Here is a 144179-nt window from a genome sequence, read left to right on the forward strand (position 1 = left end):
CATCAAGATGAAGGAGGAGCTCGCTATCCACGAGGAGCTGTGCACATCTCAGGAGCTGTTCAACCTGGCGACCAAGTGCGCAAGAGCTGAGGAGGGGCGCCTCTCCCTCCTCGAGTTGCCAGCTGCGGGCGCAGAGGAGAAGAAGGCCAAGGCCAAGGAGGTGAGGCGCAAGGAAGCAGCCGTGCTCGCCGCAGAGCCGGACACCAAGCGAGGCAGGGACCAGCCCGAGTCATCCAAGAATAGCCGGCCGTTCTGCGCCTTCCACAACCTGAACACCCACAACATCAGCGACTGTCAAGAACTCAGAGCCATTCGCGAGGGGCGCTTCGGCCGGCGCCCTGAGCGCAGCGACCGGGGCTACGGCCGAGGAGGAGGACGTGGCGGCGGATGCTGGGACGACCGTGGCCCGCGCCAGGAATGGCGCGACAGGCCTCGTGAGGACTGCTGGAAAGATCATCCTCACGAGGGCGCCTAGAGGGACCAGCCTCGTGAGGATCGCCCTCAGGGCAACGCCGGTCTTCCCCCGCTGCCGCCACCACCAAGAAGGAAAGACGACCACCATCAAGACGAGGGGGCTGGGGGCTTCCAGGAGCCGCGCGCTATCGCCTGCATCTTGGGCGGCGCTCAGGCCCCAGGCTCACAGCGCATCTTCAAACAGTTCGCTCGTGAAGTGAATGCAGTCCTCCCCAAGATCGAGGCCACGCGCCCGCTCAGGTGGTCCCAGTGCGCCATCACCTTCAACTCGGCAGATCAGCTCAAGTGCGCAGCCACTGCTGGCGCCCTCCCGATGCTTTGCTCACCAGTCAGCAACGTGCAAGTCACCACGACCCTCATCGACGGAGGCGCAGGGCTCAACGTCCTATCCATCGACACCTTCGACAACCTCCAAGTGCCCTATGAGTAGCTTCAGCCTACCAAACCTTTCTCAGGAGTGACCGACGGCTCCACCACACCGATAGGGCAGGTCCGCCTCCCTGTCACCTTTGGAGAACGCAAGAACTACCGCACCGAGTTCATCGACTTTGACGTCGCGCACATCCGTCTGCCATACAACGCCATCCTCGGGTATCCAGCCCTGGCCAAGTTCATGGTGGTGACGCACCACGGCTACAACGTCCTCAAGATGCCGGGGAGCGGCGGAATCATCACAGTCCCATGCGAAGAAAGAGATGCGGTATGCTCCCTCGAGTGTGCCTTCCAAGCTGCAGCAATCGACGACCCCGACAGCAAGAGCGAGGGCCCTCCTGAGGCCCTCCCCAAGAAGAAGAAGCAGCTGCGCTGTGCCGGACCTCAGGAGGATGGCGTCGCGGCTGGAATCTCGTTAGGATCAGCGCCCGCTCCAGGGGCACCTCCCTCCATCGCATAGGAAGGCGTGCCCAGCGCCCTCCTTGGGCAGGGCTTGGGGGCTCTCTTCTGGAGGGCCTCAGACCTTGCCAACCTCACGAGGGAGGTGCTTGGGCACCACTTGGAGGCGTGCTTCGCAGCACGTTTCCCTCAGGAGAACACAGGGCAAGGAGTGCCCACCGCTGAGGAGTTCATCACCAAGACCACTCAGGAACTGCAAGACGCAAGGGCCATGCGCGGTGACCGCCGCTCACCAGGCGCAGCTCCCCATCCAGGCGAGGATGCCGAGCTACGTGTCTGCATCGACGTTCCAGGGCTCAACAGGGCCACATCTCAGGAGCCTTTCTGGCCTTCGCGCTTTGGCCGTTGCGAGGGTCCACCGCACAGCTACGTTCGCATGCCTTTCGGCCTGCTGAACGCGTCGACAACCTATCAGTGCAACCTGCGGCGTATCCTGGCAGCTCAGGAGGCCGGGCACCACGCCGTCCTGGCAGAGATGGAGATGGTCCTCAGGGAACCACCTGAGCCCCCAGAGCCTCCCGAGGCTCAGGGTCCCGGTGGCTCGTGAGGAGCTACCCCTTCGCGGCACGCCTTCGGCTACACCAACTCTCCTTCGTCGACAGAACCAGGTGACATCTTCCAAGTTCATTTAGCTGGGAGCGCCCCTCGGGCTGCATTATTCCCAGGCCGCGTGGGTCCGTCCCTATGGCACGTATCCCTTTTGCTTATGTCTTTAGCTTACCTTGCTGGGGGCGCCCCTCGGGCTGCATCATCCCCAAGCCGCTCGGGCCTGACCTGGTGGCATGTATCTTTCTGCATTTACCCAAGCTGATTTGCCTTCCATGCTTAATCTGCCTATGATTACCACCTGCTTGGTCGCCGCCTCCCACGGGGCCTCCTCCCACAGGCACGGCGTTGGTGCATGGGTCTGTCCCTGCCACGTCGACAAACCTGAGCGGTCGAGCTCTGGCTCGCGGCACGCCCCGCGCACGTCACCTCATCAGGCCCTCAGTGCCTTCATCTCCTCACAGAGCAACCAGTGGCAGACTGGCAACCATAACGGCAAAACCGTTTTTCTCCTTGTGCTGGCTCGCAGGAATGTCACGAGGATAGCACCAGGTGGCACCGCGGGCTCCCACCTCTTCCAAGTAATCCGCTTGCACGTTAAAAGGGGGGCTCCTGAGCATCGCGACTCAGGAGCTCTTACTGGCTCTCCAGCCCTCACCCCTGGCCTTGACCACGACATCGCGCCTGGCATACCAGCGGCAGCTGAGCTCGCTCGAGGGCTGGGACCTGAGGACGTAGAGCACGAAGGAAAGCATTGGAAGGGGGAGGACCCGTACGGGCCTAACCTAGCTACGTTGCGGATGATTGCGCACAGGTCTGGCGCAGTGCGGAGAATCGACCCCGAACTGCCAAGATAAGTCACAAGCTCGGAATAAAAAAGTTGTTGGAACCTAGGCGTTACGCTCGCTGCATCCTTGTTGTGGCCACGTCGCATCCCTTTCCTGCCTTACCATGGCTGCTTGAGCGCTAAGGGGGACCTCCTGAGCATCGCGCCTCAGGGGCTCTTACTGGACCTCGGGCCGCTCACCTCCTGGCCTTGACCACGGCACACGACCTGGCATACCAGCGACAGCTGCAGCCTGCCTGGGGACCGGGACCTGTCAGCGTAGAGCAACGAGCTATCGCTGGGATGGAAAGGGGAGACCGAGCCTTAACAGGACATGCGTTCGCAAATTTTCATAATACGGAAGATATGCGCAAAAGACATTACAGACCCTTTACACACCCCCACGGGTACTTCATGATTCTTCGCATGGACTTGTCAAATCGAGCAGTTGCCGAGGTAGCATGGGGAAGTGGAGACGCCCACGTCCAATCAACCCCCACGTGTCAACCAAGGCCGCAGGCTTTTGGGGCCCGCGGCGCTCCGTACTTGACCTTTGGCTTCGCCTCGAAGCCAAGCCCGAGCGCACCTTGCGCCCGGGGGCTACTGTCGGTGTTCTGGGAACGGGGGTTCCCAAACTTGCCTGCCTGCGGCCCATGGCGTGGCTATGCTAGCGGGCCTGTACGGCCCATCTTCATCGACAAGGCATTGAAGACCCTCGCGAGGGGCCAAGCCTCACGAGGCGGACGGCGCAAGACCTCCTCAGGAGCAGCCTCTCCAGGCAGGCTGGCGAGGAGCGGAGATATCAAGGCGGGACAAACCTCGCAAGGCCCTCGTGACATGAGCCATGACAATCGACACCAGGCGGGCGCCAGCGCGCGCAGCGTCTTTGTTTCCTCTTTGGTGCTAAGGAGGCAAGCGCAGGCGCAGAATACCGAGGCATTAGGCAAAGGTTTCCATATCGGTGCAACGAGACCAAGGCCAGCGGGCCAGTAGAATGGAGGTCACCGTGGAGCCCAAGACGGCGTCATCACCAGAGCCTTTCGTAGGCGGAGACCACTTTTGTCAGGATAGCATGTACTAGCTGTCCCCTTTCAAATTGCCCGCCGTTGTTGGCTCCCTTCCCGCTCAATATTTGGGGAGAGGACCAGGGCCTATATAAGTAGAACTAGCCACCACCATAGAGGCATCTAATCTTGGATCGGATAGCTGATCGAGTTCTCACCCACTCAAGTCCGACGAGCATAAGAACACCTCAACCTCAGGAGGTTGTTCTTCCCCTTGTACTGTTCTTCATCAGCCCAAGAGGCAATCCACCAACACACACTGGAGTAGGGTATGACACCACAACGGTGGCCCGAACCAGTATAAATCTCGTGTCTTTCTGTGTTGCTAGTTCGTCGAGTTCGTCCGCGAGATCTTAGCGAGCTAGGGCGTGGATCGGTAGGAGGGAAAGAACGCGCACCCCAGAGTTCGAACCTTAAGGGTTTTGCCGGAACCCCAGATCCGACATATACCGCTCAAAATATTATTTATCTCTATATCAAAAACCGAGCTCTGGCACCTCTACAAATCCCTGCTTCCCTCTATGAAGGGCCTATCTATTTACTTTTATGTTGAGTCATCACCCTCTTATTAAAAAGCACTAGCTGGAGAGCACCGCTGTCATTTGCATCCATTACTGTTAATTTATATTGAGTTTGACTATGACTGGATCTCTTTTACCATGAATTACAATGTCTAGTCAGTCCTTGATCTTTAAAGGTGCTCTGCATTTATGTTTTGCGGTCTCAGAAAGGGCTAGCGAGATACCATCTTGTTATATCATATTATGATTGTTTTGAGAAAGTGTTGTCATCCGAGATTTATTATTATTGCTTGCTAGTTGATTATGCCATTGACATGAGTAAACATGAGACCTAAATGTTATTGTGAATATGGTTAGTTCATAATCTTTGCTGAAAACTTGAATGCTGGCTTTACATATTTACAACAACAAGAGCAAACAGAGTTTGTAAAAGTTTTTCTTTATCACTTTTAGTTTATCAACTGAATTGCTTGAGGACAAGCAAAAGTTTAAGCTTGGGGGAGTTGATACGTCTCCGTCGTATCTACTTTTCCAAACACTTTTGCCCTTGTTTTGGACTCTAACTTGCATGATTTGAATGGAACTAACCCGGAGTGACGTTGTTTTTAGCAGAATTGCCATGGTGTTATCTTTGTGCAAAAACAAAAGTTCTCGGAATGGCCTGAAACTTCACGGAGATTATTTTTGGAAATAATTAAAAATACTAGTGAAAGAATAAAGGCCAGGGGGCCCATACCCTGTCCACGAGGGTGGGAGGCGCGCCTGCCCCCCAGGGCGCGCCCCCTGCCTCGTGGCCCCCCTGGAGCTCCACCGACCTCAACTCCAACTCCATATATTCGTGTTCGGGGAGAAAAAAATCACAGAGAAAGATTCATCACGTTTTAAGATACGGAGCCACCGCCAAGCCCTAAACTCTCTCGGGAGGGCTGATCTGGAGTCCGTTCGGTGCTCCGGAGAGAGGAATCCGTCGCCATCGTCATCATCAACCATCCTCCATCACCAATTTCATGATGCTCTCCGCTGTGCATGAGTAATTCCATCGTAGGCTTGCTGGACGGTGATGGGTTGGACGAGATTTATCATGTAATCGAGTTAGATTTGTTAGGGTTTGATCCCTAGTATCCACTATGTTCTGAGATTGATGTTGCTATGACTTTGCTATGCTTAATGCTTGTCAATAGGGCCCTAGTCCCATGATTTTAGATCTGAACCTATTATGTTTTCATGAATATATGTGAGTTCTTGATCCTATCTTGCAAGTCTATAGTCACCTACTATGTGTTATGATCCGGCAACCCCGAAGTGACAATAATCGGGACCACTCCCCGTGATGACCATAGTTTGAGGAGTTCATGTATTCACTATGTGTTAATGCTTTGGTCCGGTACTCTATTAAAAGGAGGCCTTAATATCCCTTAGTTTCCGCTAGGACCCCGCTGCCACGGGAGGGTAGTACAAAAGATGTCATGCAAGTTCTTTTCCATAAGCATGCATGACTATATTCGGAATACATGCCTACATTACATTGATGAATTGGAGCTAGTTCTGTGTCACCCTATGTTATGACTGTTACATGATGAACCGCATCTGGCATAATTCTCCATCACCGATCCAATGCCTACGAGCTTTTCACATATTGTTCTTCGCTTATTTACTTTTCCGTTGCTACTGTTACAATCACTACAAAACCCAAAAATATTACTTTTGCTACCGTTACTGTTACTTCCATATTACTTTGCGACTAAATACTTTGCTACAGATACTAAGTTATCCAGATGTGGTTGAATTGACAACTCAACTGCTAATACTTGATAATATTCTTTGGCTCCCCTTGTGCCGAATCAATAAATTTGGGTTGAATACTCTACCCTCGAAAACTGGTGCGATCCCCTATACTTGTGGGTTATCAGCCATACGCACATTGGAGGAAATTGGCATAACCACAGTGGCCCCAAGAATGGAAACAGTAATGGAGCAGGCAGCAATCAGAACCGCGCTAACCCAGCCACACCCGCCAAGAAGGATCGAAGTCACATTACTTGTTTCAAGTGCGCGAAGACTGGACACTATGCCAATGATTGTCCTGAGTTGAAGATGGAAATGGAAATGGAAGCTCTGGGAAGAATCCCAACCCTTTCAACAGGGGACAAGTAAACCACGTGAATGTGGAGGAGGTTGAAGGGCAGCCAGACGCAGTGATCGGTAAGTTTTTGGTTAAGTCATTTACTGCTCTCGTTCTTTTTGATACTGGTCCATCGCATTAATACATTTCAAGGGGATTTGTGGACAATTTTAAGTTACCCACCTTAGCCCTTAGGACACCTTTGTTAGTAAGCTCACCAGGAGCAGAGTATATGGCGAGCCGATTGTGCGATCGGATACCCTTAACCATTGGTAGCCATATTTTCCCCTCAGACCTAATAATTTTGGAGTCACAAGGATTGGATGTGATACTAGGAATGGATTGGCTATCGAAGTATGGAGGAAACATTGCCTGTGCTAGTAGGTCAATTCCACTCACCACCCTGGAGGGAAAAAGGATCAAGTATATATCCAGGCATGCGCCGAGGAGGACCCAAGTAAATTCTCTCACGGGAGTTGTTCAGGAGGAACTGCTTGTAGTGAAGGATTATCCAGATGTATTTCCAGAGGAATTACCAGGCATGCCGCCGGATCGAGACATTGAGTTTTTGATAGAGTTATTGCCAGGCACCAGACCGATATCGAAGAGACGAAGAGACCATACCAGATGCCCGCAAATGATCTGGAGGAGATCAAGAAGCAGATTAAGGAGTTATTGGAGAAAGGTTACATTTGGCGAAGTTCGTCACCGTGGGGAGCCCCAGTGCTCTTGGTTGAGAAGAAGGATGGATCATTGAGAATGGTTGTTGATTATCATGCGTTGAATGAAGTGACGATCAAGAACAAGTACCCACTGCCGATGATCAATGATTTGTTTTACCAGCTGCAAGGAGCTAAAGTATTTTCCAAGATCGATCTGCGATCAGGATATCACCAGTTGAAGATCCGAGAACAGGATATACCCAAGACAACCTTCACCACAAGGTACGGGTTATATGAGTATACGGTTATGTCATTTGTATTGACTAATGCCCCTGCCTATTTCATGAGTATGATGAATAAGGTATTAATGGAGTTCTTGGATAAGTTTGTCATGGTGTTCATTGATGATATCTTGGTATACTCGAAGAATGAAGAGGAGCACAAGGAGCATTTGTGTTTAGTTCTCGAGAAGCTCAGGGAACATCAGTTATATGCCAAGTTCAGCAAATGTGAGTTTTGGTTGAAGGAAGTTGGATTCCTTGGACATGTTATATCAGGAGAAGGTATAGCCGTGGATCCTACCAAGGTTAAGTCAGTCACTGACTGGCTATCACCCACCTCAGTTGGAGAGATCCGCAGTTTTCTAGGACTCGCGGGATATTACCGGAGATTCATTGAGAATTTTTCTAAGGTTGCGAAGCCTATGATAGATTTGTTGAAGAAGGACACCAAGTTCAAATGGACGGATGAATGTGAGGCAAGTTTTCAGGAGCTGAGAAACATTTGGTTATAGCCCTAGTGCTGATTCTGCCAGATATACGTAAGGATTTCCAAGTATATTGCGACGTGTCTCGCTTAGGACTTGGAGGTGTACTTATGCAAGATGGAAGAGTTGTTTCATATGCCTCGCGTCAACTTCGACCGCATGAGTTGAATTATGCCACACATGATTTGGAGTTAGCAGCCGTAGTGCATGCACTCAAGACCTGGAGACATTTTCTTATTGGAAATCGTTGTGAGGTGTACACGGATCATAAGAGTTTGAAGTACATTTTCACACAGAAGGAGCTGAATCTCAGGAAAAGGAGATGGTTGGAGCTTATAAAGGATTATGATATGAGCTGCATTATCACCCAGGGAAGGCCAATGTCGTAGCGGACACTTTGAGCCGGAAGAGTTATGCCAATACCCTCGTAAGCGGAGGATTGCCAAAGGAGTTAGCCGAGGATCTCAGGGAGCTTCGTTTGGAGATAGTCCCTAGAGGTTTTGTCGCAGCAATGGAGGTTCAGTCAACATTATTGGGAAAGATTCGAGAAGCTCAGAAGGATGACAAGGAAATTGCCGAGATAAAGGAGAGGATGAGCAAGGGAAAAGCCAAAGGTTTTCATGAGGATGAGCACGACACCTTGTGGTTTGAGGACCATGTTTATGTGCCCAATAATGCAGAGATCAGAAAGCTGATACTACAGGAAGCTCATGACTCGCCATACTCGATACATCCCGGAAACACCAAGATGTATTTGGATTTGAAGGAGCGTTTCTGGTGGACTGGTATGAAGAAGGATATTGTCGAGTATGTAGCCGTATGTGATGTATGTCAGAGAGTGAAGGCAGAACATCAGAAGCCAGCAGGATTATTGCAACCTATGCCGATACCCGAATGGAAGTGGGATAAGCTTGGCATGGATTTTATCACCGGATTACCCAGGACCCGATCGGGATATGATTCTATCTGGGTAGTAGTGGATCGTTTGACAAAAGTGGCTCACTTTATCCCAGTGAAGACCACCTATACAAGTGCAAAGTTGGCCAAGATATATATGACCAGGATCGTATGTCTGCACGGAGTTCCGAGGACCATCGTATCAGATAGAGGAGCGCAGTTTACTTCAAAGTTTTGCCACTAGCTGCACCAGACTTTGGGTACCAGGCTAGAGTTTAGTATAGCCTTTCATCCGCAGACAGATGGACAGACCGAGAGAGTCAATCAGATTCTGGAGGACATGTTGAGAGCTTGTGCGCTAGATTATGGATCTAGTTGGGATGACAACTTGCCCTAGGCACTAGGCCAGTTTGAAGATGGCACCTTTCGAAGCCTTGTATGGAAGGAGGTGCAGGACACTGTTGATGTGGGATGAAGTTGGAGACCGTCAGTTGTTTGGACCAGATTTGATCAAAGAGTCAGAAGAGAAGGTTAAGCTGATTCGAGACAGACTGAAGGTAGCTCAGTCCAGACAGAAGAGTTATGCAGACTCAAAATGCAAGGAGGTAGTCTATGAAATCGGAGACAGAGCATATCTCCGTGTATCACCACTGCGAGGAGTTAAACGCTTTGGAGTTAATGGAAAGTTAGCCCTGAGATTTGTAGGACCATACCGAGTTTTGGAACGTATGGGAGAGGTGGCCTACAAGTTGGAGTTACCCGAAGGACTATCAGGAGTTCATGATGTGTTTCACATTTCCCAGTTGAAGAAGTGCCATGCTGAGATGGCCGTTATTCCTCTGAGAGATATAGTGCCCCTGGAAGCCATTCGGTTGGATAGTGATCTGACCTACGAGGAGAAACCAGTCAAGATTCTCGAATTTACCAGCCGACTTACTCGCAGCAAGGTTATAAAGTTTTGCAAAGTTTAGTGGAGCCACCATACCGAGGATGGAGCCACCTGGGAACGAGAGGATGATATACGCAAAGACCACCCACACCTATTTTCTAGCCAACCCGAATCTCGAGGACGAGATTCATCTTAAGGGGGGTAGGTTTGTAACATCCCAAATTTTCAATTTGGAATGTTATACATAGGACATCATATGCATATCATATTTTATTTGCATTTTGGTAGTGATCCTAAAAATCCTAAGCAACTCAAGGACCCACGGAGAGAGTTGGGGATTTTATTATTTTCATATTTGATTTTTCTCAAATATTGGAAAGAGGATCATTTTGGTTTTATTATTTTTCTCTCCAAAAATATTTCAAAATTTAAATATATGAGAGGAGATAATATGAATTCTCCAAAATAAATGAAATATTGGAGGAAAATGTTAAAATCAAATAAATAATTTTATTTGGATTTTATTGCTATTTTATTTAAATTAGAAAAATATGCATTTTTCAATATTAAATTCTTAGCCCAATTAAATGTTCACTTTGTCCGAAATATTATGAGAGGACCGTGAAAATTTATTTCAGGACTTTTGGACTTAGTTTGGTATTTCTTTTATTTATTTTACTCCGTCCGTTTAAAAAAAACGAACCGACCTACAGGCCGTGCCCGAGCCGGACTTCCCCGGCCGGCCCGTTTAAAAGGCGAGTCCCGACCGCCCCGCTAGCCCGCGCCGCCGACACCGCTGCCGCCACCTCGATTTCTGCACCGCCACCGCCGCCCGCCGACACCGCCGTCGCCGGCGCCGGAGCCCCGCCGGAGTTAGCCGCCACCGCCGCCGGTCTTTTCGCTCTGTTAGGTAAAAACCGTCTCGATTTTTTTTAGAAAACCCTAGATCTGTTTTTTTATAGACCAGTTCAGTTTTTCGTCGGTTTATTTATTTAGCGGACATTCGTCCGATCCTTCGTTTTAACGAACGTTGTTCGCCGGTTAGGTTCAGATAGCGAACGTTCGTTCGTTAGTCTTTTCTTTTTATTTTATTTTTCAGCCAGGGACCTATCCGCGATCATTTCTATCGCAGATTAGCCCCTGATCTTCAAACCCTCGCCATTTCTAAACCGTTTGTCCAAATCCAGTGTTTAATCAACTTGAACAGGGTTTTGACAATTTAAAATTCGGTTTCAAGCAGATTTGAATTCGAAGTTCTTTTGACCGTAGTTTCAGTTCCGTAACTCCGATTCGATTGATTCTTTTTGCAAATCGAATCTCTTCAGTTGAGTTTTCAGATTCGATCTTCTTATTTGAGATTTACCTAAGCATCCTTGCTTTAGTGCTTATGTATGCTATTGTTTGTTTGCGATAGAATTCCCGGAGGGCGGAGCGTGCTACTACAAGTCTCTAGGGTTTGCAGATCGTTAGCAAGGCAAGTAACACATTGATCATACACTTTTCATACCTAGTTTTTATGCATTAGTTACAACCCTCAAGCATTGCATGGTTAGGATTTGATAACATGTGGGTTTTGGGGAAGTAGATGATGAGGTAGAACCTATTACCTGTTTTATTATCAAACGCTTGGGAGTTACTTCTACGCTATGCTTATGTTGCCATGCTATGCTCGTAGATGTGGATTGGATTTGAGTGTATCCATGACAAATGTGAGATTGTTAATTAATGGTTCAACTTAAGGTGGCAACTTTAATACACATCTGGGTGGATTGTTGGTTTGGGCACCAGGGGTTATACCAGTGTTGTCCTAGGAGATCCCGGGGTTATACCGTGTGATCTTCCTATGGTCCGCCACCCAGGCTCAAAGGGATCATAAGATTGTTCATGCTAGAAACTTCCGTGTGCAGCCACAAGCTATTATGGGCTCTAGCATAGTTGAGTATGTTGCATGACCTCTTCCAGTGGTAGGCTAGTAGATGTAGGGGATGTAGGTTGGTACTGTCTACCCGGGGTTAGAGTTAATACTTCTAAAAGACTGTGTCTAGGTCATCCGTTTCTCAAACACCTTGAAGTGCGGGAAATCCAACGGAGGAGATCAAATCTTGTGGGGAAAAGTGCGCAAACCTCTGCAGAGTGTACAAACTAATCATGGTTAGCCGTGTCCCCGGTTATGGACATCTTGAGTATCTGGTTCTTGGATTATCATGTTGATCTCATCACTCTAATTTAATTTGTTGGGTTGATAATTACTTTTAATTTGGGATTGAGATGGGGTTACCATTCTCAATGTTTCAACTACCATGATAGTTGAATAAAATATATTCCTTTGTTGTAGGGAAAAATTGGCTTTTCGCAAAACATTGTAACCATAGAGCCTTGCTACCTCTTGAGCATGCGTTGGTTTTCCCTTGAAGAGGAAAGGGTGATGCAGCAAAGTAGCGTAAGTATTTCCCTTAGTTTTTGAGAACCAAGGTATCAATCCAGTAGGAGGCCACATGCAAGTCCCTCGTACCTACACAAACAAACAAGAACCTTGCAGCCAACGCGATAAAGGGGTTGTCAATCCCTTCACGGCCACATGCAGAAGTGAGATCTGATAGAGATGATATATTTTTGGTATTTTTATGGTAAAGATCGAAATTAAATATTGCAAAGTAAAAATAGATTGGAAACTTATATGATGGGAAATAGACCCGGGGGCCATAGGTTTCACTAGTGGCTTCTCTCAAGATAGCATAAGTATTACGGTGGGTGAACAAATTACTGTCGAGCAATTGATAGAATTGAGCATAGTTATGAGAATATCTAGGCATGATCATGTATATAGGCATCACGTCCGCAACAAGTAGACCGACTCCTTCCTGCATCTACTACTATTACTCCACACATCGACCGCTATCCAGCATGCATCTAGAGTATTAAGTTCATAAGAACAGAGTAACGCATTAGGCAAGATGACATGATGTAGAGGGATAAACTCAAGCAATATGATATAAACCCCATCTTTTTGTCCTCGATGGCAACAATACAATACGTGTCGTTTCCCTTTCTGTCACTCGGATCAAGCAACGTAAGATTGAACCCAAAGCTAAGCACTTCTCTCATTGCCAGAAAGATCAATCTAGTAGGCCAAACCAAACTGATAATTCGAAGAGACTTGCAAAGATAACCAATCATACATAAAAGAATTCAGAGAAGATTCAAATATCTTTCATAGATAATCTTGATCATAAACCCACAATTCATCGGATCTCGACAAACAGACCGCAAAAAGAGTTACATTGAATAGATCTCCAAGAAGATCAAGGAGAACTTTGTATTGAGATCCAAAGAGAGAGAAGAAGCCATCTAACTAATAACTATGGACCCAAAGGTCTGTGGTAAACTACTCACACATCATCGGAGAGGCTATGGTGTTGATGTAGAAGCCCTCCGTGATCGATGCCGCCTCCGGCAGAGCGCCGGAAAAGGCCCCAAGATGGGATCTCACGGGTACAGAAGTTTGCGGCGGTGGAAATAGGGTTTCGTGGTGCTCCTGGTTGGTTTCAGGGTACGTAGGTATATATAGGAGGAGGAAGTAGGTCGGTGGTGCCACGAGGGGCCCACGAGGGTGGGGGCGCGCCCAGGGGGGCAGGTGCACCTCCCTGCCTCGTGGCCTCGTTGGTTGTTTCTTGACGTCCACTCCAAGTCATCTGGATCACGTTTGTTCCAAACATCACATTCCTGAAGGTTTCATTCCGTTTGATATTCCTTTTCTGCGAAAAACTGAAATAGGCAAAAAAAACAGCAATTTGCACTAGGCCTTGGGTTAGTAGGTTAGTCCCAAAAATAATATAAAAGTGTATAATAAAGCCCATTAAACATCCAAAACAGAATATATAATAGCATGGAAAAATCAAAAATTATAGATACGTTGGAGACGTATCAAGCCTCCACCAGCCATATATGCATGTAGTGATAGCCTTTATTCTGTTCACTGCTCTATTGTGTTACATTGTCAGCATATTCCATGTGCTGACCCATTTTCGGGCTGCAACATATCATGTTGCAGACTTTTCAGACGAAGAGTAAGGTTCGCTAGGCTGTTGTCGTGCACTCAGCTATGCCGTTGGAGTTGATGGACTCACTTTATCTTACAAGCCTTTCGCTGTTATCTTATTTAGATGGCCTTAAGCCATATTTAATGTAATAAGCTCTCTCTTGAGACATTCGATGTAATAAGTGTGTGATTGCTACTCTGTTATAAATCCATTCAAGTATTATGCGTGTCAGCATTACCGATCCAGGGATGACACCGAGGCACAGAGATTTGACCGTTTCAGGTGGAATCGCTACATTGTGTCTCGGTCATCCGTTTCTCAAACATCATGTAGTGCGAGAAATCCAACGGAGGAGATCGAGTCTTGTGGGGAAAAGTGCGCAAACCTCTGCAGAGTGTACAAACTAATCATGATTAGCCATGTCCCCAGTTATGGACATCTTGAGTATCTAGTTCTTGAAATATTGATTTAATCTCATCACTCTAAATTAATTTGTTGGGTTATTAATACTGCTTAATTGGGATTGAGATGGGGTTTCCGTTCTCAATATTTTATCAACTATTATGATAGTTAAACAAAATATATTCCTTTGATGTAGGGAAAAGGCCCCAAGATGGGATCTCACGGGTACAGAAGGTTGCGGCGGTGGAAATAGGGTTTCGTGGTGGTCCTGGTTGGTTTCGGGGTATGTAGGTATATATAGGAGGAAGAAGTAGGTCGGTGGAGCCATGAGGGGCCCACGAGGGTGGGGGGCGCACCCAGGGGGCAGGCGCGCCTCTCTGCCTCGTGGCCTCCTCGGTTGTTTCTTGACGTCCACCCCAAGTCCTCTAGATCACGTTTGTTCCAAAAACCACGTTCCCGAAGGTTTCATTCTGTTTGGATTCCGTTTGATATTCCTTTTCTGCGAAACACTGAAATAGGCAAAAAAACAGCAATTTGCACTGGGCCTTGGGTTAGTAGGTTAGTCCCAAAAATAATATAAAAGTGTATAATAAAGCCCATTAAACATCCAAAACAGAATATATAATGGCATGGAACGATAAAAAATTATAGATACGTTGGAGACGTATCAAGCATCCCCAAGCTTAATTCCTGCTTGTTCTCGAGTAGGTAAATGATAAAAACAGAATTTTTGATGTGGAATGCTTTCTAGCATATTCTTTAATGTAATTTTCTTTATTGTCGCATGAATGTTCAGATCTGAAAGATTCAAGATAAAAGTTTAATGTTGACATAAAAAGAATAATACTTCAAGCATGCTAACCAAGCAATTATGTCTTATCGAAATAACATAGCCAAAGAAAGCTTATCCCTACAAAATCATATAGTTTGGCCATGCTTCATTTTCGTCACACAAAATGCTCTCATCATGCACAACCCCGATGACAAGCCAAGCAATTGTTTCATACTTAGCCTTTTCAAACTCTTTCAACTTTTACGCAATATATGAGCGCGAGCCATGGACATAGCACTATGGGTGGAATAGAATATAATGATTGAGGTTGTGTGAGAAGACAAAAAAGGAGAAAGTCTCACATTGACGCGGCTAATCAACGGGCTATGGAGATGCCCACCGATTGATGTCAATGCAAGGAGTAGGGATTGCCATGCAACGGATGCACTTAGAGCTATAAATATATGAAAGCTCAACAAAAGAAACTAAGTGGGTGTGCATCCAACTTGCTTGCTCACGAAGGCCTAGGGCATTTGAGGAAGCCCATCATTGGAATATACAAGCCAAGTTCTATAATGAAAATTCCCACTAGTATATGAAAGTGACAAAATAAGAGACTCTCTATCATGAAGATCATGGTGCTACTTTGAAGCACAAGTGTGGAAAAAGGATAGTAACATTGTCCCTTCTCTATTTTTCTCTCATTTTTTTATTTGGGCCTTCTCTTTTTTTTCTTTTGGCCTCTTTTTTTTCGTCCGGAGTCTCATCCCGACTTATGGGGGAATCATAGTATCCATCATCCTTTCCTCACATGGGACAATGCTCTAATGATGATCATCACACTTTTATTTACTTACAACTCAAGAATTACAACTCGATACTTAGAACAAAATATGACTCTATGTGAATGCCTCCGGTGGTGTACCGGGATATGCAATGAATCAAGAGTGACATGTATAAAAAATTAAGCATGGTGGCTTTGCCACAAATACGATGTCAACTACATGATCATCCAAGGCAATATGACAATGATGATGCGTGTCATAATAAACGGAACGGTGGAAAGTTGCATGGCAATATATCTCGGAATGGCTATGGAAATGCCATAATAGGTAGGTATGGTGGCTGTTTTGAGGAAGATATAAGGGGGCTTATGTGTGATAGAGCGTATCATATCACGGGGTTTGGATGCGCCGGCGAAGTTTGCACCAACTCTCAAGGTGAGAAAGGGCAATGCACGGTACCGAAGAGGCTAGCAATGATGGAAGGGTGAGAGTGCGTATAATCCATGGACTCAACATTAGTCATAAAGAACTCACATACTTATTGCAAAAATCTACAAGTCATCAAAACCAAGCACTACGCGCATGCTCCTAGGGGGATAGATTGGTAGGAAAATACCATCGCTCGTCCCCGACTGCCACTCATAAGGAAAGCAATCAAAGGACACCTCATGCTTCAAATTTGTCATACAATGTTTACCATACGTGCATGCTACGGGACTTGCAAACTTCACCACAAGTATTTCTAAGTTTCACAATTACTCAACTAGCACACCTGTAATATTACCACCTTTATATCTCAAAACAACTATCAAGTATCAAACTTCTCTTAGTATTCAATGCACTTTAAAGTTTTTATCTTGGATGCCTATCATATTAGGACTAATTTTATAACCAAAGCAAATTACCATGCTGTTCTAAAAGGACTCTCAAAATAATATAAGTGAAGCATGAGAGATCAATTATTTCTATAAAATAAAACCACCGCCGTGCTCTAAAAAGATATAAGCGAAGCACTAGAGCAAAATTATCTAACTCAAAAGATATAAGTGAAGCACATAGAGTATTTTAATGAATTCCAATTCATGTGTGTCTCTCTCAAAAGGTGTGTACAGTAAGGATGATTGTGGTAAACTAAAAAGCAAAGACTCAAACCATACAAGACGCTCCAAGCAAAACACATATCATGTGGTGAATAAAAATATAGCTCCAAGTAAAGTTACCGATGGACGAAGACGAAAGAGGGGATGCCTTCCGGGAATCCCCAAGCTTAGGATTTTTGGTTGTCCTTGTATTTTACCTTGGGGTGCCTTGGGCATCCCCAAGATTAGGCTCTTGCCACTCCTTGTTCCATAATCCATCAAATCTTTACCCAAAACTTGAAAACTTCACAACACAAAACTTAACAGAAAATCTCATGAGCTCCGTTAGTGAAAGAAAACAAAACACCACTTTAAGATACTGTAATGAACTCATTCTTTATTTATATTGGTGTTAAACCTACTATATTCCAACTTCTCTATGGTTCATAAACTCCATTACTAGCCATAGATTCATCAAAATAAGCAAACAACACACAAAAAATAGAATCTGTCAAAAACAGAACAGTCTGTAGTAATCCGTATCTAACGCAAACTTCTGGAACTCCAAAAATTCTAAAATAAATTTCTGGACGTGAGGAATTCATCTATTAATCATATACAAAAAGAATCAACTAAATAGCACTCTCCAGCAAAAAGTTGTAGCTAATCTCGTGAGCACTAAAGTTTCTGTTTTTTACAGCAAGATAAAAAAGACTTCACCCAAGTCTTCCCAAAGGTTCTACTTGGCACAAATACTAATTAAAACACAAAAACACATCTAACCAGAGGCTAGATGAAATATTTATTGAATAACAGCAAGTAAAAATATTGGGTTGTCTCCCAACAAGCGCTTTTCTTTAAATCCTTTTAGCTAGGGATAGATAATTTTAATGATGCTCACATGAAAGACAAGAATTGAAGTGCAAAGAGAGCATCATAAAACACGTGACAAAAACATCTAAGTCTAACATACTTCCTATGCATAGGCATCTTATAGGCAAACAAATTATCATAGCAAGCAAAAACTAGCATATGCAAGGAAGCGGAAAGAAACAATAGCAATCTCAACATAACGAGAGGTAATTTAGTAACATGAAAATTTCTACAATCATATTTTACTCTCTCATAATAATTACATGTGGGATCATAAGAAAATTCAACAAAATAGCTATCACATAAAATACTTTCAACACGATCCACATGCATGCAAAGTTGACACTCTTCCAAAATAGTGGGATTAACATTAACTAAAGTCATGACCTCTCCAAACCCACTTTTAGTATTATTGCAAATATTATTATCAATCTCATATTCATCATGGGGCTTAAATAAATTTTCAAGATCATAAGAAGAATCACCCCAATCTTGATCATTGCAACAAGTAGTAGACATAGCAAACTTAGCATCCCCAAGCTTAGGGTTTCACATATCATTAACACAATTGACATTAATAGAATTTATAATAACGTCGTTGCAATCATGCTTTTTATTCAAAGATCTAGCGTGAATCACTTCATAAAGCACTTCATCACAATTTTCAGATTCACGGATTTCAAGCAAAACCTTATAAAGATAATCTAGTGCACCCAAATCACTAGGAATTGGTTCATCATAATTGGATCTCTTAAAAAGATTGGCAAGCGGATGAGGATCCATAGATCTTAGGTTCTCTGTTTAGCAATAAATACACAACTATTCCAACCAAACGAGCAAACAAGCCAAGTAAGACATCAAGGCAAACGAAAAGACGAACAGAAGAAGGGCGAAGAAAACAGCAAAGGTGAAGTGGGGGAGAGGAAAACGAGAGGCAAATGGCAAATAATGTAATGCGAGGGATAAGAGTTTGTGATGGGTACTTGGTATGTCTTGACTTGTGCGTAGACTCCCCGGCAACGGCGCCAGAAATCCTTCTTGCTACCTCTTGAGCATGCGTTGGTTTTCCCTCGAAGAGGAAAGGGTGATGCAGCAAAGTAGCGTAAGTATTTCCCTCAGTTTTTGAGAACCAAGGTATCAATCCAGTAGGAGGCGACACGCAAATAGATCTCCAAGAAGATCGAGGAGAACTTTGTATTGAGATCCAAAGAGAGAGAAGAAGCCATCTACCTAATAACTATGGACCCGAAGGTCTGTGGTAAACTACTCACACATCATCGGAGAGGCTATGGTGTTGATGTAGAAGCCCTCCGTGATCGATGCCCCCTCCGGCGGAGCACCGGAAAAGGCCCCAAGATGGGATCTCACAGGTACAGAAGGTTGCGGCGATGGAAATAGGGTTTCGTAGTGCTCCTTGTTGGTTTCGGGGTACGTAGGTATAGATAGGAGGAAGAAGTAGGTCGGTGGAGCCACAAGGGCCCCATGAGGGTGGGGGGCGCGCCTAGGGGGGCAGGCGCGCCTCCCTGCCTCGTGGTCTCCTTGGTTGTTTCTTGACGTCCACTCCAAGTCCTGTATATCATGTTTGTTCCAAAAATCACGTTCCCGAAGGTTTCATTCCGTTTGGATTCCGTTTGATATTCCTTTTCTGCAAAACACTGAAATAGGCAAAAAAACAGGAATTTGCACTAGGCCTTGGGTTAGTAGGTTAGTCCCAAAAATAATATAGAAGTGTATAATAAAGCCCATTAAACATCCAAAACAGAATATATAATAGCATGGAACAATAAAAAATTATAGATACGTTGGAGACGTATGAAGCCTCCACTAGCCATATATGCATGTAGTGATAGCTTTTATTCTGTTCACTGCTCTACTGTGTTACATTGCCAGCATATTCCATGTGCTGACCCGTTTTCAGGCTGCAACATATCATGTTGCAGACTTTTCAGACGAAGAGTAAGGTTCGCTAGGCCGTTGTCGTGCACTCAGCTATGCCGTTGGAGTTGATGGACTCACTTTATCTTCCAAGCCTTCCACTGTTATCTTATTTAGATGGCCTTAAGCCATATTTATTGTAATAAGCTCTCTCTTGAGACATTCGATGTAATAAGTGTGTGATTGCTACTCTCTTATAAATCCATTCAAGTACTGTGTGTGTCAGCATTACCGATCCAGGGATGACACTGAGGCACAGAGATTTGACCGTTTGAGGTCGAATCGCTATACTGTGTCTCGGTCATCAATTTCTCAAACATCATGTAGTGCGAGAAATCCAATGGAGGAGATCGAGTCTTGTGGGGAAAAGTGCGCAAACCTCTGCAGAGTGTACAAACTAATCATGATTAGCCGTGTCCCTGGTTATGGTCATCTTGAGTATCTGGTTCTTGAATTATTGTTTTGATCTCATCACTCTAAATTAATTTGTTGGGTTATTAATACTGCTTAATTGGGATTGAGATGGGGTTTCCATTCTCAATATTTTATCAACTACTACGATAGTTAAACAAAATATATTCCTTTGATGTAGGAAAAAATTGGCTTTTTGCAAAAACATGATAACCATAGAGCCTCCACCAGCCATATTTGCATGCAGCGATAGCATTTACCTGTTCATTGCTCTACTGTGTTATTTTGCGAGCATATTCCATGTGCTGACCTATTTCTGGCTGCAACGTATTATGTTGCAGACTTTTCAGACGAAGAGTAAGGTGCGATAGGTCGTTGTCATGCACTCAGCTATCCCGTTCGAGTTGATGGACTCACTTACCTTCGATGCTTCCGTAGTTATCTTATTTAGATGGCCTTAAGCCATATTATTGTAATAAGTTCTCTTTTGAGACATTCGATGTAATAAGTGTGTGATTGCACTCTGTTATAAATCCTTCAAGTACTGTGTGTGTCGCATTACCGATCCAGGGATGACACTTATGCACAGAGATTTGACCGTCTCAGGTCGGATCGCTACATCTTTGCAACTTTAGGCCAGTGCATGTGGATGATTGACCGTCCATCCTTCGTCCTCTTCAGGAACACTTCAATATGGAACCGTGGGTGTCGTATGAATACCTTCCTCGCCTCCTAACCATACAGGTGGTTTGAGAGGTAGTCATTAGTTATCTGCTTTGTAAAGGCCTGAAAACAAGGATATGCATAAATACCTTCTCTAGATTTGAAATGGTGCAAAGGAATTTAAAAGACAAGGTATAACAGTTAGTACCATCCCGTAATGAACTGATGTCTTCTTCATTGTCCAGACAAAGATCTTTGTTGTTCTTTGTCGCTAATTTATTTATCGTAACAACCTTTTCGAGTTTCTTGACTTGACTGATATTCATGGACAACTCATTTCCCCATATGCAAAAAGGGTCAAAGAGTGGGTCAAAATCTCTGACAGCAGGACCTACATGTGCAAGACCAAATTGTTAAAAACCTAAATATTAGAATGGTTCCTGCAATTGCACAATAATGTGCTATTATACAGAGGACCATGCATGTGCAAACCTCGATTGTAAACCTCAATGCTTCCCATTGTTTCCCTGCAACACATATAAGGTAGTTAGTGATCAGGTTAAGTGAGGGTTCGCATGCTATTAGTAAAAAATGTTAATGAAAAATAAGCACATTGTAGATTCATCAGATTAATTCAAGCCACATGGAAAACCCATTTATCAAAACCAAGCATGATTAAGAACTAGGAAATATAGCAATTGTATATGTTTCTCATGTATTATGTGCAACCAAATTCGATTATTCCTCACATGCACAACAATACAAAATTCTACCCATGACAATTGGACACCGCATTGCAGAATTGAACCAAGCAGTTAACTAAACACCACAACAAATGAACCAAACATTAACTGAGCACCACATTGCACAATATAACATACTCCTAATAGAAGATCAGACAGTTAACCAAACCAAGCATGCTTAACAACTTGGAAATATAGCAATTGTATTTGTTTCTATGTATTTAGTACAGCCAAATTCGATTTATTTCTCACATGGTATACAATAACAGAATGCACCCACAACAATTGAACATCGCATTGCAGAATTGAACCAAACAGTTAATTAAACACCACAACAAATGAACCAAACGTTAATTGAGCACCACATTGCACAATGTATAACATACTAGAAGATCAGACAATTAACCAAACCAAGCATGCTTGACTACTTGGAAATATAGCAATTGTATTTGTTTCTCATGTATTTTGTAAAGAAAAATTCGATTTATTTCTCACATGGAAGACAATACAAAATTGCACCCTGAAGAATTGAACATCACATTTGTAGAATTGAACCAAATAGTTAACTGAACATGACAACTAATTAACCAAACAGTTAATAAGCGAGCACCACATTGCACGACATATAGAACTTATACACCACAGCGACAGATTGCATGGTAAAAGTAGATAGCACAATTCACTAGAATTTGTTAAGGAAAGGTAGTGGCTAGCAAACTGAACATGGGTCCTTATAGTGAGCTAATGAGACAAGCTACTCCTCATTGTCGGAGATATCGATGAAGATTGGCTCCTTGGACATGGAAGATGGCGAGGCCTCCGCATCGTGGGTGCCCTCTATTGGAAATATGAGCAAATTAGTACAATATTTAATCCGAATAAACACAAAATAAATCATGACGGCTATAACAGTGATTAAACTGATCATGTGTACTAGCATAGTAGATGAACAGATCGAATCTAGGGCACAGACTAGAAGCATGAATTCTACCACGATCTCGAGCAGGAAGGACAGGATCACATACGGTGCAACGGGAGCAGCAACACCGTTGGCGTTGAGGTTGTCGCCCATGTCATTGAGGAAGAGGTTGCCGAGGTCAGCGAAGAAGTCGTCGTCGGTGAATTCCTCGCTGCCAGCAGTCACGCGAGTGCGCTCCCCAAAAACCTGATCGCCCCTCTCTCATACAGGATCACGAGAGGCGGGGTTCCGGAGGCCTGCTGTCCCTTCTTGCGGTGCACGCCGAAAGGAGGGATGGAGAAGACTTGCGTGGCAGCGCAATGTTCTGGAACGGTGGTGCAAAACCATATGATACAGCGGTGGCTAGGGTAGACGTCTGCCTAACTATATAGTGCGGGTCGAGTACATCATGGGAGTAAACCCCACGTCCGTGTCGCGATCCAAAAGAATCGAAAACGGTTCAGTAATTAACGCGTCTGTTAATTATTAATTAATGACTCGTTAATTTTTCTCGAGCAGCAAAAATATAGACAATGTGCATTAGCTCTGTCCTCGGCTCGGCTCAATCCCGCAACCCGCGGCGCGTCGTGACGAGGCATGGTGTGGCGAGGCGAGCGAGGAGGAGGAGCGCGCGTGTAGGTCTCCTCTTCTCATGCTCATACAAGTGGTAGAAGAGCTCACCTTATAAAGAGGTGCAAGTCTCACTCAACTTCCGGGGTGGGACTAAACTTTAGTCTCACTCACACGACTCACATGTGTGCATGAATGGGCCAAGAGAATTTCAGAACTTTAGTTGGGCTTTGGGCCAAAGGCCCACTAGCAAATTCCAACAATCCCCACAAAGTCTCATTGGCACACCTCATTACTTAGTTCCAAAATATTGTTTATATACCTGTGCTTAGTGGAGACTGTGAAGTTGAACTTCCACTTAGAGTTTTATGCTACACTAGATCACAACTTGAATAGTGGACTATGCCTTGAACTACAAGTTTCCTGCGAGACTAGTTTCACACAAATTCTTGACCGATACTAGGCTGCCGCAAGGCTTCCCAGTGGGTGGAGTGTATACGTCATACTCCAGGGCCTTTCATGAATTTATTAGAGAATACCCAATTCTCACAGACTGCAACGTTAACCGTCAAATTCATATAGGTGTGTTCCTCAGGAGATGCTCTGCAGGACAACATCTCTGCTTACTCAAATAAGCCACTTGGAACACATTAAGATAAATATCAACCTGCCATGCAGACCAGGAGAGTATTGCATCTTCACGGAGTGGGATAATTAAAATAGGGATACTCTCCTCTTAGCTGACAAACAGCTTGTCTCCCACTTCTACTTCACAGGATCTCTGATCACATAGAGTGGGTTACCACTACGGACAAATCATGTGGTGGGTCTCAAACCCATCTCCATCGATGCATTATCTATCACATTACATGATAGATCCTTTGTGAAGGCATCTGCCAAGTTTTCCGATGTTTGGATATAATCCAACGTAATAACTCCGGAATTCCTCAATTTTCTGATAGATTTTAGTCTCCTCTGCACATGCCTTGAGGACTTCATATTGTCCTTAGAACTGTTTATCTTGATGATCACAGTTTGATTATCACAGTTCATCGGGATAGGGGGTATTGGTTTTTCAACCATAGGTAAGTCCATCAAGAGCTCACGAAGCCACTCTGCTTCAACAGTGGCAGTGTCTAATGCTGTGAGTTATGCTTCCATAGTTGACCTCATTAAGATGGTCTGCTTGCAAGACTTCCAGGAAACAGCGCCACCACCAAGTGTAAAAACATAACCACTTGTGGCCTTAATCTCATCGGCATCAGATATCCAATTTGAGTCACTATAACCCTCCAGTACCCTCGGATACCTAGTGTAGTGAATCCCTTAGCTCGCAGTGCCTTTCAAATAGCGCATAACTCTCTCAAGCGCATGCCACTGATCATCTCCCGGTTTTGACACACACCGACTCAGTTTGCTCATAGCAAAAGAGATGTCAGGCCTCGTGGCACTTGCAAATACATAAGCGAGCCAATAATCCGAGAATACCTCAGTTGATCCTTACCAATCCGTCAATTCTTTCGAAGCAACACATTAGCATCATATGGAGTTGGAGAAGGCTGGCAGTCGCTATACCCAAAACGACTCAAGACCTTTTCCACATAGTGAGACTGAAGTAGTGTAATCCCACCATTCTCATCTCTCAACAGCTTGATGTTTAAGATAACATCAGCTACTCCTAGATCCTTCATCTCAAAGCAACGAGATAAGAAATCCTTAACCTCCTTGATTAAATCAAGTTTGGTTCCAAAGATCAGTATCTCGTCGACATACGGACAAAGAATAACTCCTTCGCCCCCACCATGGCGATAGTACACACACTTGTCACCATCGTTTACTACAAAGCCTGCAACAGTTAATGTTCTTTCAAACTTCTCATGCCACTCCTTAGGAGCTTGTTTAAGGCCATATAAAGACTTTAATAACTTGCACACCTTTCCTTCCTGACCAGGTACTACAAAACCATCTGGCTGATCCATGTAAATTTCCTCCTTGAACTCTCCATTGAGGAAAGCCGTCTTAACGTCCATTTGATGAACGAGAAGACCATTGAGGCAGCCAGTGATAGTAGCACCCGAATTGTGGTTAGTCTAGCCACGGGTGAGTAGGTATCAACGGATTCTTCACCTTCTTTCTGGGTATAACCCTTAGCCACAAGCCGTGCCTTGTACTTTTCAATCATACCATCAGGTCTAAGCTTCTTCTTGAACACCCACTTACATCCTACAGGTTTGCACCCATAAGGACGGTCAGTGATCTCCCAGGTTCCGTTAGCTAATATGGAATTCATCTCGGTATGAACAACTTCCTTCCAGTAGTCAGCATCAGGAGATGCACAGGCTTCTGAAATAGTCCTGGGTGTGTCATCCACGAGGTACACAATGAAATCATCACCAAAGGAATTTGGAGTCCTCTGTCTCTTACTCACAGGAGTTCCATTGTCACCCTCAACAGGATTCTCAACGTGTTCCATCGCAATGGTGGGTTCATGAATTACAGCGAATTCCTCACTAGATGGAGTAGGTATCTCCTGATTTGATGAACATGACATATCCTTCATAGGAAATATGTGCTCAAAGAAAATTGCATCATTCGACTCCATAGTCGTACCAACACGCATGTTGGATATCTTAGATTTTATTACCAAAAATCTATAACCAATGATATGAAAAGCATAGCCCAGAAGAACACAATCCACGGTTTATGGTCCAAGCTTGCGCTTCTTAGGAATTGGTATATTGACTTTCGCCAAACAACCCCAAGTACGTAGGTAAGAGACTTTCAACCTTTTCCTTTCCCATTCCTCAAATGGAGTCATGGTCTTGTGCTTTGTGGGAACTCGGTTTAGGACATGACACGCAGTCATTAGCGCCTCCCCCACCATTCCTTGGAGAGACCCGATGTGTCTAACATGGTGTTAACCATATCAGTTAGAGTTCGGGTCTTTCTTCCGGCTACCCTATTTGACTGAGTTGAGTAGGGAGGCATTCTCTCATGGATTATACCATGTTCCGCACAAAACAAATCAAATTCATTGGAAAAATACTCTCCACCACCATCAGACCTAAGCCGTTTAATTTTTCGATCAAGTTGGTTCTCTGCTTCAGCTTTATAGTTTTTGAAGAAAGTTAAAGCCTCATCTTTTGATTTCAGAAGATACACATGACAATATCTAGTGGAGTCATCAATCAACGTCATGAAGTATCTCTTTCCACCTTTTGTCAACACGCCATTCATCTCACAGAGATCAGAATGTATAAGCTCTACTGGCGCCAAGTCTCTTGCCTCTGCAGTCTTATGGGACTTGCGAGGTTGATTAGCTTGCACACATACTTGGCACTTGGAGACATTGACATTAGATATTTTCATAATTAAATTCATATAGGCTAGCCGCGTCATGCAACCAAAGTTAATATGACAAAGTCTTGAATGCCAAATATTAGACTCATTATTGTGGCAAACATTATTAATAACTTTAGTGCAAATATCTGACAAAGACAGGCGAAACAAGCCTCCGCCCTCATAGCCTTTTCCAACAAATTGTCCATACTTAGAAATTACAACTTTATTGGACTTGAAAATCAACTTAAAACCATCTCCACATAAACAGGAACTTGTAACGAGATTTTTATTGATGGATGGCACAAGATGAACGTTCTTTAGGCGCACGATCTTCCCCGAAGTAAACTTCAGATCGGCCGTACCCACACCTCGAACAATGGCATGTGACCCATTCCCCATCAGCACGGGAGAAGTCCCTGTGACCTGGTAAGACGAAAAGATGGAGGCGGCAGCACAAACATGTACATTTGCACCGTTGTCAATTAACCAATCAGGGGATTGAAATACTGAAAGGATGGTAGGAAAAATACCGTACCCTGATTCCTTCATATCAGTATCACCGATGACAACATTAGCGTACTTGCCGCTCTTCTGATGTTCACGCTCCTCAAAGCGGTTAGGACATTTAGGAGCCTAGTGATTAGGATCACCGCAGACATGGCAAAGTCCCTGCCCCTTCTTATGAGAATTCTTCTTGAAGTTGGTAGAATGTGATGGCTTGTTCTTTGTATCAAACTTGCCTTTGCCCTGAGTTTTGTTCTTTTTGTTTTTGAACTTGTTGGGCTGGAAGTTCTTCTTCTGTACAATGTGGGCACTAGAAGCTCCCTCAGCAACACGAGCATATGTGTCCTTTGCTCTCACCTTCTCTTCAACATCAAGAGTACCAATGAGATCCGAAATGGAGAACTCCTGTCTCTTGTGTTTCAGGGAAGTAGAAAAATTGTTCCACAATGGTGGAAGCTTAGTAATGATGCCTCCGGCAACAAATTTGTCCGGCAACACACACTTGAAGTACCCAAGTTCTTTTGCAAGCGACTATATCTCATGAGCCTGCTGGACAACAGAGTGCTCATCAGTCATCTTGTAGTCATAGAATTGCTCCATGACATACAACTCGCTGTAGCGTCCGAGGCCCCAAACTTGGCCTCGAGCACAGCCCACATGTCCTTGCCGTTGTCAAACAACATATACGAATCTACAATGGAATCGTCCAGAACACTCAGAAGGGCGCCTTTAAAGAGGGTATCGATCTTCTCAAAAGCTTCTTGCTGTGCAGGTTCAAGATTGCCCTCAAGCTTGCCCTTGGTGGCGTCATAGCAGTACATGGTCTGGAACCAGTACACTGCTCTCGTGCGCCACCTCTTATATTGCACACCCTTAAAGGTAGGCGGCTTCAGATGCGCAGCAAAACCACTCAGAGAAAATTGCCTATAATCAGGTTTTTGGATTGTTGAAAATATGAGAAAATTACTACGAGATTTAATCCGAATAAACCCAAAATAAATCATGACGGCTATAACATAAATTAAACTAATCACGTGGGCTAGCATAGTAGAGGAACAAATCGAATCTAGGGCACAGATTAGAAGCATGAATTCTACCACGTTCTCGAGCAGGAAGGACAAAATCACATATGGTGCAACAGGAGCAGCAACACCATTGGCGTTGAGGTTATCGCCCATGTCGTTGAGGAAGAGGTTCCCGAGGTCGGGGAAGAAGTTGTCATCGGCGAAGTCCTCGCTGCCAGTAGTCGCGCGAGTGCGCTCCCCAAAAGCCTGATCGCCCCTCTCTCGTACAGGATCACGAGAGGCCGGGTTCCGGAGGCCTGCTGTCCCTTCTTGCGGTGCACGCCGAAAGGAGGGATGGAGAAGACTGCAATGTTCTGGAACGGTGGTGCGAAACTATACGATAGAACGATGGCTAGGGTAGAAGCCTGCCTGACTATATAGTGCAGGCCGGGTACGTCATGGGAGTAAACCCCTGATGTCTACTAGACTACGTCGATATTTCCCCAAAGAGGAAGGGATGATGTAGCACATCGATGGTAGGTATTTCCCTCAGTGATGAGACCAAGGTTATCAAACCTGTAGGACAACCAAGCAACACTACGTAAACAACACCTGCACACAAATAACAAATACTCGCAACCCAACGTATTAAAGGGGTTGTCAATCCCTTTCGGGTAACGGCGCCAGAAATTGGCAAACGGGCGTGAGAAAGTTGTAATAAGTTGATAGATCGAACACCAAATAAAATAAAGTGCAGCAAGGTATTTTTGTATTTTTGGTTTAATAGATCTGAAAATAAAAGCAAATAAAATAGATTGCAAAGGCAAATATATTAAAGAAGAGACCCGGGGGCCGTAGATTTCACTAGTGGCTTCTCTCGAGAAAAATAGCAAACGGTGGGTAAAAAAATTACTGTTGGGCAATTGATAGAACTTAAAATAATCATGACGATATCCAGGCAATCATCATTATATAGGCATCATGTCCAAGATTAGTAGACCGACTCCTGCCTCCATCTACTATTATTACTCCACACATTGATCGCTATCCGGCATGCATCTAGTGTATTAAGTTCATGGAAAAACGGAGTAATGCAATAAGAACGATGACATGATGTAGACAAGATCTATTTATGTAGAAATAGACCCCATCTTGTTATCCTTAATGGCAATGATACATACGTGTCTGTTCCCCTTCTGTCACTCGGATCAAGCACCGTAAGATCAAACCCATCACAAAGCACATCTTCCCATTGCCAGATAAATAGATCAAGTAGGCCAAACAGATTCCAAATATCGGAGAAGAAATATGAGGCTATAAGCAATCATGCATATAAGAGATCAAGAAGACTCAAATAACTTTCATGGATAAAAAGATAGATCTGATCAAAAACTCAAAGTTCATCCGATCCCAACAAACACACGCAAAAAGAGTTACATCATATGGATCTCCAAGAGACCATTGTATTGAGAATCAAAAGAGAGAGAGGAAGCCACCTAGCTACTAACTACGAACCCATAGGTCTACAAAGAAAAACTCACGCATCATCGGAGAGGCGCCAATGGGCATGATGAACCCCTCTGTGATGGTGTCTAGATTGGATCTGCTGGTTCTGGACTCTAAAGCGGCTGGAATTGATTTTCATCGACTCCCCTAGGGTTTGTAGAATAGTGGGGTATTTATAGAGTAAAGAGGTGGTCCGGGGGGCACCCGAGGTGGGCACAACCTTGTGCTCCCCTCAGAGCAGCCCCCAGGTGCTTCTTCGGCCCACTAGATGTCTTCTGGTCCAAAAAAATCCACAAAATGTTTCACTGCGTTTGGACTCCGCTTGGTATTGATTTCCTGCGATGTAAAAAACATGCAGAAAACAGCAACTGACACTTGGCACTATGTCAATAGGTTAGTACCAAAAAATGATATAAAATGACTATAAAATGATTATAAAACATCCAAGATTGATAATATAACAACATGGAACAATCAAAAATTATAGATACGTTGGAGACGTATCAGCATCCCCAAGCTTAATTCCTGCTCGTCCTTGAGTAGGTAAATGATAAAAACAGAATTTTTGATGTGGAATGCTGCCTAACATGTCATCTCATATTCTTTTCTCTGTAGCATAGACATTTGGACTTTTATATGGTTCAAAGCAATAGTCTAGTTTTGACATGAGGACTTAAATACTTAATCATACCAACAAGGAACCATGTCTTTCAAATATCAACGCTAAAATAAGTTATCCCTAGCCCATCATGCTCAATCATTGATCCATTCATGAAACAAACTAGCATATTAGCTACACCCAATGCTCAATTAAGATCATAGTGCCCCATAGTTGGTGCTTTATACGATAAGATGGAGACTCAAATTAAAAATAAAAATTGCATAAAGTAAAAGAAAGGCCCTTCACAGAGGGAAGTAGGGATTTGTAGAGGTGCCAGAGCTCAAAGCAAAAATTGAGAGATAATTTTTTTTGAGAGGCATACTTTTCCCACCAACGAAAATGATTTAGAGCTCCCAACACTTTCCATGCTAGATATATAATAGGCGGTTCCCAAATAGAAAATAAAGTTTATTCCTTTTTCCACCATACTTTCACTTTCCATGGCTAACCGTATCCAAGGGTGCCCTCCATACCAACACTTCCAAGGAATTTATTATTTGACAACATAAAGTAAATTCATTTTTCATTTCGGGACTGGGCATCCCTAATACCTTTGCCTTACTCTCGTGCAATGACAAGTGAATAAACACTCATCGTGAGAATAACACATCTAGCATGGAAAACATTGGCCACCCCTCACCGCCCCGCGAGCGGTACGAGCACACAAACGAGAAATTTATTTTGAAAATTAGAGATGGCACATACAAATTTTCTTAGAACGGCAAAAGAATACCACATATAGGTAGGTATAGTGGACTCATGTGGCAAAACTGGTTTAAAGGATTTTGGATGCACAAGTAGTGATCATACTTAGTGCAAAATGAAGGCTAGCAAAAGATTGAGAAGCGACCAACCAAGAAACGAATAATCTCATAAGCGAGCATTGAGCATAATTAACACGAAAAAATGCACCACAAGTAGGATGTAATTTCATTGCATCACTATTGACTTTCGTGCTTGCATAGGGAATCACAAATCTTAACACCAATATTCTTCCTAAAGCATAACTCATCAACATGATTCACATATCACATCATCATATCTCAAAACTATTTCAAGGAATCAAGTTTATTTTGTCCAATGATCTTCATGAAAGTTTTTATTATATCCTTGTTGGATATCTATCACTTTGGAATTAATTTTCATGTGTTGCTTCTGATAAGCTCAAACAAATATAAGTGAAGATCATGAGCATAATATTTCTTTCTATCAAATTAATTTAAGTGAAGCAAGAGAGAATTTCTTCAAAAATACTAAAGCACACCATGCTCAAAAAGATATAAGTGAAGCACTAGAGCAATTCCATAGCTCACAAAGATTTAAGTGAAGCACAGAGAGCAATTCTAACAAGTCATGGCATAATTTTGGCTCTCTCAAATAAGTGTGTCCAGCAATGATTCAAGACTTTAAACAAAAATAAAAACAAGCAAAGACTCATATCATACAAGACGCTCCGAGCAAAACTCATAGTATGTGACGAATAAAAATATAGCTTCGAGTAAAATACCGATGGTCGTTAGAAGAAAGAGGTGATGCCACTCGGGGCATCCCCAAGCTTAGTTGCTTGCTTTTGTTTGGATAATAGCTTGGGATGCCATGGGCATCCCCATGCTTAGGCTCTCCTTACATCACCCAAAACTTGAAAACTTCAATCACACAAAACTCAACAAAACTTTCGTGAGATCCGTTAGTATAAGAAAACAAATCATTACTATAAGTACTGTTGCAACCCATTCATATTTTATTCTTGCATTATATCTACTGTATTCCAACTTTTCTATGGCAAAAAATCTTCAAAGAAAACCATAGAATCATCAAAAGAAGCACACAACGCAAAGAAAACAGAATCTGTCAAAAACAGAACAGTCTGTAGCAATCTGGATATTTCGAATACTTCTAAAACTCCAAAAATTCTGAAAAATTAGGAAAACCTGAGCAATTTGTATATTAATCTTCTGCAAAAAGAATTGGTATTTTAGCACTCTTATGTTAAAAATGAAAATTATTTTCGTGAGCGCAAAAGTTTCAGTTTTTCAGCCAGATCAAACAACTATCACCCAAGAAGATCCTAAAGGCTTTACTTGGCACAAACACTAATTAAAACAGAAAAAACACAATCATAACAGTAGCATAATTGTGCGAACACTCAAGAATAGAAAGCAAAATATAAAAATAAATTTTATTCATTGGGTTGCATCCCAACAAGCGCTATTGTTTCACGCCCCTAGCTAGGCATAACGCAAGGGATCTAAGTTTTGTCATCCGTAGTTTTGGCAACTTTTGTAAGGGTTTTCTCAAACCCGGGAGGCTCTTTGCGCTTCCCTAAATTGTCAGGAAAAGAAACCATCTTTAGATCCAAAATATCCAATCGCTTATTGCAGAGAGTAATCAAGGTATTCATGCGATTGAGATGTTTGAGGGGTTCATTATATTTTTGCAATTCAACCATATGTTTGTGCAAATCATCAAGTTTGTCCAACATTTGAACTCCCTCAGGGGTGAAAGAAAACCCCTTCTTTTGAGGTGGAACCCCCAGAATTCCTTCTAAAATTTCATAGGCAGTATTAGCATCAAGCTCAATAAATTTCCCTTTAGCGGCAAAATCTAGGAGTTGTCTATGATGCAAAGCCAATCCTATGTTAAAATTACGAAGCAAGATCTTAGCGTACCCCTTTAAATTGCAAATACGATAGGATTCATAAGCCTGTACCAAGCATCTTTCAAATTTTTTCCATGTCATTGCTTGAAGTATAAAACCTCAAAATCTGGTGACAAAGGAGGAGTAGACACACTAGCCATTAAGACTAGAAAGCAAGAATACGGATAGATCCGGCAATAAAACGACGAACGAAAAAGAGGGCGAATAAAACGACAATTTTTTGTGAAGTGGGGGAGAGGAAAACGAGAGGCGAATGGAAAATAATGTAAATTGGAAGGAGATGAGATTTGTGTTTAGGAACCTGGTAGATGTTGGTGATGTCTCCCCAGCAACGGCGCCAGAAATTCCTCTTGATGTCTGCTAGACTATGTCGGTATTTACCCAAAGGGGAAGGGATGATGCGACACAGCGACGGTAGGTATTTCCCTCAGTGATGAGACCAAGGTTATCGAACCAGTAGGGGAACCAAGAAACACTACGTAAACAACACCTGCACACAAATAACAAATACTCGCATCCCAACGTATTAAAGGGGTTGTTAATCCCTTTCGGGTAACGATGCTAGAAATTGGCAAACGGACGTGAGAAAGTTGTAATAAGTTGATAGATCGAACGCCAAATAAAATAAAGTGCAGCAAGGTATTTTTGTATTTTTGGTTTAATAGATCTGAAAATAAAAGCAAATAAAATAGATCGCAAAGGCAAATATATTAAAGAAGAGACCCGGGGGATGTAGATCTCACTGGTGGCTTCTCTCGAGAAAAATAGCAAACTGTGGGTAAACAAATTGTTGTTGGGAAATTGATAGAACTTCAAATAATCATGACGATATCCAGGCAATGATCATTATATAGGCATCACGTCCAAGATTAGTAGACCGACTCCTGCCTGCATCTACTACTATTACTCCACACATCGACCGCTATCTAGCATGCATCTAGTGTATTAAGTTCATGGAGAAACAGAGTAATGCAATAAGAATGATGACATGATGTAGATAAGATCTATTTATGTAGAAATAGACCCCATCTAGTTATCCTTAATGGCAACGATACATACGTGTCGGTTCCCCTTCTGTCACTGGGATCAAGTACCGTAAGATCGAACCCATCACAAAGCACCTCTTCAAATTGCAAGATAAATAGATCAAGTTGGCCAAACAAAACCCAAATACTAGAGAAGAAATACGAGGCTATAAGAAATCATGCATATAAGAGATAAAGAAGACTCAAAATAACTTTCATGGATAAAAGGATAGATCAGATCATAAACTCAAAGTTCATCCGATCCCAACAAACACACCGCAAAAAGAGTTACATCATATTGATCTCCGAGAGACCATTGTATTGAGAATCAAAAGAGAGAGAGAGGAAGCCATCTAGCTACTAACTACGGACCATAGGTCGACAAAGAACTACTCACGCATCATCAGAGAGGCACCAATGGGCATGATGAACCCCTCCGTGACGGTGTCTAGATTGGATCTGGTGGTTCTGGACTTTGCGGCGGCTAGAATTGATTTTCGTCGACTCCCCTAGGGGTTCTGGAATATTGGGGGTATTTATAGAGTAAAGAGGCGGTCCGGGGGGCACCCGAGGTGGGCACAACCCACCAGGGCTCCCCTCGGAGCAGCCCCGAGGTGCTTCTTCCGCCCACTGGATGTCTTCTGGTCCAAAAAAATTCCACAAAAAGTTTCGCTGCATTTGGACTCCGTTTGGTATTGATTTCCTGATGCAAAAAACAGCAACTGGCACTTGGCACTATGTCAATAGGTTAGCACCAAAAAATGATATAAAATGACTATAAAATGATTATAAAACATCCAAGAATGATAATATAACAGCATGGAACAATAAAAAATTATAGATAAGTTGGAGACGTATCAACCCCATGTCCGAGTCACGATCCAAAAGAATCGGAAACAGTTCAGTAATTAAAGCGTCCATTACTTATTAATTAATGACTCATTAATTTTCCCCGAGCAGCAAAAATTAGACAACCTGCATAGCTCTGTCCTCGGCTCGGCTCAATCCCGCAACCCGCGGCGCGTCGTGTCGAGGTGTGGCGTGGCGAGGCGAGCGAGGAGGAGGAGCGCACGTGTAGGTCTCCTCTTCTCATGCTCATACAAGTGGTTGAAGAGCTCACCTTATAAAGAGGTGCAAGTATCACTCATCTTCCAGGGTGGGACTAAACTTTAGTCTCACTCACACCACTCACATGTGTGCATGAATGGGTCAAGAGAATTTCAGAGTTTTAGTTGGGCTTTGGGCCAAAGGCCCACTAGCAAATTCCAACACCCTCGTCGTAGTGGTGAGTTGCCAAAGCCGCTCCGGGCACCAACATGCTGGCTCTCGAGTTGAGGTAAGCACGTGCACGCTGAGAAAACACCTCGTAGTCTTCGTCGAAGGCACCGAGGGTGGCTTCGAGAAAACACCACGAATTGTCGTTTAAAGCAGCCAACCGCGTCGCGGCGTCGGCGCCGAGGCGTCGACGGTGGCCTCGACGGCGTGGTGGTCCTCCAAGATCTGGGGGTCGGCACGAATGGCAGCCATCGGGACCTCATCCACGCGTGCAGCCACGATTTGCTTCTCCGCTGCCAAATGCTCCTTGAGCTCCTGGCTATACTGCGTGCACCATGGCTTAGGGCGGTGCATATTTGGTGGAGGGGTCTGTGATTTGGGTGGAAGGTGTCATGCCGGCGGTCGGGGCATGTGGGATGTGGAAGGAGGAGGAGGATGGGGACAGGTGTGGATTACTTGCCTGGATAGACGAGGCCGAGCAGCATGAAGGAGGGTCGCCGGCGAGGAGGCGGCGCTGCATGCAAGGAGTGAAGGTTTCAACTTGGGAAGGTAGGCGGAAACATGGGAAGTGTGGCTTTTGGTAAGGGGGAGGGGGCGGGGAGGTAGATATTTCCGTGGAAGCCGAAAATTTTGAATCGATTCAACGAAAAAACTGACGCGCAAAGTGTCATCAAACACGGTCCCTTATTCAGCACTGTGTATGATATGTGAACATCACAAATGATTCAGATAGCTTAACCCATGTGTGATGAGTTTGAACGTCAGAATTTTTGGTTCGAATTTCCCTGGTTACAGTGGTCATCCATGTCATTGCATAATTTGCATACACAAAGGAGACTACAGCACACCCACACTTCTTAATCGAGCAATTTCAACAATTAAAAAGAGCTAGCTGACCTAAACATTACTCTAACAAATTAAAGACCGGCGCTCTTAATTAAACAAAACAAAGAGTACTATTACGACTGGTGCTCGTCGATCTCCGCCGCCTCCTCCATGTCCTGCTCGCGCCCGATGATCTCCTGGGGAAGGGGCTCCATGGCATCCATCGCACCATACTCGACAAGCATCTCGCCATCCGCATTCGCCATATCTTTGGAATAGGCTGCCACGAGCTTGGCGTGGGCGGCCGCGATCTTGGCTTGGGCGGGCTCCATCGTGGCAAGGTATGCCGCGCAGGAACGGACGATGGCTCGAACGCTCTCGGCGATTGCCAAGTCTTCGGCCGTGGGTTGCCGACCGTTGTCTAGGAAGCTTCGTTTGATTTGTGTGGTGACCGCCATGAGCTAGGCATGGGTGGCCTCGACATGGTTGTGAGCGGCCTCCAACAGGGCTAAGGCCGCCGCCGCGGAACGGACTGCTGTTGTGCCGCTGCGGAACGGACTGCTGTTGTGCCGCTCTCTCCAGTTGCTATCCCCGAGGCAGATGTTGCTGCCGCCACCTGAGAAGCAACAACGGCCGTTTGGGCTGCCTTGGCCGCTCGGTCGCAGATTGCGACCGCGCTCAGGAAGCTTGTTAGCACGTGCCTGGTGGCTGCGGCCACGCTCTCGCCAGAGTGGGCCGCTGAAGTTGCCCTGACGAAGCGGGTCCTTGTCCCCATCTTTCACCGGCGACGATTGAACAGTGAAATGATATTTGGGGAGCGAGCTAGTGTGCTTGACACGCTGGATGTGGACTATAGCCGACACACCTTCTCGCGTAAGCCGTATGCGTACTATACACCGACGGCGCTCCAGGATATTTTGTACCACATCTCACATGATTGGTGATAATAAACTGTGTGCGATCTACTTGATTTTTCGTCTTGATTTGAATTACATAATGGGGTCACAGCTGCAAAGGATGGTGTTTGAATTGCTAGAACTTTTATCTGCAGTGAACATGCAACTGTAGGTGTATCGTCAAAAAAATTGGAATTATTCAGGGTTTGTTTGGACATTTTTATACATTAAGTTGGTTTTCTAGGCATTTCAGGTGCACAATTCTAAATTAAACTACATGCACATGCTCCGGTGCACCAAAATGGGTTATAAAATGATATATGTGTCCATGGGTTGATGCTTATGTCCCATTCAAGAAATGGGGATGAATTTCAAACACCACGGCACCGTGGCTCTCCAGCAAACGTTGAGGTGCTTGCTTTTGTAATTCTAGTAAATACAGAACTCGTCTGAAATTCATGAACCTTGGCATGCTATCATGGAACGACATCAACATGCTGGGGTAAAAAATTATTGTCCCATTTGGGGCAGGTTATGATATAAGTTTCTCGCAAACCAGAGCTTCTCTCACAACAAGCCTGATGGTTTCGGTAGGGAACGTGCCACCTTGGGGGACGAAACGATATCTGTTGCCTCTTCTTACTTTCAAAATTTTTCTCATGTCAACATAGAACAACAGGAGTGTTGTGCAATTTTTGGGATTTTTTGGGGTTCGCTTGGTAATTTTTATACATTAACTGAGTTTTCTATGCATTCATGTGCATAATTCAAATTTGAACTACATGCACATGCTCCAGTGCATATAAACGGGTTGAAAAATCAAATGTGTGTCCTTGGTTGCAACCTTAGGTCCCATGCAAGAAATGGGAATGAATGTCAAACACCTTTGCTACCGTCGCTCGGCCGCTAACATTGAGATACATGGTTCTAAAATTCTAGTAAATCGAAAACTCGTATGAAATTCATGAAACTTGACATGCTATCATGGAACGACATCAACATGAAGTGGTAAAAATATTGTCCCATTTGGGGCAGGTTGGGGTATAAGCCTCTCATAAACCAGAGCTTCTTGCAACAAGCCTCATGGTATGGTAGGGAACGCTTCACCTTTCTGGATGAAACGATATCCATTGCGTCGTCTTGATTTCAATTTTTTCTCTAGTGTCAACATAGAACAACAGGAGTGTTGTTAAATTATGGAATTTTTTGGGGTTCGTTTGGACATTTTTATACATTAATTGAATTTTCAATGCATTTATGTGCATAATTCAAATTTGAACTATAGGCACATGCTCTAATGCATATAAATTGGTTGAAAATTCGAATTTGTGTCCATGGTTGCATGCTTAGGTCCCATGCAAGAAATGGGAATGAATGTCAAACACCCTGCCACCGTCACTCGGCCGCAAACATTGAGATACCTGGTTTTTAAATTCTAGTAAATCCAAAAATTGTCTGAAATTCATGAAACTTGGCATTCTATCATGGAGCGACATCAACATGCCTTGGTAATTTTTTTGTCCCATTTGGGGCAGGTTTGGGTATAAGCTTCCCACAAACCAGAGCTTCTCACAACAAGCCTGATGGTTTTGGTAGGGAACGTTTCACCTTTCTGGACGAAACGATATCCCCTGCCTCTTCTTGATTTCATTTTTTTCTCTAGTGTCAACATAGAACAACAGGAGTGTTGTGTTAAATTTTGGAACTTTTCGGGGTTCGTTTGGACATTTTTATACATTAATTGAGGTTTCAATGCATTTATGTGCATAATTCAAATTTGAACTACATGCACATGCTCTAACGCATATAAATTGGTTGAAAATTCAAATATGTGTCCTTGGTTGCATGCTTAGGTCCCATGCAAGAAATGGGAATGAATGTCAAAGACCCTGCCATCGTCACTCGGCCACAAACATTGAGATACCTACTTTTTAAATTCTAGTAAATCCAAAACTCGTCTGAAATTCATGAAACTTGGCATGCTGTCATGGAGCGGCATCAACATGTCGTGGTAAAAAATTTGTCCCATTTGGGGCAGGTTTGGGTATAAGCTTTTCACAAACTAGAGCTTCTCACAACAAGCCTGATGGTTTCGGTAGGGAACGTTTCACCTTTCTGGACGAAACGATATGCGTTGCCTCTTCTTGATTTCAATTTTTTCTCTAGTGTCAACATAGAACAACAGGAGTGTTGTGTTAAATTTTGGAATTTTTCGGGGTTTGTTTGGATATTTTTATACATTAATTGAGTTTTCAATGCATTTATGTGCATAATTCAAATTTGAACTACATGCACATGCTCTAATGCATATAAATTGGTTGAAAATTCAAATCTGAGCTTCTCACAACAAGCCTGATGGTTTCGGTAGGGAACGTCCCACCTTTGGGGATGAAACGATATCCATTGCCTCTTATTGCTTTCAAAAAATTTCTCGTGTCAACATAGAACAACAGGAGTGTTGTGTCAATTTTTGGGATTTTTCGGAGTTTGTTTGGACATTTTTATGCATTAATTGAGTTTTCAATGCATTCATGTGCATAATTCAAATTTGAACTACATGCACATGCTCTAATGCATATAAATTGGTTGAAAATTCAAATATGTGTCCTTGGTAGCATGGTTAGGTCCCATGTAAGAAATGGGAATGAATGTCAAACACCCTGCCACCGTCACTCGGCCGCAAACATTGAGATACCTGGTTTTTAAATTCTAGTAAATCCAAAACTCGTCTGAAATTCATGAAACTTGGCATGCTATCATGGAGCAGCATCAACATGTTGTGGTAAATTTTTTGTCCCATTTGGGGCAGGTTTGGGTATAAGCTTCTCACAACAAGCCTGATGGTTTCGGTAGGGAATGTGCCACCTTTGGGGACGAAACGATATCCGTTGCCTCTTATTGCTTTCAAAAAATTTCTAGTGTCAACATAGAACAACTAGAGTGTTGTGTTAAATTTTGGAATTTTTGGGGTTCGTTTGGACATTTTTATACATTAACTGGGTTTTCTAGTCATTTTACGTGCATAATTTAAATTTAAACTACATGCACATTCTCCAGTGCATATAAATTGGTTGAAAAATCAAATCTATGTCCTTGGGTGCATGCTTAGGTCCCATGCAAGAAATCAGAATGAATTTCAAACACCACAACATTGTTGATTGCCGACAAAACATTGAGATACTTTGTTTTTAAATTCTAGTAAAACCAAAACTCGTTCGAAATTCATGAAACTTGGCATGCTATCATGGAATGGCACCCGACATGTTGTGGTATTTTTCGTGCCCATTTTGAGAGAAGGCGCACTTGAATAACAACCAACAAAGGCATTTTGAAACAAATAGGGCCACTCTAACATTGCAAACGTTTAAGATAGAACACCCGTATGTAAACCGACCACTTACCTAGTAAGCCAAGGGAAAATGTGTCGAGCGGGATTTGTGCAGCTCTTCATCGTGAATGTTTTAGATAGAACACCTGTATGCAAAGTGAGAGCTATGGTCTTCCACAGTAAGCCAAGGGAAAATTCGCCGCGCAGGATTTGTGCATCTCTTCAACGCAAACGGTTCAGATTGAATAAGGTATGCAAAGCGAGACTTCGTCGCTAAGCCAAGAGAAAATTTGGCAAGTAGGATTTGTACCTCCCTTCAACGCAAATGGTTTTTTCGCATGACCCGTATGCAACCACGTACAGACAATTTGGTAAGATTTACATCTGTCATATTGGGTATATTGCCATTTGTCAAACTGGAAAGATTGACATTTGTTTATCTAGTAACATTGCCATTTGTCAATCCTTTTAACACTGCGATTTGTCAAAATATGCACCTGAAAATCACTAGCACTATCTAATTTTTGCTACTAAATTTAGTAATTAAGCATAGATTTCATTCATAGATTAAGCAGTCATTCTTAATTTATACAAACAGTTCAACTCGACAGCTGAACCGACCAAACTTTTCCCCAACTGTTGCCAACCACGTACTGAAATAGCTAGTTCAACTATATATACTAGCTAATTTTAAATATGTTGTATAGTTCCACCACATCCATAGTCAGATGAACTGAACAAAATAGCCCCTAAATGCTACTGCTACTATGGAGGGGCTTTGTACTACTTCTGGCAGCCTCTTCTCTACCGAGCGCGCTCAGTAAGAGGAAGAGGAGGAGGAGCCTACCGATGAGCTGGACAACTACAATACGGTGCCTGCCGCTGCTGCACCTTCAGTGACACTCACCTCGAACGCCCTCTTGTTGGGGAACGTAGTAATTTCAAAAAAATTCCTACGCACACGCAAGATCATGGTGATGCATAGCAACGAGAGGGGAGAGTGTTGTCCACGTACCCTCGTAGACCGACAGCGGAAGCGTTATCACAACGCGGTTGATGTAGTCGTACGTCTTCACGATCCGACCGATCAAGTACCGAACGCACGGCACCTCCGAAGTTCTACACACGTTCAGCTCGATGACGTCCCTCCAACTCCGATCCAGCCGAGTGTTGAGGGAGAGTTTCGGCAGGACGACGGCGTGGTGACGATGATGATGTTCCACCGACGCAGGGCTTCGCCTAAGCTCCGCGACGGTATTATCGAGGTGTAATCTGGTGGAGGGGGGCACCGCACACGGCTAAAATATCGTATATCAAGTGTGTTCTCAGGTGCCCCCTGCCCCCGTATATAAAGGAGCAAGGGGGAGGCCGGCTGCCCTAGGCGCGCCAAGGAGAGAGGGGGAGTCCTCCTCCTAGTAGGAGTAGGACTCCCCTTTCCTAGTCCTACTAGGAAAAGAGGGGGGGAAGGAAAGAGAGGGAGAGGGAGAGGGAAAGGGGGCTGCGCCCCCCTCTCCTAGTCCAACTAGGACTCCCCTTGGGAGGGGGCGCGCCACCTCATGGCTGCTGCCCTCTCTCTCCCCTCAAGGCCCACCAAGGCCCAATACTTCCCCGGCGGGTTCCGATAACCCTCCGGCACTCCGGTTTAATCCAAAACTTCTCCGGAACACTTCCGGTGTCCGAATATAGTCGTCCAATATATCAATCTTTACGTCTCGACCATTTCGAGACTCGTCATGTCCGTGATCACATCCGAGACTCCGAACAACCTTCGGTACATCAAAACATATAAAATCATAATATAACTATCATCGTAACTTTAAGCGTGCGGACCCTTTGGGTTCGAGAACTATGTAGACATGACCGAGACACCTCTCTGGTCAATAACCAATAGCGGGACCTGGATGCCCATATTGGCTCCCACATATTCTACGAAGATCTTTATCGGTCAAACCGCATAACAACATACGTTGTTCCCTTTGTCATCGATATGTTACTTGCCCGAGATTCGATCGTCGGTATCTCGATACCTAGTTCAATCTCGTTACCGGCAAGTCTCTTTACTCGTTCCGTAATACATCATCCTGCAACTAACTCATTAGTCACAATGCTTGCAAGGCTTATAGTGATGTGCATTACCGAGTGGGCCCAGAGATACCTCTCCGACAATCGGAGTGACAAATCCTAATCTCGAAATGCGCCAACCCAACAAGTACCTTTGGAGACACCTGTAGAGCACCTTTATAATCACCCAGTTACGTTGTGACGTTTGGTAGCACACAAAGTGTTCCTCCGATAAGCGGGAGTTGCATAATCTCATAGTCATAGGAACATGTATAAGTCATGAAGAAAGCAATAGCAACATACTAAACGATCGGGTGCTAAGCTAACGAAATGGGTCAAGTCAATCACGTTATTCTCCTAATGAGGTGATCCCGTTAATCAAATGACAACTCATGTCTATGGCTAGGAAACATAACCACCTTTGATTAACGAGCTAGTCAAGTAGAGGCATACTAGTGACACTCTGTTTGTCTATGTATTCACACATGTATTACGTTTCCGGTTAATACAACTCTAGCATTAATAATAAACATTTACCATAATATAAGGAAATATATAATACTTTATTATTGCCTCTAGGGCATATTTCCTTCAGTCTCCCACTTGCACTAGAGTCAATAATCTAGATTACATAGTAATGATTCTTACACCCATGGAGTCTTGGTGCTGATCATGTTTTGCTCGTGGAAGAGGCTTAGTCAACGGGTCTGCAACATTCAGATCCGTATGTATCTTGCAAACTTCTATGTCTCCCACCTGGACTAAATCCCGAATGGAATTGAAGCGTCTTCTGATGTGCTTGGTTCTCTTGTGAAATCTGGATTCCTTTGCTAAGGCAATTGCACCAGTATTATCACAAACGATTTTCATTGGTCCCGATGTACTAGGTATGACACCTAGATCGGATATGAACTCCTTCATCCAGACTCCTTCATTCGCTGCTTCCGAAGCAGCTATGTATTCCGCTTCACACGTAGATCCTGCCACGACACTTTGCTTGGAACTGCACCAACTGACAGCTCCACCGTTCAATGTAAATACGTATCCGGTTTGCGATTTCGAATCATCCGGATCAGTGTCAAAGCTTGCATCAATGTAACCCCTTACGATGAGCTCTTTGTCACCTCCATAAACAAGAAACATATCCTTAGTCCTTTTCAGGTATTTCAGGATGTTCTTGACCGCTGTCCAGTGATCCACTCCTGGATTACGTTGGTACCTCCCTGCTAAACTTATAGCAAAGGACACATCAGGTCTGGTACACAACATTGCATACATGATAGAGCCTATGTCTGAAGCATAGGGAACATCTTTCATCTTCTCTCTATCTTCTGCAGTGGTCGGGCATTGAGTCTTACTCAATCTCACACCTTGTAGTACTGGCAAGAACCCTTTCTTTGCTTGATCCATTTTGAACTTCTTCAAAACTTTGTCAAGGTATGTGCTTTGTGAAAGTCCAATTAAGCGTCTTGATCTATCTCTATAGATCTTGATGCCTAATATATATGCAGCTTCACCGAGGTCTTTCGTTGAAAAACTCTTATTCAAGTATCCTTTTATGCTATCCAGAAATTCTGTATCATTTCCAATCAGTAATATGTCATCCACATATAATATCAGAAATGCTATCGAGCTCCCACTCACTTTCTTGTAAATATAGGCTTCTCCAAAAGTCTGTATAAAACCAAATGCTTTGATCACACTATCAAAGCGTTTATTCCAACTCCGAGAGGCTTGCACCAGTCCATAAATGGATCGCTGGAGCTTGCACACTTTGTTAGCTCCCTTTGGATCGACAAACCTTCTGGTTGCATCATATACAACTCTTCTTCCAGAAATCCATTCAGGAACGCAGTTTTGACATCCATTTGCCAAATTTCATAATCATAAAATGCGTCAATTGCTAACATGATTCGGACAGACTTAAGCATCGCTACGGGTGAGAAGGTCTCATCGTAGTCAATCCGTTGAACTTGTCGAAAACCTTTTGCAACAAGTCGAGCTTTATAGACAATAACATTACCATCAGCGTCAGTCTTCTGCCTGAAGATCCATTTGTTTTCAATGGCTTGCCGACCATCGGGCAAGTCAACCAAAGTCCATACTTTGTTCTCATACATGGATCCCATCTCGGATTTCATGGCTTCAAGCCATTTTGCGGAATCTGGGCTCACCATCGCTTCTTCATAGTTCGTAGGTTCGCCATGGTCTAGTAACATGACCTCCAGAACAGGATTACCGTACCACTCTGGTGTGGTTCTTGATCTAGTTGACCTACGAAGTTCAGTAATAACTTGATCTGAAGTTTCATGATCATTATCATTAACTTCCTCACTACTTGGTGTAGGTGTCGCAGAAACTGATTTCTGCGATGATCTACTTTCCAATAAGGGAGCAGGTACAGTTACCTCATCAAGTTCTACTTTCCTCCTACTCACATCTTTCGAGAAAAACTCCTTCTCTAGAAAGGATCCATTCCTAGCAACGAATATCTTGCCTTCGGATCTGTGATAGAAGGTATACCCAATAGTCTCTTTTGGGTATCCTATGAAGACATATTTCTCCGATTTGGGTTCGAGCTTATCAGGTTGAAGTTTCTTCACATAAGCATCGCAACCCCAAACTTTAAGATATGACAACTTTGGTTTCTTGCCAAACCATAGTTCATAAGGCGTCGTCTCAACGGATTTCGATGGTGTCCTATTTAGAGTGAATGCAGCCGTCTCTAAAGCATAACCCCAAAACGATAGCGGTAAATTAGTAAGAGACATCATAGATCGCACCATATCTAATAAAGTACGATTACGACGTTCGGACACACCATTACGCTGTGGTGTTCCGGGTGGCGTGAGTTGCGAAACTATTCCGCATTGTTTCAAATGTAGACCAAAATCGTAACTCAAATATTCTCCTCCACGATCAGATCGTAGGAATTTAATTTTCTTGTTACGATGATTTTCAACTTCACTCTGAAATTCTTTGAACTTTTCAAATGTTTCAGACTTATGTTTCATTAAGTAGATATACCCATATCTGCTCAAATCATCTGTGAAGGTGAGAAAATAACGATATCCGCCACGAGCCTCAATATTCATCGGACGACATACATCTGTATGTATGATTTTCAACAAATCTGTTGCTCTCTCCATAGTACCGGAGAACGGTGTTTTGGTCATCTTGCCCATATGGCACGGTTCGCAAGTACCAAGTGATTCAAAATCAAGTGATTCCAAAATTCCATCAGTATGGAGTTTCTTCATGCGCTTTACACCGATATGACCCAAACGGCAGTGCCACAAATAAGTTGCACTGTCATTATTAACTCTGCATCTTTTGGCTTCAACATTATGAATATGTGTATCACTACTATCGAGATTCATTAAAAATAGACCACTCTTCAAGGGTGCATGACCATAAAAGATATTATTCATATAAATAGAACAACCATTATTCTCTGATTTAAATGAAAACCGTCTCACATTAAACAAGATCCAGATATAATGTTCATGCTCAACGCTGTCACCAAATAACAATTATTTAGGTCTAATATTAATCCCGAAGGTAGATGTAGAGGTAGCGTGCCGACGGCGATCACATCGACTTTGGAACCATTTCCCACGCGCATCGTCACCTCGTCCTTAGCCAATCTTCGCTCAATCCGTAGCCCCTGTTTCGAGTTGCAAATATTAGCAACAGAACCAGTATCAAATACCCAGGTGCTACTACGAGCATTGGTAAGGTACACATCAATAACTTGTATATCACATATACCTTTGTTAACCTTGCCATCCTTCTTTTCCGCCAAATACTTGGGGCAGTTCCGCTTCTAGTGACCAGTCTGCTTATAGTAGAAGCACTCAGTTTCAGGCTTAGGTCCATACTTGGGTTTCTTCTCCTGAACAACAACTTGCTTACTGTTCTTCTTGAAGTTCCCCTTCTTCTTCCCTTTGCCCTTTTTCTTGAAACTAGTGGTTTTACTGACCATCAACACTTGATGCTCCTTTTTGATTTCTACCTCCGCTGCCTTTAGCATTGCGAAGAGCTCGGGAATTGTCTTATCCATCCCTTGCATGTTATAGTTCATCACGAAGCTCTTGTAGCTTGGTGGCAGTGATTGAAGAATTCTGTCAATGACGCAATCATCCGGAAGTACAACTCCCAGTTGAACCAAGTGATTATTATACCCAGACATTCTGAGTATATGCTCACTGACAGAACTATTCTCTTCCATCTTGCAGCTATAGAACTTATTGGAGACTTCATATCTCTCAATCTGGGCATTTGCTTGAAATATTAACTTCAACTCCTGGAACATCTCATATGCTCCATGACGTTCAAAACGTCGTTGAAGTCCCGGTTCTAAGCCGTAAAGCATGGCACACTGAACTATTGAGTAGTCATCAGCTTTGCTTTGCCAGACGTTCATAACTTCTGGCGTAGCTCTTGCAGGAGGCCTGGCACCTAGCGGTGCTTCCAGGACGTAATTCTTCTGTGCAGCAATGAGGATAATCCTCAAGTTACGGACCCAGTCCGTGTAATTGCTACCATCATCTTTCAACTTAGCTTTCTCAAGGAACGCATTAAAATTCAACGGAACAACAGCACGGGCCATTTATCTAGAATTAACATAGACAAGAAAGATACTATCAGGTACTAAGTTCATGATAAATTTAAGTTCAATTAATCATATTACTTAAGAACTCCCACTTAGATAGACATCCCTATAATCATCTAAGTGATTACGTGATCCAAAGCAACTAAACCATGTCCGATTAACATGTGAGATGGAGTAGTTTCAATGGTGAACATCACTATGTTGATCATATCTACTATATGATTCACGCTCGACCTTTCGGTCTCTGTGTTCCGAGGCCATATCTGTATATGCTAGGCTCGTCAAGTTTAACCTAAGTATTCCGCGTGTGCAACTGTTTTGCACCCGTTGTATTTGAACGTAGAGCCTATCACACCCGATTAACACGTGGTGTCTCTGCACGAAGAACTTTTGCAACAGTGCATACTCGGGGAGAACACTTTTATCTTGAAATTTTAGTGAGAGATCATCTTATAATGCTACCGTCAATCAAAGCAAGATAAGATGCATAAAGGATTAACATCACATGCAATCAATATAAGTGATATGATATGGCCATCATCATCTTGTGCTTGTGATCTCCATCTCCGAAGCACCGTCATGATCACCATCGTCACCGGCACGACACCTTGATCTCCATCGTAGTATCGTTGTCGTCTCGCCAACTTATTGCTTTTACGACTATCGCTACCGCTTAGTGATAAAGTAAAACTATTACATGGCGATTGCATCTCATACAATAAAGCGACAACCATATGGCTCCTGCCAGTTGCCGATAACTCGGTTACAAAACATGATCATCTCATACAACACATTATATCACATCATGTCTTGACCATATCACATCACAACATGCCCTGCAAAAACAAGTTAGACGTCCTCTACTTTGTTGTTGCATGTTTTGCGTGGCTGCTACGGGCTTAGCAAGAACCGTTCTTACCTACGCATCAAAACCACAACGATAGTTTGTCAAGTTGGTGCTGTTTTAACCTTCACAAGGACCGGGCGTAGCCACACTCGGTTCAACTAAAGTGAGAGAGACAGACACCCGCCAGTCACCTTTAAGCAACGAGTGCTCCGAACGGTGAAACCAGTCTCGCGTAAGCGTACGCGTAATGTCGGTCCGGGCCGCTTCATCTCACAATACCGCTGAACCAAAGTATGACATGCTGGTAAGCAGTATGACTTATATCGCCCACAACTCACTTGTGTTCTACTCGTGCATAGCATCAACGCATAAAACCAGGCTCTGATACCACTGTTGGGGAACGTAGTAATTTCAAAAAATTTCCTATGCACACGCAAGATCATGGTGATGCATAGCAACGAGAGGGGAGAGTGTTGTCCACGTACCCTCGTAGACCGACAGTGGAAGCGTTATCACAACGCGGTTGATGTAGTCGTACATCTTCACGATCCGACCGATCAAGTACCAAACGTACGGCAGCGGGGTGACAAGACATGTGAGAGGAGGACGGAAGGACACGTACACATACAATTAATAAAAAAATGTTTACGATTTAATTAGCTACCATAATCCCGTCCTGGTTTATAAGTAGGATTTAACTATAAAATATGAATGCATGTCGCCAAAGATTATATCGTTGGATTCGTATTTGAACATAGTTTCCAGTTATATAATTTTTGTAACATGCATTAACATTTTGTTGGTTAAATTGAAGGTTATATACCAGCAAGCGTTTGCCGACAACACACACGGCTTATTCCATCACAAACAGCTCGGATGGATCAACTGTATGCCACCTATCACACACGCAACTCTAATCTGATTCGTGCTTGATGTCTCCGACATCGTTCGCATAGTTCGTCTTATTTGCCACATATCACTGTGTCGGCCTCTGCTCGCGTTCCTAGGCAAGCTCTGCTCGCCATTAGGCGCCGCGTCGCACTCTGCTCGCGTCCGTCGGCACGCTCTGCTCGCGTCCGTCGGCGCGCTCGGCTTGTGGACAGCTTTTCCTTACGTGTTCAACTTCTATATGCATATATATGGTTGCGCGTCGTTGAGGCGACCGCGGAGCGCTTTGCTCACCTCCCTCCGCGCATGATCTGCCAGCGGTTGGGCTTGCACACGATCACGTCGGGGGCCCCATATGCATGCGGTTGCGCCGCGCGCGCTGCCACGCGATGCAGTTATGTGCGGCACGATGGAGTTACGCGCTGCAAATTAGAACTGCCATTAGGGCGTGCCGATATTCCAGGCCGTCCGACTTCCCCTTTAATTCCCGCGGCCATTATAACCTTAGTCTCTTCAACCTTTCGATCACGCCCCACAACACAACAAGCACACCCATGATACGTCTCCAACGTATCTATAATTTTGATCATTCCATGCTATTATATTATCTGTTTTGGATGTTTAATTGGCTTTAATATGCTCTTTTATATTATTTTTGGGACTAACCTATTAACCGGAGGCCCAGTGCCAGTTGCTGTTTTTTTTTGCCTATTTCAGTGTTTCGCAGAAAAGGAATATCAAACGGAATCCAAACGGAACGAAACCTTCGCGAGGATCTTTCTTGGAACAAACGCAATCCAGAAGACTTGGAGTGGAAGTCAGAGACGCAACGAGGCGGCCACGAGGCAGGAGGGCGTGCCCAGGGGGTAGGCGCGCCCCCACCCTCATGGGCCCCTCGTAGCTCCACCGACGTACTTCTTTCGCCTATATATACCCTTGTACCCTAAAAACATCCAGGAGAGCCACGAAACCACTTTTGCACTGCCGCAACCTTCTGTACCCGTGAGATCCAATCTGAGGCCTTTTCCGGCGATCTGCCGGAGGGGGATTCGATCACGGAGGGCTTCTACATCGACACCATAGCCTCTCCGATGATGTGTGAGTAGTTTACCACAGACCTTCGGGTCCATAGTTATTAGCTAGATGGCTTCTTCTCTCTCTTTTGTTCTCAATACAAAGTTCTCCTCGATGTTCTTGGAGATCTATTCGATGTAATACTTTTTGCGGTGTGTTTGCCGAGATCCGATGAATTGTGGGTTTATGACCAAGATTATCTATGAACAATATTTGACTCTTCTCTGAATTCTTATATGCATGATTTGATATCTTTGCAAGTCTCTTCGAATTATCGGTTTAGTTTGGCCTACTAGATTGATCTTTCTTGCAACGGGAGAAGTGCTTAGCTTTGGGTTCAATCTTGCGGTGTCCTTTCCCAGTGATAGTAGGGGCAGCAAGGCACGTATTGTATTGTTGCCATCGAGGATAAAAAGATGGGGTTTATATCATATTGCTTGAGTTTATCCCTCTACATCATGTCATCTTGCCTAATGCGTTACTCCGTTCTTATGAACTTAATACTCTAGATGCATGCTGGATAGCGGTCGATGGGTGGAGTAATAGTAGTAGGTACAGAATCGTTTCGGTCTACTTGACACGGACGTGATGCCTATATTCATGATTATGCCTAGATATTCTCATAACTATGCGCTTTTCTATCAATTGCTCGGCAGTAATTTGTTCACCCACCGTAATATATGCTATCTTGAGAGAAGCCACTAGTGAAACCTATGGCCCCTGGGTCTATTTTAGATCATATTAGTTTCCCATCAACTTGCCAATTTCTGTCGCCATTTATTTTGCAATCTTTACTTTCCAATCTATACAACAAGAATACCAAAAATATTTATGTTATTATCTTTATCAGATCTCACTTTTGCAAGTGGCCGTGAAGGGATTGATAACCCCTTTTATCGTGTTGGTTGCAAGGTTCTTGATTGTTTGTGCAGGTACTAGGTGACTTGCGTGTAGTCTCCTACTGGATTGATACCTTGGTTCTCAAAAACTGTGGGAAATACTTATGCTACTTTGCTGCATCACCCTTTCCTCTTCAAGGGAAAACCAACGCATGCTCAAGAGGTAGCAAGAAGGATTTCTGGCGCCATTGCCGGGGAGATCTACACTCAAGTCAAGACATACCAAGTATCCATCACAAACTCTTATCCCTCGCATTACATTATTTGCCATGTGCCTCTTGTTTTCCTCTCCCCCACTTCACCTTTGCCGTTTTATTCGCCTCTTTTTTTCGTTCGTCTCTTTTCGCTTGCTTCTTGTGTGCTTGTGTGTTGGATTGATTGTTTGTCACGATGGCTCAAGATAATACTAAATTATGTAACTTTTTCAATACCAACAACAATGATTTTATTAGCACTCCGTTTCCTCCTATTACCGATGCTGAATCTTGTGAAATTAATGCTGCTTTCTTGAATCTTGTCATGAAAGATCAATTTTCAGGCCTTCCTAGTGAAGATGCCGCTACCCATCTAAACAACTTTGTTGATTTGTGCAATATGCAAAAGAAGAAAGATGTGGATAATGATATTGTTAAATTCAAGCTATTTCCGTTTTCGCTGAGAGATCGTGCTAAAACTTGGTTCTCTTCTTTGCCTAAAAATAGTATTTATTCATGGAATAAGTGCAAAGATGCTTTTATCTCTAAGTATTTACCTCCCGCTAAGATCATCTCTCTTAGAAATGATATTATGAATTTTAAGCAACTTTATCATGAGCATGTTGCACAAGCTTGGGAGAGGATGAAATTAATGATGTGTAATTTCCCTACACATGGTTTGAATTTATGCATGATTACACAATTTTTTTATGCCGGATTGAATTTTGCTTCTAGAAATCTTTTAGATTCGGCCGCGGGAGGCACTTTTATGGAAATCACTTTAGGAGAAGCTACTAAACTCCTAGATAATATTATGGTTAATTATTCTCAATGGCATACCGAAAGATCCACTAGTAAAAAGGTTCATGCGATAGAAGAGATTAATGTTTTGAGTGGAAAGATGGATGAACTTATGAAATTGTTTGCTAATAAGAGTGTTTCTTCTGATCCTAATGATATGCCTTTGTCCACTTTGATTGAGAATACTAATGAATCTTTGGATGTGAATTTTGTTGGTAGGAACAACTTTGGTAATAACGCGTATAGAGGAAACTTTAATTCTAGGCCATTCCATAATAATTCCTCTAATAATTATGGTAATTCCTACAACAACTCTTATGGAAATTTTAATAAGATGCCCTCTGATTTTGAGACTAGTGTTGAAGAATTTATGAATTCACAAAAGAATTTCAACGCTTTGATTGAAGAAAAATTGCCTAAGATTGACGAGTTGTCTAGGAACGTGGATAGAATTTCTCTTGATGTTGATTCTTTGAAACTTAGATATATTCCACCTAAGCATGATATCAATGAGTCTCTCAAATCCATGAGAATTTCCATTGATGAGTGCAAAGAAAGAACCGCTAGGATGCGTGCTAAAAAAGATTGCTTTGTGAAAGCGTGTTCTTCTAGTTTTCATGATAATAATGATGAAGATCTAAAAGTGATTCATGTGTCTCCTATTAAATTTTTGTGACTTGCGTGTAGTCTCCTACTGGATTGATACCTTTGTTCTAAAAAACTAAGGGAAATACTTACGCTACTTTGCTGCATCACCCTTTCCTCTTCAAGGGAAAACCAACGCATGCTCAAGGGGTAGCAACCCACGACGACACATAGAGAGGGGATGTCCAGCGGCGCTCCAATGGAGTTCGGCGAGCATAAAGTGGAGACCCATGCAAGGGAGACGGATCTCTCGGTGGTGTACACCATCGACCCGGCCGTGGTGGACGACTACATCAACACCGTTGAGTAGTTGCTTGCTCGAGACAAGTACAAGGTGGTCAGCGTCGACCTCCAGTACACCGCCGGTCGTCCCAACATAGATGAGAAGGTTGCCGTCGCCCAGTTGTGCGTGTGCCATCATGTCCTCATCTACCACTATTGCATGGCCACAGAGCCTTTCGACCATTTGGCCAGGTTTGTCTACAACACCGACTACAAGTTCGCTATGGTGGAAACCACCGACGATGTAAAGCGCTCAGGGTTACGGGCTTGGCCTGCTAGAACCTTGTCGAAATCTATGAGCACTACAAGGTCTGGGGCAGCACGAAGGACTCCTTGGTTGAACTCGCCTCGGCCATCATTGACCCATACTACCAAAAGATGAAGCAGGATGCCAACAGAACACGTCCCTTATCCTGGCACGGGGCTTGGATGCGGCAACTGGATGAACCTCACCTCAGGTTTGCGGCCAAGAGCATGTACACATGCTACAAGATGCACATGCGGATCGTTGACATGAGGAAGTGCCTCGTTACCCCAATCGATGAGGCTAGATCGAGCCACAAGCAGAGCAAGCGTCACAAGAAGTAGATGATGATCAGATGATCATTTATCCTAGTTAATCATGCATGTAATATATAGTTTACTTTGGTGTGTGGAAATGTCATGTGTGTAGTAGCCACCTATGTAATTATGCATGTAATAATTTACTTTGGTGAGTGCAAATGCCATGGTTGTAGTAGTCACCTATGTAAGTGGATGTCTAATTTGGTTATGCAACCATGTCCTTATAAGTATGTATATATATAGATATATGTTGTTGTTCTGTATGCAATCCCATCGCACAACACACACGTCTTATTAGCAGCAATCGTCTGAGTTATTATCGGTCTTCGCACACATTTCTGATTACAGACCTGTTTGTCGCGTATCACACACATCTTGTTATATTGAACCGTTTTTGTTCTCTTGTCTCAACGCAAACAGTTCATCCGAGTGAACCGCATGCTATATATTGCACACACCTTGATGTGGCTGACCGTTTCTTTTGCATTGCCTAATCACAAACAGTTCATCCGAGTGAACCGTATGCTGTATATCGCACACACCTTCATATGGCTTCACGTTTCTTTTGTTCCTCCTCATCGCAAACTGAAAGTGCAACTATCCTTGGGTGGTTTTGGTAATTCCTAACAACATATAGCTCATTGAGCTAATGCTATTTCAAGATAGATATTTCAGGAAAGCTCAATGATTGGCATGGCATGGATTAGAAAGTGGACCCTTCAAAATGCTAAGGACAAAAGATTGGCTCAAGCTCAAAGCACAAGACTCTACATTTTCTATTTTAGTGATCCAAGATCACATTGAGTCTATAGGAAAAGCCAATACTATTAAGAAGGGATGAGGTGTTGCTTAATGAGGTGCTTGGTCAAAATGCTTAGTGATATGCTCCAAAACCCTCCACTACTTTCTCATATCCACATATGTCCCACACCAAAAGTCAAACTCGGCCCCACCGATTCTTTCTATCTGGCGCCACCGAGTTCAGTTGACATAGCCACTGCCAGAAACCCTAATCTTTTCGGTCTCACCGATAGGGATCTCGGTCTCACCGAGATGGGATTGTAATCTCTCTGTTTCCCTTCGTAACGTTTCGGTCAAACCGAGATGAGCGATCGGTCCCACCGAGATTGCAATGCAAACACTCTGTTTCCTTTTCGTAACGTTTCGGTCCAACCGAGATAAGCGAATCGGTCCCACCGAGTTTGCCTGACCAACTCTCTGTTTGTCTATTACCAAAATCGGTCCCATCGAGTTTGTGTAATCGGTCTCACCGAGATTACGTTATGCCCTAACCCTAATGAAACCGGTCCCACCGAGTTGACATGTCGGTCCCACCGAAACACCTAACGGTCACATTATGAACCAAATCGGTCTGACCGAGTTCTCTGAATCGGCCCCACCGAGTTTGGTGATTTGTGTGTAACGGTTAGATTTTGTGTGGAGGCTATATATACCCCCCACCCACTCTTCATTCATGGAGAGAGCCATCAGAACATGCCTAAACTTCCAATACATATTTTCTGAGAGAGAACCACCTACACTTGTGTTGAGGTCAAGATATTCCATTCCAACCACATAAATCTTGATCTCTAGCCTTCCCCAAGTTGCTTTCCACTCAAATCTTATTTCTACCAAATCCTATCCTATGAGAGAGAGTTGAGTGTTAGGGAGACTATCATTTGAAGCATAAGAGCAAGGAGTTCATCATCAACACACCATTTGTTACTTCTTGGAGAGTGGTGTCTCCTAGATTGGCTAGGTGTCACTTGGGAGCCTCCGACAAGATTGTGGAGTTGAACCAAGGAGTTTGTAAGGAAAAGGAGATCGCCTACTTCGTGAAGATCTACCCTAGTGAGGCAAGTCCTTCGTGGGCGACAACCATGGTGGGATAAACAAGGTTGCTTCTTCGTGGACCCTTCGTGGGTGGAGCCCTCCGTGGACTCGCGCAACCGTTACCCTTCGTGGGTTGAAGTCTCCATCAACGTGGATGTATGATAGCACCACCTATCGGAACCACGGATAAAAAATCTCCGTGTCAACATTGCGTTTGCTCCCTCAATCTCATCCCTTTACCTTCATATGCAATTGTTGTACATTCCGCTGCTAGACTCTTAGAATTGCATGTGTAGGTTGATTTCTTGACTTGTGCTATGTTGCTAAAATCTGGCAAGAACTAAAATTGGGAAAAGGCTAGATTCTTATTTGGTCAAGTAGTCTAATCACCCCCCTCTAGACATACTTTCGATCCTACAAGTGGTATCAGAGCTTTGGTCTCCATTTGCTTTGATTTCCATAGCTTTTGGTGGTCATAGCCTTGGTTTCACAACCTAGGAGAGTATGGCTCTAGCGAGGGAAATTACCACCGTAGAGGTCCTTACTTTGATGGTACAAATTTTGCTAGTTGGAAGCATAAGATGAAAATGCATGTTCTTGGACATAACCCCGCCGTTCGGGCTATTGTGTGTATTGGCTTGCAAGGTGAATTCTTTGATGGGAGAGAACCAAACCGTGAAGCTACCATGGAAGAGTTGAAGATGCTACAATTAAATGCTCAAGCTTGTGATATTCTCTTCAATGGATTGTGCCCTGAAGAATTCAACAAAATCAGCCGTCTTGAGAATGCAAAGGAAATTTGGGATACTTTGATTGATATGCACGAAGGTACCGACTCCATCAAGGAATCCAAATTGGATGTGCTTCAAAGTCAACTTGACAAGTTCAAAATGAAGGATGGTGAAGGTGTCGCTGAAATGTACTCTAGGCTTGCTCTCATCACAAATGAGATTGCCGGCTTAGGAAGTGAAGAGATGACCGACAAATTCATCATCAAGAAGATCCTATGAGCCTTGGATGGAAAATATGATACCATGTGCACATTGATCCAAATGATGCCCAATTGCAAAGATCTTAAGCCAACAGAAGTCATTGGAAGAATTGTTTCTCATGAGATGTCACTCAAGGATAAGGAAGAGCTTCACAACAAGTCTAGTGGTGCTTACAAAGCCTCGTGTGATGCTCCCACATCATCAAGTGAGAAACAAACCTTCAATGAAGAATTGAGCCTAATGGTAAAGAACTTCAACAAGTTCTACAAGAGTAGAAGCAAAGAAAGAAGTTCCAAGTCAAGGTCCTAAAATGACAAAAGACTTCTAGTCATGAGCGTAATTGCTACAATTGTGGAAGACCCAGACACTACTCAAATGAGTGTATGGCCCCCTACAAAAGAAGAGAAGATTCTCCCAAAAGAAGAAGTAGAAGAGAAGAATCACCACCAAGAGAAAGGAGGAGTAGAGATGATCGTTATGAACGAAAACCCTCTCGGAGAAGCAAGGATTCAGAAAGGAAAGAAAAGTCATCAAGGAGCTACACAAAAAGAAGACATCAAGCTCATGTTGGTGAATGGGTATCCGGCTCTGACTCCGACAATCACTCCGAAAGAAGTTATCACTCCGACTCCGAATATACTCAAGATGAAGGTGTTGCCGGTCTAGCACTTGTGTCAACCAACTCCTACGACATATTTGACTCACCAAATGAAGGAATTGGAAGATGTTTCATGGCCAAAGGTCCAAAGGTAACACATCCCGAGTATGTTGATTTCAATAGTGATGAAGATGATTTGCTAGGCGAGGATGATTTACTTGTTGACAACTCTAGTGATGAAAACTATGATGAAACATCAATTAATCATGCTAATCAAGATAAAATGAATGATGATGATAAGAAGGAGATTGAGCGTCTAACTAAAGAACTAAACACTCTTAAGTTAGCTCATGAAACTACCTTGGAAAATCATTGAGAACTTTTAAAGACTCATGATAAGCTATGCTTTGAAAAGCTCAACCTTGAGCAAGAGCATGAGTTTTTAAAGGCAATCAATGATGATCTTCGCAAGAAAAGTTCTTCTTACATTGCCAAGTGTTTACTCTTGTCTACTTACATGCCACAAGTTATATCTAGCAACAAGAACAAGAAAGATTCTTCATCTAGTAGTAACAACAATCATGCTAAATCCAACATTGTTGCTTCTAGTAGTTCTCTTGATTCCACTAATGATTCTCTTAGCCAAGGTACACTTGAGCAAGAAAATAGCTTATTGAAGGGAATTATAGAGAAAGGTGTTTACAAGAGCCTTGCCGGAAGTAAGCAATTTGAGGAAATTGTACGCAAGCAAGGAAGACACCGGAAGAATCAAGGTGTTGGATTTGAACGGAAGTTCAATGCCAATGGAGTTGAGTGGGAAGAAGATAAATACCCCAAGACGAATTTTGTTCCTCAACAAGAGAAGTATGGTCCTACTTCTTTCAAAGGGACACAAGCTCAAGATGATCTTCCACCACAAGACCACAAGCAAAAAGGCAAGGACAAGCTTCAAGAGGAAATTGATGCATTTGAAGAAGCCCCCAAGGCCTTGGTCAAGTGGGTTCCCAAGACCACGTCAATTTGTACTTCATCAAGTACAACTACAACTCCAAGGATTCCCATCAAGATGGTGTGGATCCAGAAGAAGAAGAACTAGAGCGTTCTTGAGGGTGACTCCGCCAACATACTTCACTCTTATCATTTTGACGAGGACAAGTGCAAACAACTTCCATATCTTGCACTAGTTCAAGGAGTCACAAACCCTCTTGTTGGTAAGACAAGGGACAAGGTAACCTAATGCTTTCATGGACATCATCTTGTCTATGCATCACTCTATGTCTATGGATATCCTTGTTTGTTCCTTGTGGGACTAACCCGTGTAGGTATTGAAAGTGCAACTCACTCCAAAGGATTGCTCCAAATGATCTACATCAACATCGAGCATCTACATCTTCAACACCTACATGAAGTCATCATCGACAAAACCCAAGGTTAGTTCATCCCTCTTAGGGGGGATATCACATCTAGGGGGAGCTTTACTCTAATCAATTGAGCTGAAGCAACTCTAATGGTGTGAACACATCAATGCTTTATGTAAAAGTGGTAACCCCACTTGTGCTTAAACGATGAGTATGACCTATGATCAAATGTTCTCATTTGACTCCTAAGTCAATATACTCATATATAGATGACCTAGTCATCGCCAAATTGCTTGATAGATGCTAGAGTGTTTGTGCATGCTTTGTCACATATTTCATTTGCCATTTTATTGTGCGAGCATGTTGGTTGCATATTTTACTCATTCGAGGACATCCATTTGTTGTTTTGATTGTTTGGCTTTTTCTCTTTTACCAAATGGATGGACAAGAATGCCTAAGAACTCTCTCTAGCTATCTATGCTTTCCTCGTCTCAAACTCTATTCATGCTACATCACAAAGTTTGATCAAGTCAGATTCGAACCACTCTGTGTGAGGAGCACTTGGAGTACCCGATTCTTCATAGACTTAAACCTCCAAAACCTCTTTGTGCATCCCGGTCTGACCGATTCATCCTTTTCGGTCCTACCGAGTCACTAAGTTGATCTAGGGTTTTCAATCTCGGCGCAACCGATTAGAGCCTTTCGGTCACACCGAGTTGCAGTAACTGCTTGCAGTTTTGCATCTCGGTGCCACCGAGTCGTTCCACTCGGTCACACCGACAGGGTCAGGTTATATATACCGATGGGCCAAAATTTGGAAATTTTTCCGAACCTCCTCGCCCGCGCATAACCTACTCTGCCTCCTAGGGTCTGCGGATCGTCCTCTTGTCGCCAGCGACCTCCCGCCGCTGGTCTCCGCCGCCGTCAACGGAAATCTTCACCGCCATTGCCGCCGTAGTAAGTTCGTTGCCGAACTAGGGTACGAACTTGATCTTTGTGCTAATCCTTAACTCCGATTCTTAGCACATTGCTTTGCCAGGATTCTAGCCACGATTGAAATCATCCTGTCCAGCGAAAATATCCCGTAGATTAGTTTAGATTTGAAAATTTAGGGTTAGGTCTCCGCCGAATACATCTCGGACCGACCGAGTTGTAGAAATCGGTCTCACCGATTTTGGCTTAAGCCAGAGCACACGCGTTTTCGGTCTGACCGAAAATTGCAAATCGGTGTGACCGAGTTCGATTCTTTGTGAAACCCTAGCAGTCTCGGTACCACCGAACTGTGACTCGGTCTGACCGAGTTCACTAGTTTAGGTTCCAAAAGCTGCTTCGGTATCACCGAGTTTACAAATCGGTAGATCCGAAATGCTTTCTGTGAAGAACTAAAACTAAGTTTTTAAGTCATCCTTTTTGCAAAAATTCTGTACTTTTTGATGCTCATCCACTCTACCGCATCCATAACCTATTCACAGGGTGTGCTGTCAGAGTATTTGCAGAGATGTCTGACCAGAGTGATAGTCAGAACAGGTCTGAGCAACAGGTGTAGATGAGTGAGGGTTCAGATCCCTCTAGCAGCTATGATGAAGGCAGCAGGAGCACACCAAGCAATCTGCCAAAGGCTGCCACCAGGACAAGGAAGAAGAGAACTTCTGACTCTAAGGATGAAGATTATGTGGCTGTTGAAGATGAAGCCACATCAAAGAAGAAGGTGCTTAAGAAAGAATATGGCTCAGCTGCTGCAACAAGGCCTGGTCTGAAAACTAAGATGCCAGCAAGAAGACAACCCATGTCAAAAGTCAGCTCATCAACTCAAAGATGGGCACAAGAACATATCTTTTGGACAAGGAGCACCTGCCCATCTATCCTGAATTTGAAGATAACATTGTTGTGATGAATGAGAATGAACCATCTTCAGCTCAAGCACATGAAAAGAGAGAGAAGGCTAAGGCAGAGAAGGCTGCAAAGATGCCAACTGTGGAAGAGGCATCTCAGGTATTCTTGAAGAGCAAGCAAGACCAGCTTGGATATTTGATCCAATCCACGCTGAGGATTGAGAAGGGCTTGGCCACCCTGACCAAGAACCAGGAGAGTCTGGAGAGGATCATTGAGCAGAAATTCTATGACCTTGATGTCAAGGTAACAGAAATCCAAACTGCAGTTGAGCAACTTCAGGAGGAAACTGAGGAGAAGAAGGGCAAGTCTACCACAGATGCTTTTGCTAGAGTGCCCAGAGGACAGAGATCTGCTGCAGTGCCAGTGACACACACTAGAGCTACAGCATCAGCACCAGCAGCTACAGTTCCACCTCCAGCAGCTACTCCACCAGCTCCAGCTACTTCATCAGAATCCTTTGTTCTTGGAGTTCTCTCGACACCTCCTACCAAAGATCCAGCCTGAGAGTCGTTTAGCACTATGCATTTTTGAAATTTTTGGTAACTTGTTGCCAAAGGGGGAGAAAAATGTATAGATCATAGGCTTCGAGAGAGAGAGAGTGTTGGTTTTTATCTCTCTTTGCACTTATTTGGTTTGGTTTGAAACTTTATTGTGTGCTTGTGTGAGCTACTTGTGAGATACTTGTTTGATCTTGTGTTTGATCATATGCTACCCTTAATGCTTGTTGGATGATATTATTTCTTATATCCTAGATGATCATTCACTTGTTTTGGTGATGACTGCATGCTTTAACTTCTATCATTTTGAGTGCTCCACCAAGATGTATGTGACATGGAAGAGTAACCCATGATCCTAATCGATTGTGCATTTGCATGAAAAGCAAATTTTAAATAATGCACGAATTTAGGGGGAGCTCTTGCTTATCACATACTTCTCAAAGCGATGATGTTTTTCAATACTATTTATCATCTGTCGAAGCTTTGATCTATATGTTGTCATCAATTACCAAAAAGGGGGAGATTGAAAGTGCAACTATCCCTGGGTGGTTTTGGTAATTCCTAACAATATATAGCTCATTCAGCTAATGCTATTTCAAGATAGATATTTCAGGAAAGCTCAATGATTGGCATGGCATGGATTAGAAAGTGGACCCTTCAAAATGCTAAGGACAAAAGATTGGCTCAAGCTCAAAGCACAAGACTCTACATTTTCTATTTTAGTGATCCAAGATCACATTGAGTCTATAGGAAAAGCCAATACTATTAAGAAGGGATGAGGTGTTACTTAATGAGGTGCTTGCTCAAAATGCTTAGTGATATGCTCCAAAACCCTCCACTACTTTCTCATATCCACATATGTCCCACACCAAAAGTCAAACTCGGCCCCACCGATTCTTTCTATCCGGCGCCACCGAGTTCAGTTGACATAGCCACTGCCAGAAACCCTAGTCTTTTCGGTCTCACCGATAGGGATCTCGATCTCACCGAGATGGGATTGTAATCTCTCTGTTTCCCTTCGTAACGTTTCGGTCAAACCGAGATGAGCGATCGGTCCCACCGAGATTGCAATGCAAACACTCTGTTTCCTTTTCGTAATGTTTCGGTCCAACCGAGATGAGCGAATCGGTCCCAACGAGTTTGCCTAACCAACTCTCTGTTTGTCTATTACCAAAATCGGTCCCACCGAGTTTGTGTAATCGGTCTCACCGAGAGTACGTTATGCCCTAACCCTAATGAAATCAGTCCCACAGAGTTGACATGTCGGTCCCACCGAAACACCTAACGGTCACATTATGAACCAAATCGGTCTAACCGAGTTCTCTGAATCGGTCCCACCAAGTTTGGTGATTTGTGTGTAACGGTTAGATTTTGTGTGGAGGCTATATATACCCCTCCACCCACTCTTCATTCGTGGAGAGAGCCATCAGAACATGCCTACACTTCCAATACATATTTTCTGAGAGAGAACCACCTACACTTGTGTTGAGGTCAAGATATTCCATTCCAACCACATAAATCTTGATCTCTAGCCTTCCCCAAGTTGCTTTCCACTCAAATCTTCTTTCTACCAAATCCTATCCTATGAGAGAGAGTTGAGTGTTAGGGAGACTATCATTTGAAGCATAAGAGCAAGGAGTTCATCATCAACACACCATTTGTTACTTCTTGGAGAGTGGTGTCTCCTAGATTGGCTAGGTGTCACTTGGGAGCCTCCGACAAGATTGTGGAGTTGAACCAAGGAGTTTGTAAGGAAAAGGAGACCGCCTACTTCGTGAAGATCTACCCTAGTGAGGCAAGTCCTTCGTGGGCGACAGCCATGGTGGGATAGACAAGGTTGCTTCTTCGTGGACCCTTTGTGCGTGGAGCCCTCCGTGGACTCGCGCAACCGTTACCCTTCATGGGTTGAAGTCTCCATCAACGTGGATGTACGATAGCACCACCTATCGGAACCACGGATAAAAAATCTTCGTGTCAACATTGTGTTTGCTCCCTCAATCTCATCCCTTTACCTTCATATGCAATTGTTTTACATTCCGCTGCTATACTCTTAGAATTGCATGTGTAGGTTGATTGCTTGACTTGTGCTATGTTGCTAAAATCTGCCAAGAACTAAAATTGGGAAAAGGCTAGATTCTTATTTGGTCAAGTAGTCTAATCACCCCCCTCTAGACATACTTTCGATCCTACACAAACATTTAATTGAAGTGAACTGTATGCCCTGCATCGCACACGCAACTAAAAACTGAACCGTGTTTGATGCATCCGTCATCACAAACATTTTGCACCTTTTTTGACGGTTTTTTACACCACCGTTTGCGATTATTGCATTGCACACAGTTTCATCGAAGGGTCTCTGATTGTAGTGTCGTGTTAGCAGCATCCTGCAGTAGTCAAAGCTCCTCCTTGAGCGATACCAACAAGGAGGACAGTGACGACGATGATGACGGCACCGACCGGGAGGGCGACGACTCTGACTCCAGCCGAGCACCAGCCGCACCGTCACCGTCAGGCGGTGGCAGCACCATCTGCATATGCACCTCCTCTCCAGTAAGGTGATTTGCCGGGGAGTTGGGAGCAGGGGTGGAGGTGGTGCTTCCGGTTCCTCAAGCAGCCTTCCAGCTGGACCCCGACAGGCTTTCTTGCGGGCTGTAGCTTCGTTCGCCCTGCCGCATCCTGCTGGCCCTGGTGTGGCGGTTGATGGGTCGCCTCCGCCGATCTCTTCACCATCGCCTTCGTCTGTGCCCTCCCGCCCCCGCTAGGCTACTTCTCCTGGAGCCCGACAGGGTCAGGCTGGGCTTCTGCCCAGGCACTCCTTTTGCCCTCTTCACCTCCTGCCGCAGTGCCTAGGAGGAGAGGGACAAGAAAGGGCATCACGGGGCACTTATCTTTTTTCAATCTTAAATATGTAGGCACTTGCCAAATTTTAGTTCAAATTATGTAATCTCTTTAATCCATGTTTGTGGCCTGTAAGGTTTGTACTTGTTTGATCAGCATATCAATGAAAAAGATAAACCTTGTCGGGGACTCGTGCATGTAATATGTCCATGCAGAGGTGGGATGCCTCTATACTTTTAAGTAAACAAGTTTCCGCCGGCAGGCTATCCTGCCGGTACCCTTAGTTTTGTTGCCGCGGAGTTAGGCCTACCGGGCACAAATCGTGAAGAGGGACTAGCCCCCCGCCAATCCTTTTTCACCAAAGGCCACGTTCGAGTCAAGGAATGGAAGCACCTAAGTTTTGAAAGGCAGGGAGGTTTTCTCATGCACAAGTCCTTACTTATAGAACACGTATGGATAAGAGAAAGAACATATCTGTTTGGCTTGCCGGAGATCGTAGTGTAGGCTCATCTTCTTATCTCCTCTTGGGGACCAAGTCCACGGTAGGAGCCTGCAGTTTATGCAGATGAAAATGATGCCAGATGCGATCTTATCTACATGAACACGCGATGCTCATGATATGCTTATGCATGCATGCAACCTGTCGGCCCCCCCAACGCTTCATTTATTTCTCTGTTGCTCAGGGTCTACGCCTGGCTTTGTACAAGGGCTTACACACAACTGAGGCAAGGCCTGTACAAAAGGGTGGCTGCCGGGCAGGGCCCGACAACCGTGCCTTACGGGTAGAACTTGCGGAGATGCTCAATATTCCATGAGTTTTGCAATTGAATGCCATCTCCAGTCTCCAGACGGACTGCGCCAGGTCTGGTGACTCGTACTACCCGGTAAGGGCCTTCCCACTTTGGCATCAACTTGTTTGTACCCTTGGCGGATTGAACACGCCTAAGGACAAGGTTGCCTTCCTCAAAACACCAGGCATGAACCCAGCGGCTGTGATAGCGACGTAGGGCTTGCTGGTAGGGTGCAGCACGGGTAGCATCTCGGAGACGGTTCTCCTCGAGAAGCACGGCATCGTCACGCCAGCGCCGTTCCTGCGCTACTTCATCGTAGGCAAGCACTCGAGGTGACCCATAAATGAGTTCCGTGGGGATAACTGCTTCTGCCCCATAGACTAGGGAGAAGGGAGTCTGCCCGGTACCTCGATTTGGTGTCGTTCTGAGGGACCAAAGAACCACCGACAGCTCGTCGATCCATCGCCTGCCACACTTCTGCAGCTTATCAAATGTTCTCGTCTTGAGTCCTCGCAATACTTTAGCATTCGCCCCCTCAGCTTGTCCTTTGCTTCTGGGATGTGCAACAGAGGCAAATGAGATCTTGCTTCCGAGGGCATGAACATATTGCATGAAGGCACGACTCATGAACTGGATGTCGTTGTCAGTGATGATCCGGGCAAGGACCCCGAAGTGGCACACTAATCCTTTCAAGGACTTGATAGGTGACTGAGCAGTCGCCTTTATCATGGCTTCTACTTCTGGCCACTTTGTAAACTTCTTGATTGCAATGAACAAGAATTCAAAGCCCCCGAAAGCACGGGGGAAAGGGCTGAGGATATCGAGCCCCCAGACCGAAAACGACCATGACAAAGGGATTGTGTGAAGAGCTTGGGCAGGCAAATGGATATTCTTGGAATGGAACTGGCAAGATTCACACTTGGTGACTACCTCGACCACATCTTGGAGGGCTGTGGGCCAATAGAATCCTTGTCGGAATTCTTTCCCAACCAAAGCCCTTGATCCAATGTGGGAGCCGCACATGCCTTTGTGTATTTCTGCCAGAAGTTCCTTTCCTTCTTCCCGGCAAATGCACGTCAATTTCAAACCGTTGGGCCTTCTTCTGTATAGTGTATCATCGACAAACTGATACATACTGGCCCTCTGGGCTACTCTTTCAGATTCTTCTTGCTCTTTGGGAAGTTCTCCGGTTTGGAGGAAATGAAGTATGCGCCATGCCCAAGTTGGAGCCTGGGGCTCGACAACGAGGACTAGCAGCACCTCCTCCCTCATGGGAGCGCACCCCTCGACCACGAGGACCGGTGGCCTGGTGGGAGGTGGTAGCTCAGCAGCTGAAGGGGAGTTGTTCCTGCAAAGCTTTCTGCCGGGAGCCCCGGGAGGCTCTACCGGGAGAGGCTTGCCAGAGTCCAGTTTCCTCTTCTTCCTGGCCATTGTTGCCGGGGATACGAAGGGCTGAGTAAGATGGAGAATGGAAGTTCCTGGTTCCACATGAAGCTTCTGCGCAGCGCACTTTGACAGATAATCAACAATGTTGTTTTCCGCACAGGGTACATGCTCTGTTTGCAACCCGTCAAAGCGCTCCTCCAGGTTTCTCACTTCCTCAACGTATGCCTCCATCAATGGACTTTGGTAATCCTTGTTGACTTATCTCACCACAAGTTGTGAATCTCCTCGAATGATCAGCTCATTGATCCCCAATTATGTGGCAATGCTGAGCCCGACAAGGAGCCCTTCATATTCTGCTGTATTGTTGGTCGCCTCCTCCCGGGGAAAATGCATCTGGACGACGTACTTCAGGTGCTCTCCAGTGGGAGCAACGAGAAGCATGCCAGCCCCTTCACCTTGTAGGGAGAAGGCACCATTGAAATACATGATCCATTCTTGGGGTGCTTCCTTGCCGGGGATAACTGTCTCCAGTACCTCTTCAACAGGGGTTGGCGTCCATTCTGCAATAAACTCTGCCAATGCCCTGCTCTGAATTGTTGATGTGCTCTCAAACTTCAGGCAAAAGTTGGATAACTCCAACGCCCACTCCACTATTCTGCCGGTAGCCTCAGGGTTTTGGAGTATCCTTTGCAAAGGAAAGCGAGTGACAACCGTGATCTCGTGGGTTTGGAAGTAGTGGTACAGTTTCCCTGAGGCCATGACTAGGCCCAAAATCAATTTTTACACGCCGGAATACCTGGATCTAGCCCTTGCAATAGGGAGCTGACGAAGTATACTGGGCGCTGCACCACTTTCTTCCTTGCCGCGTCCTTGGGGTTGCCTCCATTGTCGTGCTCTTCTTAGTCCTGATCCACATCTGGCCTTACCGGGCTGTGCTCACTCTCTTCCCCAGAAGGGACACTAGCTGAGGCTGCTACCTCTTCCACTTCCCGCTGCGCCACTAGTGCTGCACTAACCACTTGATTAGTTGCCACCAATTACAGCAGCAGCGGCTCTTGTGGTTTGGGAGCAACCAAAGTGGGCACAGAGGATAAGTAGGACTTGAAATCTTGCAGTGCTGCGTCTGCTTCCGGAGTCCACTTCATGGGTCCTACCTTCTTCAAAATTTTGAAGAAGGCAAGGCGCGCTCGACAGACTTGGAGATGAACCTGCTAAGCGCGGCAATGCACCCTATCAAATGCCTCACATCCTTAACTATCTTTGGTGCCTCACATCCTGCCGGGACCTTCTTCACATGAGGTGCAGCAGCCTTGTATCCCTTGCTATTGTAACTCTCTGGCAAGTCATCAACATGAGCAGCATACTCCGAAGAGGTACGCTTCCCGAATTCCTTGCCGGCGTCCCTGCTAGCCTTCTTCTTTCCTTTGCTTTCCTTAGTGGGAACTGCGGCCTCAGCGGCTTCTGCTGCGATTGCGTCTCGGTACATCTTATCCACGCAAATATTTGTGTCCTTCTCGTCAGACGGAATGGAAATGACGCCCGCCGGCCCTGGTATATTCAAGGTGTTGTAGGCATAGTGGGATGCCGCCATGAATTTTGCTAGAGCTGGGCGTCCAAGGATTCCGTTGTACGACAGGGGGAGGTCGACCACATCGAACACAACCTTCTCAGTCCGGTAATTCAACTCTCCCCCAAATGTCACTGGCAACATGATCTTTCCCTTAGGACGACTCCTGCTAGGGTTGATTCCTTGAAATGTGCATGTGACCTTGAGCTCTTCCTCTACTATCTGAAGTCTGCTGATGACCTTCGAGGAAATCAGATTCAACCCGGCCCCGCCATCAACCAACATCTTTGCAACCTTGAGATTGCGAATTGTTGGTGATACCAACAACGGCAAGTACCCTACCGCGGTGGTGTGGTCAGGGTGGTCCTCTTCGTCAAAGATGATGGGCGTGCGTGACCACTTGAGCGGCTTCTGAGATTCTGCCGCTGGTGAGAGAGTCTTGGATTAGGGGGTCCTCAGGTGTCCGGGCTGTGTGATATGGGCCGGACTGATGGGTCGTGAAGATACAAGGCAGAAGACCTTCCCCCTTGTCTGGGTAGGACTCTCTTATGCGTGGATGGCAAGATTGGTGTCCGAATATGTAATTTCCTTCCTCTGCAAACCGACTCTGTACAACCCTAGGCCCCTCCGGTGTGTATATAAACCGGAGGGTTTAGTCCGTAGAGGCTATCAGAATTCATATAGGCTAGACAGCTAGGGTTTAGCCATTACGATCTCGAGGTAGATCAACTCTTGTAACCCCTATACTCATCAAAGACAACCAAGCAGGAAGTAGGGTTTTACCTCCATCAAGAGGGCCCGAACCTGGGTAAACATCATGTCCCCTTTGTCTCCTATTACCTTTGATCCTCAGACGCACAGTTCGGGACCCCCTACCCGAGATCGGCCGGTTTTGACACAGACATTGGTGCTTTCATTGAGAGTTCCACTGTGTCGTCGGCAAAAGGGTCGATGGCTCGTTTGATTGTCAACAACGATGTTGTTTCCGGGGAAACTTTCCTCCCTGGTCAACCTTTTGTGTTTGGCGGCTTCACTTTGCGTGCCAATTCAATTGGCCACCTTGAACAGATCGACAGCTACGCCCCTGGTCATCAGATCAGGTTTGGAAGTCTAAAATACGTCGCTGATATCCGAGGACACTTGATCTTCGAAGGGTTCTCGGCCCCGACTGCTCCTCATCCACAAGAGGGAAACCTGTCGGATCCACCATCAGGCTCCGTTCAAGAATCAACTATCATCCCTGCCCTGGCCATAGATCCGGAGTAGACCATCTTATCTGAAGATGGGAGTTTGAAACCCACCGGACTCTATCCTACTACGGAGCTCCCTGCCGGAGACCTAGTGGCAACTATAATATCGGCAAGCCTGGAATCAAATAGGGTTCTCCCTAACATCAGGGAGTCGAACTCACCCCTGGATGCTAACTCCGAACTCTCGAGGTCCGCGTCCAGCGAGTACGGCCAGGTGGCGTTTACCATGCCCAGCTCCGCAGGTCCTCGGTTCCCCGTCCAGCCTTCGCTCGTAAATGAGGCCCTGGACTTAATGCAATCTCTTGCCATTACGGAAGGGTCACCTCCGAAGTACGCCCAGCCTGGACTAGGGGCTGAGAGTGGGGAATTTTGCGTCCCACCCTCCACCCACTTAATAGCCACTGTCGAGGACTTGACTGACATGCTAGATTACGCCTCCGAAGACATCGACGATATGGACAATGATGCCGGAGACGAACAAGGCCAGAATCCGCCTATCACCGGGCGTTGGACGGCCACCTCTACATACGACGTGTATATGGTAGATACACCTAAAAAGGACGACGACGACGGCAGGCAGCACCCGATTGAGGACAAGCCTATCGAGGCACCATCTAAACATTGATGTCAGCGGTGCCGCTCAAAATCGCGTCGTGAAAAGGAAAGCAACACCGGCACCGGAGACAACAACACTCCAGATGATGCCGAAGATCCCGAAGACCCCGTCAAGCCTACGTCCGAGCAGGATGAATGGGAGGAGGGACAAATTAACCCCGACGAACCTGTCGGGAATGAGGATTCGGAGGATATTAACTATCTACCAGTCGAGGAGGATGTCAGCCTCGACAATGAAGACTTCATTGTGCCAGAGGAACCCCTCGAGCAAGAGCGCTTCAAGCGACAGCTAATCGCCACTGCGAGGAGCCTAAAAAGGAAACAGCAACAACTTCAAGTCGAACAAGATACGCTCAACGACAGATGGACCCAAGTCCTAGCTGCTGAAGAATACGGCCTCGAGTGCCCAACAAAGAGTTATCCTAAACGTCGGCTGCTGCCACAATTCAACGATGAGGCCCTTGAGCCAATACCATCAAGATATAATCACGCTGATGAACCAGACCGACCACTACGTGGATGAGACAAAGCGGTTGCCTATGTCGAACACCAGCCCGCGCCACCTCGCCGTCGAGGCAAAGAGGTAGCGGCTCTGTGCTACACCTATGACTTACGCCAGGGCCTGGACAATAGAGCTGGTCTGACTAGATCAATCAATGGATCAAGGGGGCATGCTCCAACGCGAGATGACGGCCATCAAGCTTGGCGCGATAAGCATAACCTCACTTGGGCTGAAAACCAAACACAGATGTCATCTGAACTCCATCGTGACATTGCCCAATACAGAGGCGTCGCACACCCCTTGTGCTTTATCGATGAGGTAATGCAACACCAGTTTCCAGAAGGGTTTAAACCCGTAAACATTGAAGCATACAATGGAATGACAGATCCCGCGGTATGGATTGAAGATTTTCTTCTCCATATTCACATGGCTCATGGTGACGATCTCCATGCCATTAAATACCTCCCCCCTAAAGCTAAAGGGACCAGCACAGCACTGGCTAAACGGCCTCCCAGAGAACTCTATTGGCACATAGGAAGATTTGGAGGATGCCTTTCGAGACAACTTCAAAGGTACTTATGTCTGGCCACCGGACGCCGAGGACCTTAGTCACATAGTCCAGCAACCCGGAGAGTGAGCCCGCAAACTCTGGACTCGGTTCTTAATTAAAAAGAACCAAATCATCGACTGTCTGGACGTTGAAGCCCTAGCGGCCTTTAAACATAGCGTCCGCGATGAATGGCTTGCCCGACACCTCGGTCAAGAAAAGCCAAAGTCTTTGGTAGCTCTTACCGCACTCATGACCCGCTTCTATGCGGGAGAAGACAACTGGTTAGCTCGTAGAAGCAACAGTACCAGCGACCCCGGCACCTCCGAAGCCAGGGATAGCAACGGACGGCCACGACGTAACAATCACAAGCATTAGAACAACAATGAAGAAACCGAAGCTACAACGGTTAATGCCAGATTCAGTGGCTCTAAACCCGGTCAGCAGAAGAAGCCATTCAAAGGAAATAGGGACAACCCATCTAATTTGGACAAAATACTCGACCGGCCTTGCCAGATTCATGGTACCCCCGACAAGCCTAAACCAATATTTTCAGAGAGCAACATGAACATTTTCTTGGACCCTTTTGGAGAAATTTTTATCTGGGTCATTTCCAGAAATGATTCTGAGGGTTTCACAGATCCCCATTTCAAATTTAAATGAAATTTAGCCATGATGCACACATGACTAGCTAGTCTAGGTCATACCAGAGCTAGGGATGTGACAACTCTGTCGGGACCCCGATTCTAAGTCACACCAATCTAGCCTGTAACACCTCATATCACTTTGCGGCCTCACGCACGGTAGTCCCACGGGTGTCGCCTTACCATGGCCCGGGACCGTTTGCGCCTTTTGGCTCACGTATATGACAGTGTCGCTAGCATCCATATGACAGAGAACCCGGGCCGACATGACTAGTCGTGAACCCAAAGTGGCACTAACTTACGGGGACAGGCATACATGAATCAACATCGAGCATGTCGGTCAGCAGCGTGTGAATCCGGGCTGTAGCACTGGGCTAACAGGACTCCGGGAACCCGGGCTATAGCAGGCTAGGCAGGACTCCGGATGTCACCGCGTGACATTTCCCCAAAGGGACAGACACAGGAACGAAGTGAATCACATGCCGGCCAGTCAAGTGTTCCGGAGCAGTAGTGCTGGGCTAGCAGGACTCCGGTGAACCGGGCTGTAGCGGACTACTATGGCTCATGGAGCACAAGACTACATTTCCCCATGAGAGAGGCTACCAAGGATACACAACTAGGTTGTCGGATCCCACACATACCAAGCATTTCAATCATACACACAATATGCTCGATATGTGCAAATACAACATGGCATCACAACAAGACTCTACGACTCAGAGTATTTATTCATTAGGCTCCGAAGAGCCTGATATTACAAACATGGGTCTCATGACCCAACATTTAGAGCATACAAGTCAGAGCACATGCGGAAGCTTAACATGTCTGAGTACAGACATCTACAAATGAAAAAGGCTGAGAAGCCTGACTATTTACTAGATCCTGCCGAGGGCACAAGATCGTAGCTGAGGTATGAAGCTAAACGTCGAAGTCCACACGGAACTACTAGTGAGACTGACGTCTCTCTGCAAAACGTAAAATAAGCTAATGTGAGTACAAATGTACCCAGCAAGACTTACATCAGAACTATCTACATATGCATCGGTATCAACAAAAGGGGTGGTGGAGTTTAACTGCAGCAAGCCAGCTTTGACTTAGTGGCTAACCTGAACTACGACTGCAAGCAACTCTTTGAGGTGGCGCACACGAGTCCACATATTCACCATATCAATACTCCACTATGGGTCCGCTCCCGTCTCCCTACGAGAACGCCATCCATAGCACTCACGCTTATCTTGCGCATTTTAGAGTATCCACTTTCACTTGTCTATGAACTGTTATAGGCAACCCAGAAGTCCTTTACCGCGGACACGGCTATTCGAATAGATCATATTAACCCTGCAGGGGTGTACTTCGACACACACGCTCTCACCACTTACCGTCGTTTACACGACATGTACTCGGCAACCTTCAAGCGGAAGCCCAACGTGGGTGTCGGCCACAGCCTACCTAAATACTCAAGTCTCTAGTCCAGGTTTATCGCCTATTCAAGTTCCATCCGCAGGGAGTCCGGCCGAGGTTTCCACATACGGCCCCGAACGATGTGTGCAGGGTTCCCGAGACACCAAACGGGCGCCCGGTACACCGTGCCACGTGCCTACCGCATCACAGCCCACCCCTCGGTCAGCGCTGTCCACGGCCTCCAGCATACTACAAACACCAGAAACTACAGGCAACTCCTGGACAGAGGACAAGGGTGATTAAGAAGCCGAGAGGGTCCATTGGTTTCGGGCCCAATGCATGGTAGTAACTGTATCATGGATCACAAACACAGAACTCAGTTCCTGAGGACGGCTTCAATGAGACAACCCACCATGTACTCCTAAGTGGCCTCTCACCGCTACCTTTACCAAATCGTGTTCACACACTTAGCTCACACACAGTAGGACATGTTCATCACCATTCCAATTCATCCCCGACGAATCAGACCCGACTCAACTCTAAGCAGTAGCAGGCATGACAAACAAGCATGAATGAGTAGGCACATCAGGGCTCAAACAACTCCTACTCATGCTAGTGGGTTTCATCTATTTACTGTGGCAATGACAGGTCATGCAGAGGAAAAGGGGTTCAACTACCGCAGCATGTAACAGTTGATTCGATTGTCCTAATGCAGTAGAAGAGAGCAGGAGCGAGAGAATGGGACTGTATCGGATTGAACAAGGGGGTTTTGCTTGCCTGGCACTTCTGAAGATAGCATTGAGTCTTCATTAGTGTCAACGATCACAACGCCGGAGCATCGTCTACCGAGAGGGGACAAATACTGGCAACAGAGAGGAAACACAATCAATGCAATGCAACAATATGATGCATGCTATGACATGGCAATATGAATGTGTTTTGAGCTAATGCAACTAGCAACATATTAAATGGAGTTGGTTTGAACCTTAGGTTCAAATTCAAACTTCATATGTGGAAATTCAAATGCCATTTACATGATTTGTCCTAAACAGTAGTTATAAGTTGTTCTAACATGCATGAAAATGGTACAGATGGATAGATTGAAATTTTCTGATAATTTTTCATATATAATTTATCTTATTTGGAGCTACGGTTGAATTTCTATGAATTTTAGAAGTTTTGGGCATTTTCTGGAATTTCCTGTATAAACATAATTCCAGTAATTAAATTACTGCGTCAGCACTACGTCAGGATGACGTCAGCAAGTCAACAGCGGCTGGTCCAGGTCAAACCTGACCAGTGGGGTCCACTGGTCAGTGGCTGGGGCTGGTTAGTGTCCCTGACATATGGGCCCAGTCAACGGCCACGTCAGCTTGGTCAAAGCTGACGCGTGGGTCCCGTTGGGTTAAGTTAAGTCTAACTAATTTGGTTAGTGGTTTAACTAAGCCGGTGGGGCCCGGCTGTCAGTGGGTCAGGGGGTGGTTACCTAGATGGTTAGGCAGCTAATGACGGGTTAACCGGCGACTAATCGCCGGCGTAACCAGGACGCGGCGGCGTTGCCCGTCCGGCCAACTCCCGTGACGGGAGCTCGCGCGGCTGGGCGCGTTGGAACCGAAGCAAGGAGGCGCGTAGGTTGGTGGCCTCAGGCGATGCTAGGGTGGCCGGGAACGTCGACAGCGTCGAGTTCCGCGGCGGCGCAGCTGCGGCTTGCACGGGTGCGAGGCCACGGTGCACGAGCGAGCGACCTAAGGCGCGCTACGGGTTACTGGAGAAACCCGGAGCACGACTCCATGCTTGGGTTGGTCGGGCAGGGCAGCTAGCAACGGCGAGCTTCGCGGCGGCGGCAGCGAGTGCTCGGCCATGGCGGGGATGCGGTTAGAGAGCAGGAACAGAGGGGGTGAGCACGGGGGAAGGTGTAGGAGCTCACAAAGATGCGGTAGAGAAGGTCAGCGGCCTCGGGGACGGACGGAAACCGACGAATCGACGGAGACGATCTCCGGGCGCCGGCGGTGAAGACGAGGACGTTGGCGACGAAGCAAAGTCCTCCGGCTCGTTTCCTTCGGCTTGGGGATGTGGTGCCCGATTGCGGAGCTGCTGGGCACGATCACGGGACAAGGGGTGGCCGGTGGTCATGGCTACGGCGAGCGGCGCTCTCAGGTGCGTTCGGTGACGAGAGGAAGGGAGAGCAGAGGAGGAGGAGGGGTCCAGAGAAGGAAGGGATCGGTGCGGGGCTTCGCCCACGTCTCCTGGGCGTCGCGAGAAGGCCACGGGGGCGTGAGGCAGGCAGGGAGGAGGTGGCGGCCTCAGCGTGCGCCGTGCCCGCCTTCGCCTCTGCCTACTGGCAGAGGTTGAGGACGACTGGCAAGTCGCCAGGTGGGCTGGGCCTCTCAACAGTGCTGGGCTAACTGGGTGCCAGGTAAGCTACAGGTGAGGTTCTGCCTTTTTTTGTTTTGGTTCCTGTTTTCTATTTTATGTAATTATTTTTGATTTAGTTTTGACACTAAACCATTTGTAAAATTCTGAACTTCTTATGGGCACTAACTGAATTATTTCAGAGACCCTCAGAAAGTTTCAAAACATTTGGAGCTGTAAAAATATTTATAGAATTTTAAAGCTCCAATTCAAATACATATTGGATTAATTCAAGGCCCATTTATGTCCTGGAAAAGTGTCCACCATTTTTGGTTTAGGTTTTCATCTTGTTCCATAAATTATGAACATTTTGAAGGGAATTTTGGGTTCATTGAAAATATTTTTAAGTTGAACCTATTGCATTGTTTTGGTGCTAGGGGTTTGAGCAATCCCCATTTCAACTTTCAAGTAAATTTAGACATGATGCAACAACCAAGCTAGTCCAAGTGCATAGCAAGGTTAGGGATGTGACAACTCACCCCCACTAAACAAAAATCTCGTCCCGAGATTTAAGCGTAGGGTAAGATGAAAGGGGAACGCAAAGTAACATAATCTTCATGATCCAATTGTTCTTCTCGAAGATGTTGATTCATTGCATCATCTTGATCTTGACATCTTTTCTTTCGAGAGCTTCATCCAACTATGATGACGGAAGAGAGGGAAACTCTACAGGATCGATCTTCTTGAAGATCGGGCACTCAAGATCAGCTCATGGAGTGAGACGTTGGAACAACTCTTGAGTTGAGACAGTGGATGGAAAGAAAACAGATGACAAAGGTTTCAAGTAGCGAGGAGAAATTGACATGACTCCACAACGGGGCACCTTAGGAAAGTGACTCGTAGAATTCTTCCCTTAAGTGGCAAAAAGAATTACTTTTGATACAAAGATCATTGAAACTCTTTATACCAGCGTAAGGCAATTTACAAATGATCATTTGAAAGAATTCAAAAGAATGGCACACTCAATTTGGAAAGGAAACTATGGTTATAGAACAACTCGGCAAATGGAAGGCACATTCCAGTTGATACCAAGGATATAACCGAGTGACTGAGCGTGCTTTCAAGAACTTGAGCATTTACATATTCATCAAGGTTTTACCAACACCCGTGCCGAGGATCCTGGCAACACAACATACTACCATGATGAACGGTGATGGAGGATGCAGGTGCAGAGGAGGACAACACTTTCTCAGATTTTTCCTTAGCAATGCCAAGAAAACAAAATCTGGAGGATCGACCGAGAGACATTTAGCACTCCGCTTCTAATGTTCTCCTTGACGTTCTAGGTACCACGATCATGCTTAAAAGCATCAACATGGCCATCAAGTAAAGGTCTGACTTCGGGAGCACAAAGGATCCATAAGGAACAACTTCTAGAATAAGTCACACGGAATCCTCATGGAGAAGATGGTCAAATAGCTCAATCAAGATGCTACAATGATAGATCTTCCGGCTAGGTGTGTCGGCCAGAACATCAACCTTGTCGGGAGCCACATCATAATCTTGGAAAAGTTCCAACCGTCACATCTGCCTGAGATTCAGATCTGGGTGGGGTCGGGATATTCCAGACTCATCAAGTCTAGAAAGAAAAATGAAAGTTTGCAACGCAATTCGACGAGATGACGTTGCGAGATTCTCGGGAAATGAGCTACGGTAGCAAGCTCCAAAACATGAGCTGGTTCTGCTACATACATGTGAACACACTGTCCCAGACAAGCATGACCACGTAGTAGTCTTATAATAAAACACTACCGAGTTCGGGTGGGGAGTCCATCAACGAGGATATCGAAGCCTTGTGCATGAACTAGTATTCGCACAGCAACTCCTTTTCCTTGAACAAATCAATCAGTGGCTTGGTGTGCTGGGAACACATATGGAATGGAGGTAATTAATCTACCAAACCATAGAATACTCCGGACGAATGCATGACTGACTTGGGATGATTCCAAAGGAAGCAAAACAAGCTCCCTCGAATTCACGGCGGCAACTTACATCGATTGCACGTGAATTTAGGGGAAGTCACTACTTTCATCCAAACATATACTTCATGAACGGGGCATGAAGAAAATGCTTACACAAGTTTCCAACACTAGTTGGATGTTCAACATGAATCATGGAGGAGACGAGATGCTGCTGATGGGCTCAATAGCAACTCATCGGAATTTCCATATCACTGGACTTCCACCATCATGTGAACACGGTGATAGCATTGGTCAGATCCAAAAGATATAACGGTGTATGCTCGAGGGATCAACCACGAGTAAGACAACATTATGAACATCGTTGGTTCTGATTTGATTTGATGATAGCCCATACTCAAATCAAAGTCTTGATACGACAGTAGGTCGAACAACTGATCACAGGGACCAATCGATGAAGATATCATCTATCTTCAACACACGCAGATATATCCCTTCAAATGAGCTAAGCTGGCAAGCTTTTATCTTCCAACTCTCCAAGTTGTTGTTTAGCTTGACCAACTAGCTCAGGGTATCCAACACGGATTCTTGGAGAAGGGGTGGTTTACTGGAAAACCAACTTGTTCACGACTCAACATATCGGTCATGGACAACCTGGTGGTACTTCCAAGAAGATATTTGGAAAATCACGAACCACCGATATGTTACTAAGCTCAAGAACGATCTTGCTTTTCAGGGCAAGACGATGTGATCCAGAGAGTGATGGATTGACACAATCCTATCTCGTTGATCGAGGTGTGCACCAGGGAAAATGGACTAGGTCGCACGATAAATCTTAGGATGATGATTCAGTATCCAGCACGCTAAGAATAAAATTATTGTCTGTTAACTACCGAGCAACATGGTTGCTAGGAGTATTGATTTCGCACATCATGGTTCACTTGTCGGCATTCCGGTTACAGAACACGGAGACCGAGGAATGAATGATGATGGCGAGAAGTATCACTGTATCAAGAGTTCATAGGAGGTTGTGCAATTCCTATGATACTCCTGACATAAAGAGGGCAATACTTCAGGGTAGAACAGAATCAAAACTTGGTTAGGCATTTGAGCTGCGGAATACAACTACTTTGACCCAATCCCAAAGATGGACGAGGTACTGGAGTTTGTTTCTCCTAGTCATTCTGGAATAGAATGGCTTGACGGACCACAAGAATAATAGGCATTGATAACACAAATGCACAATTACTCCTGACTATCAATTGATAGACGAGGGCCAGAAAATAACTAAAGAGGGACAACCCAAAGGAACATATGTTTTTCTAAGTTGTGGATCCATGGATTAGTATGTCGAACAAATTCAACATATTTCTTCCGGATAACCCATGCAGAGGAGGAAGGACTGGCAGAGTCACAATATGAATGGAGTACTCCTCAAGAGCGCCCTGGTTGTGATCTTTTGGTTCAAACAAACTCCTGCCAAGAATGGTTCATGGTATTTGGAAGAACGATATACCACGGACCTCGAAGACTATCACAAAGGTTACTAATATCCTAAAGGAACGAGCAAACACTATCAACAGGAGGTAAGTGGAGTGAATCTTGGGTTCAAGATCCCAGAAATAGAATGCCTACTAACTAAATGGCATCACGGGATGCTTTCGAGAATAATGGCCAGAATCCGCACACTGGGAATGCAAAGCATTGCTAGATTACTAAGTAGTCCTCTAAGACACCTAAGGTCATAATAATAACTCCAACATATATGTCAAGGCAGCAGAGTACCTCAACTCAACGATTAGTGTGGTTAATCTGGCCCAAAGGAACATCGAGAACGGAGAGAAGGGATTTGCAAATGCATCAGATTATTTAGAAGCCTGGGACGACTCGGACAGCATAACGGCTGTAAATGCTCAAAGGATTTGAGACATCCTGCAAAAATGGTGGCATAACCACTTAGAAGCACAATATCAAGGTTCCAAGTCCAACCAACAACACACTGTAGTGGTAGAAACTGAACTGAGGCTTGGGACCAACAATCCTACGAGTCTACGGATTAGTAACACGTGATCCTGATAGAAAGATGAGAAGCCTAGTTCTTAATCCCCGTAGAAGAGAAAAGGGTGACTCAGATCAGAAGGGCATAAGGTAAAGGAGTAAAAAGAGCCTTACGTTCCCTCCCACAATCAATTCCCTTATATAACTAAAGCATTTCTAGACACAACTTCGACCAGTTTGGCTTGGTAATCCTACAGGCAATCAGGCTCTGATACCAACGCTATCGGGACCCCGATTCTAAGTCACACCGATCTAGCCTGTAACACCTCATATCACTTTGCGGCCTCACGCACGGTAGTCCCACGGGTGTCGCCTTACCATGGCCCGGGACCGTTTGCGCCTTTTGGCTCACGTATATGACAGTGTCGCTAGCATCCATATGACAGAGAACCCGGGCCGACATGACTAGTCGTGAACCCAAAGTGGCACTAACTTACGGGGACAGGCATACATGAATCAACATCGAGCATGTCGGTCAGCAGCGTGTGAATCCGGGCTGTAGCACTGGGCTAACAGGACTCTGGGAACCCGGGCTGTAGCAGGCTAGGCAGGACTCCGGATGTCATCGCGTGACATTTCCCCGAAGGGACAGACACAGGAACGAAGTGAATCACATGCCGGCCAGTCAAGTGTTCCGGAGCAGTAGTGCTGGGCTAGCAGGACTCCGGTGAACCGGGCTGTAGCGGACTACTATGGCTCATGGAGCACAAGACTACATTTCCCCATAAGAGAGGCTACCAAGGATACACAACTAGGTTGTCGGATCCCACACATACCAAGCATTTCAATCATACACACAATATGCTCGATATGTGCAAATACAACATGGCATCACAACAAGACTCTACGACTCAGAGTATTTATTCATTAGGCTCCGAAGAGCCTGATATTACAAACATGGGTCTCATGACCCAACATTTAGAGCATACAAGTCAGAGCACATGCGGAAGCTTAACATGTCCGAGTACAGACATCTACAAATGAAAAAGGCTGAGAAGCCTGACTATTTACTAGATCCTGCCGAGGGCACAAGATCGTAGCTGAGGTATCAAGCTAAACGTCGAAGTCCACACGGAACTACTAGCGAGACTGACGTCTCTCTGCAAAACATAAAATAAGCAAACGTGAGTACAAATGTACCCAGCAAGACTTACATCAGAACTATCTACATATGCATCGGTATCAACAAAAGGGGTGGTGGAGTTTAACTGCAGCAAGCCAGCTTTGACTCAGTGGCTAACCTGAACTACGACTGCAAGCAACTCTTTGAGGTGGCGCACACGAGTCCACATATTCACCATAACAATACTCCACTATGGGTCCGCTCCCGTCTCCCTACGAGAACGCCATCCATAGCACTCACGCTTATCTTGCGCATTTTAGAGTATCCACTTTCACTTGTCTATGAACTGTTATAGGCAACCCAGAAGTCCTTTACCGCGGACACGGCTATTCGAATAGATCATATTAACCCTGCAGGGGTGTACTTCGACACACACGCTCTCACCACTTACCGTCGTTTACACGACATGTACTCGGCAACCTTCAAGCAGAAGCCCAACGTGGGTGTCGGCCACAGCCTACCTAAACACTCAAGTCTCTAGTCCAGGTTTATCGCCTATTCAGGTTCCATCCGCAGGGAGTCCGGCCGAGGTTTCCACATACGGCCCCGAACGATGTGTGCAGGGTTCCCGAGACACCAAACGGGCGCCCGGTACACCGTGCCACGTGCCTACCGCATCACAGCCCACCCCTCGGTCAGCGCTGTCCACGGCCTCCAGCATACTACAAACACCAGAAACTACTTGCAACTCCTGGACAGAGGACAAGGGTGATTAAGAAGCCGAGAGGATCCATTGGTTTCGGGCCCAATGCGTGGTAGTAACTGTATCATGGATCACAAACACAGAACTCAGTTCCTGAGGACGGCTTCAATGAGACAACTCACCATGTACTCCTACATGGCCTCTCACCGCTACCTTTACCAAATCGTGTTCACACACTTAGCGCGCACATAGTAGGACATGTTCATCACCATTCCAATTCATCTCCGACGAATCAGACCCGACTCAACTCTAAGCAGTAGCAGGCATGACAAACAAGCATGAATGAGTAGGCACATCAGGGCTCAAACAACTCCTACTCATGCTAGTGGGTTTCATCTATTTACTGTGGCAATGACAGGTCATGCAGAGGAAAAGGGGTTCAACTACCGCAGCATGTAACAGTTAAATCGATTGTCCTAATGCAGTAGAAGAGAGCAGGAGCGAGAGAATGGGACTGTATCGGATTGAACAAGGGGGTTTTGCTTGCCTGGCACTTCTGAAGATAGCATTGAGTCTTCATTAGTGTCAACGATCACAACGCCGGAGCATCGTCTACCGAGAGGGGACAAATACCGGCAACAGAGAGGAAACACAATCAATTCAATGCAACAATATGATGCATGCTATGACATGGCAATATGAATGTGTTTTGAGCTAATGCAACTAGCAACATATTAAATGGAGTTGGTTTGAACCTTAGGTTCAAATTCAAACTTCATATGTGGAAATTCAAATGCCATTTATATGATTTGTCCTAAACAGTAGTTATAAGTTGTTCTAACATGCATGAAAATGGTACAGATGGATAGATTGAAATTTTCTGATAATTTTTCATATATAATTTATCTTATTTGGAGCTACGGTTGAATTTCTATGAATTTTAGAAGTTTTGGGCATTTTCTGGAATTTCCTGTATAAACATAATTCCAGTAATTAAATTACTGCGTCAGCACTATGTCAGGATGACGTCAGCAAGTCAACAGCGGCTGGTCCAGGTCAAACCTGACCAGTGGGGTCCACTGGTCAGTGGCTGGGGCTGGTTAGTGTCCCTGACATATGGGCCCAGTCAACGGCCACGTCAGCTTGGTCAAAGCTGACGCGTGGGTCCCGTTGGGTTAAGTTAAGTCTAACTAATTTGGTTAGTGGTTTAACTAAGCCGGTGGGGCCCGGCTGTCAGTGGGTCAGGGGGTGGTTACGTAGATGGTTAGGCAGCTAATGACGGGTTAACCGGCGACTAATCGCCGGCGTAACCAGGACGCGGCGGCGTTGCCCGTCCGGCCAACTCCGGTGACGGGAGCTCGCGCGGCTGGGCGCGTTGGAACCGGAGCAAGGAGGCGCGTAGGTTGGTGGCCTCAGGCGATGCTAGGGTGGCCGGGAACGTCGACGGCGTCGAGTTCCGCGGCGGCGCAGCTGCGGCTTGCATGGGTGCGAGGCCACGGTGCACGAGCGGGCGACCTAAGGCGCGCTACGGGTTCCTGGAGAAACCCGGAGCACGACTCCATGCTTGGGTTGGTCGGGCGGGGCAGCTAGCAACGGCGAGCTTCGTGGCGGCGGCAGCGAGTGCTCGGCCATGGCGGGGATGCGGTTAGAGAGCGGGAACAGAGGGGGTGAGCACGGGGGAAGGTGTAGGAGCTCACAAAGATGCGGTAGAGAAGGTCAGCGGCCTCGGGGACGGACGGAAACCGACGAATCGACGGAGACGATCTCCGGGCGCCGGCGGTGAAGACGAGGACGTTGGCGACGAAGCAAAGTCCTTCGGCTCGTTTCCTTCGGCTTGGGGATGTGGTGCCCGATTGCGGAGCTGCTAGGCACGATCACGGGACAAGGGGTGGCCGGTGGTCATGGCTACGGCGAGCGGCGCTCTCAGGTGCGTTCGGTGACGAGAGGAAGGGAGAGCAGAGGAGGAGGAGGGGTCCAGAGAAGGAAGGGATCGGTGCGGGGCTTCGCCCACGTCTCCTGGGCGTCGCGAGAAGGCCACGGGGGCGTGAGGCAGGCAGGGAGGAGGTGGCGGCCTCAGCGCGCGCCGTGCCCGCCTTCGCCTCTGCCTACTGGCAGAGGTTGAGGACGACTGGCAAGTCGCCAGGTGGGCTGGGCCTCTCAACAGTGCTGGGCCAACTGGGTGCCAGGTAAGCTACAGGTGAGGTTCTGCCTTATTTTTGTTTTGGTTCCTGTTTTCTATTTTATGTAATTGTTTTTGATTTAGTTTTGAGACTAAACCATTTGTAAAATTCTGAACTTCTTATGGGCACTAACTGAATTATTTCAGAGACCCTCAGAAAGTTTCAAAACATTTGGAGCTGTAAAAATATTTATAGAATTTTAAAGCTCCAATTCAAATACATATTGGATTAATTCACGGCCCATTTATGTCCTGGAAAAGTGTCCACCATTTTTGGTTTAGGTTTTCATCTTGTTCCATAAATTATGAACATTTTGAAGGGCATTTTGGGTTCATTTAAAATATTTTTAAGTTGAACCTATTGCATTGTTTTGGTGCTAGGGGTTTGAGCAATCCCCATTTCAACTTTCAAGTAAATTTAGACATGATGCAACAACCAAGCTAGTCCAAGTGCATAGCAAGGTTAGGGATGTGACACCTGCAAATCATTCCAACAGAAACTGTTGGGTCTTCAAACAGGCCGGTAAGCTAAATACCGAACATAAGGGGAAAGGGCCGCCAAGCGAGGATGATGATGAGCCCCGCCCACCGAACACAAGGGATAGAAGAAATTCCCCCTGAGGTAAAAACAGTGGATATGATATACGTCACTCATGTCCCCAAGAGGGAGCGCAAGCGCGCATTAAGGGACATCTACGCTGTAGAGCCTGTCGCCCCAAAATTCAACCCATGGTCGGCTTGTCCGATCACCTTCGATCGCAGGGACCACCCGACCAGTATCCGTCATGGAGGTTCGGTAGCCCTGGTCCTCGATCCAATTATTGATGGATACCATCTCACTCGAGTCCTTATGGACGGCGCAGTAGTCTTAACCTGATTTATCAAGACACTGTTCGTAAAATGAGTATTGACCCGTCAAGAATCAAGCCTAGTAACACCACCTTTAAAGGAGTGATACCCGGCGTAGAGGCCCGCTGCATGGGTTCATTAACATTGGAAGTAGTCTTCGGTTCACCAGATTACTTCTGAAGCAAAGACTTGATCTTTTACATTGTCCCCTTTCGCAGTTGTTATCACGCACTGCTCAGACGAACCGCCTTCGCCCGCTTTAGTGCAGTCCCACACTATGCTTACTTAAAGCTCAATATGCCCGGACCGCGTGGCGTTATCACAGTCAATGGATGGAGCGCTCCCTCTGTACCGAGGAGCATACCGCGGCCCTTGCAGCTGAGGTACAGAGCGGCCTCATCAAGCCGAACACTTCATCGGTCATCAAGCCCCCGGACACTTTTAAACGAGTCTGGCCTACTCTGCAGAACGACAGCTCGGTGGATCCAGAGCTGGACCAGCAGTTCCGCCTCCGTCAATCGCCCCATCTAATCGTGACATATGTACCGCGTGTGCATAACTATGCACTTAAAATACCTTGGGCAACGGGACAAAGGCACACTGCGGACAAGGTCTATAGTGTGGCTCGACCCTATTTGGACCTCAACCCTTTTTTCCTTCATTCTCCCCCCTCTCATATTACATGTTCATTAAAACCTAATCACCTTACGGTCGTACAAGGGCTCTTTCCCAGGCCCCTTTTAGATAAATGATCATCGATTTCTCCTCTCAAAGGATCTTGCACTAAGGCGAAAGTGGCGCAGATGTGCGGCAGGGTGTCAATGGGATCTTCAAGACTACCTTTTCTTTTTAGGCCCTATATACAGCTTCCCCTTGTTTACAAATTCCCAGCATGTAAAATAGCCTTGATGTTTATTGCATTATCTGTAATAGCATGTTTTGGCGTATCAAACAGATTATAATGGGAACAGTTTTTTGGCCAACGCCTGTTCGGCGTTGGTTTATTTCATAATTTGTATTTCCTCTTTGCTTCAGATTGCCATATACACTTTGGTACGGCTTAAATGCCGGGGGCTCTATTTGGCCACGTATATTTTCGAAAGCCCGAACACATCCAGAGTATACTTCGGTGTCCCAAATATTGCATTATATGCATCAGCTCCGAATCATGTCTTTGGTCAATAGCTGGGTTGCCCAGCTCCTGTGATTACCACCTTACGTTTCGCTCGTTCGGCTAAGGTAGTAAAGGGAGAACTACTGCGATTGTGTTTCTGGTTCGCCCGGTCAAACACCTCAGTAGAGAAAGCAAAAAACTGACTGTCATGATAAGGCGAGAGCTGGTCGGCGATTCGGCGACTTGCTACAAATCTTTTGGGATTTACTCCGTATTATACGAAGGACCGGCCTTCGCCCAGTCATATGCCTAAGGCATCCTAGTTCGGATGGCCGCATACGCACCAGGGGCTAGTACTTAGCCCCACCGTCAAACTCCTATGGCTAAGTGAAAGTAATAAAGCCGCATAGTCTGATTGCCTGGTTCGCTGTTGATACGTCTTCGTCGTATCTACTTTACCAAACACTTTTGCCCTTGTTTTGGACTCTAACTTGCATGATTTGAATGGAACTAACCCGGACTGACGCTGTTTTCAGCAGAATTGCCATGGTGTTATTTATGTGCAGAAACAAAAGTTCTCGGAATGACCTGAAACTTCACGGAGATTATTTTTGGAAATAATGAAAAATACTGGCGAAAGAATCAAGGGCAGGGGGCCCACACCCTTTCCACGAGGGTGGGGGGCGCGCCTGCCCCCTGGGTGCGCCCCCTGTCTCGTGGCCCCCCTGGAGTTCCATGACCTCAACTCCAACTCCATATATTCACGTTCGGGGAGAAAAAATCAGAGAGAAGGATTCATCGCGTTTTACGATACGGAGCCGCCGCCAAGCCCTAAACTCTCTCGGGAGGGCTGATCTGGAGTCCGTTCGGGGCTCCGGAGAGGGGAATCCGTCACCGTCGTCATCATCAACCATCCTCCATCACCAATTTCATGATGCTCACCGCCGTGCGTGAGTAATTCCATCGTAGGCTTGCTGGACGGTGATGGGTTGGATGAGATTTATCATGTAATCGAGTTAGTTTTGTTAGGGTTTGATCCCTAGTATCCATTATGTTCTGAGATTGATGTTGCTATGACTTTGCTATGCTTAATGCTTGTCACTAGGGCCCGAGTGCCATGATTTCAGATCTAAACCTATTATGTTTTCATGAATATATGTGAGTTCTTGATCCTATCTTGCAAGTCTACAGTCACCTACTATGTGTTATGATCCGGCAACCCCGAAGTGACAATAATCGGGACCATTCCCGGTGATGACCGTAGTTTGAGGAGTTCATGTATTCACTATGTGTTAATGCTTTGGTCCGGTACTCTATTAAAAGGAGGCCTTAATATCCCTTAGTTTCCATTAGGACCCCGCTGCCACGGGAGGGTAGGACAAAAGATGTCATGCAACTTCTTTTCCATAAGCACGTATGACTATATTCGGAATACATGCCTACATTACATTGATGAATTGGAGCTAGTTCTGTGTCACCCTATGTTAAGACTGTTACATGATGAACCACATCCGGCATAATTCTCCATCATCGATCCAATGCCTACGAGCTTTTCACATATTGTTCTCCGCTTATTTACTTTTCCGATGCGACTGTTACAATCACTACAAAACCCAAAAATATTACTTTTGCTACCGTTGCCGTTACTTCCATACTACTTTGCTACTAAATACTTTGCTGCAGATATTAAGTTATCCAGGTGTGGCTGAATTGACAACTCAGTTGCTAATACTTGAGAATATTCTTTGGCTCCCCTTGTGTCGAATCAATAAATTTGGGTTGAATACTCTACCCTCGAAAACTGTTGCGATCCCCTATACTTGTGGGTTATGAAGACTATTTTCTGGCGCCGTTGCCGGGGAGCATAGCTCTATTCTTTGAGTCACTTGGGATTTATATCTGCTGGTCACTATGAAGAACTTGAAAGACGCGAAAACAAAAATTTATCCCTCAACTACGAGGGGAGGTAAGGAATTGCCATCTAGCTCTGCACTTGATTCACCTTCTGTTTTGAGTAAGCTTGCGACACCTAAACCTGCTTCTGCTATTAATTCTGATATGTCGCATGTTATTGATGATGCCTCTTCTGCTATGCATGATACTTATGATGAAACTACTTCTACTACTGTGCCACTTGATGAATTTCTTGATGAACAACTTGCTAGGGCAAGAGAGAATGAAATTATTGAAACTGATAATATTGATGAAAGTGATGATGAAGATTCTCCCCCTAAATATGAATTGCCTGTTGTGCCTGAGGGCTATGTTATGGATGAAGAAACTGCTAGAGACTTTCTTGTTTGCAATGATAGAAGTGATCTTAAGAAATTATTAGCTAAGCTTAAACAAAAAACTCTGAACGCTAGAATGAAATATGATCCTGCTTATGCTACTTCACCTATCTTTGTTACTGATAAGGATTATGAGTTCTCTGTCAACCCTGATATAATTACTTTGGTTGAATCTGATCCTTTCTATGGCTACGAATCTGAAACTATTGTGGTACATCTTACTAAATTAAATGATATAGCCACCCTATTCACTAATGATGAGAAAACTCGCTACTACTATATCCTTAAAATATTTCCGTTCTCATTAAAGGGTGATGCTAAGATATGGTTTAATTCTCTTGATCCTGGTTGTGTGCGTAGTCCCCAGGATATGATTTATTACTTCTCTGCTAAATATTTCCCTGCTCATAAGAAACAAGCTGCTTTAAGGGAAATATATAGTTTTGTGCAAATTGAAGAAGAGAGTCTCCCACAAGCTTGGGGGAGGCTTCTCCAATTACTTAATGCTTTGCCTGATCATCCTCTTAAGAAAAATGAAATACTTGATATCTTTTATAATGGACTGACCGATGCTTCCAGAGATCACCTGGATAGTTGTGCTGGTTCTGTTTTCAGGGAAAGAACACCAGATGAAGCTGAAATTATATTGAATAATATGTTGACCAATGAAAATAATTGGACACTTCCTGAGCCAACCCCTGAGCCTATTCCTAAACCAACTCCGAAGAAGAGGGGTGTTCTATTTCTCAGTCCTAAAGATATGCTAGAGGCAAAGAAATCTATGAAAGAAAAGGGTATTAAAGCTGAAGATGTTAAGAATTTACCTCCTATTGAAGAAATACATGGTCTTAATTTACCGCCTGTTGAAGAAACACATGGTCTTGATAACCCGACACAGGTAGTAAAGGTAAATTCTTTTTATAGATTTGATGAATGTGATATTCCTTGTTATAAGTCTGCTAGCCAATGCTTAGATGAGTTTGATAATTTTATTGTCAAACAACAAAACTTCAATGCTTATGTTGGTACAAAATTGAAACACAATTCTTATATGCTTGAACACTTGAGTGATTATATGTCTAGAGTTAAAGGTGAACTTAAAATCATTAGTAAACATGCTTCTATGGTTACCACTCAAGCAGAACAAGTACTTAAAGCTCAGAATGATTTGATCAATGAATTGAATAGTAAGAATAATGATTCTGCTATTAGAGTGGCTACTAGAACTGGTAAAATGACTCAGGCACCTTTGTATCCTGAAGGCCATCCTAAGAGAATTGAGCAGGATTCTTAGAGAAATAATATTGATGCACCTAGTCCTTCTAAAAAGAAGAAAAAGAAAAATGATAGGACTTTGCATGCTTCTAGTGAACCTGTTGTTGACACACCTGAGAATCCTAATGATATTTCTATTTCTGATGCTGAAACACAATCTGGTAATGAACATGAACCAAGTGATAATGTTAATGATGATGTTCATGTTGATGCTCAACCTAGTAATAACAATGATGTAGAAGCTGAACCTGCTGTTGATCTTGATAACCCACAATCAAAGAATCAACGTTATGATAAGAGAGACTTTGTTGCTAGGAAGCACGGTAAAGAAAGAGAACCATGGGTTCAGAAACCCATGCCTTTTCCTCCCAAACCATCCAAGAAAAAGGATGATGAGGATTTTGAGCGCTTTGCTAAAATGATTAGACCTATCTTCTTGCGTATGCGTTTAACTGATATGCTCAAAATGAATCCTTATGCTAAGTATATGAAAGAAATTGTTACTAATAAAAGAAAGATACCGGAAGCTGAAATTTCCACGTTGCTTGCTAATTATACTTTTAAGGGTGGAATACCAAAAAAGCTAGGAGATCCAGGAGTACCCACTATACCATGCTCCATTAAAAGAAATTATGTTAAAACTGCTTTATGTGATCTTGGATACGGTGTTAGTGTTATGCCTCTCTCTTTATATTGTAGACTTGACTTGAATAAGTTGACACCTACTGAAATATCTTTGCAAATGGCTGATAAATCAACTGCTATACCCGTCGGTATTTGTGAGGATGTGCCTGTTGTGGTTGCAAACGTTACCGTTTTAACGGACTTTGTTATTCTTGATATTCCCGAGGACGATAGTATGTCTATTATTCTGGGAAGACCCTTTTTGAATACTGCAGGGGCAGTTATTGATTGCAACAAAGGCAATGTCACTTTTCATGTTAATGGTAATGAGCATATGGTACACTTTCCGAGGAAACAACCTCAAGTTCACAGTATCAACTCTATTGGAAAAATTCCATCGATTATTTTTGGAGGTTTTGAATTTCCTCTTCCTACTTTCAAAAAGAGATATGATATTCTTATTATTGGGGATGTGCATATCCCCGTTGAGGTAACATAGTGTTATTCGAAATTTTTCCGGTTCCATGTTATTCAGAATGAGTTTGTTAACAAGACTTGATCAACCTTGTTAATGGATTCCTTTTGATGAGCATGAGATGGATGAAGTTAGAAGGCACAACCTTCTGTACCCTCCTTTTACTTTCTGTTATTTAGTTGAAATAAAATAAAATTAGTATTTTCTGTCTGTTTTCTGAATTATCCGTGCAATAAAAAAATACCCCGAAAATAAAAGTTCTCCAAATGCCCCGAAATTGAAATATGATTTTTTCTGGAATATTTGAGAATATCTGGCACTGAGAACACAGCAGGGGGAGCAAGCACCTGGCCACGAGGGTCTAGGGCGCGCCCACCCCCTGGGCACGCCCCCCTGCCTCGTGGGCCCATGGTGGCTCCCCTCCACTTATTCCAGCCACCACACACTCCTTCCTCCCAAAAAATCACCAACCAGCTCAAGCACGAGTTCTAGCTCATTTTGCTGCGATTTTCGATCTCCTTGCTCAAAGCACCTCTCACAAAACTGCTTTGGGGGATTGTTCCTTGGTATGTGACTCCTCCAATGGTCCAATTAGTTTTTGTTCTAGTGCTTTATTCTTTGCAAATTTGTGCTGCCTAGGTAACCATGTTCTTGAGCTCGCATGTCAAATTTATATGGTTCCAAGTAGTTCTAATGCATGATATAGTCTCTAGGCACTTGTAGGAGTAGTTGCTATCAATTTTGTTGAGTTTGGTTCACTTTTATTTGAAGTTACTAAAATTTTCAGAAATTTTTCAGAGGAAGAAATATGTTTAGGAAAATGTACCAAGGTGGCTCTTCAAGGAAGCAAGGACCCAGGCTTGCAATGCGTGATGCTGATGATGAACCACCAAGGGACGCTCCAGTGCGGCCTTGTGAATGGCCTTCAGAGGACTTCATGGATCAAGCAGGAATCAAGGAAGAATTTAACGCATATTTGCGTAATGCTGATCTTGTGAGCTTCGAGGCAGATAATTGCCGTCAGTACCACTATCTCACTAGTTCCTTTGTGAGGAGGTTTGAATTTTCATCTTCACGCAATTCTAAACTGTCCTATTTGATCTTTATGAAAATTCTTATACTATGGACTTAGAGGATTTTAACACTGCTTGCAACCTTCCACAATGGGGTAGTACTAGTGAACCTCGCAAATCTGAATTTAAAGATTTTCTTGCTAGTATAACTATGGGGGAATCTAGAGACATAGCACAAGCTACCATAGGGAGCATTCATTTTCCTGGTATACATTATTTTGCTCTCTTCATAGGTAGGTGCATAAATGGTAAGGATGAAACATGTCACATGTGTGTCCCTGACCTCAGTGTTCTCAGGAGTGCTGTGTTAGGAGATAAACATTATAATTTGGGAGCCATTGTTGCACATAGGTTGCATAATAACAGATTTAATGGAGATTTCTTTGGTGGAATTTATGCAACCCGTTTAGCTATTTTTGTTGGTGTAACCATACATGAGGATGATGTTGAGTTGCCTCCTGCTTATTTAGATTATGATGCTATGGTTCGTCATCAGTTTGTTGAGAGGAACGATCAGTTCCTCCAATATCGACTAATCTTTGACAAACGACGCACCTATCACGTCGCTCTCCCTGCTTGTACTTTCTTTGACTTTCAGGCAAAGGGGAGATATTTTATAACCAGAGAGGAGGCGGACGAGTATAAGAGGAGGGCTGAGATAGCTCGCCTCCAAGCTGCAGCCCATGATGCAATAACTGCTGCATCTCAGTATGACCCCAACTATAACTTTGGATATCCGCTAGGCCAGCCGTGGCAATAGGCCAACTTAGGCCAAAAGCCTAAGCTTGGGGGAGTACGTATTTCTCACCGACATTACATTTATGTTTACACACTCAGTGCTAGATGTCGGTACTCATACTTTTTCACTGTTTTATCCATGCTAGTTTATTTTCTTTTTGTGCTTTCTTCTTGTGTGTTTGAAAAATCTTAAGAAAACCAAAAAAAATAGTAGTAGCTTTTAGCTAGTTTACTTTCTTGCTGTAGTAGTAATAATTAAAAGAAAACCCAAAAATATTTCCTGTTCTTCTTTTGCTTGTTGGGAGCTTTCCCGTGTAAATAGTTTTATTTCTTTCCTTTTCTTTGGGGGTCGATAGGAGAAGACCATGATGAAATGTTAAAGTGGCTCTTATATGCATCATTGTTGATTTAACCAAGAGCCCATATTGCCTTTTCGTCTCCTGTTTATTGAATGCTTGCAGATTCCAGCTTAGTCCAATGCACGTGCACTATTATTATTATTCACATCATTCGGTCATGCAAGTGAAAGGCAATTATGACGATATATGATGGACTGACTGAGATGAGAGAAGCTGGTATGAACTCGACCTCTCTTGTGTTTGTAAATATGATTAGTTCATCGTTCCTAATTCAGCCTATTATGACTAAACATTTTTGCAATGACAATTAGAGATTATAGTTACTTATGCCATGCTTAATTAGCTAGGAGTTTATAATGGTTTATCTTGTGTGCCAACATGCTATTAAAATGGTTGTGATGTGGTATGATGGGGTGGTATCCTCCTTTGAATGATTCAAGTGACTTGACTTGGCACATGTTCACGCATGTAGTTGAAACAAAATCAACATAGCCTTCACGATTTCATGGTGGATTATATCCTACTCATGCTTGCACTCAATGCTTATTAATTTTAATGCATGTTCATGACTGTTGTCGCTCTCTAGTTGGTCGCTTCCCAGTCTTTTTCTAGCCTTCACTTGTACTAAGCGGGAATATTGCTTGTGCATCCAATCCCTTAAACCCCAAAGTTATTCCATATGAGTCCACTATACCTTCCTATATGCGGTATCTACCTGCCGTTCCAAGTAAATTTGTATGTGCCAAACTCTAAACCTTCAAATGAAGTTCTGTTTTGTATGCTCGAATAGCTCATGTATCAACTAGGGTTGTCTGTATCTTCCATGCTAGGCGGGTTATTCTCAAGAGGAGTGGACTCCTCTCCTCACTCACGAGAAAATGGCTGGTCACCGGGATGCCCAGTCCAATGCTTTATGCAAATCAAATCAAAATAATTGCAAACAAAACTCCCCCGGGACTATTGTTAGTTGGAGGCACTCGTTGTTTCGAGCAAGCCATGGATTGATGCTTGTTGGTGGAGGGGGAGTATAAACTTTACCATTCTGTTTGGGAACCGCCTATAATGTGTGTAGCATGGAAGATATCGCCATCTCTTGGTTGTTATGTTGACAATGAAAGTATGCCGCTCAAAATATTATTTATCTCTATTTCAAAATCGAGCTCTAGCACCTCTACAAATCCCTGCTTCCCTCTGCGAAGGGCCTATCTATTTACTTTTATGTTGAGTCATCACCCTCTTATTAAAAAGCACCAGCTGGAGAGCACCGCTGTCATTTGCATCCATTACTATTAATTTATATTGGGTATGACTATGACTGGATCTCTTTTACCATGAATTACAATGTTTAGTCAGTCCTTGATCTTTAAAGGTGCTCTGCATTTATGTTTTGTGGTCTCAGAAAGGGCTAGCGAGATACCATCTTGTTATATCATATTATGATTGTTTTGAGAAAGTGTTGTCATCCGAGATTTATTATTATTGCTCGCTAGTTGATTATGCCATTGATATGAGTAAACATGAGACCTAAGAGTTATTGTGAATATGGTTAGTTCATAATCTTTGCTGAAAACTTGAATCCTGGCTTTACATATTTACAACAACAAGAGCAAACAGAGTTTGTAAAAGTTTTTCTTTATCACTTTCAGTTTGTCAACTGAATTGCTTGAGGACAAGCAAAGGTTTAAGCTTGGGGGAGTTGATATGTCTCCGTCATATCTACTTTTCCAAACACTTTTGCCCTTGTTTTGGACTCTAACTTGCATGATTTGAATGGAACCAACCCGGACTGACGCTGTTTCCAGCAGAATTGCCATGGTGTTATTTATGTGCAGAAACAAAAGTTCTCGGAATGACCTGAAACTTCACGGAGATTATTTTTTGAAATAATCAAAAATACTGGCGAAAGAATCAAGGCCAGGGGGCCCACACCCTTTCGACGAGGGTGGGGGGCGCGCCTGCCCCCCTGGGCGCGCCCCCTGCCTCATGGGCCCCCTGGAGCTCCACCGACCTCAACTCCAACTCCATATATTCACGTTCGGGGATAAAAAAATCAGAGAGAAGGATTCATCGCATTTTACGATACGGAGCCGCCGCCAAGCCCTAAACTCTCTCGGGAGGGCTGATCTGGAGTCCGTTCGGGGCTCCGGAGAGGGGAATCCGTCGCCGTCATCATCATCAACCATCCTCCATCACCAATTTCATGATGCACACCGCCGTGCATGAGTAATTCCATCGTAGGCTTGCTGGACTGTGATGGGTTGGATGAGATTTATCATGTACGAGTTAGTTTTGTTAGGGTTTGATCCCTAGTATCAATTATGTTCTGAGATTGATGTTGCTATGACTTTGCTATGCTTAATGCTTGTCACTAGGGCCCGAGTGCCATGATTTTAGATCTGAACCTATTATGTTTTCATGAATATATGTGAGTTCTTGATCCTATCTTGCAAGTCTATAGTCACCTACTATGTGTTATGATCCGGCAACCCCGAAGTGACGGCGCCAAGAAATCCTTCTTGCTACCTCTTGAGCATTGCATTGGTTTTCCCTTGAAGTGGAAAGGGTGATGCAGTAAAGTAGTGTAAGTATTTCCCTCAGTTTTTGAGAACCAAGGTATCAATCCAGTAGGAGACCACGCTCAAGTCCCTCGCACCTACACAGACAAATAAAAACCTCGCAACCAACGCAATAAAGGGGTTGTCGATCCCTTCACAGTCACTTCCGGAAGTGAGATCTAATAGATATGATAAGATAATATTTTTGGTATTTTTATAATAAAGATGCAAAGTAAAATAAAAGGCAATAAAAATAGCTAAGTGTTGGAAGATTAATATGATGGAAAATAGACCCAGGGGCCATAGGTTTCACTAGTGGCTTCTCTCAAGAGCATAAGTATTACGGTGGGTGAACAAATTACTTTTGAGCAATTGATAGAATTGAGCATAGTTATGAGAATATCTAGGTATGATCATGTATATAGGCACCACGTCCGTGACAAGTAGACCGACTCCTGCCTGCATCTACTACTATTACTCCACACATCGACCGCTATCCAGCATGCATCTAGAGTATTAAGTTCAAAAGAACAGAGTAATGCTTTAAGTAAGATGACATGATGTACAGGAATAAACTCATGCAATAGGATATAAGCCCCATCTTGTTATCCTCGATGGCAACAATACAATACGTGCCTTGCTGCCCCTGCTGTCACTGGGAAAGGACACTGCAAGATTGAGCCCAAAGCTAAGCACTTCTCCCATTGCAAGAAAGATCAATCTAGTAGGCCAAACCAAACTAATAATTCGAAGAGACTTGCAAAGATAACCAATCATACATAAAAGAATTCAGAGAAGATTCAAATATTGTTCATAGATAAACTTGATCATAAACCCACAATTCATCAGTCTCAACAAACACACCGCAAAAGAAGATTACATTGAATAGATCTCCATGAGAATCATGGAGAACTTTGTATTGAGATCCAAAGAGAGAGAGGAAGCCATCTAGCTAATAACTATGGACCCGAAGGACTGAGGTAAACTACTCACACATCATCGGAGAGGCTATGGTGTTGATGTAGAAGCCCTACGTGATCAATGCCCCCTCCGGCAGGACGCCGGAAAAGGCCCCAAGATGGGATCTCACGGGTACAGAAGGTTGCGGCGGTGGAATTAGGTTTTCGTGGATGCTTCTGTTGGTTTGGGGGTACGTAGGTATATATAGGAGGAAGAAGTACGTCGGTGGAGCAACGTGGGCCCCACGAGGGTGGAGGGCGCGCCTAGGGGGGTAGGCGCGCCCCCCCTGCCTCGTGCTCTCCTGGTTGCTTTCTTAACGTAGGGTCCAAGTCCTCTGGGTCACGTTCGTTCTGCAAATCACATTCCCGAAGGTTTCATTCCGTTTGGACTCCGTTTGATATTCTTTTTCTGCGAAACACTAAAATAGGCAAAAAAAAAACAGCAATTTGGGCTGGGCCTCCGGTTAATAGGTTAGTCCCAATAATATAAAAGTGTATAATAAAGCCCATTAATCATCCAAAGCAGAATATAATATAGCATGAAGCAATAAAAAATTATAGATACGTTGGAGACGTATCAAGCATCCCCAAGCTTAATTCCTGCTCGTCCTCGAGTAGGTAAATGATAAAAACAGAATTTTTGATGCGGAATGCTACTTGGCATAATTTCAATGTAAATCTCTTAATTGTGGTATGAATGTTCAGATCCGAAAGATTCAAGACAAAAGTTTAATATTGACATAAAAAGAATAATACTTCAAGCATACTAACTAAGCAATTATGTCTTCTCAAAATAACATGGCCAAAGAAAGTTATCCCTACAAAATCATATAGTCTGGCTATGCTCTATCTTCACCACACAAAGTATTTAAATCATGCACAACCCCGATGACAAGCCAAGCAATTGTTTCATACTTTTGGTGTTCTCAAACTTTTTCAATCTTCATGCAATACATGAGCGTGAGCCATGGACATAGCACTATATGTGGAATAGAATGGTGGTTGTGGAGAAGATCAAAAGGGAGAAGATAGTCTCACATCAACTAGGCGTATCAACGGGCTATGGAGATGCCCATCAATAGATATCAATGTGAGTGAGTAGGGATTGCCATGCAACGGATGCACTAGAGCTATAAGTATATGAAAGCTCAACAAAAGAAACTAAGTGGGTGTGCATCCAACTTGCTTGCTCACGAAGACCTAAGGCATTTTGAGGAAGCCCATCATTGGAATATACAAGCCGAGTTCTATAATGAAAAATTCCCACTAGTATATGAAAGTGACATCATAGGAGACTCTCTATCATGAAGATCATGGTGCTACTTTGAAGCACAAGTGTGGTAAAAGGATAGTAACATTGTCCCTTCTCTCTTTTTCTCTCATATTTTTTTATTTGGGCCTTTTCTCTCTCTTTTTTTTTCGTCCGGAGTCTCATCCCTACTTGTGGGGGAATCATAGTCTCCATCATCCTTTCCTCACTTGGGACAATGCTCTAAAAATGATGATCATCACACTTTTATTTACTTACAACTCAACAATTACAACTCAATACTTGGAACAACAATATGACTCTATGTGAATGCCTCCGGCGGTGTACCGGGATATGCAATGAACCAAGAGTGACATGTATGAAAGAATTATGAACAGTGGCTTTGCCACAAATATGATGTCAACTACATTATCATGGGAGGCAATATGACAATGATGGAGCGTGTCATAGTAAATGGACCGGTGGTAAGTTGCATGGCAATATATCTCAGAATGGCTATGGAAATGCCATGATAGGTAGGTATGGTGGCTGTTTTGAGGGGGTGCTCCACATCCGGGATGTTCAAGGTCCCAAGAAGACTAGAACCTTGGAGGCCAGGCTCAAAGCTATGGAGCAGGAGGTCTTCAAGTGCAAGGGGATGGTGGAACGTGGGCTTAGTGTCAATCACCTCATGATTACGGATTTCACCCATGATCACAAGGTGGATGGTTGGTCCATGAAGGACATCGTCTTCACCCTCAACGAGCAAATCAATTTTCTGCAAAGCCAAATCTATGACCTCCAAAATCAAGTCTTTGAATATGAGGCAAGATTTAAAGGTATGAGTTTATCTTCCAGTTGCAGGACTCATGAGACTCGTGCTTCCTCTTATGATGGTGAGCCGCTGCCATGGAAGCCGGAGGATAAGCTCGTTACAACCTCAACACCACCACCATCATCATCTTCACCACCAAAGGATACTTGAGTATCGGGTATGGGCACTACCCTTGGTTGTGCCAAGCATGGGGGAGGTGCCTCGTATCATATCACCACCACTTTCTTTGCTTTTATCTATTTTAGTTCGATCTTTAGTTATCCTATGATTTATTTGAATAAAATTTTAGTTCGACCTATCTTCGAGTGCTTGCTTAGTGATCTTTCTTTCTATGTAATTGTGTGCAAGATATATAATAAAGAGTAGTTTGAGTTTTGTTTCTTTACTTTTTTTCAATAAAAGGAAAGGAAAATAAATGAAAATATCATATGCTAATCTTATGGTAAGTAATGACATCACATAAGCAAAAGTATAAGTGGTAAAATTTATTGGAGATTGAAAAACATAGCATTGGTCAATGATGCAATTCATGAAAGAATTGATAAGGGAAGAGAAGATTCATATGCAAATACACTATCTTGGACATCTTTTATGATTATGAGCCCCCATTAAATATTAAATGCCAAAAATGTTGAAGTTGGACAAGGAAGACAACGTAATAATTTATGTTTGTTCATATTCACATAGAAATTATATTGTCATAGATCCTTCAACATGTGGTGCTTGCTCAATATCTTTGCTAGCCAAAAACTCCGCACTAAGTAGAGATACTACTTGTGCATCCAAAAACCCTTAAACCCAAAATCTTATTTTGAGAGTCCACCATACCTACCTATGGATTGAGTAAGATCCTTCAAGTAAGTTGTCATTCGTGCAATAAGGCAATAAAAATTGCTTCTAAATGTGTTGGATCATTTAGTGTAAGAGAAAATTGAGCATTGTACGAACTTGTGATGACAAAGTAATAAAAGTGATGGACTGCATAATAAAGGTTGCTATCATAAGGGGCAATATAACGTATGTTATTTTGCATTAAGGGATTTGCCATACAAACAAAAAGCACATGGCAACCTCTCCTTCCCTCTTTGAAGGGCCTATGTTTACTTTTATGTATTTACTTTTATGCAAGAGTCAAAGTATTCTTCCCTATTCCTTTTTATTATCTCTTTTTGCAAGCATCATGTGGTGAGGAAAGATCTAGGCACATATATCTAGTTGGATATGAGTGAGCATTGATAACCCACAAGTATAGGGGATTGCAACAGTTTTCGAGGGTAGAGTATTCAACTCAAATTTATAGATTCGACATAGGGGAGTCAAAGAATATTTGTCAGTATTAGCAGCTAAGTTGTCAATTCAACCACACTTGGAGATTAAATATCTGCAGCAAAGTGATCAGTAGCATGATAGTTTTGATAGTAGTGGTAACAGCAATAGTAACCGAAACAGTGATAGCAATGATTTTGTAGCAAGTGTAAGAGTAACAACAACAGTAGTAACTTAGCAAGAGAAATATGAGGAAAATTCATAGGCATTGGATCGGTGGATTCGCTGGATGATATTCATCATATAACAGTCATAACCTAGAGCAATACAAAACTAGCTCCAGTTCATAAATATAATGTAGGCATGTATTCCGTAAATAGTCATATGTACTTATGGAAAGAACTTGTATGACATATTTTGTCCCACCCCCCCATGGCAGCAGGGTCCATAAGGAAAATAAGGGATATTAAGGCCTCCTTTAATAGAGAACTGGAACAAAGTATTAACACATAGTGAATACATGAACTCCTCAAACTACGGTCATCACTGGAAAGTATCCCAATTATTGTGACACTGGGGTTTACGGATCATAACACGTAATAGGTGAATATGACTTGCAAGATCGGATCTAGAACATAGATATAATGGTGAAAACATAAATGGTTCAGATCAGAAATCATGGCACCCGGTACCAAAGTGATAAACATTAAGCATGTCAAAGTCATAACAACATCAATCTCAGAACATAATGGATGCTAGGGATCAAGCCCTAACAAAACTAAATCGATTACATGATGAATCTCATCCAATTCCCCACCGACCAGCGAGCCTACAAAGGAATTAATCACTCCCGATGGGGAGCATCATGGAATTGGTGATGAAGGAGGGTTGGTGGTGATGAATATCAAAGATCCCCCTCTCTGGAGCCCTGAACGAACTCCAGATTGGGCCTCCGGATGAAGAACAGGAGGTGGCGGCAGCTCCGTATCGTGAAATGCGATGAAACTTCCTCCTTGATTTTTTCTCCAAAAATAGGGTCTGCGGGGGCACCAGGTGGGCACAACCCACCTAGGTGCGCCTGGAGGGGGTGGCGCGCCCTGGTGGGTTGTGCTCAACCAGGGCCCCCCCTCCGGTGGTTCTTGGCTCCAGTATTTTTCTTTTACTGTAAAACAATTCTCCAAAAAGTTTCGTTCCATTCCGAGAAATTTTCTGCACAAAAACAACACCATGGTAGTTCTGCTAAAATTAGAGTCCAAGATAAGAGCAAAAGCGTTAGGAAAAGTAGATACTGCGGAAACGTATCAACTCCCCCAAGCTTAAACCCTTGCTTGTCCTCAAGCAATTCAGTTGAGAAACTGAAATTGAAAAAGAAAAACTTTTACGAACTCTTTTTTTCTTGTTTACATAAATAAGCTTAAGTAGCACCCAGGTTTTGAACAAAGATCATGACTAACCATATCAGCAATAACTCGTAAGAATTATATTAACTCATATCAATGGCATAATCAACTAGCGAGCAATAATAAGATATTTCAAATGCCAACACCTTGTCAAAGCAATCATGATATAATATGACAACAGTGGTATCTCGCTAGCCCTTTCTGAGACCGCAAAGCATAAATGCAGAGCACCTCCAAAGTTCAAGCATCGACTAAACATTGTAATTCAGGGTAGAAAAGATCCAGTCATGATGCATCCAACATTAACTATACACAATGCATGAGGATGACAGTAGTGCTCTTAGATCTGGCGCTTATTTGAGAAGGTGATGACTCAACATAAAATTAAATAGATAGTCCCTTCGCAGAGGGAAGGAGGGATTTGCAGAGGTGCCAGAGATCAAGGTTTTAAAAACAAAGATAAATGAAATTTTGCGAAATGCACCCTTCCTGTTTACGTCATGACCAAGAGTTATCAATATCTTCCATGATAAATACATTAGTGGCGGTTCCCAAGCGATAAAAGTAAAGGTTTACTCCCCCTCCACCAACAAACACACTCCACGGCTAGCCGAATCCACGGGTACCGTCCATACCAAAAACAATCATGGGGGAGTTTTGTTTAATTATTTGCATTTTTTTATTTCGGGACTGGGAATCCCTATTACTGCCCCTCTTGTGCAAGGACGAGTTAATAAACACTCGTCATGAGAATAACCCGCTTAGCATGGAAGATATCGACTACCCCCTGTCGCTCTATGAACAATCCAGGCACACAAAAACATATGTTTATTTGAAGTTCTTAGAGGTGGCACATGCAAATTTACTTAGAACGGTAGGGTAATACCGCATATAGGTAGATATGGTGGACTCGTCTGGAATAACTTTGGTTTAAGGATTTTGATGCACAAGTAGTATTCCCACTTAGTACAGGCGGAGGCTAGCAAATAGGTTGAGAAGCGGCCAGCTAGAGAGCAAAAATGGTCATGAACATGCATTATGCATAATGAACATTGGATACTAGCATGAGTAGGATATGAACACCATGAACATAAATATCATAGAGGCTATATATGTTGGTTTTGATTCAACTACATGCATGAACATGTTCCAAGTCAAGCCACTTGAAACATTCAGAGGAGGATACCATATCATCATACTACATCACAATCATTGTAATGCAATGTTGACATCCAAAATAAATCATTATCCACTCCTAGCTACTTAAGGATGTAATGAGAAACTATAATCTCTAATTGTCATTGCAAACATGTTTGATCATAATATGCTAAATATGGATACTAGGTTAAACATATTTACAAAAACAGAACAAGTTGAGTTCATACCCATTTCTCTGTGCCACAACCAATTCACCACATATCGTCATTATTGCCTTTCACTTGCATGACCGAATGATATGAAAATAATAATAGTGCAAGAGTGTCGTCGACTAAGCTGGAATCTGCAAACATTTTATTCAAAAGGAGAAGACAAAGCAACTTGGGCTCTTTGTTAGATCAACAATAATGCATATGAGACCCACTCAAGAATTTCATCGTGTTCTTCTGCTTAGTATGACTCAATAAACAAAAAAGAATTTCAGAGAAACACACTGAAATATTTTTGGAGATATTAGTTTTCCTTGAAGAAAGCAAATTAGAGAAAGAAAAAAAACTAGAAAAACTATTTGCACGGGAGAGCTCCCAACAAGCAAAAGAAGAAGCGAGAGATCTTTTTGGGTTTTCTTTTAATACTACAACTAATTAAACTAGAAAGAAAAACTGGAAAGAAGCAGGAAATATTTTTGGGTTTTCTCAAAGTTTTTCAAACACACAAGAAGAAAGCAACAAAATAAATCTAGCATGGATAATACAATGAAAAAGTGTGAATACCCAAAACTGAAATGAAATGTGTGAACATGAATGTAAGATCAATGGAAATACGTACTCCCCCAAGTTTAGGCTTTTGGCCTAGCTTGGTAATCACCATCTATAGCCTGCATAGTAGTCAGAGTGGTAACTCACGGAGGCTCTTTGTGCAGCCTCCTCAGTCTGCCGAGCAGCCTCGATCTCCGTGTTGTGCACATGGGCCTCGCTCTCAAGAACATAATATCTTCCCTTGCTGTGATAATCAAAGAGACCAGGAGCAGGCAAAACAACAGACACAATAGGTTCCATATTAAACCTCAAGTTATAAGTATAATCAGTGGGTGTGCCTGTAAGGAATTTATGACATTTCATGACATCAAAGTCTAAATACTGAGTAAACGGTTTAGATCGGATCTGGAACATAACACGTAATAGGTGAATATGACTTGCAAGATCGGATCATAACACGTAATAGGTGAATATGACTTGCAAGATCGGATCTAGAACATAGATATAATGGTGAAAACATAAACGGCTCAGATCTGACATCATGGCACCTGGGCCCAAAGTGACAAGCATTAAGCATGGCAAAGTCATAACAATTTCAATCTTAGAACATAGTGGATACTAGGGATCAAGCCCTAACAAATAACTCGATTACATGATGAATCTCATCCAACTCCACACCAACCAGCGAGCTTACGACGGAATTACTCACTCCCGATGGGGAGCATCATGGAATTGGTGATTAAGGACGGTTGGTGTACCCCTCTTTGGAGCCCTGAACGAACTCCAGATCTGGTGTCTGGATGAAGAACAGGAGGTGGCGGCGGCTCCGTATCGTGAAACGCGATGAAACTTCCTCCTTGATATTTTCTCCGAAAATAGGTATTTAAGGAGTTGGAATTAGGCTTTGTGGGGCCACCAGGTGGGCACAACCCACCTGGGCGCGCCTGGAGGGGGTGGCGCGCCCTAGTGGGTTGTGCTCAACTAGGTCCCCCCTCCGGTGGTTCTTGGCTCCAGTATTTTTCTTTTATTGTAAAACAGTTCTCCAAAAAGTTTTGTTCCATTCTGAGAACTTTTATTTCTGCACAAAAACAACACCATGGTAGTTCTGCTGAAAACAGCGTCAGTCCGGGTTAGTTTCATTCAAATCATGCAAATAGAGTCCAAAACAAGAGCAAAAGCATTAGAAAAAGTAGATACGACAGAGACGTAGCAAGCATGAGTTATTATTGTTGACATCACCCTTGAGGTGAATACGTTGGGAGGCAAAACTATAAGCCCCTATCTCTCTATGTGTCTGGTTGAAACCTTTTGCTCATGGGGTATGTTGTGAGTGTTACCAATCATAGAAGATTAAAAGATGGTTGAGTATGTGGACTTGCCAAAAGGCTCCGATACACGACCCTTCCTGAAAATATGATGAATTATAGTTGCAAAGTTGACCGAGAACATAGTTTGTTGGTTTTCAATAGAGTTTATGCTTTATACTTCAATGTTGAGATGAACCATTACTTGCTCATGAGAAGTTATATGATAAAAGTTATATGATAAAAATTATGTGATAAAGTTTTATGATAGAGTTTGTTGCCGTTATAATAATATGCATTTATGCTTCTATGTCCATATTTTGTTTTTATCGACACCTCTCTCTCTAAGCATGTGGGCATGTTTTTTGATTTCGGTGTCCACTTGAGGACAAGCGAGGTCTAAGCTTGGGGGAGTTGATACGTCCATTTTGCATCATCTTTTCCTACTGTTATTTATAATGTTTTTATGCATAATAATGCTTTATGGAGTAATTCTAATGCCCTTCTCTCATAATATGCAAGGTTTACACAAAGAGGGAGAATGCTGACAGCTGGAATTCTGGACCAGAAAAAGCTACTTCAGAGTTACCTATTCAGCACAACTCCAAATGAGTTGAAAATCTACAGAGAATTATTTTGGAAGATATAAAAATACTGTAGCAAATAACTACCGGAGGGGGGCCACCTGGTGAGCACAAGACACCAGGGTGCGCCAGGGCCCCCATGCGCGCCCTGGTGGGTTGTGCTCAGCCCAGCCCACTATTGTCGCTTGAGCTATGTTGGTATTTCCCTAAAGAGGAAGGAATGATGCAGCACAACTATGGTAGGTATTTCCCTCAGTTATGAAGCCAATGTTACAATCCAGTAGGAGAACCAAACAACACTATGTAAACGGTACCAGCCCACAAAGAACAAATACTTGCAACCCAAGGTGTATAAGGGGTTGTCAATCCCTTTTTCGGGTAACGGCGCCAGAAATTTGCAAGTTGACGGGGTAAAATTGTGATAGATTGGATAAATAGATCTCAAAATAAAAGATGCAAATAAAAAGTGCAGCGGAGTATTTTTGGGTTTTTGGAATCACTAGTGGCTTCTCTCAAGAAGCACACGGTGGGTAAACAAATTACTGTTGGGCAATTGATAAAACTTCAAATAATCATGACGATATCTAGGCAATGATCAATATATAAGCATCACATCCAAGATTAGTAGACCGACTCCTGCCTGCATCTAGTACTATTACTCCACACATCAACCGCTATCCAGCATGCATCTAGTGTATTAAGTTCATGCAGAAACGTAGTAATGCAATAAGAACGATGACATGATGTAGACAAGATCTATTCCGGTAGGAATAGACCCCATCTTGTTATGCTTAATAGCTACAATCAATACGTGTCTTGCTGCCCCTTCTATCACTGGGAAAGAACACCGCATGACCGAACCCATCACAAAGCACCTCTTTCCATGGCAAGAAAAATCGATCTAGTTGGCCTAACTAAGCCAAAGATTTGAAGAAGAAATACGAGGCTATAAATAATCATGCATATAAAAGATCGAAGAAGACTCAAATAACTTTCATGGATAAAATAGATCTGATCATAAACACAAAGTTCATCGGATCCCAACAAACACACCGCAAAAAGAGTTACATCAAATAGATCTCCAAGAGACCATTGTACTGAGAATCAAAAGAGAGAGAGGAAGCCATCTAGCTACTACCTACGGGCCTGTAGGTCTACAATGAACTACTCACGCATCATCCGAGAGGCACCAATGAGGATGATGAACCCCTCCGCGATGGTGTCTAGATTGGATCTCGTGGTTCTGGAACTTGCGGCGGTTGGAATTGTGTTTCATTGACTCCCCTAGGGTTTCGGGAACATTTGGGTATTTATAGGGCGAAGAGGTGGTGCGGGAGGCCACCGAGGTGGGCACAACCCACCAGGGCATGCCTGGGCCTCCAGGTGGGCCCCTTGGGGCACCCCTCTGGTACTTCTTTGACCCAAGTTGTTCCTTCTGGTCCAGAAAAATTCTCCAAAAAGTTTTGCTGCATTTGGACTTGGTTTGGTATTGATTTTCTACAAAGTAAAAAAAAGCAAAAAACAACAACTTGCACTGGGCACTATGTTGATAGGTTAGTCCCAAAAAATGATATATAGTTGCTATAAAATGATGGTAAAACATCCAAGAATGATAATATAACAGCATGGAACAAGCAAAAATTATAGATACGTTGGAGACGCATCAGCATCCCCAAGCTTAATTCCTACTCGTCCTCGAGTAGGTAAATGATAAAAACAGAATTTTTGATGTGGAATGATGCCTAACATGTTCATCACATATTCTTTTCTTTTGTAGCATGGACATTTGGACTTTTATATTATTCAAAGCAATAGTCTAGTTTTGACATAAAGATTTAAATACTCAAGCATATCAACAAGCAACCATGTCTTTCAAAATATCAACACTAAAGAAAGTTATCCCTAGCCCATCATGCTCAATAATTGATCCATTCATGAGACACACTCGCATATTAGCTACACCCAATGCTCAAGTACGATCATTGTCGTGTAATTGTCACGGCAGATGTCCTAACGGAAGGACTTAGTCGTGGAGCCATCGCAACTAGGTTAGCTTAAAGGGGTTAATCGGGACAAAGGACACAGAGAGTTTATACTGGTTTGGCCCCTTGCGGTGAAGGTAAAAGCCTAATCCAGTTTGAGGTGGTATTGCTAAGGCTTTGATTACCAGGGAGCGAATACACTTGACCTAGTTCTCCATCTCTTGTTTCTTGCCCTAAACCGCCGCCGGGTCATCCCTTTATATACACAGGTTGACGCCCGGCGGCTCACGGAGTCCCAGAAGGCTCATACACAACATGTCCGGCTCGGTGACTAACTACGCTTGTCTTACAATACAAGTCATACAAGCATGGCGGTTCATCCTCCTGGGCCTTAAGTCACCTCTGGGTCTTGGGCTGTCAACGGGCTCGTATGATCTGCCATCTTCATTGGTAAGCCGCCAGTGGTATAACCCGGCCCCTCTTGGGCGGTTCATACCCAATAGTTATATCCCCAACATTAGGCCCCAAGTTGATTTGAACTTGTTCACATCAATATTCAATACCTGACTTGTCAAAAATCTTGTATCGCCTTGTTTGATAGACTTTGTTGTAACCCACCATGACGTCAGCTCATAGAATTTCTTAAACCGCCATGACATCATTTCACATTAATATTGCACGAAGCCCAGAACATCCTTAATTGATACTTATCTTAATGAGCCTCCCAAAAACTGAGGCGTCCATATAGCCACATGATGATTTTGGCCTCCTCAATTCCCGAGCATGCCTTGTATCCACCCCCTTATAAATAGGGACATGGGTCTTTATCATTTTCACCCCTTCCTTTGTCTTCCTCTCACGTCTCCTCTGCCGCTCGAGCTCCGCCGTCGCGACCTTCGACCACTGCACCGACCCAGGCCGCTGTATTGACCTGATCGGATCAGAAACTCCGGCGTGCCACCACTGCTCCTCATCTCCTGTAAGCACACCTTTCTTTCTATCTCAGATCTGCGTTTAGGGTTTGGGAAGTTCATCGGTGTTCTTTCTGTACTTTGCTAATTCCTTCTACTCCAGTGGCTTTTAATCTGGATAAGCTATGAACCTTGTGCGGAAGTAGTTTTAGCACTTGTTTTTATCATTAGAAGAGCATCTCTTCATAGAAGATTTCATCAGAGCACCCATACTTTTCCACTGCCGTCACTTTAGGCTAGAATTTTACTGCTTTTCTAAACTGCCATAGATCCAAGAATATAGCTTGAACTTGTGAAATCTGTTTGTCCACCACTTTAACAAATTTTCTTTTGACCAATCCGAAGCACCAACACTGTCATGGTGGCTTATGATATAAACCATAACCCATTATATATCATTAGGGACCGTTTAAGCCGCCATTATTAACCTCAGCTAATAACTTCTGCAATATTCTTCTGGTTTTAACAACTGCATACTTTGAACTATATCTCCATAACCATTAGCCTTGTACAACGAATTAAACAATAATTTGTAAGTCGCCAGATATCTGCCGGTTTAATAAAATCCCGAACCACCTTGTGTAGGCTGTGCATCCAACCATGACTAAGACCGTCACATCATGTGACTGGGTCCCATCCATTGTTACTGAGGCAATGCTCCCAGACTACGTCAAAATTGGCTTCTTACCAGCAAAAAACATCATTCAGTGGCGTATTCCAAAACCAAACAAAGTCAGACCTCAACCACAATATGGTGAAGTGATTGTCTTCACTGATGATATGAACCGGGGCTTCTCACCGCCCGGGTCAAAATTCTTTTGTGACGTTCTGCACTTTTTTCAACTTCATCCTCAAGACATTGGACCCAATTCCGTGTCAAATATCTACAATTTCCAAGTTCTCTGCAAAGTATATCTTCAAGAGGAACCAAGTGTTGAACTCTTTAGAGAGTATTTTTACTTGAACCGCAAAGATGAATTCACTGATGGGCCCAGTCAGGAGCTCGGAGGGATCTCAATTCAACGACGCAGAGATACCATTTTTTCTTATGCCAAACTTCCAAGCCATCCCAAGGATTGGAATAAAACCTGGTTCTACTGCAAAGATACATCTCCTGCTTATGAGAACCCCATGCCCGGCTTTCGTGACCAATGGCTCAACCCGAAACATCCTCTCCCTGACCGGCTTACCACTGTCGAACGGGCCAAACTTGCGCCTACCTTCTAAAAAGTTAGAGCATTACTGGGCAATGGATTAACCGGGGTTGATCTGGTTCAATGCTGGGTAGCTTGGCGGATCATACCATTAAGCTGCCGGTCCGGCTTAATGTGTACATATACTGGTGACACCAAAGATCCACTGCGCTACAGTTCCACACGTTTGACTGATAAAGCTATCAATGAGATGACCAAAACTCTTCTCAATGAAAGTTTGGAGAGCTGCAGCCAACTGGGGCTAAATCCCTTCTGCACACTCAACAAGGCACTGGATGTAAGTCTGTCCGGTTTATATACTTGACCTCATTGTTATGGAAATCCCTAACCTTTATTTTAATTTGTTGTAGGCTAAGTCGGCCATTTGGGATAAAAAGTATGATGAAAAAGCCGCCAAGAGGGCTAGGGCTAAGACCAAAGCCGTCAAGAAGAACAAGAAGAAATCCACTGCTTCTGATATGCTCAATTTGGACAAAGATGATGATGAGTCGGAGGTAGACCTTGATTCCATTGGCTCCTTTTTCATCCATCTTATTGACACTGACTGCTATTAGGATGACGCGGAAACCAGCTAGGCGGGTGATGACGGGGTAACTATTATTTCCTCTGACTCAGAGCCCTTGCCAAGCCAAAAAATTTGACGAGTGATCCGGAAAGTAAGGTTTTCTAACCCTTTAGCTCACTTGGATCCCGACTTTATTTTGAAGCAACAACAACATGAGAACCGGCGCAGAACCAGGACCAGTGGAGGCGGAGAACTTTCCTCCGGCTTGCCCAATAAGCCAGCCCCACGCAGGCGTCGAAATGAGGTATTTCCAAAAAATTCTAACTCTTATTCATTCTCAGGCAGATTTTATTCATCAAACACTTAGTCTCTCTGACTCAAAATATCAGGGGACCTCTCATTTTTCATCTGGCGATTTATCTCAGACTCTGCTTCCGGCTTTCAAGACTGCCCCTGGTTACCAACTTTATCTGTACTTGCCAGCATCTCTTAACTCATACTGACTTTGTAAATCCTCTTGCAGTGGGAAAGCAAAGCCTAGCAAAAAAGCTAAGGTAAACAAGCCAACAGAAGATCCCAAGACTCATGAACCGGAAAAACAAGCACCTATTTCCGAGGCCTCCGTGCAACAACCAGAAGAACCTATCGATGACCCGCCGCCAGAAAATCATGGTACTTCTGCTGATCATATAGTTGTTGACCCCTTGGGCACTGAACCGACGATCCCAGTCAAGCCTTCAGAACTAGACACTGAGGAAGTTTTGATCACTGGCACTAGTTTCCAAGAACCGGGGAATCCTATTGCTCTGGCAAAGCATTCCACCAAGGAAGAATTGGTTGAAACGGCAAGGTCAAATTTGACATGGTCAACTATTCTCATCTGAGTATGAGTGAAATCATCTCCGGTTATGTGAATCAAATATACATCAGCCGTGATCTGGAGATTGACATGGTCAAGCACATGCATCAGAAGCATGAGGTATCAATTCTTGCTTTTTAATAAGCTATATTCCTTTAGCCCCCAAGTCTACTGAATATGATAGAATATAATATGCTGTAGACTTGCCATATAGCCTGTAACTTATGCATCTGAATCAAAACCTATAACCCCCAAGGGCCGGCTTAAACTTATCAAGATAAGCCGGGTCTTTCAATAATTTTGCACCTGTAGCCCCCAAGGGCCCGTTTAAACTGTTAAGTTAAGTCGGGTCTTCAGTTAGAATGATTAATTTTGCAGCTATAGCCCCAATGGCCGGTTGAATCCATATGATTAACTCGGGACTTATCATTGTCAGATAACAAATCTTTAGTCACTCATGCCAACCGGGTTAACTTTGGAAAAAATATGAACTGGGGTCATTTGCCATTGTATCATTAAAAGAAAACTGCGCATGCATTAGCCCCCAAGTGCCAAGTGCTATTGCTTGCAAAGGGCTTGGGACTTAGCAATATATAGTGTGGTATAAAGAAACTTCCTGCACACATTAGCCCCCAAGTGCCAAGTGCTATTGCTTGCAAAGGGCTTGGGAGTTATCAATATATACTGCTTTATAACTTGTGCATACTTGTTTGAACCTGCTCTTATCAGGAAGCATCCAGTCAATTTCAGTCTCAGCTGACTGATTTAAAAACCCGGCTTGAAGCACAAGAATCTGAAACCCGGAAGGCTGACTCCAAATTCATGTTTAGCTAGGATGAAAATGAAAAACTCAAAACTGAGTTTAATACGGAGAATGCCGCCTGGACTGAAGAGAAGGCTTCCCTGATCAAGAGAGCTGAAAAGGCTGATGCCTCATTGAAAGAGGTCACCATAGAACTTAGTGGCTTGAAACATCATACCAATCAGATGACTTTTGCTATCTTTGGTAAGACCTGTTATATCGTAATACCTTTCCACCTTTCATGTTATAAATCATCAGGGGACTTAATCATCATATGCCATGCAGGTCCCAGAAGCAGCAATCTTGGGAAGGAGATACTGATAAAGCTCAAGGTGGTTTATACATTAGTAGAACAACTATACACCGAAGCTCAACGTACGATAGCCACCATCTCCCCAAGTAACCAAGCTCCATCTCTTCTCAGCAACATTTTAATCCAACTTTCTGTTCTGCCTGCCCGTATTGAAGAAAACAAACGGTCGGCTGCGAGAGCCGGTGCCATTACGGCTTTAAGTCGGGCAAAGGCATGGTAGTCAGAATTAGACCCGGCCGAACTAGCCACAGGCTGCCCTAGTTTCAAAGAGGACGAGTCTATTTTTGACAAGAAAGTTTTCGCTGCGTGTGTGAAGGAGATGCGTCCCTTGGCGAGCCTGCTTGTTGAAGAAACAGATCCGACCAAATATCAGGCGGCTTACACCACAGAGAACCAGAAAATGCCCACGCTGGCTTACAAAATTGCAGATCTTATCCCTCCAATCCATAAGCACACTTTTGCCCGTGAAATCGATCCGTCTGAGCTTATCGATGATGAAGCTGAATTCCAAGCCTTGACTGGCATCAATTGGTCATCGCTTGACTTCCAGACGGTGGAGGGAGAAGAAGAACCGGCGCGGGATGACCTGGAGGCCTCAAACCGCCAAGACCAGGAGAGCTGATCCGCAGGACGGTTCTCAATTTTCCTCATCAAGTGTTACTTTTGAAAACACTTAATCATTTGGGCTCGGGGAGCCAATAGGCTAGTTAAACTCTGATCTACCGTGCCATCATGCACATATTGTTTTGCATAACACTGCTGATCCGCCAGTTGAAAATCTGCCACTTATGCTTATGATATCATCAATTATGCAGATCAGATTTATCATTTTTCCTGCAGTCAAAATAGATCACAAGTGCCCTAGCGGTTTACCCCAGGGCGGGTCACAATACCCCATATAAAAACCACTGGTGACAAACAGTCCATACGCAGGGCCGGTTTAATCACAACCTCATATAATCATAACAAAATATCATACCTGTGATATTTGCTCACATTGCCGGCTTATCATACCTGTGCAGTAAGGGTTACAACCCAAAGATTGAGAGCACAACACCCTGTTCAATTGATTTATACCGCCAGCTTGCAACACCATATGCAGCAAGGGGTAATATCCCAAAACTTAGCGCACATCGCTCTAAGAACATAAAATCATCATACACTGGTGACTTAAAGTCCAAAGCCAGGCCGGGTTAACAGACGCTGGATAGATTCAGATATGAACCATAAGGCAACATAGCCCTCATCATTTTTCAAGCATGTATTAACATGTCATAAGAAATGAATCTAAAAAATGTTTAAATCAAATACAAATCAAAAAACAAAACAAGGCTTTCATAGGCTGCCAAGCCTTCAAGTCAAGTGCTTTTCAAGGGCCGCACAGCCACTGAGTTAAACCTTCATTCAACCTTGTAAACCGGGCCTCACATGACCAATCGTCATTTTAACTTTGACAAGTTCAGTGTCTGTATACAATTGACTGTCAAGAGTACGGCGAGTCATTCCAGGATTACCTAGGCGGAGTGGCAGGCTTAAAAAGGCAGGATAACCCGGATTTTTTGGTGAATACACCTGGCGTCCAAGCCTATTACAAGGGTCAACAAAGCTCTTGTTCATTAACAAAGAGCCCCCAAATAATGTTTCATTCCAGGCTTACAAGACAGATCAACAAGGGTAGTCATAGCTATGCTCGATGAGCAGGAAGCCCCCAAGTATTTTGTAATCATGGCGTACAAGCCGGTTCAAAAGGGTAGTCATAGCTATGCTCAATGAGCAGGAAGCCCCCAAGTGATCATATGAGGTGACAATAAAGACTCATTATTCTCAGAAATGAAATGACGGAGGCCCTGAATTATCAGAGATGCCAGCTTTATTATACTCATTATAATATATACATTATCAAAATATGTACATCACAAGAGCTAGTGGCTCAGGTGTAATAAGGCCGAAGATGAGCAATATTCCACGGCCAGCGGGTCTCCTCCTCCGACGTGCGTGAGTCCTTGTGGTCTCAAACATCGATAAGGTAGTATGACCCGTTGTTCAGATTTTTGCTGACCACAAAGGGCCCTTCCCAAGGTGGGGATATCTTGTGCATATCGGTTTGATCTTGGATAAGCTGGAGAACCAAATCGCCTTCTTGAAAGGTCCTGGTTTTAACCCGGCGGCTGTGATAATGGCAGAGATCTTGCTGGTAAATCGCCAAACGAGCCACCGCAAGGTCACGCTCCTCATCCAACAGGTCAATAGCATCCTCACGTGCTTTTTCATTATCAGCTTCAACATAAGCCACCACACAGGGCGAGTCGTGACGGATGTCACTAGGGAGAACCGCCTCTGCTCCGTAAACCATGAAGAAAGGCGTGTAACCCGTAGATCTGTTGGGGGTGGTATTGATGCTCCATAACACTGAGGGTAATTCCTCCACCCAACAACCCGGCGTCCTCTGCAAAGGGACCATAAGTCGGGGCTTGATACCTCTCAAGATTTCTTGATTGGCTCTCTTAGCTTGACCATTGGACTGGGGATGAGCCACTGATAATACATCAAGTCGAATATGCTCTCGTTGAAAAAACTCTTTCATAGCACCCTTCGACAGATTAGTGCCATTATCAGTTATAATGCTATGGGGAAAATCAAAACGGAAAATCACCTTTTTGACGAATTGAACCGCTGTCGCCGCGTCACACTTACTAACCGGCTCAGCTTCAACACACTTTGTGAATTTGTCAACTGCCACCAAAAGGTGGGTCATTTTATCCTTGGATCTTTTGAAAGGTCCAACCATATCAAGCCCCCAGACTGCAAATCGCCAAGCAATTGGAATCATCATCAACTCTTGAGCCGGCACGTGAGCTCGTCTTGAAAATTTCTGACAACCATCACATTTATTAACCAAATCCTCAGCATCAGCATGAGCCGTCAGCCAATAAAATGCATGACAAAAAGCCTTGGCCATGAGAGACTTAGAGCCGGCATGATGACTACAGTCTCCTTCATGAATCTCTCGTAGGATCTCACAACCTTCTTCAGGAGAGACACAACGTTGAAAAGCCCCCTTAACACTGCAATGATGCAACTCTCCATTGACAATAGTCATTGACTTAGACCGCCGGGTTATCTGTCTGGCCAAAGTTTCATCTTCAAGTAACTCGCCCCGGGTCATATACGCCAAATATGGAACTGTCCAATCTGGAATAGCATGAAGAGCCACCACTAGTTGTGCCTCTGGGTCAGGAATAGCAAGATCTTCCTTTGTAGGCAGTTTGACTGAAGGATTATGCAGAATATCAAGGAAAATATTGGGTGGCACCGGCATACGCTGGGATCCCAACCGGCTTAATGCATCAGCCGCCTCGTTTTTCCTTCGACCAACATGCTCTACTTGATAGCCGTTGAAGTGAGCAGCAATAGCATCAACCTCTCGGTGGTAAGCAGCCATGAGTAGGTCCTTAGAATCCCAAGTGCCAGAAACTTGCCGAGCTACCAAATCTGAGTCACCAAAACACCTCACCTGGCATAAGTTCATCTCATTAGCCATCCGAAGACCATGGAGCAAGGCCTCGTACTCAACTGCATTATTAGTACAAGGGAACATCAACCTTAAAACATAACAAGATTTATCACCTCGTGGGGAAGTCAAGATAACTCCAACCCCCGAGCCTTCCAACTGCATGGATCCATCGAAGTGAATAGTCCAATATATGCTATCCGGCTTCTCCTCAGGCATCTGCAGCTCTGTCCAATCATTTATGAAGTCCACAAGTGCTTGAGACTTGATGGCTGTGTGAGGCATATACTTCAAACCATGAGGTCCAAGCTCAATGGTTCCACTTGGCTACCCGACCCGTGGCTTCTCTGTTTTGAATAATATCCCCTAAGGGAGCAGAAGTAACCACAGTGATGGGATGACCGAGAAAATATTGCTTGAGATTTTGACTAGTCATGAACACCCCATATATAAGCTTCTGCCAATGTGGATACCTCTGCTTGGACTCAATGAGCACTTCACTGATGTAGTAAACCGGCCACTGAACAGGATATTCCTTGCCTGATTCCTTCCTTTCCACCACAATTGCCACGGTAACAGCTCGGCTATTGGAAACCACATACAACAACAAGGGCTCTTTATCAATGGGAGCAGCAAGAACCGGCGGCTCAGCTAACTGTTTCTTCAAGGCCTCAAACACATGATCAACAACATCACTCCAGACAAAGTGATCTGTCTTCTTCTTCATCTGGTATAAAGGGATAGTCTTTTCAACCAGCCGGCTTATGAACCGGCTTAAGGCCGCAATACGACCCGGCAGACGCTGAACATCATTAATACACGCCGGTTTAGCCAGGGAAGTGATAGCCTTCATTTTCTCCGAGTTAGCTTCAATGCCCCGTTTAGAAACCAGAAAGCCTAAGAGCTTGCCTGCTGGTACGCGAAAGACACACTTGGCTGGGTTAAGCATCATGTTGTAGATCCGGAGATTGTCAAAGCTCTCTTTCAAATCATCTATCAAGGTTTCCTTCTGCCTGGATTTCACCACAATATCATCCACATAAGCATGAAAAGCGCCCGATCTAATCATGAAGGCAATTTTGCACACACCGCTGGTAACTTGCCTGGGCACTCTTGAGCCCAAAAGGCATAGACACATAACAGAAGGCTCCAAAGGGAGTGATGAAAGCTGCCTTCTCCCGGTCCTTAACTGCCATCTTGATCTGATGATAACCAGAATAAGCATCCAAAAATCTCAAACGCTCACATCCCGCATCAATAATCTGATCATTACAGGGAGAGCAAAGGGATCAGCCGGACATGCCTTATTTAAGTCTGTGTAATCCACACACATACGCCAAGTACCGTTTTTCTTAAGTACCAACACTGGGTTAGCCAACCACCCAGGATGAAAAACTTCAACAATAAACCCAGCCGACAAGAGCCGGGCCACTTCTTCACCAATGGCCTTGCACCTCTCTTCATTGAAACGACAAAGGAATTGCTTGACCGGTTTAAACTTTGGATCAATATTGAGAGTGTGCTCAGCGAGTTCCCTCGGTACACCTGGCATGTCTAAAGGTTTCCATGCAAAGATGTCCCGGTTCTAACGGATGAACTCGATGAGCGTGCTTTCCTATTTCTGTTCCAGATTAGCACTGATGTTAAACTGCTTGGATGGATCGCCAGGAATGAAGTCAACTAGCTTAGTGTCATGCGCCGACTTAAATTTCAAAAGGGGGTCATGCTCTATGGTTGGCTTCTTCAAAGATGTCATATCCGTCGGGTCAACATTATCCTTGTAAAATTTCAATTCTTCTGTTGCACAGACAGACTCGGCATAAGCAGCATCGCCTTCTTCACACTCCAAGGCTATCTTCTGGCTTTCATGCACTGTGATGGTGCCCTTGTGACCCGGCATCTTAAGCTGCAAATAAACATAACAAGGTCTTGCCATGAACTTGGCATAAGCCGGCCGCCCAAACAGAGCATGATAAGGGCTCTTGATTTTAACCACCTCAAAAGTCAACATCTCAGATCTGGAATCATGATCATCTCCAAAAGCAACTTCCAAAGATATATTGCCCACTGGATACGCCGACTTACCAGGTACCACGCCATGAAAGACAGTATTGGACGGCTTAAGATCTTTGTCAGTCAAGCTCATGCGACGAAAAGTTTCATAATATAGAATATTGATACTGCTGCCCCCGTCCATGAGGACCTTAGTAAATCTGTACCCTCCAACCTGAGGCACCACCACCAGAGCCAAATGACCCGGATTATCAACCCGGGACGGGTGATCCTCATGACTCCAGAGAATAGGGTGTTCAGACCATCGCAAGTAATGGGGAATCGCCGGCTCAACTGCGTTCACTGCCTTTTATGAAGTTTCTCATCCTGCTTGCATAAACTCATGGTGAAATCATGGTACTATCCACTACTCAACTGTTTTGGGTTACTCTGATAACCAGACTGCTGTTGCTAATTCCCTTGACCAGACTGTTGATTAAAACCACCTTGATTGCCTTGGCCCTGGAAACCAGAATTAGAACCGCCACCACCATAACCAGGACCGTGAGAGCCGGATCCTGAGCTGCCGTCTGGCCCATGATTGTTCCGGAAAAAATTGGAATTTCTACACTCCCTCATAATGGAGCAATCCTTCCATACGTGAGTGGCCGTCTTTTCCCGCGTCCCATGCTTCGGGCAAGGCTGATTCATCATCGCCTCAAGATTAAATTTTGGCCCTCCAAACCGAGGGGGCGGCTTTCCCTTGCGGTGCTGACTATTATTCTGCGTATTGGTGTTCGCCACAAAATCCAAATTACCATCAGCTTTGCGCTTACCATTGCCACCTGACTTGCCGGGTTATGTTGCTGCCCTTTCGTGTTGCTACTCTTCTTTCCCTTACCCGGCCTTTCATCATCAGACTTAGGGTCCTTGGTACTGTCAGAGTCGGCATACTTGACGAGAGCCGCCATTAGCTCCCCCATGTCATTGCAGTGGCATTTAAGCCGCCCCAATTTCTGCTTAAGGGGCATGAAACGGCAATTCTTCTCCAACATCAGGACCAATCAACCGACATTGATACGATCCGATGAGTGTAGGATGGCTGAGACCCGGCGCACCCAATGGGTTGTTGACTCGCCCTCACCTTGGACACAGGAGTCCAAATCCACGATTGACATAGGCTGCTTGCACGTGTCTTTAAAATTATGAATAAACCGGACTTTTAACTCGGCCCATGATCCAATGGAGTTGGCAGGCAGCCCTTTCAACCAAGTACGAGCCGTCCCATCCAACATCATGGTGAAATACTTAGCGCTTGCAGCATCGCCAACATCCAACATCTCCATTGCCATCTCATAACTTTCAATCCAAGCTTCGGGGGGTTGATCTGCTGTGTAGTTAGGCACCTTACGAGGACCCTTGAAATCCTTGTGCAAACGCTCGTTACACATAGCTGACACTAAACATGGCACACCCAAGGTTCTAGAGGTCACGCCTGCCTCCACCGAAGCTGACGGATAAACCGGAGAATATTGATGAACTGCTTGCTGAGCCGCCAGCTCGGTCTCCCGACGCGTTCTGCCCTGATCCACCAAAGTCTAAGCATCGGCACCACCAGGCGCCGGGTCATGTCCACGAGGTTGGTTGCGGGGCTGTTCACTGCTTGAAACTGCTGGTGAGTCGATGTGCCTGCTATAACTCCGGCTTGGAAGAGGGGTTGAGTGGATCCCCTCGCAACTATAAGAATAAGCCGCCTATTGAGCCACAGCCGTCTGAAGATCTCTGGCCCTCCGTGTCTCTATCGCCGTTGGAGACTCGCCTTCAACTGGTAGAGCCACCAATCGCGTTGCCGTGGCAATCATATTGTCCAAGGGGTTAGAATAATGACCCGGTGGTGTCGGAACATGCTGAGGCGGAGTACTATTCAAACGCGGCGGGTCCATCGCGCGCGGCTGAACCGGTGCTCCAGTCCCAGGTGCTTCGACCGCCCGGTTCACCACCGGCGGATCACTGGTTCCTGCTCCAGGTGTGTTGAAGAGGTTCCTCGGCTCATAAACCGGGGGTAGATGACTCTGTTGCCTCCTCCTCATGATCTCATTTGAAGCATTCTGATCCAACGTGAGCCGGAAAGACTCTGCCTGAATCCGCTGTGCCTGCGCGTCCAAAGCAGTCCGCTCTACAGCCATCCTAGCGTTCTCAGCCGCCAGCTCTCCCTTGGCTTGAGCTATCTCATCTCGCAGCTTTGCCACATCCACCTTGTGCTGTTCCTGGTTGTCCGGGGTTACCTCCACCCCCATCAGAGTCGCCAAAGCCTCCAATAACTCTGTCAAAGCTTGAGCCGGCGGGCGCGCCGTGCCGCTAGCACCAGCCGCCGCGGCCGCGGCCGTCAAGTTGGAGGTCATAGCCGCAGCGGTTGTTGAGCCAAGCGCCGGTTGTGCACCGGCCATGAAGATCGCGACCCTATTCGGCGGTTCATAGGGGTCCGGAATACTGTCACCATCGGAACAACCCCCAAGTTGGTCATCTTGCAGTTGATACATTGAATTAGTCTCGCCTATGGATGATTCACCATCCGAGTAGATGGCCGTCTCACTACCAGACACAGATCCTTCTTTAACTTCCGCCCCATGGATGAAACCAACAAAGGCACGTTTCACGGTGGGTTGAACTCGGGCAAGTCGTGCACGCTGAGCCATCTCGATGATGTCGGTGCAGATGTCCAGATCAGGGCCCGATTCGCCGATCTTGCCGATGAAGACATGGATTCCGCCGAAGGGGGCCCGGTACCCGTACTCGATTGAGCCGGCCTCAGGGCCCCAGCCTGCATCGTCGATGTAGATCTTGCTGCGACGCCTCTTGGTCATCCGGCCCACAGCGTAGCCCTTGATCCCTTCAAAGCTGTCATGTAAGAACTCGAAACCACCGTGATCTGGCCCCACGGTGGGCGCCAACTATCATGGAATTGCCATGGCAGATGTCCTAGCGGAATGACTTAGTCGTGGAGCCATCGCAACTAGGTTAGCTTAATGGGGTTAATCGGGACAAAGGACACAGAGAGTTTATACTGGTTTGGCCCCTTGCGGTGAAGGTAAAAGCCTAATCCAGTTTGAGGTGGTATTGCTAAGGCTTCGATTAACAGGGAGTGAATACGCTTGACGTAGTTCTCGATCTCTTGTTTCTTGACCTAAACCGCTGCCGGGTCGTCCCTTTATATACACAGGTTGACGCCCGGCGGCTTATGGAGTCCCGGCCGGCTCATACACAACGTGTCCGGCTCGGTGACTAACTACGCTTGCCTTACAATACAAGTCATACAAGCATGGCGGTTCATCCTCCTGGGCCTTAAGTCACCTCTGGGTCTTGGGCCGTCAACGGGCTCGTATGATCCACCATCTTCATTGGTAAGCCGCCGGTGGTATAACCCGGCCCCTCCTGGGCGGTTCATACCCAATAGTTATAGGAACAATTGTATTCGTGCCCCTAGTTGGGTCACGCTCGATTGATTTGCCCCTATTTTTTCAATAATTGCGGTTTTGCCCAACTCACTTCACTCGCCTTGTGTTTTTGCCCTTCTGGGGCGGTTCCGACCAATCACGGTCCGCCACGTGGTGACTGCTCACTGGTCGAAACCACCCCAGAAGGGCAAAAACACAAGGCGAGTGAAGTGAGCTGGGCAAAACCGCAATTATTGAAAAAATAGGGGCAAATCAGTCGAGCGTGACCCAACTAGGGGCACGAATGCAAATATCCCATATTTATATCCCCAACAATCATAGTGCCCCTTAGTTGGTGCTTTATAAGAGAAGATGGAGACTCAAATAAAAATAAAAATAGCATAAAGTAAAAAGATAGGCCCTTCGTAGAGGGAAGTAGGGATCTGTAGAGGTGCCAGAGCTCAAAGCTTAAATTGAGAGATAATTTTTTTCAGAGGCATACTTTTCCCATCAGGAAATGACCGAGTAATTCCCAACACTTTCCATGCTAGACATATCGCGGTTCCCAAACAAAAAATAAAGGTTATTCCTTTTCCACCATTGTTTCACAATCCATGGCTAGCCGTATCCATGGGTGCCTTCCATACCAACACTTTCCAAGGAATTTATTATTTGACAACATAAAGTAAATTTCTTTTTCATTTCGAGACTGGCATCCCTATTACCGTCGTACTCTCATGCAATGACAAGTGAATAAACACTCATCTTGAGAATAATACATCTAGCATGGAAGATATTAGCCACCCCCTGCCGCTTCATGAGCGGTACGAGCATACAAAAAGGAAATTTATTTCAAAAATTAGAGACGGCACATACAAATTTGCTTAGAACGACATGGGAATACCGCATATAGGTAGGTATGGTGGACTCACATGGCAAAACTGGGTTTAAGGATTTTGGATGCACAAGTAGTATTTCTACTTAGTACAAATGAAGGCTAGCAAATAGATTGAGAAACACCCCGCCAAGAAACGAAAAATCACATAAGCGAGCATTAAGCATAACCAACACCGAATAATGCACCACAAGTAGGAAGTAATTTCATTGCATAACTATTGACTTTCGTGCTTGCATAGGGAGTTCATACGTCTCCGTCGTATCTACTTTTCCAAACATTTTTGCTCTTGTTTTGGACTCTAATTTGCATGATTTGAATGAAACTAACCCGGACTGACGCTATTTTCAGCAGAACTAGCATGGTGTTGTTTTTGTGCAGAAATAAAAGTTCTTGGATTGGAACAAAACTTTTTGGAGAATTTTTATACAATAAAAGAAAACTACTTGAGCCAAGAACCACCGGAGGGGGGCCCCTGGGTCAGCACAACCCATCAGGGTGCCGCCCCTCAGGCGCGCCATTGTGGGTTGTGCCCACCTGGTGGCCCCGTAAACCCTCATTCCAACGCTATAGAATCCTATTTTTCCAGAAAAAATCAGGGAGGAAGAATTATCTCGTTTCACGATATAGACCCACCGCCACCTCCTTTCTTCATCAGGAGGCCAGATCTGGAGTCCATTTTGGGCTCCGGAGAGGGGGATCTTCGATCTTCGTCAACACCAACCCTCTTTCATCACCAATTCCATGATGCTCCCCACCGGGAGTGAGTAATTCCTTCGTAGGCTCGCTGGTCAGTGAGGAGTTGGATGAGATTCATCATGTAATCGAGTTAGTTTTTTTAGGGCTTGATCCCTAGTATCCACTATGTTCTGAGATTGATGTTGATATGACTTTGCTATGCTTAATGCTTGTCACTTTGGGCCCGGGTGCCATGATTTCAGATATGAACCGTTTATGTTATCACCATTATATCTATGTTCTAGATCCGATCTTGCAAGCTATATTCACCTATTACATGTTATGATCCGTAAACCCTAGAGTGACAATAGTCGGGATACTTTCCGGTGATGACTGTAGTTTGAGGAGTTCATGTATTCACTATGTGTTAATGCTCTGTTCCGGTTCTCTATTAGGAGGCCTTAATATCCCTTAGTTTCCATATGGACCCCGCTGCCACGGGAGGGTAGGACAAAAGATGTCATGCAAGTTCTTTCCATAAGCACATATGACTATTTACGGAATACATGCCTACATTATATTTATGAACTCGAGCTAGTTTTGTATCGCCCTAGGTTATGACTGTTATATGATGAATATCATCCAACGAATCCACCGATCCAATGCCTACGAATTTCTCTTATATTGTTCTTGCTAAGTTACTACTGCTATTGTTACCGTTACACTTGCTACAGAATCATTGCTATCACTGTTACCATTACTATTGTTGTTGCTACTACTAGCAAAACCATCATATTACTGTGGTACTAATCACTTTACCGCGGATAATTAATCTCCAGGTGTGGTTGAATAGACAACCCAGCTGCTAATACTTGCAAATATTCTTTGGCTCCCCTTGTGTCGAATCAATAATTTTGAGTTGAATACTCTACCCTTGAAAACTGTTTCGATCCCCTATACTTGTGGGTTATCAAGACCTTTTTCTAGCGCCGTTGCCGGGGAGCAATGTAACATCCCAAATTTTCAATTTGGAATGTTATACACTAGATCATCATTGCATAGCACATTTTATTGCATTTTGGCTAATCCTCGAAATCCTAAGAAGCTCAAGGACCCTCGGAGAGAGTTGGGGATTTCCCGGTTTTCATATTTGATTTTCATCAAATTATGAAACGAGGATTTTGGTTTTAATTATTTTTCACTCCAAAAAATATTTCATATAAAAGTATATGAGTGGAGAAAATATGACTTCCCCAAAATAATTGAAATATTGGAGGAGAAATATTAAAATCAAATATTTGATTTTATTTGGATTTTATTGCATTTTATTTGCATTAGAAAAATTTGCATGTTTTCAAAATTGCATTTTAGGGCCAAGAAAATGTTCATCGCGTTCTAATTATTTTAATTAGACGGCGAAATTTTGTTTTGGCATTTTTAGTTTTTTATTTATTTTTCTAGGATTTATTTTAGTTCGGCGTAATTTAAAAAAAATCACCCGCGGACCGTACTGGGCCGAAGGCCCAGCCGGCCCACCTGCCGCGCCGCCTCGCCCGAATCGTGGCCGAGCAGGACTCCTGCCGGAGTCCGGGACGACGTCGTCGCCGCCGCCCGAGGTCGCCCCCTTCTCCAAGTCAGACGCCCCCCCGAACCTATAAGTACCCCGCCCCGCCACCTCGGTCCCCACCCCGAACCCCGCCGCCCGCGCCACCAACCGCCGCCGCCGTCGCCGAACGCCGACGCCGCGGGAAGCCGCCGCCCGACGCCCGAACGCCCCCGCCGCCACCCGCCGACCGGACCCGCAGCCCGGCCGCCCCAGGACGCCTCCCAAACCCCGCCGGAGCCGCCCGACCCCGCCGGATCCCGCCGGACCCGAGGTAGCCGTCGCGCCGGTTTTCGCCGGAAAACCGTGCAGTTTTTTTAGAAAACTCCGGTTTATTTTTTTATAGATCGGTTTGTTTTTTTTTCGGTTTAGTCTTTTTAGCGAGCGTTCGCTCGTTCGTTCGTTTTAACGAACGCGTTCATTGTTTAGTTACAGTTAACGAACGTTCGTTCGATAAACTGTTCGTCAGTTTTTCTTTTTCTCGGATATTTCCGTGATTATTCCAGATCGCGATTTCTGATCCGATTTTTGTTCTAGTATAACTTTTCGCTCGTTTATCGGAATCAGGCGATTCAAGCGCCTAGAGTTTTGTCTCGAATTCTCTTTCCGTTTAACCAACTCAAACAAGTTTTTGCTACTGTAAAATTTGACTTAGATCCAGATTAGTAAACGAAGCTTGTTTCTTTCGCCGTTTGACTTACGTTGTTTCGTTTGATTTGATTCTTTTTGCAAACCGGAGTTGTTAAGTTGAACTTTCTGGTTAGATCTTTTATTTGAGTTTTACCTGTGCACTAGATGAGTGGTTGTTGTATGCTTGTTTGTTTGCGATAGAGTACCCGGAGTGCGCCGCTTGCTACTTCGAATCTCTAGGTTTCACGGATCATTAGCAAGGCAAGTAACACTTTGATCATACCTCTTTACTACCCAGTTTTATTGCATTAGACCAATCCTCAAACATTGCATGATTAGGATCTGATTAAATTGTGGGTATCGGGAAGTAGATGAGGTAGTACCTATTACCTGTTTTGTTATCAAACCTTTGGGAGTTACTTCTACGTTTGCTCATATTGCTATGCTATGCTAGTAGACGTGGATTGGGTTTGAGAGATCTTTCCATGACAGTTGTGAGATTGTTAATTAATGGTTAAACTTAAGGTGGCAACTTAAACTCACATCTGGGTGGATTGAGGCACCTGGAGAATCCAGTGTTGCCTGTATTTTTGGAAATCCCGGGGTTCCGTGTGATTATCCTATGGACCGCCACCCAGGCTCAAAGGGATCATAAGATTATTCATGCTAGAAACTTCCGTGTGCAGCCGCAAGCTATTATGGGCTCTAGCATAGTTGAGTAGGTTGCATGACCTCTTCCAGTGGTAGGCTAGCAGATGTGGGGGATGTAGGTTGGTATTGTCTACCCAGGGTTAGAGTTAATGCTTCTGAAAGACTGTGTCTCGGTCATCCGTTTCTCAAACACCATGTAGTGCGAGAATCCCAAGGGAGGAGATCGAGTCTTGTGGGGAAAAGTGCACAAACCTCTGCAGAGTGTACAAACTAATCATGGTTAGCCGTGTCCCCGGTTATGGACATCTTGAGTATCTAGTTCTTGGATTATCATGTGAATCTCATCACCATGTTACTTAAGTTAATTTGATTGGGTTAATCACGTTCTTAATTGGGATTGAGATGCTGTCAACCATCTCAATGTTCAACAACCACCATGATAGTTAAATAAAATTTTATTCCTTTGCAGTAGGGGAAAATTGGCTTTTCGCAAAAACTGTAACCATAGAGCTTTCCACCAGCCAAATATGCATGTAGTATAGCCTTATTCTGTTCATTACTCTCTATGTGTTATATTGCCAGCATATTCCATGTGCTGACCCGTTTTCGGGCTGCAACGTTTCATGTTGCAGACTTTTCAGACGACGAGTAAGGTGCCTTAGGTCGTGGTCTTATACTCAGTGATGCCGTTGGACTTGATGGACTCACTTATCTTCCAAGTCTTCCGCTGTTATCGTTTTTAGATGGCCTTAAGCCATATTTATCATACCTAGTTCTCTTTTGAGACATTCGATGTAATAAGTGTGTGATTGCTACTCTGTTATAAATCCTTCGAGTACTGTGCGTGTCAGCATTACTGATCCAGGGATGACACTGGTGCACAGTAGATCAGACTGTTTGAGGTCTGGTCGCTACAAGCATAGCTATATTTGTTGAGTCACTTGGGATTATTATCAATTTATTACTATGAAGAATCTGAAGGATACCAAGACTAAAATATTTCCCTCTAAGACGAGGAGAGGTAAGGAACTGCCATCTAGCTCTACACTTGATTCACCTTCTATTTTGAGTAAACTTGCAACACCACCACATGCTATTAATTCTGATATGTCGCAAGTTATTGATGATGCTACTTCGGCTATGGATAATACTTATGATGATGCTAGTACCTTGCTTGATGATAATGTGCCACTAGGTGAATTTCTTGATGAGCAAATAGCTAGAGCTAAAGTTATTGAGAATGCTGATACCGATGAAATCATTGAATCTGAAAATCTTGAGACACCTATTAGACCTAGTCCTCCTAGATATGAATTGCCTAAGATACCAGAAGGTTATGTTATGGATGAGGAGACAACTAGAGACTTTCTTTCTTGCAATGATAGAGATGATCTTAAGAAACTATTATGCAAACTCAAAGAAAAATCTTTGAATGCTAGAATGAAATGTGGTACTAAGTTTTCTACTTCACCTATCTTTGTTGATGATAAGGATTATGAATTCTCTGTCGACCCAGAGTTGATTACTTTGGTTGAATCTGATCGTTTTCATGGTTATGAAACTGAAACTGTTGTGGCACATCTTACTAAGCTGAATGATATAGCCACCCTATTTGCTCATGCTGAGAAGATTCACTACTACTACATTCTCAAATTATATCTGTTCTCATTAAAGGGTGATGCTAAGACTTGGTATAATACTCTTGCTCCTAGTTGTGTGCGTAGTCCCTAGGATATGATTTACCACTTCCCTAAAAAATATTTTCCTGCTCATAAGAAACAAGCTGCCTTACAGGAAATATTTAATTTTGTGCAAATTGTAGAAGAGAGTCTCCCAAAAGCTTGGGGGAGGCTTCTTCAATTGCTGAATGCTTTGCCTAATCATCCTCTTAAGTAATGGGGGAGTCTCCCAAATACTTGATATCTTCTATAATGGACTAACCGATGCTTCTAGGGACTTCCTGGATAGTCGTGCTGGTTGTGTTTTTAGGGAACGAACTGTTGAACAAGCTGAATAATTATTGAATAACATATTGAAAAATTATGATGATTGGACTCTTCCTGACCCACCGCCTAAACCCACTCCGAAGAATAGGGGTATCTTATATTTCAGTCCTGAAGATATGCAAGAGGCAAAGAAATGTATGAAGGAAAAAGGTATTAAAGCTGAGGATGTCAAAAATTTACCTCCTATTGAAGAAATAAATGGGCTCGATACACCACCACCTAAGGTGGTAGAGGTAAATTCTTTAATGAAATTTAATGATAATGACAATCCTTATAATATGCATCCTAGTCAATGCCTTTATGAATTTGATAACTACATTAGAAAACAAGATCACTTCAATGCAAATGTTGTGAAACAATTGAAATATAATTCTGATATGATTGCTCGCTTGAGTGAGATGTTATTTAGAATCTCAAATGATGTTAGAGGTGTTGGAAAACATGCTTCTATGGTTCAAACTCAACTAGAACAAGTTGCTAAATCTCAAAGAGAATTGCTTGATGAAATGAATAACAATATCAATGATCATGTTGTTAGAGTAATGGCGAGAGGAGGTAGAATGACTCAGAAACCACTCTATCCTGAGGGACACCAAAAATAATTTAACAAGACTTCCAAAGAATTAACACTGATGCACCTAGTCCTACCAAAAAGGAGAAAAAGAAAAATGATAGGACTTTGCATACCTCTAGTGAACCTGAGATAGAAAAACCTCTCGAATCTAATAATTATGTTTCTATTTCTGATGCTAAAACTCAATCTGGTAATGAACATTCACCTAGTGATAACAAAAAGATAATGAGGATGTTCATGAAGACACTCAACCAAACAATAAAGAACCAGATAATCATGTTGAAATAGAACCAACTGTTGATCTTGATAACCCACAACCCAAAAATAAAAGATATGATAAAAGAGACTTTGTTACTAGGAAAGATGGTAAAGAAAGAGAACCATGGGTCAAAAAGCCCATGCCATTTCCACCTAAATCAACTAAGAAGAAAGATAATGAAGAAATTGGACGCTTAGCTGAAATGATTAGGCCAGTCTTTTTGCGTACTCGCTTGACCGATATTTTAAAGATGGCCCCTTATGCAATTTACATTAAAGACATCACCACTAATAAAAGGAAAATACCCGAAGCTGAAATCTCCACCATGCTTGCTAATTATTCTTTTAAGTATGGAGTGCCTAAAAATCTTGGAGATCAGGGAATACCAACTATACCTTGCTCCATCAAAAGAAACTATGTGAAAACTGCTTTATGTGATTTAGGAGCTGGTACTAGTGTTATGCCTTTCTCTTTATACAAAATACTTGATTTGAATAAACTCACACCTACTGAAATATCTTTGCAAATGGTTGGTAAATCAACTGCTATACCTATCGGTTTTTGTGAGAATGTGCCCGTTGTTGTTGCAAATGTTACCATCTTAACTGACTTTCTTATACTTGAGATGCCCGAGGACGACAACATGTCGATTATCCTTGATAGACCCTTTTTGAATACTACAGGGGCTGTTATTGATTGCAATAAAAGCAAGGTCACTTTTCATATCAATGGTAATGAGCTTTCGGTGCACTTTCCGAAGAAACAATTCCAAGTGAATGGTATAAATGTCATTGAAAAATCTTCAACACTCACTATTGGAAGTTTTTAACTACCCCCTACCTACTGCCAAAAAGAAATATGATATGCTTATTGTTGGGGACATGCAAATCCCCGTTGAGGTAACTTAGTGTTTTACGAAAGTTCTTTGGTTTCATGCTAATCGATAGTGGTTGTCAATAAGACTTGATCAACCTTATTAATGGATCACTTTTGAGAGGTATGAAGTTGATGAATTTAGTAGGCACCACCTTCTGTCCTTACATTTTATTTTCTGTTTTTCTTAGTTAAATAAAATAAAATGCTATGTTTATCTTGTTTTCTGGATTTTCCGTGCAATAAAAAATGACCAAAAAATAGAAGTTCTCAGAATGTCCTGAAAATTTAATACGTTTTTTCTGAGTATTTCTGAATTTTTAGTGCAAATAACATCAGAGGGGGGTACACCAGGTGGGCACAACCCACGTGGGCGCGCCAGCAGCCCCAGGAGCGCCCTGGTGGGTTGTGGTCCCCACGTGGGCCCCCTCACTTATCTCTTTAGCCCATGTCATCGCCTACCTCCAGAAAAAATTCACCATTTCTCTCTCCCTCGTGTTCTTGCTCTCATACCCACGGATTTCGATATCTTTGCTGGAAGCTCCGTTTCCAAAACTGTTTTGAGGGATTGCTACTTGGTATGTGACTCCTCCATTGGTCTAGTTAGTTTTTGCTTAAGTGGATTATATTTTGAATAATTAGCTACTCTTGGTGCTCCTGTAATGAGCTTGCATGTTGAATTCTTAGAGTTCTAAGTAGTTTGAATGCTCAGTATAGCCTCTATGCTTGCTTATGAGTAGTTGCTATCAATCTTGTGAAGTTTTGTTGAGAAAAATTTTGTGGACTAAAAATTTCAGAATTTTCTTCATAGGAGTAAGATGAGTTTCTTTAGGAAGTTTTCCTCCAAGAAGAACTCCAAGGGATTTGTTGGGGAATCATCGGATAGTGACCTCCATACTCGGAGAATGGCGGAAGTGCGGCTGTGCGAATGGCCACATAACCCCGTCATGGATGGAGTCAGAATCTATCAAGAGTTCGCATAATTTGCTGCCAATGCTGGCCTCACCAACTTCATCGGAACTGAGTGTGAACAATATCATCTCCTTAAAAATTCCTTTGTGCAAAGTTTTCATTTCATAAGTAGGAATAACCCCCCTAAGGTGCAGTTTAATTTATATGTTGAAACCCGTCAGATACCACTTACTGAATTTTGTGATATATGCTTGATCCCTTCTGACGGGGAAATAAGAGAGCCTAGGGCTGCAGAGTTTGAGGGTTTTTATCGCACTCCGTCAGTGGGAGAAGAGCGAGGGGTATCGAGTGTCACCGCCACTAGCTTGTAGTTTCCTTCCGTGCATTATTTTGATCTATTCATTGCCAAGTGTTTACTTGCTAGAGAGAAGGTTGGTGCACTTAGTGCCCCCGATTTCGCTCTCTTGCGCCGAGCACTATACGGTCGTAACACTAATATCCTAGGAGCTATTATTGCACGTCGTCTACACCTTAACAGGACTAAGGGTAAAAATTCATGATGGTATTTTTGCTACTCGCCTAGCGAGTCATTTTAACATTCAGATCCGCCAGCATGATTATCGTTTACCCAAGGTCTATTTGGATTACCAAGTGATGAAAGATCACCATTTTATTGATATTAATGATTCTATTAGTAATATTCCTTACAACCTGATCTTCAGTGAGGATACCTGTGATATTATTCCATTGCATGCACCTGCTTTGTTTGATCATATTGCCAGGGCGGATACCGGATGATGCTAGATGATATCATTGCCTACCAGAACGACCAGGCAATTGCAGAGGAGGAGCCTCAGGAGTGGGATGCTCAGGTGCCTGCTCCACAACACTTCAACATAGGACCTGATAGCTACTATGATGGTGATTACCAAGTTAGGCCAAAAGCCTAAGCTTGGGGGAGTACGTATTTCCATCGACATTACATTCATGTTCGCACATTTCATTCCAGTTGTCAGTGTCCACGCTTTTTCATTGTATTATCCATGCTAGATTTTTTTCTCGTTTTCTTCTTGTGTGTTTGAAAAACTTTGAGAAAACCCAAAAATATTTGCTACTTCTTTTCGGTTTTTCTTTCTAGTTTAATTAGTTATAGTATTAAAAGAAAACCGCAAAAGGTTTCTCGATTCTTCTTCTTGCTTGTTGGGAGCTTTCCCATGTAAATAGTTTTTCTCATTTTGGTGTTTTCTGCTTCAATTTGCTTTATTCCAGAAAAACTAAAAACTCCTAAAATAATTTCTTTTCTGTTTGTTGAGTCATACCAAGTAAAAGACCACGATGAAAATGTTGAGTGGCTCTCATTTGCATTATTGTTTAATCTAACAAAGAGCCCACTTTACCTTGCCTTCTCCTTTGAATAAAATGTTTGCAGATTCCAGCTTAGTCCATGGCACTATTGCACTATTATTAGTTTCAAATCATTCGGTCGTGCAAGTGAAAGGCAATAATGACGATATTTGGTGAACTGGCTGTGGCAGGGAGAAACGGGTATGAACTCGACTTGTTCTGTTTTTGTAAATATGTTTAACCTAGTATCCATGATTCAGCATATTATGATCAAACATGTTTGCAATGACAATTAGAGATTATAGTTTCTCATTCCATGCTTAAGTAGCTAGGAGTGGATAATAATTTATCTTGGATGTCAACATTGCGTTAGAATGATTGTGATGTAGTATGATGATATGGTATCCTCCTCCGAATGTTTCAAGTGGCTTGACTTGGCACATGTTCATGCATGTAGTTGAATCAAATCAACATAGCCTCTATGATATTTATGTTCATGGTGTTCATATCCTACTCATGCTAGTATCCAATGTTCATTATGCATAATGCATGTTCATGACCGTTTTTGGTCTCTAGTTGGCCGGTTCCCAACCTATTTGCTAGCCTTCGCCTATACTAAGCGGAATTACTGCTTGTGCATCAAAATCCTAAACCCAAGTTATTCCAGATGAGTCCACCATATCTACCTATATTTGGTATTACCTTGCCGCTCTAAGTAAATTTGCATGTGCCACCTTTGAAAACATCAAATAAACATCCGTTTTTGTGTGCATGGATTGTTCATAGAGCGACAGAAGGTAGTCGGTATCTTCCATGCTAGGAGGGTTATTCTCATGATGATTGTTTATTCACTCGTCCCTGCACGAGAGGGGCGGTAATAGGGATTCCCAGTCCCGAAATCAAATTGCAAATATTTAAACAAAACTCCCCCAGGACTGATGTTGGTATGGACGGTACCCGAGGATTCTGCTAGCTGTCGAGTGTGATTGTTGGTGGAAGGGGAGCAAACCTGTATTTTTATCACTTGGGAACCTCCACTAATGTATTTAGCATGGAATATATCGATAACTAATGGTCGCGAAGTAAATAGGAAGGGTGCATTTCCGAAAATTTCATTTGCCTCTGTTTAAAGAAAGCTGAGCTCTAGCACCGCTGCAAATCCCAGCTTCCCTCTGCGAAGGGGCTATCTATTTAATTTTATGTTGAGTCATCACCTTCTCAAATAAGCGCTAGATTTTGAGAGCACTATTGTCATCCTCATGCATTGTATAGAGTTAATGTTGGATGTATCATGACTGTATCTTTTCTACCATGAATTACAATATTTCGTCGCTGGTTTAACTTTGGAGGTGCTCTGCATTTATGTTTTGCGGTCTCAGAAAGGGCTAGTGAGATACCATTGTTGTCATATTATATCGTGATTGTTTTGACAAGGTGTTGTCATTTGAGATATTTTATTATTGCTCGCTAGTTGATTATGTCATTGATATGAGTTAATATGATTTTTAAGAGTTATTGCTGATATGGTAAGTCATGATCTTTGTCCAAAACCTGGGTGCTACTTAAGCTTATTTATGTAAACAAGAAAAAAAGAGTTCGTAAAAGTTTTTCTTTTTCACTTTCAGTTTGTCAATTGAATTGCTTGAGGAAAAGCAATTGTTTAAGCTTGGGGGTGTTGATACATCTCCGCCGTATCTAATTTTCCTAACGCTTTTGCTCTTCTCTTGGAATCTAATTTGCATGATTTGAACTAAACTAACCCGTACTGACGCTGTATTCAGCAGAACTACGATGGTGTTGTTTTTGTGCAGAAATAAAAGTTCTCGGATTGGAATGAAACTTTTTGGAGAATTTTTATACAATAAAAGAAAAACACTAGAGCCAAGAACCACCGGAGGGGGGGGGCCTGGGTGAGCACAACCCATCAGGGCGCGCCCCCCTCAGGCACGCCGAGGTGGGTTGTGCCCACCTGGTGGCCCCGTAGACCCTGATTCCAACGCTATAAAATCCTATTTATCCAGAAAAAATCAGGGAGGAAGAATTATCTCGTTTCGCGATACAAAGCCGCTTCCACCTCCGGTTCTTCATCGATCTTCGTCGTCACCAACCCTCCTTCATCACCAATTCCATGATGCTCCCCACTGGGAGTGAGTAATTCCTTCGTAGGCTCGCTGGCCGGTGATGCGCAATCGGTCCCACCGAGTTTGCTTGACCAACTCTCTATTTGCTCATTACCAAAATCGGTCTCACTGAGTTTGTGTAATTGGTCAAACCGAGTTGAGGTTTTACCCTAACCCTAGCACATCGCTCCCACCGAGTTGATCATATTGGTCCCACTGAAAACTCTAACGTTCACATTTTGAACCAAATCGGTCTGACCGAGTTTCTCGATTCGGTCTCACCGAGTTTGGTAAATTGTGTGTAGCGACTAGATTTTGTGTGGGGGCTATATATACCCCTCCACCCATCCTTCATTCGTGGAGAGAGCCATCAGAACGGGCTTACACTTCTAACATTCATTTTCTGAGAGAGAACCACCTACTAATTTGTTGAGACCAAGCTATTCCAATCCAACCACAAGAATCTTGATCTCTAGCCTTCCCCAAGTTGCTTTTTACTCAAATCATCTTTCCACCAAATCCAAATCTGTGAGAGGGAGTTGAGTGTTGGGGAGACTATCATTTGAAGCACAAGAGCAAGGAGTTCATCATCAACACACCATCTATTACCTTTTGGAGAGTGGCGTCTCCTAGATTGGTTAGGTGTCACTTGGGAGCCTCCGTCAAGATTGTGGAGTTGAACCAAGGAGTTTGTAAGGGCAAGGAGACCGCCTACTTCGTGAAGATCTACCCAAGTGAGGCAAGTCCTTCGTGGGCGATGGCCATGGTGGGATAGACAAGGTTGCTTCTTCGTGGACCCTTCGTGGGTGGAGCCCTCCATGGACTCGCGCAACCGTTACCCTTCGTGGGTTGAAGTCTCGATCAACGTGGATGTACGATAGCACCACCACTACAAAAAAAGACACATCCGTGACATTTTGGGCCAAACAAATTTTTTTTCTGTCATACATATGACACTTCTATCACGATAATTGTGACAAAACCCGGTATCATCATAGATGTGGTGGGCTCCTACTTCTATGACAAAAAATCATGACAGAAAATGGGCCTTTCTTCCTGGGCGGGCCGGAGACGCAGCTGCATGACATTCTTTGGGCCGTCCATGACGGAAAAAACCGTGGTAGAAGCGAGGGCGAGGAAAATTTCGGGGAGTTCCCGGTTACGGTGGGAGGTCGGGGGCCGAGCGATGCGCGTTTCTCTCGTACACGTACGCGCGTGTGTGCGAGGTGTTGGCTCTAACTGAACCCGAGCGAGGCGTTGGGCTCTAACTGAACCCGAGCGATTGCACTGCAGGCTACGCGTTACTGAACCCGAGCGATCGATCGATGGCTGTTAACTGAACCCGATCGAGCGATTCCTTCGCTACTGCTGCTAACTGAAGCAAATCGATGCTTCCTCTGGGATGAACAGTGAGTGTTGCGGGGGGGGGGGTTGGATGAACAGTGAGCGGTGGCGTTGCCTCTGGATGAACAGGACCCCGTGGTGTGGTGGAGGGCTGGATGAACAGTAGACGGTGGAGGGGTGGTTGAAGAGGACCCCGTGGTGTGGAGGGCTGGATGAACGGTAGACGGTGGAGGGGTGCCCGTGGAGGGGTGGTTGAACAGGACCCCGTGGTGTGGAGGGATGGATGAACAATAGACGGTGGAGGGGTGCCCGTGGAGGGGTGGTTGAACAGGACCCCGTGGTGTGGAGGGCTGGATGAACAGTAGACGGTGGAGGGGTGCCCGTGGAGGGGTGGTTGAACAATAGCCGGTGGAGTAGCGCGCGATGGAGGCTGGATGAATAGGAGCCCGTGGAGGCTGGAGGAGGTCGACGGTAGCCCGTGGAGGCTGGAGGAGGTCGACGGTGGAGATGAACAGTATCCCGTGGAGTCCCGTTTTGCGGTACGCCACACCCCTCCCGATGAACAGGACCCCCGTTTCGATCGTAGGAGGTCCGTTTCGTCCGTTTTGCGGTACGCCACACCCCTCCCGATCAACAGGACCCCCGTTTCGATCGTAGGAGGTCCGTTTCGTCCGTTTTGCGGTACGCTACACCCCTTCCGATCAACGGGACCCCCGTTTCGGCCGTAGGAGGTCCGTTTCCTCCGTTTTGCGGTACGCCACACCCCTCCCGATCAACAGGACCCCGTTCCGAACGTAAGGGGGTCCGTTTCCTCCGTTGTGCGGTACGCCAGGCCTCGTTTCCATCGCATGTTCCGTCCAAGCCCTCCCGATGAACACGACCACGCATTCCGTCCCGACCCAGCCGGTTGGCTCCCACGCGTTCCGTTGCCTCCCGATGAACACGACGCATTCCATTACCTCCACATGAACACGACGCATTCCGTTGCCTCCCCATGAACACGACGACGATGTTTCTCCGTTCCGACCCAGCCATGTCAACGAGCCCTCACCGTACGTATGCGCGAGTAGGCGTTCGAGACCCCGCCCGTATGTACACATATGTGGCCGTATTTTCTTTCTTGCACCCTGGCCGCTGTACGTACGTGTACATGCTACGTGCGCGCCTCTACTACGACACGTGCGCGCCTCTACATCCACCAGTATATATGTACGTACACGTTCGCGACCAGAATGACAACGCTACGTACACTTCGACCAGGTGGGTCCCGACTGTCAGGCACTTCCTTGTGTGCGAAGATGGAGCTGGTGGGTCCTAGCAGTCAGGGGGCGAATCGTTTTGTTTTTTTGCCCGGATGCACTTCCTTGCGTGCGAAGGTGTAGATGGTGGGTCCCAGCAATCAGGGGGGAAACGTTTTTTTTCGCGAAATACGGTGGCCCGTCCGGTGGGTCCCCGCTGTCAGGTGGAGGAATAATTATTTTGTGCGTAATAAGGAGGCACTTCCTTGCTGCGGCCGTGGACCCAGCTGTCAGCGTCTCCACGCACAGTACTCTTCCGATGGAAGTCGGTCGTTGACCACATTGACCATGCCGCGCCGAGAGCACCACGGCGGTGGACGACGGCGAGGCCTAGGAAGGGGATGACACGGAGGCAGGGAAGACTCGGTAGTTGTTTCCCACGCGGAGGGGAGTACGACTGTACGAGGGTTTACTGGTTCGTGTGCCGTCGCCGGAGAATAACAGCAGGTGTGGGTGAGTAGAGGGATGGCTAGGCCAGCGATGGGAGTACGGTGGGGCAGTGAGGCCTGCGCGGTAGCACAGCCGGCCGCGGGGAGGAGGGAGCAGGCAGTCCTGCCGGCGCTTGATCGAGTGACTGGAGCAGGAAGAGCAGAGATTGAAGAAGCGCGATGGCCGTTGGATGGACATCCAACAGTCAGTGCTTGTGCATCATCCTTTTTTTAGGAAAGCCTCAAATCTGTGGAAAACAGCATACAGCCCATTTGCCATTATTTCTAATAATTTACAGCCCATTTGCTAATTCTTAAGTTTTTTTTGGAGCCCATATTCTTTTTGTTAGCATTACAGCCCATATTGTGGCCACGGTTAAAAAATTATACGAAATTTTGCATATTTCAGTGCGGTCCGAACTGTTTTTAATCCCGAAATTTCGACTCACATTCAAACTGATTTTAAAAATAAATGTATATCAATATAAAATCCAACAAATTCTCCACGCATAAAAATTTATGTAATTTAAAATCTTGAAATGAAAAAAAAGATATTTGAAACTAATTGCCGGTTTGATGTGTTTTAAAAATGTACAGCCCATTTCTCATTACTGATGGGCCATTTTCTCGGCCAGCCGAATGAAAGCTCTCCTCGTCTTGAAAGATTTGCAGCCCAATAGGCCTGACAAAGCAACTTATTTGGCAAATCACAAAAAAACTGGGTTGTGGCCGTGGACCCAGCTGTCAGCCTCTCCACGTACAGTACTCTTCCGATGGAAGTCGTTCCTTGACCACGTTGACCAAGCCGTGCGGAGAGCACCACAACGGTGGACGACGGCGAGGCCTAGGAAGGGGACGACACGGAGCCGGGGAAGACGCGGCAGTGGAAGCCCACGCGGAGAGGAGTACGAGGGTTCACTGGTTCGGCTGCGGTCTGAGGCTGCCGTCGCCGCAGGGCCTGGCCAGCGGTGGGAATAGTAGGGGGCGGTGAGGCCTCTGCGGCAGCACAGCCGGCCACGGGAGGCAGGAGCATGCGGCACGACCGGCGCTGCTTTGGGCGGCTGGAGCAAGAAGACCAGAGGTTGAAGAAGCACTACGGCCGTTGGATGGACATCGTACCGTCACTGGAGCTAGAATCGTTCATATTGACTAAGTTGACAAAGCCCTTCGTCCCCCGTCAACTTAGTAGGCCCACAAGTCAGCCTCCCACCAAGGTGGGTCCCAGCTAGCCGGGGGAGTATTCATTTTTTTGTGCGTAATAAGGAGGCACTTCCGGTGGGTCCGAGCTGACAGCGGGGGGGGGGGGGGGGGCGTTTTTTCGCGAAATACGGTGGCCCGTCCGGTGGGTCCCAGCAGTCAGGGGGAAACGATTTTTTTCGCAAAATACTGGTGGCCCGTCCGGTGGGTCCCCGCTGTCAGGTGGAGGAATAATTATTTTGCGTGTAATAAGGAGGCACTTCCTTGCGGCCACCGTGGACCCAGCTGTCAGCCTCTCCACGTACAGTACTCTTCCGATGGAAGTCGGTTGTTGACCACGTTGACCACACCGCGCCGAGAGCACCAGGGCGGTGGACGACGGCGAGGCCTAGGAAGGGGACGACGCGGAGCCGGGGAATGCGCAGCAGTGGAAGCCCGCGCGGAGAGGAGTATGAGGGTTCATTGGTTCGGCTGCGGTGTGAGGCTGCCGTCGCCGCAGAATAACAGGGGGTGTGGGTGAGTGGAGGGATGGCCTGGCCAGCGGTGGGAGTAGTATGGGGGCGGTGAGGCCTCCGCGGCAGCACATCCGGCCACGGGAGGCAGGAGCAGGCGGCACGACCGGCGCTGCTTTGGGCGGCTGGACCAAGAATACCAGAGGTAGAAGAAGCACTATGGCCATTGGATGGACATCGTACGGTCACTGAAGCTAGAATCGTTTATATTGACTAAGTTGACAAAGCCCTTGGTACGCTCCAACTTAGTAGGCCCACAGGTCAGCCTCCGAAACGGTGCGCCCCAGATGTCAGGGGGAGGAATCATTTTTTGGGCGACCGAAGCTAAGAATATCCGAGATTGAAGAAGAAGCACGACATCCGTTGGATAGACATCCAACGGCCACTGCTGCTAGAACCGTGTGTTGACTATAATAAGTTGACAAAGCCTTGCATACGCGTCAACTTATTTTTTTAGGGGACGCGTCACTTAGTAGGCCCACAAGTGTGTGGCAGAGAACTTATAGCCCATTTGCGTTTTGTAAGAATGTACAACCCATTTTTGAATTCTAATGGAATTTACAACAGCCCATTTACAGTTTGTTAAAGTACAACCCATTTTCTAGCTAGGACAACGATTAATAATTTCAGCCAACCGTTGAAGACAGAATTCAATAAAATTTCCCACATTTTGATGGGATCCGAAATATTTTTATCCCGAAATTTCTAGTCAGATTAAATATAATTTTGTATTACGTAAAAATCCAACGAAACATTGCGCGCGCAACAATGAAAATTTAAGATTTTCAAAATCCATAAATAATATTTTATAAACTAATTTCGTGTTTGGTGCATTTTTTTATAGTTACTACCTAGTTTTTATAATTACATCCCATTTATTATTGTTTAAAGCCCATTTTCCTATTAAGCCTAATGCATCCCTCCTAGGAAAGATTTGCAGCCCAGCGGGGCGGAGAATAACAAGTTGACCTTACCTGGGTATTCCTCAAAAAGACGTATAGCTGGGCTAGCCATTTTCATCTTGAAAACATTAGTATCTGGGCTGGATATCTGGCCTGGGCTAGACGGGCCACAGCCCGCCCAGTTAATACCCTGCTCTCCTCTGAACAACAATGAAATCATCGCCAAGAAAAACTCTGCAGTGCTCACGCCTCAAAAACACAAATACTGCTCGAGCTGCTTGGTCCCAGCTGTCGGCCACACCTTGTGCAATTTTCTCGTTTATATTGACTACATAGGTTGACAATGGTGTGGGACCGTGATGTTAGGAAACCAGGAGAAAGCAAAAAAATATAGTTGTACATAATAAGGAGGCACTTGCGTATGTACGGCTATGGCCCTAGTGGGTCCCTAGTGTCATCCAGTCAAAATAAAGTCATCTCCTGAATCCTCATGTTCGTTGATGATGTTAACAATGCTCGGCGCCACGGTGAGCGCAACAACTCGAAGGACAATGGAGAGGGCCTCGCGGGCCCTACGGATGGTCTGATACAGCGCCCGCTGCACATTCAGGAAGCCAGGATCATCGGACACCTATGAGCACCTTCGAGAAACTGAGACGACATGAAACAGTAAGGCCGCGCTTGGGAGCTCTGGTTTATTTCAAACCTGTATTAACATACAAGTGTAATTTACTCGTCATCGGAAACAACGCGTAAAATACAGGCGTAATGAAACCGAGGGCCCGAGGTCTGTAAGTAAAACCGGCGGGTTACGCGTGTAATTTGAGAGACCAATGTATATTTTACGAGCATTGCTATATGGACGACATTACCAGACGATACATGCATGACGTGTGTATCATGCCATCCATGGGCAAGGCTGAAACAGCAGCTAACGGCTGGATTAGCAATCGTCCGAGTGTCATTCAGCGTTTTTATCGTGTGTGAAGTACTTCCGATATTTTACTAGTCGAAATCGACCAACCAAGCGCCTTCGCCCGAGACCATCTGCTTTAATTTACAAGCGTTAGTTTTAGAAGCGGTTTTGGTTGGAAAACGACGATCCAATCACGACCTAATATCATGAGTTGGTCAGAAGATCATATGGTTTCACGTCTAACCTACCCGACTTGTCGTATAAGCTATGAATGAAACATCAGACGATGAACTTCTTAAGCACGGAAACAACAGAAGAGGATGATCTTCTTAACAAGAAAATCACTGGCATTAGATCGACATGCAAAACAATACGAAGCATTATTCTCAGGAGGCACGGTGAACAACTCGTGATGCCGCATGCCACAACATTCCAAGCTCAACTTTGCAATCAAACACAAGGCCTGGCATTACATAGACAATATTCAGAACAAACTCTTAACACAAGAATATCTCAACAGAGTAACTATTTACTTCTAAACTGAACAAAGGAATAGGAAAAAACACTCGACGCTGCTCACAGCAAGGGCGTCCCACTCAAAAATATCAAATGCATGTCTTCTGGCTAACATCAATGAGCAAATTTTGACAAGGTTTTCCAATTCCAATATATTAAACTAACGTCTTCTTGCTAACATCAATGATTAAACTTTGACAAGCTTTTCCCATTCAAAATATGTAATGCTTATGATCGTGGAGTCCTGTCGTAGCTTCTTGTACTTGTTTGGGCACTTTTTGCCCAGGGCACTCCACGTGTTGTTAAATTGCCAATGGTCTCTGCAGACTAGTCATGTCACAGGTGTCTAATAATACTCTGTAAAGCTTCTCGGTCATTCCTTCTGTAATGTAGCGCAAACAGTGACTGCTTCTTTCTGTAAAGTGGAACGACCAACTGGACCTAGTAATGCAGCAGTTTGCCTTGGACACATTGGCTCCTTTTGTGCAGTTCAACTAAAATCGAAGTCGGAATAAAACCAAGCTTTAATTTTGATATCCCTGTAAGCAACAATAGGTATAAGGGAAACAATTACTGAGAAATAATGGTTGATGACTTGTACTCCCAGAAGAAAAGCATCTACTAATGTACTTTATCTTAATGGGATACAAAGCAGGAGAGTAGCAATTCTCCATCAGTGTGATTCATTCATATTGACTGAGAAATTATCTTAACAATGCCTTGTTTCAACATGTATAAAGAATGACAAAGCAGAAAAGTACCATTCCTAAAACAATGCAACTGATTCATTTTAACAGAGACATTATCTTAACAATACCTTGGTTAAACATGTAGAAAGAACTACAAAGCAGGATAGTACCATTCCTAACAAGTGTTGCAGTTTTGAACTAAGATTCAGTAGTTAATTAATTCTGAGAGAGGCATTGCTTAATTTTACCAGCGGCATTAGATTAACGAAAAGCATAAACAGTTCCAGGGAGAGTGGGCGCAACAACAGTATGTGCTTCCATCTACTTATAAAGGGGGTGATGCAGAGTTTGTTGTAACAAAGCAACAAGCATCATGTCTGGGTTGGTCCCATTTTTGTTCACTACTTAATGGGAAAAGATAGCAATACAATAGCTTCAATTCAACATTTATTTAAAACAGTACCAATACAAGTAGCACAACATCTCAAAGCAGACTGCACAATCAAGTGGATGAAGGCCTGTACTGACGTTTCATGAGACTGACAAAGGTAAAATATGAATCTCGATCTCCTTTTGTGCAGTTCAACCAAAATTAAGCAAAGTCACCGGTGTGACATTCAAGTTGAACTGCACAAAACACTCTTAAAACATAAGTGTTTCGAGTAGCGAAGCAAAATGTTGCAATAGCAACAAGTTGAATCGATAGCCCTGTTTTAACAGAGGCAAAAAAGGAAACAATTACTTGCCGATAAAGGAGGATGAAACAAACGGTGACAGAAAGAAGCATCTAACTTATCTTGGATGGAAAACAAAGTAGGACAGTAGCATTTCTAAAATGGTTGCATTGATTCATATTAATAGAGACATTCTCTTGAAACAACATTCGTTAAAAAATGTAATTTACTTTTAACAGTGGCATTGCTTCAATTTTCCGGCGGCATTCTTAGATTAACAATAGCAAAATAGCTGTATGGGACATGCCAGCACCATGTGCGTCCACACGTATAAATGGGTGATGCAGAGTATGTAGCCAAGCAGCATATATGCGCTGGTCCCATATTTGTTCTCTTTGAACCTTCTTCCTATGTGAGGGTAGCAAATCTAGTCCTGCACAAACTACCCGACCCCCCAGTTTCTTTCCCTTTTCAACAAAGAGCTCGGTTCCTTACAGATGTGTGTACTGGGTTACCCCCTTTTTCCCTTTTCGACCTACAAAGCGGCTGGATAGCCAGTCTATACTACTTTCCGCCCCTCCTTTCCTCATTGAACCACGTCCTAGATTCTTGCTCCAGCCCACCGCACCCTTCTTTCCTCTTTGAACCAAGACCTAGATTCGACTACAGATCGAAAAAGATCCACATGCAGCTAGAGCAACGAAGGTTTCAAAGAAACTTATACCTTAGGGTCGTCGGGATGTGGCAAGGCGTGCGGCGGGAGGCCGGATCTGCCCACACTACGTACGACAGCGAGGAAGAAGGGGTCGGTGGCCCTCCCGCACAGGCGCTGGGTGAAAGAGAACAGCGCAGCCGGTAGTGGATTGCCTCCCTCGCCGAAGGCGATAGAGTGAACGCTGCACCTCCTCCCCTTCCCGGTGCGACGGGATATGGACGCCTCCTTCACCAGCTGTGAGGGGGGAGAGAGAGACAAGAGGCCAACGCAGTCTTGTTTAGATCTGGTGAAGAGAGGGTGAGAGACTGTGAATATAGCAAACCCTAGCAAATGAACGCTGAGCCTCCGGCGTGTAACATATATGTAGTGCGGCGAGCGTGTGGAGAGTGCAAACCCTAGCGAACAAGCGCTGAGGCTCCCGCTTATATATATACTACTGTAGTACGGACTGAGCTCTGGTGCCTTCACAGCACCTGCTTTTGGCTGTATGACAGGTGAGCCAGCCACATTTTGGGCCCACCTGTCATAAATCCAAAGGCAGGTGCACTAAGTCAATGAAGCTGCGTCCATATAGTACTCTCGTGTATACGACTAATATATAGTGGAGTGGTTTTCTTATTCTCTCCATAACAATCGTTTTAAATTGTGTAAGTACGAACGAAACTCTTTATTTAATGTACAGTGAAGAAAACTAGTACTACTTTCGATGAACTAACGATCCACGCCCACGTGTCCTGGTCGCACTTCCTGTCCTTCACGTGTGGTACACTACCCTCCCTTAAGTGAACAATCACACATGCGCCAAATTATCGGAAACGTGTGAGAGTGTGTACAAATAAACAATTTTAATTTCAATTATCGGAAAGGTTTGAGAGTATTACAAAGTTTGACTTCAGTCAAATCTAATATGCGGAGTAAATAAAAATGGAGGGCTACTACGTCCATCCGGGTTTTTAGTCCACACCATTTTTTAAATCAAAGTTAATAGCTGGACAAATAAAATTACAGGGGAGCTGGAGACAAAGTTGTGAGAAGGCTTAGAAATCAATACAAAACTTATGCTCTTAGTACGAACGTCGATCCTTCTTCGAGGAAACATTTGGTTCATAGCCAATTGTGTGATAAAATTGCACCAACGTGAAAGACGACTGCGTCTCCAACGCAACCAAGGTGAACTGATGGAAGACAGGTTGTTCTTCATTAAGAATCGATCAGCTTCACCAGCCGACGCAACCATGAGGCGCAACCATGAGCATCGATAGGTCATCATGGTGATGCATCATCCATTTGGCATCAAGTTTGGGTGAGGCACCTATGAAGTTCGACAAATCCTCACTGTGGTCTGTTTCTTCTCAGTAATCAAGCTCGAGGAAGGAAGAACCATGTGGCAGAGGACAGTGAGGCGGAAGAACAATGGCCATCCAATTTTGTGCAGTTCCACTAAAATTGAGGAAGATATGCCCGGGTATGGAGACACGCATCACTGTTTCCAAAAATATAAAAAAGGGTTAGCAACGACATCTCAATTGTCAATAAGAATTAAAGAAAAGTACACCAACAAACAGAAGCATCATAATTATCTTGATGGGAACTAAACCAGGATACCCGAGAAAAAAGCATTTCTTCCTTTAACCAGTTATAGTACTACCACCATATGGACAATGACCGCACAACCACCATGTACTTTTTGTCGAAACAACATGTATACCTCCACCGAGGCATAAATCAGGACAACTTTTCGAGTGGCATTTCCTATATAATAGTACTAGTAGGTGATGTTGGACCAGCCGACGAACCCTAGCTACTATGCATGGGGAGCTGGGGAGTAGTCACATAGAAGAAAACCCGCACGCAGCGACCTGGGGAGTTGGACCAGTACAAGAAGTTATACCTCAGGTCGGCGAGATGTCGTTTAGGCGGGCGGGTGAGATCTGGCCACACGACGGCAGCGAACAAGGGCGCGGAGGATCTTCGTCCACGCCAGCGCCGACTCTGAGAGGACGGTGCGCATCGGCTTCCTCCGTCGCCGACGGCGACAACATCAACGCTGCACCTCCTCACCTCCCGTAGCGGACGGGATTCGGCCGGATCTATGACCACCGGTAAGGAGAGAGATAGAGTGGACACTGTCATCTTGTTTTGATATGGAGAGGGTAAGAGAGCGAGACGCGAGAAACTCTATCAAACAAGAGGCTATAATGGAGTAAAAAAATCTCTCCATAGCAGTGGTTTTAAATAGAATACGCGCGTTCCCGGAAAAAAGAAACGAAAACTGGCGGACAATTTTTCTAACGTACCAAGAAAGAAAACTCGATCAAAAACACGCCCCCGCTTCCAGGTCGCGAGAGTCGTCGCGCACACACACATAGACACAGACATGCATATCCGTGTTTACGTAAAATTCCATTTCCATCTCCATCTCCAATCATATTTGTCCAACTGCCACATTATTTACGTTGTTAATTTTATACGCAGCAATATTAACGTACATCATCTCTTGTTTGCGCACGTCCGGACCGCTGCCACGGCCGGTCCTGACCAACCCAAACCCTCTTCATCACCCGCGCGTGCTTCCCGCCCGAAACAGTCAGTGCCGCATTCATGCCCGGCCAGAGCGGACGCGACCTCTCACTGGCGCCGACATTGAAGCGGCGCGCCGGCCGAGAGAGCGTCGCCCGCGTCGCTTCCGGGTGCACGCGGCTGCTCCGCGTTCAAAGGTCACAATAGCCGGCTACAACATGCATGTAAAAAGTTCTTGGGAGTCCGTGCTACAGCTAGCTGTCCTCCCCCAACTCGTCAATCTCTTCCAGTAGTGCTAGTACTCCATGGCGCGATCCATCGACAAGCAGGCGGGAAAGTTATCGTATACTCGGTTTGCGGTGAGTGGCATGCCGAGCGACCTTGTGGGGTCGAGCCGTGGAGGAGGGTGAGACACAAACATGACAAACGTGATTTAAACGTTGGTTTTCCTCGATGGCGCGATCCAACGAAACGAAACATTGGTTGCTCTCCGTTTCCATTTTTTCTCCGGAATAACGGAAACATTCCACTCCATTTTCATTCCTATTCCAAGGTTGCCCCGTTACAACATTCCATCAAATACAAAGGAAAACTAACACGCATGCTGATGCATCTCAATGATTCACAGATCATAGCCAATATTTACTTCACAACTAAAGAAAAAAGTTGTGAGAGCATGTATGAAAGAAAAACTACTGATGGGGTCACTACGACTTAAACCCTAAACCCTAAACATGATTTAATTTCCTGGCCAGGTAGAACCTGTCGAAGGAAAGACGGCTGGCACCCTCGGATCATACGATGCTTTTGTGCAGTTCCACTAAAATCGACCTGAGCATCCCTGATGGCAAAAATATTGAAGAAGTGTGATTAGAATAATAGTACTGGCACTAGTTCATGAGACATAAACTCATCACAAGTAGAAGCCGGTAGAAGTAGAGAAAGATCGACATGGAGATGGAGCTATGGCAGTGGAGCAAGCCGGCTCCAAAAGGAAGATGGACTACCTGGGACATCGGGCTGTAGCTAGAAGGGCGGTTGGGACATGACATTGCGCCCATACCGCGGTGACCCCCGATTGGGACGCACCGACTGTGGGTTTTCTCTCACGCCGATGTCGACCGTGTCTACGCAGAACATTGTTCCCTTCCCCCAGCTGCGGGATCAGGCCCGTCGTTCTATGCTTGTGAAGAGAGCAACCTAAGCAAGCAGGCTTGTAGCTTAGGCTCCTGCTAGTGTATATATAGTGGTTTTCTTTTTCTCTCCATATCAACCATTTTATATTGCATACGTGTCATTCAAGAGTGAAATGATGGTTGTTTCTTCCAACTAACTTACTGTGTGATTTGACTGCTCCTTAGTTGCCCCTACATGTACCCCCCCTACGTGTATGCAACAGTCACACGTACACATGGACGCAAAAACGTGCGCGACGCCCTAATGCATGCATGTCCGAGCACACGACGGAACACACACGGTCACGCTCAAGTGCTCAACCTACACGTGCATGCACACACATACTTAGTCAGGGTGAGCTAGTGACCGTATAAACACCGGAAAAAATATATATTGAGCGCAATGAGCGTATTATGAAGTCCACTGACAGTATTTTTACAAATATACTGTGAAAGACAGTGTATTTAT

This window comes from Aegilops tauschii, chromosome 1, assembly GCF_002575655.3.
Source record: "Aegilops tauschii subsp. strangulata cultivar AL8/78 chromosome 1, Aet v6.0, whole genome shotgun sequence".
Classification (NCBI taxonomy): domain Eukaryota; kingdom Viridiplantae; phylum Streptophyta; class Magnoliopsida; order Poales; family Poaceae; genus Aegilops; species Aegilops tauschii.